Consider the following 144,179-nt stretch of genomic DNA (forward strand, 5'->3'; position numbering starts at 1 on the left):
CGTAAAACCCAACTGTCTATTGGCAACAAAATAGTTTTAATAATATATATTTATTAGTGCGTACTAAAGTCTTCCATTCTCCGACTGCGGTGTAGTGAAACGAAGCTGCTATTAAAACCACTCATCATTTACTTTCTTATGGTCTTATCGATAATGTTCAATTTAGAGCACTAAGATTTATTTTATAAGTTTTTACTTCGCGTGGACTTGAATTAGCTTTAGAGTTTATTGTACTGGCTTTGCGTATTAGAACATAGATATATGTTTTACGAAGTCAAATTGAGTTAGACAATAAAGTAAAATGAAAAATAAATTAAGTAACCTTTCAAATGATTGGAAATTCGTTCAAGTAATTAAAAACAAAACTAAACATTAAATCGGATTAAAAAAATACAAAAACAATAAATATAATGATCTAACGATGTGAATTAACGATACTTTCAAAACTCCATCGTAACAAAAAGTGTTGAAAGTTTTCGGCCGTTTTATTTCTCAATAAAAACCGAAGTTCGGACTTAACAAGACGAAGGCGTGCACGAAGTTTAATCAATTCCACCAGGATTAAAAGCGTGGATGGGTGACGATACTTTGTAATTTAAGACGGTTGCTCAAAGTTTAAATTTTTTATGTTAGATTTCTTTTCCAACTTACCTCTCTGTTTTATGTTAATTTTTCAAGTTTTCATGTAATGCTTTTGTAATTATCCAATCGGTATTTATGGTTAAATTTTACTTTTTTATACGCTTATAAGTACCTTATAAGGTTAATTAGATATTGTTGTAGTGTAAAATATTATTAGATAATAATATTCTTCTTTTAACAATGACTGCATATCAAATTGTCATCAACATTGTTGTACCAGTAGTAAAGATTTTACCCATTTTGATTGGACCTTTACCTTCCTGTCAGGCTGGTCCATTTCGAATTACTATTACATCATTAGGGTAATGAGCAGCGTATATGACAGGGTGGCTGTCATCTAGTTTTTTTTTTTTATATATATCTGGCATCATAGGCACCTTTGCGCCAGGTATGGTCCGTGGCGGCCTCTTCGATTAGGTTTATGAGCAATGTTTGTGTTCACAATGTTCAGATTTTATCAGAATTATAATGACTATTTTAATTGTCTAATTAATTTATGAAATAGTGATAATTTAAATTAAATATATATTTACCTGGCAAGACAAAGTGACTTTACAGTACCTTATGTTTAATATCAATAAAGTAGTAAATCCAGTGAATTACCGACTGCAGTTAAATTGTACATCTAGATGGTGGACGCAATTATTGCCGGCCTGTCTAATTGCAACTTCACAAGGCATTAATATATAAAGGATAGAGAAAATTGAGCTAACAGACCATTTCACTACTTAATGGTACAAAGATCAAGATTAAAGGCCACGGAATCCCTTTACTATTCAGCCTAGCTAACTTTAAGAGCCTAAAGCAAAACCTTAATCAATATCAAAGAGTTTATAAAAAAAAAACTTTATTTATCAAGTAGGCGAACAAAGTTGCACTTATGATACGTTAAAATAATTTATAAGAATAATAATAATAGTTATTATTATAATAACACATAAGATCACTAATATAACTACGGAAATTTTAAATTAGGGAAAAATTCATATGAAACACAAGACATAAACGTAGCCAGCTAGGGGTTGGCAGAAAAAGCTAAATGAAAAAAAGCTAATGAGGATAAGAAGTAAAACCACCAATTTAATAGTGAGAAGTGATTGCAGAGAAATTATTACTTAGATGCCCAATCAGAGCTATTAGTAAAGTGCCAATTTATCAGTAAATTGTGGCAAGAAGCCATAGTCGTTGTTTGAGATGAAACTCAACGAGGTATGCAATGTACCTCGGCTTACCACATCGACGATTGACTCACTACAGGTCGCAGTTAGCCATTAAACGCAAGCGGTTCAGGATCCATTGCGGTTTTTAGATGGCAATGCACTTGTGATTGGTTGCTGTTTCGCGGAAATGGACTTGCTTCTTTACCAATAAATCAAAATAATTTGTGCAGATAATTTCTATGTACATCATTGTGTTATCTTTTTGTTTTATAAGTGCACGGCAAAGTGACCCCACTGCACCTGATGGTAAGTGGATTGGAGTCCAATAGAATATCGACTGACGAGATATGATTACCCCTCGACAGTCGACACAATTATGCCGGCCTGTTGCAACCGGTTATACATAGTCTGATCCCGGAACGCGACACATACGTGGGCCACTATGGCGGGTTTTAACACCTTGTGTACGGTGGTCGCTGGCCGGGCGGATAAAAAATATATTATCTTATCACCAGCAATTCAGAATGAACTCGTATACCTAGTTCGTTTCGTACCGAAACTTCAAGATAATGGTAATAATGTACGACAGAAATAAAGCAATCATGTTTATATTTTTTATCATGCATTGCTTCATTTCAAGTTGAAGTTGCATTTTAGGTAAGAAGGCTTGTCCCTTAACCCTTCAAGTTTGACCATAACAACTAGGCAAGACCTGATGACTCCAAAGGTAATAGATTATCCAATACCTTTAGCATAATGTATAGATAAGGTTAGTTTACTCTCTGAAGATATTAAAGAGATCATTTAACAACCTCACGTTAATAAAGACCACATTAACGATTACCGTATACAGATATTACAAATCCTCTTACTTATCAAAGAATAAGATATTAAAAAAGGTTGTAAGAAATAAATTATGAGAAAAAAACACTCGATGTCATTACTAATGAAGAAAAAATAATCCGCGTAACAGGAACTAAGAGGGTGGAAATCGCCGGAAGAATCCGAATTTATGTTTTAATAATTAGCATCGGCAAGGTAACGTGTTCTTGAAGTTTTTTGATACCTGGAAGGTAGATTTATTTATATTGTTTTTTTTTTAAGTAATCTGTAATACATTATAAAAGATATGATATTTTGGAAATTAGAAGTGAGATAGCATATTAAGGAAATTTAACATACAAATAACTGGTGGTAGGTTTGGCATATGTGAGAGTCCGCCTGGGTACGTACCACCGCCATGACTATTTCTGCCGCCAAGTAGCATGGTGTAATCACTATTGTGTTCCGGTTTGAAGGACATTGTAGCCAGTGTAACTACTGGACATAATGAGACTTAATATCTCACGTCTCAGGATGGCGAGCGCAGTGGAATACCAAACAATTCTTTGTAGTTCAAAGTGTTGGATGGTGTTTCTGCTGTTTATGGGCGGTCGTATGGCTTACCATCAGGCGAACGGCAAGTTAGTCTAGTCATACAAAGCAAAAAAAATCATGTCAAAGGATTAAAATATAAGCTAACTACTATTATAAAGCGATATTTATTTATTTATTATGACACACCAACAGCACATACATTATTACATTCTTAAAATATCTTACCCATAATTGTAACAAATCTAATGCATATGCCTATTATAGGTATGTACAGTATTTACTGAAAATACGCATGCACACCAAACATCAATCTACTACATCATATTGAAAAAAAAAAAAAAAAAAACAAACAAGTACAAATAACAAAGATCAATTTAAAACACAATGAGGAACAAGGTATTGTGTAAAACTAAATGTATGAAATTAAATTAAATGAAAATGAAATAACATTATTAAAACATTTTTTAAGATTCTGTGTTAGTATAATCAACTAATTATTATTATTTTGGGTTAGATGGGCTCTGAGTAACAAATATTGTACTTTTTTTTATTTTAAGTCTTAATTAACAATAGTGTTTTATCAGTTTATGTTTAAAGTTTTCAAATGAATCGTGGTGGATATCAAAGTTGTCTAAACTTCCGGAAATAGTATTGTATTTCCGGAAGTTTAGACAATATTTTCACTAGTACGTAGTAAAAGCCTTGTATTATTAAAATTATTGCAGTTTCTACTATACGTAAACATAAACGTTGCAGCTCAATATATAAATGTCAGTATGCCGTGTCAGAACGACATCCCTGAGTCGGAAATTGCAGTTCTTTTTTCGTTTCCGTAGATCAAGTGTCGTGTGATGAAACGCTGGGTGCGGGTGAATCAGATTTGGTCGCGATATCGCGAATATTAACGTTCGTATCGATGGATTTGTCTGTTTTCAAAGCATTTTTGAATATCCTAGACCAGTGGCCCATAGCGATGAATTTTTTATGTAACTTTTATTTTTTGAAACAATACTAATTAAAAAAGGGATTTGTTTATGTATTTATTTAATCACGTTAAATATATCAATATAATTATAAAGGCGAAATTATTATGCCGTCTTGACCTATCTTTTTATGAAATTGTTATTCACTTATAAACATTAATATTATAAAGACGGACTATGACTTTAGTCTTTTTTTTAATTTGTTATAGCATCGAACCAAGTTTATTATTGCCTTAATGATTGTTGGTGTTAATTAAGACTTCAGTTTACAATACATGTTGTAATTCAATATAATGCATTACGTGTAACATGTTGATACTTTATCTAGAGAAAGAATAAATTATTCCTCACCGACTGATTATTATCATATCAATTCCCATTTCTGTTAATATTTACATTGATCTTTTAAATTATTTCCAAAGATTCCATTTTAACAATGATCCAAGTGCTCGAAACAATATTAAATGAAAGTAAAAAGCAATTATTTTAATTGATTTCTAATCACTTACAATGCCCTTGTCTTGTTATTTTCCGCACTTAAACGATTTTTTCCCACCAAAATGCCATTCTGACCGACATGAATAACGAAGTTCATTTCTTCTGAGCTTAACGAGGGACATCTTAGCAATTTGTTTTAATGTCTTATAATTAGCAAGTTTTTCACGTTTCGACTTAATTTGATTTTTATAGCTCATTACTCTATGTTAAGTTAGATTCGATTCTGCTTTTTCAAGTCGAAAGTTATGACTTAATTGGAAAATGGCGATTTATTCATTTTCAGCGGAATATTTTCGTTTTAGTTATTATAGAATGATTGGAATGGAAATATTGTGTAACGATAATTAAACAAGGATCTCGTAAGATAAGCACCTAATTGGAAATTTAGGTTAATTTAAAAACGACGTCCTTTAAATGCCATTTTTATAGTAATTGAGTTAATGAAGGCGGTACCTCCAACAGCGTGGTAAGCGTATTTTGAGAAGCTATCTATCTATTCGAAATTTATAATACACATGGTACAAAAATTAACAATACAATTCTACAATATGTTTTTTATTTATTGTGTTGTTTATTTTTTTATAATGTGGACTTTATTTAATTAAATTCATTATGAAAATGAAACGGAATTGTTGATTCCGAGCATCTCCTCCTAAAGTACACAACATATTAATTTGCAACAAATAAATATTAGATAGAAAATTTAATCAGGAACATATTCATAGTAAAACTACTACTTTTTTAAGATAAATATTATTGATTTCGTAGTTTAAAATTTTGAAAAAGATAAAAATTATCGAATTATTCGTAAATCCTAGCATATTTGCTTATAGCTCATGTGACGTAAATATATGAACAGATAATCAACTCCGTTTGCTCTAGAGTGATAGCTAAATGGTAAACAGTTTTGATCTTTTACTTCCGAATAGCTAGCCAGGCAACTAAGGAAGCACACGTAACTAAATATTCTGCTTTGGGTCTAATACGACATCCATGATTATTTTGGCAAACTGGGTATGTTCAAGAGGTGATGTTCATTTAACATTAAGGGATCTAATATTTGCCGGCCTAATGCAAAATTTAGACTAATAACTTCTTATAACAATATAGTGCGCAAGAACTTCTAAATGCGTTTTCATAAGCGGCAATAGTTTCAATAGTTCTATGCACATGCGACTATCCGCAAGGCCTGCAAGAATCAAAAATTAGCGGAGCTCACGTTCTTTGATTATTTACATGATAAAATTTACTTGCAGAAGTTGATTTTTATAAGTTTACTTGCTAATCCCAAGCCTCCATTAGATTATAAAAGACTAAGCTAGATAAGCCTGTCGATCAAATAAAAGTACTCTTTGCTTATCAACTTCATAATCTATATATATAAAAATGAATCCCTATTTCCCTTGGTCACGCCATCACGCGTGAACGGCTGGACTGATTTCACTATTTGTTTGTTGTTGTGTTTGTTATTGTCAGGAAAAGGTTCTTATGAAAGAAAAAATTCAAAAAATTAAGCGGAAAATTAAAAAAATTAAGAAAACTTAACGAAAATATTAAATGTATATAACTGTCAGCGATTGACAGTATGCGCGCTGCAAATTCATAGTTAAGACAGGACAACGTCTGTCTGGTCAGCTAGTTTCTAATAAAATATCATACCATCTGGTGAAATGATACGAATTGAAAGTAATACAAAATATTTGCCCGAATGGTACAAAAACAAGTGAGGCGGGTCGGCTTAGTGCCAAACCACTGCGGTGTATGTGTTTTATGACTGCGCCACATGGTGCGGTGTTGTACTGCACTGAGTATGCGATATGGTTTCTTAGATTTATAAGGTTCGACGCTTCTTTTGTGTGGTAGTAGCGTGGGAAGCAAAGGTCATGTTTCAATTTAAAAACATCAGAAAGTTGGACAAGTCATACCTACTCACTACGAGTTGGTAGGCTTGGAGTGTAAGATAGGTATAAAAATGTTCTATATTCACTTTTAAAATAAACATCTAAAGATCTAATTTTCAATGCTAATAAGTAATTATTATTGTCGAGTTTATTGGAACACGGCATACATTGGAATATATATCCGAAATTAATTAAATTATTTATAAATACTTCAATCAGGCTACTCTTTACTATCATAGATTATACGTATAAAAAATAACAAAATTATTGATGTTTAAAAAACAACTCATGACACACTGTAATATGGTACAAATTAACTTGCGTAGACTAAAGTTCAACAGGAACAGACGGCTACAACGTGAAAGAAAATAAAAATGAAATATATTGGAATGCCTTTATATATCTTCGTTACTGGCACATGCCACATAAAACATGTTATGCTGCAGAAATATGCAGATCAAACGGTCCGAATGGAAGCATATATCAGAATTTCCTTGTCATGACCTGATAGATGATTGTAACCAGGTTTTGACATCATATAGGGTTTCTAATAGTATTTATAGCGTGATGATATATAGCCTATAGCATACCACGAACAAAGGGCTATCAAACACAAACACATTTTTTCAGTTCAAACCGGTAGTTCCTGAGATTAGCGCGTTCAAACAAACAAACAAACAAACTTTTCAGCTTTATATAATAGTATAGATTATAATAATAATAAATAATATCCGCCCTGTATTATAATATAGTCCCACTGCTGTTTTTTTTTTGGTCTAAAAATTACCATTTCGTTTGTAAACCCCTCAGGTAAACGCTGTAACGTTTGTAAGCAGGGATGTTATGGATATGAAATTTCGGATATGGATACGGATATTTTATTTTATTTTATTCCTATATGTATATAGGAATAAAATTATATCGGTTTCGGATAGTTTCGGTTACGGATATTAGATTAGTAGGGCGACGATTACTAACTATCGTTCGTCGTCATCGTCGATTCTCGGGCCTCTACTACTGAGAGGGATTAGGCCTTAGTCCACCACTCTGGCGTAGTGCGGATTGGTAGACTTCACACACCTTCGATATTCCTGTAGAGAACTTCTCAGATGTGCAGGTTTCCTCACGATGTTTTCCTTCACCATTGAAGCGAACGATAAATTCACAAAGAATACATACATGTTTTTAGAAAAGTCTGAGGTGTGTGCCCTTGGGATTTGAACCTGCGGACATTCGTTTTGGCAGTCCGTTCTACACCCAACTAGGCTATCGCCGGTTTCGTCCTCATAGTATTTCTTGTGAATACGTGTATAAGGCTAAATTGTTCCTGACCTACAATATAAAAAAAAATATTGTTTTTGCGTACAATGACGTTACCCTTGCAAGTGATATACACAAAGATTTCCCCACCTCTATACATTGTCTCGTAAATTACATTTCGTTGACGTAGTTTAGAAATTCCCATCTAAGTTCGAGCGACAAACTCGTTTAGGAAAGCACTAGAGTTGACGCTAAAAGCTGACACAACAAAAATTGTCCCCGACATATAAGACAAAACGGTACCTCCACTCCACCGAGTCTGTTTAGAACTGCTCATATTTCTGAGGTGACCATGCTTCTACGTATTTGGGGGATATTGATTGATAATTATTAAAATTTATTTTTTTTGGAACAAACATTTGTTTTGATGCCTTAAATCATGTTGGTATTTAGATTAACATTTGTTTTATTAACAATTTAATAAGAATATTAATTCGTGCTTTATATTAAGAAATTTCCTACCAGCTATTTTGCATTTTCTCTTTTATTTATGTAATAATATAGCATTTTGAAACATTTGCTTTCATGTTTTACTTTTCGGGACAAATTTTCGAAATGTTCTTCTTGTTTGTCACCCTACAAAAGTGCAGTAAACTTATTGTAGCGAACAGTTTCCTACTGACTTAACAGAAAAATACTTCAAGGAATTTTATATTCTATTATCTGAAAGTTGAGTTTGTTTGTTATCAATTGCAAATATTTTGAAGACACACGGGATAACATACGCGGATGGTCACATAAAGTTGAAATTTAATGTTATCTACTATTTCAATTCACAAACTTTTAGCTGTAAAATTTTACACGGAAATTCCAGTATTTAAGACCATCATGGTGTTATGATAATTCACTAAACTCAATTTACTAATTACCTATTCCAAAAGCAGGCATTCCCCGCTTAGTAAAAAATCATTCAGGAAAGTCGTCGACATTTTGATGAGCCCATAGAAGAATCTTTATCCCCAATTAATATTCCATCTGTCTACCCCAACCAGTCAAATCACGTACCGTCCATCACATCTAAAGGGCAATCAAAACCGGCAAATCGTTTTAAAAATCACCCTCAAATTTAAAACTTTTAAGTCTGCATCGCACACGTCTACAATTGTGAGAAATCATGACCCCATTTTGCTTTTATGTCCTTAATTTGCTCCACTTACCGCGAAACGCTGGAAGAGGAACATTTCCTTCTCCTTTGTCGGTTCACAGCCCACTGAATTTGCGAAAAAAGCGATGTCGCGGGTATTACCGGACTATTGAAAATACACGGGCGCGTTTTACGAGCGGTTCCGCTGCGTCTTGTTTGGTAAAGAAAGAAACAAATTATCGTTTCAATTTCGATTGATTTTTAATTGAATTTTTGTATAATTGTCTTATTTAATGCTAGGAGAGTTGTATATTCATGTTTGTATGCAACACGTGTATGCTTTATATTTAATGACATTTAGCTCAAGTTAGTGTTGTTACAGTAATGAATTATATGTTAATGTACGTTATGTTGGCAGTACTAATTAAATAAATAAAGTTTATCTGTTTATGTTTGACATACTTATCGACGTAGAAACCTGATAATACATTAAAATATCATACCTATATGATAATATTATTATTAGAGAATCAATATTAAATTATCAAAAGCAAACCAACAATTTATAGTAAAAAAGATTTTTTTTAATCGTAAACCAATTCAGTCACTAATGGTTTGCATAGAACTGAATCATATCATTTGCGTTCAAAAGCACTGAATTTTAATTTAAAAATCGAACATATTTTCGCATTAAATTATACGCACGTTGCAAAAATGCCGAGCATTTCCCACGATCATTTTATAAGAACTTTTCTTTACTAACATGAATTTACTTAACGCGCCACATCCTAACTTGAACAATAAATTCTATAACATTGCTTGTGAACGAGAAAACCCGGAAGATTTAAGAATGGTTTAAACGTAAATTATTGCTCGGAAAATTTCTTCAGGAGCCACATGTTTGTTATATCTTCTTTTTGTGAAACCGTTTGCACGCGAATGTTAAATTCTTCGACTGTGCAATTTAATTATAAAAATACTTTAGTTTCAGAGAGTTTTCCATTGAGCATACTTGGTCTGTAACTTTAACTTTTACGAGGAATAATTGAGATTTTTAACGTGTTGTGTACCTTACACAGTAGTGGAGTAAACTGTTTTCCTTTTAACTGATTCCGCAAATTGTTACGGAAGATATCTTTATGATGAATACTTATAAAGTTTGAGCTGTGTTTTAAAGCGCAAATTTTCAGGTTTATTGTACAAATATGGATAATATCTTCATATATATACCTATTATATACATTTCATCACTAAAGGAGTTGGCTGAGTTCCAATTGACGCACACAATACGCTTCAATAATCCCTTATGATAAAGGAATATTGAGAAGAAATTATAATTCTAAATAGCTCACAAATATTGATACAAAATTATAATAAAATAATTTACCAAAATCACACATACTCATTCTAAGTAACGTCATAAATAATCATAATAATAAAAAATCTACTAACACTAAATAATACCTATCTCCACAATCCATACAACTGAAACTCTAAAACAATAAAACCATTCGACAGCCGCGTTCTAAAAGCTTTTAAATACAGCAATCTTCGAAGAAAAATCTTGTCATAAGAAAAAGGCGGAGGTATCAACGACCCCGGAGTGGAATTAAGCAACTCCCCGAAGTGCACACTTTCAGATGCTGTTAGTGTTAATGGCGACATTCCCGGGCTGAATTCCACGCCAATTCCCTGGGAATTTCCTGGACTGATGCGAGTACATGAGTGTAATTTTTTGCGGCGCGGTGAAATTAGACGCGCGTGTGTTTTCGTGTTGGTTTTTGTAAGCTCGATGATATGTTTAAGTTTTGTTGAAGCGATTGTAGGTTATTTGTTTATGTATTTTTAATGTGATTTTCGTGTTCAGCTGTTGCTTAGAAACCTCACAGAAACATAGTTTTGACGATTGAAATAAAACCATTTTCCGGATTTTATCGCTATTTTTTATATTATCATTTTCTCTCGACGTTTCGTAGACTGCGGCCTACATGGTTACAGGGGGGACTTATATTCGCGTAAGAAATCATAGTCTTGATGCATCATATTATAATGAGGTGATGATGCTATTTACCACAATACAGTTTAGGGTCATGTAAGAAAATAGTGGATGAGGATAATATAAATACTAATTGAAATAAGATTATAAAAATAATTAAAAATATCACAGCATCATTGACTCACACTATTCTGACCCCCTGGAAAAAATAGCAGAGTAGGTGTACACGAGCGGTTAGAAATCACCTCGATGAATATAAGTGCGTATATAAAGCCGTATCTAAAATAGAGGCGGATGTTAGGCGATTATTTAACCGCTAGTGCGCGCATGTTACATATTAATTTATACACAAAATTCTCATTAAAATCTAACAATAACAAACGTATGACGTTAAGTAAAACAAATCCATGCAGAACAATTACAAAACTTGGCACTCAGGGTGTTTATTGTAAAAGTTGTGGTACATTAAGTTCTTAATTCCCTGTTTATACGTGTCGACGGAATACGCGAACTTACACATTTAACTCAACAACAGAGTTGTGGCTTGGTTTAATTTAAAAGAGAATGTATGTGACTTGTAACATTACAATTGAGACTAATTTAAAATAATATTATCGTGGTTGAGGTTTCTAGACCCGAGCTAGGCGCACTAGTGGTTTGGTCTGTTTGCTAATTGACGAGGTTTTAACAAACCAGTTACTAGCATTAAACCAGTGGTGCGTTGTGTTCCAAGATTACTGACTCGAACCATAAAAATGGTAAAGGCTTAGTTGAGCTAAAGCAACGAAGGAATGACGTTGATATAAAACTATTTTACAATAACACAAATGTACCAAAATGTAGGTAAATATTGTAACTTTTCGGACTTTTCGGACGACCAACACCTCAGTCCCCCGCCGTGACTGAAAGCTGCATAGTCTTCGAAACGTCGGCATAAAATTACAAAACCGCAACAAAATCAGAAAAATTGTTTTATGTCAGTATCTAACAAAGAAACGATTTTAAATGATTTTTGAATTCTTAGATGCATTTTTATTAGATAACAAAATAAACCAATAATTATGGACTCATGGATCATACTGTGTCTCACATAGATCGCGTGGTCTTAACCGCTTCCGCCTGTATTTTAAAACTGTGTTTAATTATTACGTACAAGTCTTGCGACATACCGTTTACATTGTTTAAGAAAATTGAAAATTTTCACGGCGCTGCACAAAGTACGAGGAAATATCAGTCAACATGACTGTTGTGACGTCTGTGTGAAACGTTTCCTGTACAAATGAATTTGGAACGTGTATTAATTAAAATAGGGTCTGAATATTGATGTAGCATAAATATACAGTCATTTTGTTATTGCGTCCTAAAAATATCGCTTGATAATTAGTTATTCGAAATGCATATATAAAACTTAATTTATTACTGGTTTAAATACTTATATGTGTGCATCTTTCAACTTGACGAAATTTGGATACACTGATACACCTCTGCCGACCCCTTTGACTCTAAAGGCGTGAAATTGATAAAGTACTAAACCTAAGAGAACTTCACTATTCCCAGAATCCTCTAGTTCGATTTACTTAAAGTGTTAGTTATGATTTCTCGGAATCAGTTTGTGTATCCCGAAGGAGTTTGGTGTGGAGTTAATGCTATCTGTTTCTGCATATAAATCTATACTAATATTACAAATTCCTCAGATTTGTGATCTTTCAAGCTCTTGATTCGATATTAAAAATACATTGAGATTTATGGACAATTTCATTATCCGTAACAAAGTTATTGTTACTTTTACCTTATAAATAACGTTTGTATACCCTACTTGAAATTGGCATAATAATATAATAATAATAATATCAGCCCTGTATTATATACTTTCCCACTGCTGAGCACGGGCCTCCTCTACTACTGAGAGGGATTAGGCCTTAGTCCACCACGCTGGCCTAGTGCGGATTGGTAGACTTCACATACCTTCGAAATTCCTATAGAGAACTTCTCAGATGTGCAGGTTTCCTCACGATGTTTTCCTTCACCGTTAAAGCCAACGATAAATTTACAAAGAATACACACATGATTTTAGAAAAGTCAGAGGTGTGTGCCCTTGGGATTTGAACCTGCGGACATTCGTTTTGGCAGTCCGTTCCACACCCAACTAGGCTATCGCCGCTTTTAAGAAATTGGCATAATGTAAGAAAATTGACAATAGAGTGACAATTCTAATGGCATCTATACCTTATTATAAACATAAATAACAAAAGCGATTCATTTACAAGCCTTTGAGTCAGTTATTTACCAAGCCCCGGCCACTTAAGAGAGAGTAAGAGTTAATTTTTTTTAACTTTTATTAAGAAATTGGCTGTTAACGTCTAAGGACGACTAGCGAAATACAACAGTTTTGTTTTACAACGCGTAAACTTACTCTAAAGCGTAATGTTGACCATAACTAACGGTTTTTTATACAAGCATAGAAAAAATACGTTTGCACTTGATGGAAAGCGGAGTGGGGTCCATATAGAGTTCCTACTGACAAGAGATGATCCTAGTGAATTACGCCGGTCTATTTTGAAACTATATAATGACCCATGAACTTAAGTAAACGATGTGGAGCCACATAGTTTCTACTGATGAGAGATGATCCATCGCTAGTCAATTATGCCGGTCTGTTTTGAAACTATATACATACAGGCTGATCCCATTGCGCGACTTACGTGGGCGACTATGGGAGGTTTCATACCTCGTGTATGGTCAATATCTAGCAGATACACATATTCCATCCATCAGCAGCTTGTCTACTTATTCAGTTGTATGAAAGTACTAATAAATTGAAGCCCTCGGCATCAAAACACCCTCAGTCAAACACAATCACGACAAACTGTAGTATTTATAAATTACGCATTCTTACGTAAGCAAAACGAAGGCAAATAATTCATGAGAGCCCCAGTCTCCCCTCGTCTGATCCCCGGTCTCCCCTCGTCTTGTTTACATTGCGATGTCGGGCACGGATGTCCGGCCGAGCGATACTTTTGACGAATTATTTATGCTGTATACACATCATGTTTTATCCGTGTTTGATACAAGATTGTCTTGGCAGTGAATATTGCTTTTGAGGTTAAAATGTAGGTATTATTACTAACGTATCCAATGATTTCTTAGAATATTAGTTTTAAAATTACTGAAAGTTAGTTATTATTTTATTTTAACGTGTTCAATGATTTCTTATGTTTCCGCGAATGTTAGACATTGAAATAAAACTATTTTTCGGATGCTATCGCGGTTTATATATTAATTTTCTCCCGACGTTTCGAAGACTGAAGCATTCGTGATCACCGGGTGGACTATGGTGTTAGTCATTCGAAAAGTCAAAGTTACAATATCCACCTCTAATAATATCAGCCCTGTATTATATACTGTCTTACTGTTGGGCACGGGTCTCCTCTACTACTGAGAGAGATAAGGTCTTAGTCCACCACGCTGGCCTAGTGCGGATTGATAGACTTCACACACCTTCGAAAATCCTATAGAGAACTTCTCAGGTGTGCAGGTTTCCTCACGATATTTTCCTTCACCGTTAAAGCAAGTGATAATTTACAAAGAATGCACCCCTACATTTTACAATTATACATTTTTTAGCTGTTGACGGTCCGATCTACACATAACATGACCAGAAAGGCTGCAGTCTTCGAAACATCGAGAGAAAATTATAATATAAAAACCGCAAAATAATTTTATTTCAATAATGTATCTTTTTTACTTCTCACTAATATTATAAATATGAAAGTGTGTGAAGATATTTGGTTGTTTGTTGTGCGTTTATCTTAAAATGATTGAGTAAATTATAGAAATTATTCCGTTTTTCTGGGCCTGGAAATTAAGTACTACTTATCTGGTAAAAAAGCATAGGTCAGTAATAATGAAGGACAAGATATACACGGTATATTGTATGTAAAGATTGATATCAAGATAAGGACAAAATTAATAAACTCAATAGCTATCTCCAAATCGATCCGCAATGTATCCCGAAAATTTCAATAACTCTCATGGTTGCGCTGCCGTCTTTGAAAGATTTAGGAATTGAGATATCTCATTCATAATTTCCACAAAAACGGCTTAACATGTTTCGATGTTTCGTTTAAATTTTAACATAAATTTATATGTAACCTGTCAGAATTCACTGAAATGGCTCATAGATGTATTGAAATAAATTGTTAAGATTAAATCTGTATAACATCGAATTAGTATCAACTGTTATAATATATATATAAATAAATAAATTTAGTCATAAATTATCAAAAAATATGATTGGGGAAGGGAATACGAACAAAATTCCGATAGAGTCGTCAGCACTACATAATTTTTATATAAAACATTTTTTTTGCCAAATTTCTTTTTTCTATTCATACCCAAAATATGATTTCATTCACCCTTACAAACCGGCCCCAAAAGGCTTTCATTCCGCTGATTTATTCCCGGCTTTTTACTAAAATTAATTAAGTCAAACGCTATAAAATAAAGAGAAACAGAAAATACTTATTTGGATATTGCGAGCCCTATGCCCTCGATAAATCTTGGCCTGGCTTACTGAAGCGATTGTAAGGGAAAATGCTTCAATGACTTATAACAGAAATATATACGACCTATATTACTCGTTTTTGTAAACGACCAAACTGAAAGAGCTCTACGTTACATCGAGGCACGTTTAATCGCCAGACACCCGGGGGTCAAGTTGTAACGGTGGTAATTTTGGTATGGCCAGTAAGAAAGAGCTGCGTATGTAAGCGATGTAAATCGATACATAGGCCAAGTTATGTTAGTCGTATTTGACCCAATGTTTGATGTCGTGGATATATCATAGCAATAGGTCAATACGGGATTATACGAAATCCGCGAACATTTTGCTTTTGCTTACTGATGATTGTTTATAAATATTATTTCGATATGCGAGTACACAGGGGTTTAGTTATAGTATATCGGGATTATCTGAGTAGCTGCCTATCTTTACTTCACTTCACTTGACTGTCAACTAAGCGGCTGCCTTTTGAAAGCGACTTAAATGGATATCTAATAAAGTCTATTTTTGTTAAGCAGTTTTAACAGTCCGGACAAGCCAAGGACCGTTAGCGTTATGTAAGTTATAACCGATGCTGAGGGCATCAAATAGTAATGTTTGAAAAATATTTTTTATTAATGTTCAATTTGCATAACGCGAAAGGGCTATTTAAAATACTACAGTTAATACCTCAATGAATAGCAAAGTTGTTGGCAAAAATGTTGTATTAGGTTTTACCTTACTATGTAAATCAGCGTCGTATTTTACTTACCTGAAAAAAAAAGAAATAAATATTAACAGCAATTGCTACAGCATAAATACATAAAAGTATTAAAGTAACCAGCCCGTGTCAATTAAAAATTAATGACCTCAGCTTTCGTTAGGGCAAAACAAGTTCTTCTGAAGTTCTTACTTTTATGCCACAAAGACATTTTTATACAAGCTCATCAAGGTGATCATTGCACCTGATGATAAGTGGAATAGATTCCAAATAGTGTCGACTGATGAGATATGATTACCCTTCGCCAGTCGACACAATTATGGCGGCCTGTTTGAAATCAAGTAGACACAGGCTGATCCCAGAACGCGATATATGTGGATCACTATGGCCGATTTTACACCATGAGGACGGTGGTATCCGGGTGCATACAAAATTTTTACTAACACCATTATCTTAAATTAATGATTTCAATAATAATGTATATGTTTACGGATGACTGTAAGTGTTTATTATAATCCGATAAAAATAAATTAAAACTTAACTGACTTTACAGCTCCGGTGGCGTAATTATAATATAACTCCACTGCTCAGGTCTCAGGAACCCCTTGTCAGGCACAGAGGTATTGAGTTTTTCTACTCAGTTGATACTGAGTAGACAAACTCAATTAAGGCTGATGCCTGGAGTATGAAATTTGTACCCAATATGGTCATAGCCTCGTTCTCTTTTTTAATCATGGGACGGAATACGCACGGTGAAAAATAGATGCACCAGTTGAATAAAAAAAGCCTGCTTATATGTTATTCACATTACATTGATCTCTCTCCGGTCAATTCGGATTGCCATCTCACCGGTCTATGAAGGAACAGATAGTGCATCAGTGTATTGCGCATACACTTGTACCCTATAATATCCCCTGCGTACCTAGTTCATCTCCATTGAGATTGACTGCAATGATCGGAATTCGGGTTATGCATTCATTTATATTATGCGTCGCACCATTTAGTACCGCAAATAAGTGATAGTTGTTTACATGATGTCTAATTATTGCCATTCGAATTGAAATTATGTACGCAGAAATTGAATTACCGGCATTTCAATAATGACGCGCTGTTTTATGTTACACATGTTCTGACACTAATCAGAGCATATTAATTATCATGATGATATAGATTTCGCGCGGAATTTTAAACGCCCAACAACGTTACGCGTAATAGTGGCGATAACTTAGTTCGTTGTGGAACGGATTGCCGAGACGAATGTCTGCAGGTTCAAAACGCAAAGGCACACACCTTTGACTTCTAAAAAAAATATCCGTTTATTCTTTGTGAATTATCGCTTGCTTTAACGGTGAAGGAAAACATCGTGAGAAAACCTGCCTACCTGAGAAGTACTCATAGGAATTTTGAAGGTGTATGAAGTCTTTCAATCCGCACTAAGCCAGCATGGTAGACTAAGCCCTAATCCTTTCAGTAGTGGAGGAGGCCCCTGCTCAGTAGTGACAGTATATAATACTGGTTGATTATCTTTTCTGTGACACATGTGACCAGTCCATTGCAACTTAAACTATTTACTTTCATGGCTAAAGTCACTTAGCTGTAGTCATTTAAAATGCAAAAATTGATAAACTAATTTTATATTTAAATCCAGAGCACTCATTTTACTATTAAAATAATTCCTTGTCTCAAGACTCGGGAAATACACGCGTGTAGATAATTATTACCATGTCAGAAATATATTCGATTTGGAGTTACGTCAATTTGAGACCTGTGCATATAACAACTGGATTCAAATTATTTCATTAATGACTCTGGCGTGAATGATGTGTGTATTTAGTTTATAGTGTTATTTGATTACTTGCAAATGCTAATTCAATTTGGATGCGCTTCAAGTGGTCATGTTTATTCGATGGAAATATGTTTTTGACATGTTAATTATAGTAGTTTAATACATCAGTTCAGTATATTTATAGGCATAAATTAAGGCAGCCTAAGATACAAGCGTAGCTTAGTTTGGGTGCCACTACCAAATATTGTATAACTCCTAAGTCTGTTTTTGAAATTAATTAATGCATAAATCATAAATAGAAACCTTTCAAACCTCTTTCTAAATATACGTGTCTAATTATTGTTAATTCTCAATAGATTTAACAGTGAAAATATCATTAAGTAGTTAGCACCTTCGAAAGACATTCGAATTTTTGATGTACCTTCTCTTCTTAGGCCATAATACTGGGCGACTATGTTCTTAATCATAGAATAGCTCTATATCAATATAATTAAAGATATTTTTTTGTATAGAAATCATTGCAAAAAAAATATTCGCATAGTATTTCAACCAACTAGGTACAAAAAGAAACTGTTTTGTTGGGATAAAAATATGTTTGCAATAAAAACACTGAGCGTTTGACAGGCCGAGTTAATTGTTAATTGTAACATTCGTACTGCTCGGTTGGTTAGTGAAATATTTGTGAAAGTATCACTGGAGTCAGAAATGCTTCTTTTTATTTTAAACAAAATCGCTCCAAGACCCTAATAGTATTAATACCAAATTTATAATACACATACCGACATTTGCGGTATTAGTTGGTTAATAGAAATGTTTCGTGCACAAGCCAAAACCAGAAAGCCATACAGCTAAAGCTATTTAACCAACTAAAATTAGGTAGAATGCACTGGAAATCATTCCAAGTGCGGTCAGGGGACATTTGAAAATGTTGGAGGCATGTTTTATTAATTAGTAACGGTTTCGAGTATGAGTCTGCATTTTTCATTATCCACTCAGCTTTCAGGGAATCAGGTATTAATTATTCGCTTTATATCTTTGAGCCGAGTTAAAAGTCATATTTGGAAGATTATCGTTGGTAATAAATACAATAATAATATCAGCCCTGTATTGTATACTGTCCCACTGTTGGGAACGGGCTTCCTCTACTACTGAGAGGGATTAGGTCTTAGTCCACCACGCTGGCCTAGTGCGGATTGGTAGACATCACACACCCTCGAAAATTCCTAAATGATCTTAAAATGACATGTTTTTGGGTATAATTGATAGACGGTATGATAGAGACTTGTTACTAATTTAATTAAATTAATATTGTATTCCATTGAATTTTTCGTTTTGTATAGTAGGTAGATTTGTCTTCCTAAACACGTATTTAGTTGTAAGATGTAGTATTTATACCTATCGTAATGATTTTAAATTTTATTAAAATATATATTCATTACTGATACAGAAAATTATTTGAGTTTTTCTTATACAATTCTTTATGGCAATGAGGATAGAACAAGCCAGTACTTGACTACCAAATATTTTTTACTGACCTGCGCTAAACAACTTAGGGGCTAGGATATTAAATAACCCAACTATGTATAACGAAGACGTGTATACTGCCGTGCTAAGCGCAAAATCGGTATGTCAGGGAAACCTTATTTCGAGATAATCGACGTTTTGTAAATATAGTTTTATAGTTTTGTATATAAAACTGAGTTAGAAAAACTCTATTAAGTTTTTTTTTAACTAGTTCTAAACAAGATACCGTTATTTTGGTAAGTTCATTAGATAGGTAGTTCTTTAAGCTATCTGATGACATAAAAATCAAGGTTTTGATTTTTTTTTGAGCTTAGCACGCAATATAGAATGTCCATAATATAGTTTTTTTTTTATTTAAGTCGTACACTATTTATTATCCGGCTAAGCATAGTTTGGAAAGAATAACGGCTCAAGTTTGAAGCACGACAGCCAGAGGCTACGTAAAGTGTTTCTTCAAGTTTTACAAATAAATACATCTTAAATGAGACAGCTTTAAACTTTTAATAATCTGTGTATATGACTACAATATCACTGTATTATATATTTCATTTTTTTGTAATATGGCGAGATTATTGAAATTCGTTGCTTTCGATCATGGATACCTCCATAGGACATGATAATTTCATGGTTCCGACACTTTAAAATCTTATTCACCGTACAAATGAAATAGTAAGCTGTCAATTCAGGTTGATTTTCTATAAAACAGTGAATCACCATTTGGTATCATTGACGAATTTCAAATTAACACGGCCTTTTGAGCCGTAGAAAATATATGTTCAGAGTAGTTCTAAATTTAAATATCTATCAATGTTTTGAGAAACTCTATCTAAAATAGCAAAAAGCTTTACATATATTTAAATCAATTGGTAATTAATCGAAAAACTGTCGATGTCAAAGACTCTACTCAGATATTTAAATCAGTCATTAATTAAGCCAAAAACTATATAGTCGAAAAACATCAACAAGGTCAATAGTTGCAAACTATTCGTGGAGGGTGGACAAAGACTTACTAGAGAGCTTTCGCAAAATCTTAAGAAGTTATGCGATGGGCCAGCCCACTTGTGCGTGCAAACTTATACCGCTTTTTTCAGCTCGTTTGTGATAAAAATCCGTTTTAGTGTATTGTTGTATGTTCTTCATCTTCTTCTGAATTCTTGGTGTACTGTGACGTCATTCTTAAGATAGTTACATTGGTACCTTTTTTTTAAATCTGGATATTTACATCCATATTTCTAATTCACGAATCTAGTTGGAACTGCACTTTATTGATCACTAACATTGCCTGCGGCCACGCGTAAAAAGTTTTCCCGGGATAAAAGGTCCGCTTTATATTTTCCGGGATAAAAATAGCCTATAGAACTCAGGAGTAATAATAACTTTCAAAATCGATTCCGTAGTTCCTGAGATTAGTCCCTACAAACCTACAAAAAACAAATAAAGTCATAAACTCGTCATCTTTATAATATAAGTATAGATTTAATAAGCATCTTAAGTAACATGATTTTCAAAACGGGCATTAGTTATAATTATATAATATAAATTTATAAATTCTAGCTTAAACTTCTATCTTGTATTATCGTAATTTTTTTTTATCTTTAACTAATATCATAGCCAATCTACTATAATAAATAATTCTCCAACCAACAAAAACCCAGATTAAATAGCATTAACACAAAACACGTATTACGTAAAATATAATAAAGAAATCGCCAATCTCAAGAATGTTCCAGAGCTCTTTTAATTATTAAAAGATAAAAAGAGGAATGAATTGCGCATCCCTTGGGAAGGGGGATGCGTTACACTCGACCCTTTGAATGAATAATTTTTTGTATAATTTCCCTCAGTTTTCAACCTTGAGGAGCCCAACACTTGGGTAAAGGGCTTTTTGTTCCTGAAGCACTCGAACGTTCTTTAATTAGCTCTTTTGTTTGCGTTATGGTTGATGGCTTGATACAATATTTAAACATGGATAATTTTGATAAATTTTCGCTGTGATGGCTTAATAAAATTTAAAACTATTTTTATTCACACGTCACGATTTTATTTCAAATGGATCATCATGCTTTGTTTTATTTTTTATAATTTAAAATATGTTCATTATTCAAACATTTAGAACTATTTACTTTCACCAACATCATTTCTTTATCTAACTAATTTTATAACATTTCCAGTTCACGTAAAGAGAGCAATTCCATCCAAATTACAAGTTAATAAAGTAAGAAAACGTTTGGCCCGCCGCTCGTGCTTAACACTGCTAACGGTCAATAAAGGACATAAATTACTCACTCGCACTAGCGACGTGGGAGATTTTTATCGATATTGTGAAAATCCCGGGGCTTGAGATTTTTTTTTTATAGTTTTGGTTAGGTTAGGTTAAATATTATTACCGTTATTTAATGAACAAGCTTAGAAGAGAGTGAGTGGATATTAGTAGAATATAACAAGGTTTTTTTAATATGCATGAATGACACCTTGGAAATCATCCCTTACTTTTTTAATTCAAATACTTTTTAGTCTATGTATATTGCAATATAACAAATTGATGTTTTTCAAATAATAATATCACAAAGTTCACGTTAAACCTATTAAAATTTAAGCCTCCACTAAGTTACTATATTTTTAAATAAACACCCGTTGGACCCGATTTAAACTTGTCACCGAGAGATAATACCGGTATTATAGTTATCGACATCAGGAAATTACGTAGTCGTTCCTGAATACAAACTAAACGTAAACCTTGAGTTGACAACGCTATTTAATTACGCAGAAACTATAACTACTCCTTTGAAGTATCCGATTCTGAATTTAGTACAACCAAGTTACTGTCACGTAAACGTTTTAATTGCGAAATAAATTACTGGATTGTTTATGTCTTTATTATGTCATGTTACTTTGTTCTCTTTGAATATGAAACTTCGCCCGTCGAGTTAAGATATTTTTTTAGTTATGTATATAATGCTTCGGATAAAATTAAGTACGTTCGAAATTAATCATCAGTGTCGCATTCAGTTGACAGTAGAAAATAATGTAGATTATAGTATAAAACCGGACCTGTACCTATTTCTGAATTAATCATAATACTCTTAGGCATTTTAAAAATAAAACTTAACAAATACGCAGAGACATCGAACTCACGCATCAACACTACAACAATCATATATCGATAAACCCGCGCTTATCGACAGTCCCGCGAAACGGGATCGCCTTAATCCCGGCACTCATCCACGCCCTAGCCAGCGAAAAAGAGCTATCGGATTTTACGATGACCGTGTGTAGCTGACGTCGCGCCCTGACAAATTATGGGAGGTGATATTTCAGTACGTCACTATTGTTTTTGTTTGATATGTGTATTCGTCGTGACTTGTGTTCGTAGGTTTTGTTTTGAAAAGCAGATTGAGGTAGCAAAAAGCCTGTTCACGAAATATAGGTTTTTGTGATTCTCGTTTAGGTTCAAATATTGCCTTTTCGTAAGCCGTTGGAAAGAATTCAGAATTTAAGAGATTATTAATCGCAATTTTGTACAACAAATATGATTGTAAAAGATCTTGAACAGATAGATTGGTAGTAACTTAGATACTACCTTATAGTAATTTTTATATTCTAGTCTATGAAGGGCGAATCTTTAATGATTAACATTATTTATAACAAAATTAAATGGTCTGTAACGTACCATCCAGGACCGATTTTATCTATCTTAGTGCCCCTTTTAGCGACTTTTGTATGACCTATGTTTTCTTTAGCATATTATTCACGTACCCAAATTATTTTGTCGTTTGCTCACAACTAACACACGTGCCATTGGTCCACCATCCCTGTGAAATTAAAGAACAATAAAAAAAAATACTAAATAGCGACCACCATCCCTGTACTAGTAAAATGAAATATTTTTTTTTTACCTAATTAGCAAAAGATCTTACAATATCAATATCCACAGTAAAGCGCTTACAAATTTGTCAATGAGGTTCAATTACATCCATCACTTCTTACCTCGGCCACTTGTCCATAACAATAAAGCACATTATGCCATAAACCGTTATGCTTCGCTGGATCTTGGCGTAACTCATAATTCGAAACGTGAAAAGTGGGGTCAACTTTGGATGTAATTTCTAAGAACTGACTTATGATATCATGGGGTACTCGGTAAAATTGGATTCTCGAATTAGTTGGGCCCGTTGGGAATTCCGAATTTATGTTCTGTATAAAATTGAATACGCCTTGATGGCGTATTAACGCCAGTTGACTGATTAAAGAGAAGGAAATTATGTTGGAGTCGTTTTTGTATTACGCGAACTTTAGTATGATTATTATAAAATGTTGTTTTATTAATGTCTTATCTACTTCCAATAGTAAAAAAGGCTATTAAACATACAGTTAATCGGAAAAATACATACAAATACGGATCCTTAGATTAATTTGAATATGTTTGTATGTAAGAAGCATTTTTTTTTATGTTGATTCTTCTTTGCTGATATATATTTCGGTTTGCAGTGTATCTAGTTTACAGACCATTATGCATCTCACGATAAATGTCTTGCTTTGATAAAAGCAGTCCAGCGCAATGTAAAAACATTTATTTAAATCTTTAAGTATTAAAATAAAACTATTTTACAGATTCTATCACGGTATTTATATTTTTATTTTTTCCCGAAGTTTCGAAGACTGTAGCCTTTGTCGTCACGGAGCGGACTGACTGACTGTTGGTCATCCGAAAAGTCAAAGTTACAATATCTACCTACATTTTACAATTTAACAATTTTTTTAATTTTAGCTGTTGGTGGTTGCCAGGTGTTGCTACGTTTTGTACATACTCACGACGAGCCAGCAATTTATTTCGATATTCATTTGTTTAAAAAACGAAAATGTGATCTACATAACTATTAATATTAAGGTTAGACTTTTCTCATCCTGCTACTTAAACTCCTGTCATCCAGAATCAGCATACGCACCCATTTTATGAAATCGAGCAGTGAAACTCGGTAAGTATCAGGGAAAACCAATCTGCCTTCAGCTAGCAAATAAAGCAAATAGAAAGATAAAGGAGAGTTGGAAATATTAACTGTCCACTTCACTTCATATCAAAGTAGTACAAAACAATTAACCGAGGAGGCATTTTAACCCTTAAGTATAGGGACGTTAGTAATAATAATAGCAAGGGCAGTAAACAATTAGTATCCACTATTTTTCTTCTGATTAAACGTAGGGACGTACCGCAATATTGGCTCGCTCGTAGCTCATTGCCAAGGGACAATATGCGGTCTCTAGCCCTTTGTTGAAGTATGTTTATACGTACACAGTTACATTATTTGTGATTTTATCATAAAGTTATTTATATAAAGTCTTTTTTATATAATTTTCATACGCTTACACAAATCATCATCATCATTAGCCGAAGGATGTCCACGGCTCAACATAGGCGTCCCCCAAAGAGTTCCAGATTGATCTATTGGAAGCGGACCGCATCCAGCGACCACCTGCGACGAGTTACGCTTGCACAAATGATCTTTTTTAAATAATTATTAGTATAAATGATTGCTCCTTATTCCTACGCCGAATAGGTCAAAATCGCATTTGTTTCATTTAGATTCATAGATTAGGATTAAGAAAGTCACTTCTATATATCTACTACCCATTTACAGTTTAGGACTCTTTGAAATCTTGCAATAGTGAGAAAACTTCCATTTAAATAGTATATTGTAAAATGGAAAGGATTGCAAATTATTATGTATTTATAAATTTTTCATACATTTTGCACAAAAAGTTACATAATGATAAATTTAAGTACTAAGTGTATTCTTTTATTTCTTAAACATATTCAAAATAGAGACTAAATTTTAACATCAGTAACTCAATCAAACCTACAAAATACGAAAACATCCAAAACCGCAGAAACAGCAGTCACAGAATAACTTTAGTTCATTTTAAAATTTCACCCTTAAATCGTATAAGCCAAGACACACTACCGACAAAGTGCACGTAAAAGCATACACTAAATGCATTTATCAAAACTCAGGCCATTTCAGAGAGAGCACGTTACAACTGAGACAGCGACTTTTTGATCTCACTAAAGAACATTTTAACGTAATTTGCGACATTTTAAAAATGTCTCGTATGAACATGGCAGCTTGAATAGATCTATAAATGGTTAAAAAGAAACTAAATTCTCATTTACATGTATCGTCATGTAAGAGCAAAGGTAAGAATTAAAGTAAAGTAAGAATGAGAAAATACAAACGTCGCTAAAGTAAATGCGTGAGTTCCCCTACCAAAATTATAATTTTGACAAAAGTATTAGTAACTGCCTTTTTAGTTAATAAATAACAAACCGTTAGATGCTTTTTAAAGTATTAGGTAACAATAATAAGTTGCCTTTTGTTAAAATGGGCGCATCACTTGTGTATTGAAAAAAAGAAAGAAAGAAATATTTTGGTAACGTTAGGCCGTAAAACAGTAACAGAACAGTTTGCTGGTGGTAGGATATATTTTATATTCGCCCGGATAACCATCACCGTACACAAAGTGTTAAAATCCGCCATAGTGGTCCCCGTATATGTCGCGTTCCGTGATCAGACTGTGTATATCAGATTCCAACAGGCGGGCATATTTGTGTCGACTGCCGAGAGAAAATCATCTCTCGTCAGTGAACATTGTATTGGACCCCACTCTACTTATCATCAGGCACTATGGAGTTACTTTGCGCTGCGCTGCTTTGCGTATAAAAGAAAAAAAATATACAGAGTTTTCTAGATTTAGCACAAACTCCTACATAGCACTGGATTTCGCGATTACAATTCTACAACTCCCAACAATTCCATCTCTATAGCACACATTTCAATAACTCTGAATATGTTCCTACACATAATTCTAAGCTTAAAGGCATTGTGTCCCCAAATTCCTCCAAAATTCTATCACAAAAGTATTGAAAACGATCCTACATTAACACATATCACTGTTAAAAACATCCCCGTTAATCTAACACGATCCTTCCCGTATTTCACTTTTATAGCGGGAGGACAAATCCTGTTTTATCCAGGTCTCAATAGCACCGCGGAGTATTGTCAAAGCAGGTACTGTAAGGGCGTGTTCAAATTGGGCAGACCATGAGACATGCACAGAAAGATAAGTATCAGATATATAATATACATGTTTACCCGACAGAGATCAAAAATACATTGATAGTCAGAGGAGTAACTCGATTTTGCAATTTGGTCATCTGCTATTGTAACAAAACTACCAACCGGGAATGCTATTTTATCAGAATGACAAAAACAGTACAATCCAATGCAATATAAATAAATATAATGATAATGCAGGCTGGTTGAACGCTGTTCCTTTTTCAAATATCGTAATGCAGTTTTAAATCACAACGATTCTAAAGAAGTTTCCCTTCAAAAATCTGGACGGTGTTGCTACTGTCTATGGGCAGAGATTTTTATTAGGTGAGCGACTAGCTCGTCTCTTCTTTCGATTGTAAATTAAACTTAAAATATCGTCCGATTATAGTGGGTTACATGATCCGCTTAATATTCTGATTCAATTGTCCGCAAGTCGCCTTGCAAGTTCGTTCGAACACACCCTTAATTCCCGTGACCTGCATTGACCTGGTGATACCAGCCAGTAACCGACGTCCAGTTTGTACCATTAAAGTTTAAGTAATGACGTCATTCGTTTGGGACCAAAATTTTCTCGTTCCGTCCGCTATTGTCGAAGTTATTGCGGTCAGTTACTTGGGTTTTATTTTTGCTTGCGAGAGGTTTTGGCTATTGATTTGTGTTAGATGTGTAGATTTGTGGTTAACTTATTTAATACCTTTATCTTGGAAATATAAAGTACAAAATCGAGGTATTGTAAACTGTTGATTTTTTTAATATTTTACGGATTAGGTAGAAATAGAAGAGAATTTATGCAATTATTATTGTAAGGTCATTATTAATAAACAGTAGACATTTGTTTACCCACGAAGTGGACAGATGACCTAATAGAAGTCGCAGGATGTTGCTTGATGCAGGTCGCTTCCAATAGGTCGATCTTGAATTTTTTGGGGGAGGTCCATGTTCAGCAATGGACATCCTGCGGTTGATGATGATGATGATTAATATAGGTTTCCGTTTATTTAAACACTCTAGACCCGGAAGTTACTTTTTTTATGTCAAAGCTTACACTAATACAATTACATTCTAATAATTCTATAGTATCCTCTCTCCACTCCGATGTGAGGTTGAGGTGACACAATTTTTACAACAAAGATTTTGCTTAGTTTATAGAAACTGACGTCCAAGACCTCTCCAGGACCTCTCAATCTCCATTCGATCCCGAACACATTAAAAAATCTTCTGTTAACTCGTATCAACTTCATATTACATAATAATAATCTTCATATCAAATAACAATCTGTGAAAACACATTTACGAGGCCCCGGACGAGGTTCACGCAATAAACTAACTTTAATTGAATGTAAGTTCTTACATTCTATCTGGGCGTGTCTAACAGTCGTAAATTTTTTAATGTCTCCTAGTTTTTGTATGAATTTGTTATCAGTTTTTCCATGCTTTTTATTTCATACTGATATGTTGAAGGTTATATGTATCAGTTTAGATGGCTGATTATGTCATAGTGGTTTCCATTATGATGAAAATAAGTTCAGGTATTACTGATATACATTAGATGTAGACCTTTGCTAATAGTAAATAAATATTTGCAATAATATAACGAGCTGTCTGTGAAGTTAAGTTAATAAGTTCTAAAGGCGTTATTTACTCTGCCACATATGCCATTTCTATCACGATATACAATCTCAAGCCTTTCTTTTCGCGAGTAATAAACGCGTTACCTTCAACAACACGGTTTGTTTCTTTCACTGGTCTTTTTTTATATTGCTTTGAATGACGAGACGAGCTTGCCGTTCGCCTGATGGTAACCGATACGACTGCTCATAAATAGTAGAAACCATCACCACCTTGTATTACAAAAGTATTGTTTGGTATTCTACTGCGCTCGCCATCCTGAGATATGAGTTGTTAAGTCTCATTATGTCCAGTAGTTACATTGGCTACAATGTCCTTCAAACCGGAACACAACAGTGACTACACACTGCTGCTTGGCGGCAGAAATAGACAATGCGGTGGTACCTACCCAGGCAGACTTTCACATATGAGAGACCTACCAGTAACTTACACCGTAATGTCAACACTCGGGTGTATAGCATCATCCGAGCGAGCATTGGGCCGAGTTCTTAACTCTATGTTATCTACATATTATCTATTATCCTATTACAGATACACTTCTACTACTATTGAAATGATTAAGGTACTTGTTACCTGTGCGTAATGCAGGTTAGTAAACTTACAAAGTTTTCAAATTCTTATGAACTGCATGAAAATCCCCTAGCGTTGTTTCCTTTATTATTTAGTCGAGCGATAATTAAAAACAAACACAACACAGTTTCAAAAACTAACAGGTGTTTGAGGGAATGTGTTTAAAATAGGACAGTTTAGTCAATAATTATAATGTACTAGTTGACCCGACAGACGTTGTCCCGTCTTAACTATGAATTTGCAGCGCGCATTTTGTCAATCGCTGACAGTTATATAAAATTTATATTTTCGTTAAGTTTTCTCAAATTTTCTAATCTTCGACGCAATTTTTTAATTTTTTTCTTTTATAAGAACCTTCTCCTGACAATTACAAACACAACAAAAATAATGAAATCGGTCCAGCCGTTCACGCGTGATGGCGTAACCAAGGGATATAGGGATTCTTTTTTATATACGTTGATTATACTGCTTAATATAAAATGTCTTGAGGTGATAAAAGAGCAGGGGCTGTTGCGGCTGCCACACTTTGTCAAAGGAACTTTGAGCTATATCTATTGTGCCCAAGGTGAGCATCGCTAAACACACGCCTTTAGATGTTTCGTGGTGCAGTGGCAAAGCGTACATACAATCCGATTCCTACCGGCTTCCCTTTTAGGTTTATTTAAGTTTTTGTTTTCTATTAAATTGCCCGCGAAATGTTAACTAAATCAATTTTCTTTACCTCAAGTTACTTTTTAAATTTCGCCCTTCGCCACTGGAAAGTATGTATGGTGTTTAATATAGAGTAAGAGACAACGTCTTGATAGTATAAGACTTGGCGTTGAAGTCGTCAGATGTCTTCTATTTCTTTAAGCTCTTCAGCGCTGGGTTTTAACATTGCTGATTCCGACCTAACTAGTTAGTCGGTTTCCTTCGTGGACTGTAGAAGATTACCCACTACCAGCGAATTCAGAAAATATTTTTATATTTATTTATTTCATTTAGACAACCAACAAAACATATTTATTCGTTTCCTGTAACAGTAAGTAATTGCTGCAATGTTGTTTTACCCACATGCTATCACAGAGTGTCCATAACCTTATAAAAAGGATTTCTTAAAACCTTTCTGCTGTACAGAAAACATGATATTTAATCTCATGAACGCCACCTGCTCGCGATCTAAAACATATTTTTAAATACATTTTAAATACAGACTCCTTTACCTGTTCGCATCTCTAAATACGAAGTTATTCTTATAATCCCCTGGTAGTACGCTTCTTGATGCAGATTACTGGATTACCAAATTACGTGGTGATATGCCGGGAATATTTAACGAAGAACCGATAACTGTAGAGTAATTGAATTGTCGGACGAAGTTTTAAATTTACATGATAATATTACTATTTAAATAATGTTCACTTCACAAAACTGTATTATTAATAATGAAAACTTTATTGGCCTTATATTATATTACTTTTAGTTATACAGATTGTTGTATTGTAAGCTGTATGTTTTCCTATGATAATAAATAAATAAATAACAACACTGACACGAATCAAGATAAAGTTGTGATCTTAATAAACTCATAGTATGATTAAAGTACATGGAAACGTTTCGAAACAGTCACAATTGCTATCCAATTAGTAAAATACGTGGCATCATCAGTTTTATTGTATAAAATAGTACTTTTTTTATTAAAATTTTGTTTCATGTTTGAATCATCTGTTGCTTGCGGCGATACGCGAAATACATTTAACCGCATCAAAATAAATTATAGCCTTGTTACTTAACTATAGTCTTCCTTTAGTAAAATCATTTTAAGAATCGATTTCGCCGTTCTAAAATATTACATGTATTCCTGATTATATCTTTTAAATAAGGTTACTAAATCTAACTCCATAAAATCTAAGACAATATTATAAGAATCATAAACAAAATAAGACTATTAATTAAAACAAAACATAACAATTAGTGCAAAATATATACAATGTTACAATTAAACACAGACGGCGCAAAACAAAATTAAATCCCAGTTTCAGAAAACAGAGTATTTCATTAAATCGCGATTAGAAGTAAGCGAATGTAAGTGCCTAATACCAACGCAGTAACATTCAAGTGCCACTGTCTGTCCTGGAGCTGCAGTGTCTACAGATGTCTAATTAAAATCACTGAATAGGTAAAAATCTACTGAAGAAAGCTGTGTCTGAGTCAGAGCTTTATTTTTGTCTAGGTTTTAAATTAGGAATTCGCAATAACTGAGTCTTTGAGTCTTTATTAAATCTAGCTTTTGATAACGGTGTAAGTGTTTTAAAAATGGTAGTCTTACGGTACATTAAAATATACATTTTTATTTAATGTCCTTTGCTGGTCGAATTTTTGGTCATTGTACTTAACATGAAGTAAAAGTAGTTTGCTGAGCAAGATATTAACAAAATCGTACGTATCGTAATACGTACTAGATCTGGCTTTTCAAACACTCATTGTGTTCGATTCAATTGTGCTGCAATCCGTACACCTGACTTTAGTATGGTTTCAACATTGACAACGTGTAGTTATATACGGAGCGGCATTCATAATATAAGAACTCGAGTCTAAGTGTAAACCTGAATGTGAATAAAAGTTATTAGTCAAATAAGTAAAATTATTTGTTGTTCAAGTGAATAAATAGGTTATAATAGTGACGTTTTGGTTACCATTTTACTTATACTCCATTTAAAGCGCTTTAGCACTGCACGTTTAAAGTTTGCTTAGAAGACGATTGAAGTTCTATCGCTGCAGCGAACTTTAGTTCTAACTTCAAATTTTGAACAAATAGTTTATATGGACGTTCGTATCTATGGAAAATACGTCAATCACATGGACTATGTCTATGCTCGTAACCAATCTAAACTATCAAAAGGTATACAAACATCTTCACAAAACTTCTTATTAAATTTAAAAACATAATATTCTTCGGATAACATTATCTTTGTTTTTGAATAAAGAACCTTCGTCAATCAAATGTCATTTACTTACCTTCTATATTCGAATGCTTACACCGGCCAGTGACGTAACAAAAATACCTACCATAAACAATTATTATTTTACTTTTTTTGGCCGTCTCACCGAAACTATGAGAGTGAAGGAACAGAGAGTGCACCTGTGTATTGCGCACACACTTGTGCACTATAATATATCCTGCGTACCTGGCTGATCTCCATTGAGATTGGCCGCCGTGGCCGAAATTCGGCTAGGAGGGATTCATTATTACTAGTAACTCGCACTAGCTTCGCTCGGGTAGCATTAAAGTATCTGTAGCGAAATTACATATATTAGTCCGATCGCTATTAATCTGATCTTAAGATGATGTGAAAATTTCATTAAAATAGCTCCAGCAATTTTGGAGGGAATATACATACAGACATTTATTTTTATATGTAGATTTATCTTATTAATATGTAAATAAACAAATATTATTACATAAAGGTGCAAAATGGTATTAAACTGGTTTGGAAGAATATTTGTATACAGATGAAGCATATGCCGGATAGGCTACTTTTATCCCACAAAAATAAGTGAAACTGTTATTCCGGAAAGGTCCTGTACACGGAAGATATCGCGATTAAGTTATTTTTTTTCGCATGTAAACCGAAATTAATGTGGAATAATTTTATAGAGGCATGTTCCTCAAAATAGATAAGCTAAAATACGAATCGTGTTCGACAAACACTATAACAATAACAACCTTACAATAACGGAATTCGGTTTATTCCAGTGTATAAAGTTAGGCTATGTTTGCATTATCGCGTTCCATTTTACAACAGCAAGTTGAATCCGAAGGCGGGGGCACACTGCTGTAAAAAGTAACAAACATCGGCCAACTTTTGTTTCGAACTCGCTATAAATAAGTGATTTATTGGACAGGTTAATTCGTAACATTTTTATTTAAGTTGTATTTGTTTTTAATGTTTGTTTTGTTTTGCTTCGCTTATAGACAGGAAGGCATATCATATATCTTATTATTATAGATAATGCAGATAGAATTGTCTTATGTATTCACTTTATAAAATTCTGCAAGCGTCTTTGAAACTGTGAAAGAATTTAGTGCGCTTCGATGTAAGTCTATGTAGTATGTTACATATTTTTTATAAATAGAATTCACATGTGGCCCATACATTTTGTATTTTTAATTTTTTAACAATTTATAAGTGATTATACTATTTTGTATTATTGTACTTTTAAATACCCTATAGGCTACAAAGTATGGTTAATATATCATGTCCCTTTAATCTAGCCGACCGTACAAAATCACATTAAACTTACTGCATCAACCACACGCTCATAATATGCAACTTTCAAAGCACGTAATAAAAATTGTAGTTGACTGAACGCGTTGTCCGTGTGTCTAGCATTCTTATTCAGTGGCGAGTGCAACGACCCCGCGCAGGTGTATAAAAATCTACAGGGTGCGTCCATTGTTAGTGCTACGTGCGCGAGCGTGTAGACAGCAATAACGTTCTGTATAACGCCTGCTACGTTTGCTACGGTGCTACGGTGCTACGCTTACTTTTTAAAGTACCTATCGTGCTCTAAAATGCTCGTGTTATGAAAGTGTTATGGATTGGATTTTTTCAGCATTGACGATGTTGAGATGACGTATTTTGGAATGCTTAGTTTGGATTACTTTATGAGAGTGAACATTGTACTTGTTTTGAAAGACTACCATTTCTATTTTAAAAGTATAAATGTTTTGATTGTTATTAACAGTTTGCGATAATACTAATATTTTTATTACAAAAGTATAAATAGTTATGGTTGGTATTGACAATTTACGATTTAATCGATTTTTATATCAAATCTATTATCTATTACTTTGTACAATTATAAACCTAAAAAATAAAATTATTATTTTAATTAAAATTGTAACGTTATTTAATGCCAAGTTTTGTTCATAAAGCATCACTGTCTATTCTTTATATACAAATTTTCCACAAATTATGTATGTAACCCCTTTACCACTGCCTCATAAAAACGTATTTATAAAACCTATACAAAAAGAATACCGCAAACAAATCAACTCAATAAAACATATCAATTATCGTCAAGTAAATCCAACGCTCCGTAAAAAGACGTATCAAATTCACACTGTCACGTTGAGTAATCATCGGCGTAATTAATTCCGAAGTGGAAAGACTTTTCTCTTTTCTCTTGTCATTTTTCTCGACGTATGGTTTCCGTATTCGTGGAGATTTTCTTCCTATGGGTGATTTCTCAAAGGCTTCGCTTTTCCTCGTGTAGAGAAATGTTTTATGATTCTTTTTTCATATTAATGATAGTCGTAAAGTAGAATGATTTGTATTCGATGATTTGCCAAGCTTGGACTTAGTGGAATTATTTGTTACTTATAGATTAGAAGCGTATTGAAGGCAATTTCTTTCATTTGATCTGGCTGAATATAAAACTTTAGACAGATTTTAAAAATTGCTTTGCCCCTAACTGGTGGTAGGATATATTATATCCACCCGTACACAAGGTAAACAACAAGCAACAGTCTTTTAATTAAAAAACAAATAGAAATAAAGAACACCAAATGTCTGATTTGGACTTCATTATTCTCAGCTGCAGGATGTCCATTGCTAAGCATAGGCCTTGCTCAAAGAATACCAGATCGACCTATTCGAAGCGACCTGCATCCAGCGACTCCCTGCGACTTTTATTACCCACGAAGTGGACAGAAGTCTAACCACTTAAAACGTATAAATCTATTTACCTCAGTTTTATGTGACAGTGGTACATTGATCAAGCCATTTCATCTTATAAGCGAGTGTCTCTACATAATAGTGGTGAAGGGTATATAAGCCGATTCCTACCGGCTTCCCTTTTGTAATAGACGTAAGAAAACTATTAATATAATTTATATTATTAATAAATAAATAATTAATAATTATAGCATAGTGGGCCAAAATCTAAGTATAATTAGTATCAATACCTATATTATTTGTCGGCTTCTCTTTTGGAAATTTCAGCCGTCGCCACTGCTACATGAAAACATAAAACATTTTCGTCAACGAAACAGCCGCATAAAATCCAATATAAACATACTAAAGATCAATGCAATCAAATATATGAAGTATAAGCACATAAAGTTTTATACACGAACTTTACATGCGGGGATGTTATTCGATGCGGTCCTTTACGACCGAGCGTTTTGAATTTATCGTCTAATAATTTTGACTGTACACTATTTGTAATGACTTCGTTTGAGGCCTTGAATTTATTATCACTTTATGGCCGAATGGTGGTATTTTTGCTGTGCCTAACAATTTTTTTTATCTCACTACTACAATAGAGTGTTTGATATTTGTAGGTACAAATACTGTATTACTTCTGCGGGGTAAAATCTAGAGTACTTATGACGTTTTAGTTGACATTTTACTTATACTCTATTTAAAGTGCTTTAACACTGCATGTATGAAAGTTTGGTTAGACAACGTTTGATGTTTTAGCGCTGCAGCGAACTTTAGTATTAACTTCAGATTTTCATCAAATTGTTCATATGGACGTTCATGTCTATTTGTGGAATATACGTCAACGCTCTTATAAAAATAATCGAATCTTACAATTGAATAATCATTTTTACTAATAACTCTGTATTCGATTTTCTAATTCTGTGTATAACAAAAACTGGCTGTTTTTAGCCAATGTAAAAAAACGAGTCTGACGTACGTAATTACTTCATCGGCTTACATTGGAGAGGAAAACCCAGCAGTGCGTGAAGGAGGCGGACACCAGCACACAACGGACGACGGATTTTATTTCTGAAACGTGTTGCAAATGTTTTCCCTATCTTTTGTCTCAACGTCAGATTATATTATGGATATTTTATTAAAAAAGGTTGGTTATCTAATGTTGACGTTGATATGATTTTCGGTGATTTTTAAATTATATAAAATGTTTACTAAGTAATCACATTGATGAGAAATAGTCTTCTAAAATTAAAAAAAAAAGACATTTACATACCGTATATAAGTTTCCTTATGTTTTCATTCACTATAGAATATACGTACTACTTTTTACTTGATTTGATGAAGTAGAACCTAAGTTAGCCTTATTAATGAGATTCAAATTAGTACTTAGCATTATTATTTGATCTAAATAAAATATTAAATACTGATAATACTTTTCAGCAGGGGCGAAGTGAAATTTTTCAAAAGGTAATCCGATGCATAAAAAAAATGCAATTGTTAACATTCCGCGGCCAATTTGCCAGAAAACAAAAACTGAGACAAAAGTCAATAATACTAAAAGTGAAACCCATAGGAATCAGGTTGTATTGACGCTGCGCCACAGCTTTTCAATATTCTTAAATAAATAAAATGCTTTATTCATTGTAACGTTACCAATTATACTAATATATATACTCTGTCAACGTTACTATTGTCTTTCTAAATAGTCTGTGGTTATAATGTGAATGATTAACGCCCTCGCAATTAGAACTACCAATTGGCATCATCATTGCAATGAATTGTCATTGCACTGACGTACGTCCGAATGGCGCCTGCATAAATTGGCGTGCAACGCGACCCGCAGCCTTTTTGAGCCATTATCTTTGGCCGTGGCACTACATATTCACACACGTCGTTGTTCCCGCTAGGGTTCTTCTTCTTCTTTACAGCGTGCCTTCTTCTTTACGGCGTGCCTTCTTCTTCCACGGTGCTACCACGTGTGCTTGTACGGTGCACTATCACGGATAGCAGACGGACGGGAGAGCTGCCTCCCGACCACTCCAGCTGCGCACCACCATCGTCGGGTGTGCTGACCCCGACCGACTGCCGGCGAGCTGTCGCCGGAGCCGACCACGTGCACACTACCAACGTCGCGGGAGCTGACCCCGACCACGTGCACACCCTGCTCACCTACGTGGCCTTCCAACTGCCCGGCGAGCTGCCGCCGGAGCCAGCCACGTGCAACATCTACGTGTCGTTCGCCTGGATCGGAGTTCCCCAGGCCAGTGATTCTTGTTGCATAACACCAGCAACCAGTACCGAGTGTAACGCGGGGGTGTAAAAATAAAGCTCGTACCACGTAATTACCCTGAGTTTTCAATTGTCTCCCTTCTATCTGCGGGCAGGTCCACAACCGCCGCATCATCACGTAGGCGAACATAGTTGCACTTATAATAAGTCAAGGTACATGAGAATATTTAATTATTACTTAATTAAATTAGCTTATATAAACAAAGACAATTTATATTGGTAATAAAATAAATGAAAAATATAGTAAACAAAGAAGCCAGCTCGGGCTGGTAGGAAAGAAGAAATAAAATGATGTATATATATAATCTATACTTATAATAAATCTGTAGAGAGGTCAATTCTGTACATGAAATATATTTCCAAAATAACTATTAGGGGGTGATTAGGGATCGATACTGACGCCAAAAATGCAATTAGTAAATTTTTTGTCTGTCTGTCTGTCTAGTATAACCGTTATAGAAACAAAAACTACTCGACGGATTTTAACGAAACTTGGTACAATTATTTGTCATACTCCTGTGCTGGTTATAGTATACTTTTCATCACGCTACAATTAATAGGAGCAGAGCAGTGAAGGGAAATGTTGGGAAAACGGGAGAAGTTACTCCATTTTTAAGCTTCCGTCGCGTGTGCAACCTTAATGGTTAAAGCTACACAGAAATCATGTATGACGGAAATGTTCTCCTTAAAATTATGTAAAAATATCCCACGACAGCATATGTCTATCTTTTATGGTTGACTCACAATAACACGTGTAACTCCCGATAGCTTAGCAGTTCGAAGCTTTCTCATTATGTTTGTCTACTCTTACGTTTATAACACTCTCAGTCATCCCTAATTAAAAAAGTTAACATTATTAAATATTCCATAAAAAAGAATCATAGACATCGCTATAGAAACACCAAAGTTATACATGAAATACGCTAATAATAAGCCATCACGCGTGAATACTGAATCATGCTATATGCTTCCTTCGATTTCACCAGGATCCCATCATCAGACCCTGACCGGACAATCGGACCACCTGCATACCACCATACATTAAAAAAACATCCCGACAAATTGAGCACCTCCTTCATTTTTGAAGTCCGAAATCTACGCGGGCGAAGCTGCGGGCGGAAGCTAGTTTTAAATAAATAATAAGGGAGAAACGCGTCGCGATCCTCACCGGTGAGGACAATAAAAGCCCTAACCTAGCTAACCTACCATTCATAACTTAATAAGTATAAAACCACTGATTAATGCCACTAAACCCGAAAGAGCTCGAATATCTCGTAATCTCGAACCGGAGCCTGCTCAATTGATGAAACCTTATCTTTATTGTGACAGCCTTGAGCCCAGCCAGCACTAATCATGAACTATGGTCTAACTTTAGCGAAGTTCAACTTTCATTAGCACTTCGGGGCCCGTATAAAAACTTCAATGTAAACTAAACACGGATTTATTGAGGTTTCCAAGTTAGTAAATTGGTACTTATTGGCCCTATCTTGGATTTTAAGTGTCTTTTTACGCGACCTAAATTTGTGTTTTGTTGACGTTTTTTGGTAAAACTTCGACTTATTATGATATCAGTAGAGAGTATGCTATGAGTTATATTTATTTTTAACGGCTTCATAAAAGGGGCCGAAATGAATTAGACTTGTATGTTTTTTTTTAATGTTTGTTACCTCAGAACTCGATTATTTGTGAACCAATTTGTAAAATTATTATTTTATTCAAATTATAATATAACTTCAGATTGGACCCATAGAATGTCACCGACTCCTAAATTGGTAACCATTATAAACCTGTTATACGAAATTATTTTTTTTGGATTTTAATAATTTTTTAAAGCCGTTTAATTTTTTATCAATCTTTTTACGACAAAATTTCTGAATTCTTTGATGCTCTTATTTTATATATTTCAAAAGATTATTAAAATATTTTGTTCGATGTAAATCAGCTAACATCAATAAATACAAACTAAATAGTTCCACACGCATTATTGGCAGAAAATCAAACAGAAAAAAATGCAATTTGAACCAAATCCAATAAACTTTACGCCGTAGTTTTTAAGTCGAAAGTTCTGCATTGTAGTTACGAATGGCGCTGTTATTCATCTGATTTTAACTACTTGCCAAATTTGGCAGACGATCAAGAGTTTAGTTCGCAAACGATACGTTTTTGTTTCAGAATTATTAATCGTTGTTTTAATTGGAAAGTTGACAAGAAACGGTAAAGTATTATCGACTTTTGCCAAAGCGTTTTATTGGTACCGATGTAGTTACTAGAACACATATTATCTCTTGCCGTATTTGCATGTTATAATAAACAATTTTTTTATATTTTTTTTTTAGAAAGTCAAAGTATACTGTAAAGAGAACGTATTCTCTTTAATCAAATTATAGCTGGCACATACGAAATTAAGTTTCATAAATAGAATTATTATTTTTATGAATTAATGTCAAGTATAAATAAAATTAAATTGATATTAAAATTACTTATTATAAATTATGAATTCATAATGATTGAAAAATAAACTTTGTACGTCGTTTTTTTTGTTAAAAAAAAAATAACTTATATACACATTCAATAATACACGATATTTTTCTCTGTAAAAAATTTAAAAGCATATCGGTTTAGTACTAGAAATATGATCATGATTTTTTTAACTTGTACATACTACACCGGCTTACTAACAATGCTTGTAAAAAAAAAATATTTCTAAATCATACAAAGTGATTTCTTATAATAATCGCAACATTTTGCACGCAGTAACTTAACATTAAAATATAGAAGTAATAAAAAGTTTAAATTCTCAAAACACCTTTAGCAGTTGCCAAGTTTGAGATAAGCATCTTGTGATAGTTTAAGATAAATCGCTACAAGTTAGTTTCATGAATACGTTAAATGAATACTAAGATGCTGGTAAATAGATATATTTTCATTTTTTTATTTACTTTTATCACGCTATAATTTCGGGTCAACGTTTCCAACAATGTATATTATATAATAATAATATCAGCCCTGTATCATAGAGGAGGCCCGTGCTCAGCAGTGGGCAAGTATATTATACTTGCCCACTGCTGAGCACGGGCCTCCTCTACTACTGAGAGGGATTAGGTCTTAGTCCACCACGCTAGCCTAGTGCGGATTGGTAGACTTCACACACCTTCGAAATTCCTATAGAGAACTTCTTGGATGTGCAGGTTTCCTCACGATGTTTTCCTTCACCATTAAAGCGAACGATAAATTCACAAAGAATACACATGTGATTTTTTAGAAAAGTCAGAGGTGTGTGCCCTTGGGATTTGAACCTGCGGACATTCGTCTTGGCAGACCGTTCCACACCCAACTAGGCTATCGCCGCTTCAATGTATATTAATTAATCAATGTATATTATATACTGTATGACTTTATTATACTTTATAAGGGAACATCAAAATGAAACCATTTTTTTTATTTTATCGCGGTATTTTATATTATAATTTTCTCCCGATGTTTCGAAGGCTTTGTAGCTTTCATTGTCACGAGAGGAACTGAGGTGTTGGTCGTTCGAAAAATCAAAGTTATAATATCCACCGACATTTTATAATTATTCAAAATTTTGTATAATTTTAAAATCAGTTTTATTGATGTATATGATGGTAAGTGGGTCTAAATAGAGTGTCTACTGATGACTGCTGATTACCTCTTCCTAGTGAATACAGATATGCCGGCTTGTTTGAAACCGGGCCTACGACGGTTGATCTTGGTACGCGACCCACCTACGCAAACCACTATGGCGGGTTCTACACGTTATGTACGGTGGACCGCTATCCGAGTACTTCTCACCCTACCACGCGCATTTTAATTTTATCGAGATTAGCTAGAGAGTGAATATTAAATTGATACTCTCAACCCTATGGATTTATTTCAAAAAACAAGTCTATTTATAAAATGTAACATTACTAGTAATATAGTATTTACAATCATTTAATTATAAATAATTGTTTTATAGTATATTATAGCCTTTGCTCGCAGGTTCGCCCGCGTGAAGGAGTTTTCCGGCATAAAAGTCCCGCTATATATTTTTTCCGGGATAGAAAGTACCCTATAACCTTCCCAGGGTCTTTAACTATCTCCATACCAAATTTCATAAAAAATCGTTAATTAGATTTTGAGAAAATCGATAACATACAGACAGAAAAGGGGACTTGGTTTTATAATATGTATAGATATATAAGTAAAAACCATTACATCACTCGTCACATACCTACAAACTCATTATTTTTAATGGCCCAGAAAAACGAGTTTCATTGAGGGAGCCACTGTTTGCAATTGCGTGCTTCTTCGCGTGGGCGGCTGACCGAATGTATGACGTCACGGGCGACCTTCAGGTACACCTCATATTAAATTTATACAGTATTTTGTGTATTTCTTTATTTAGTTGTATTTTGTCGAATAAATACATTTTGATGCGACCTTTTTCGTCCTTTGGTTTAAGAATGCTTTTCAGTGAATTTGTATGATTTATTAATATTATATTTGAGTTTTAAGTTCGATCTGTTTGTTTTCTAACCTTGGTAAGTTACTGGTTATTGTGCAGTTTAAATATATCGTATAAAGATGTTTTTAGTATTCATTCAATTTATATTTTTTTGATCGTAAAGATGGAGATGGGCGCTGTTTAGTCACATTATATATGTACTTGGAAAGTGGTCTTGCTATTTCTTTTCTTTGAGATATTTAATATATTGAAAAAATCCAGTAGAACATAAAACTAATAATAACAACTATCCCCCTTATCCAATGCAATAATAGACCTTACCTTACAAATTATATGTTCAATTATGAAGTAAGGATTTTATCTATTCGACACGTATGTTGAAAGAAATAAAGACGTTTTTTGTTTTACAAAACCAAACTTTATAATTGTAAAATGTAGGTAGATATTGTAACTTTCACTTTTAAGACGTCCAATACCTAATTCCGCGCCGTAACCATGAAGGCTCTAGTCTTCGAAATGTCGGGAGAAAATCAAAACATAAAAAACCCCGATAAAATCCGAAAAATATATATATTTTAATATCTTACATTCGCGTAAACGTCACAAACGAAATTTTATTTTTAACCGATTTCAAAATTGGAGCCATTTTTTTAAAAGAAGAATAAGAAGAACCGATTTCAAAATAATGGGATGTTTTCAATTCGACGAGTATAAAAATATACACATACAATTAAGCAAACTAACATCGAAAGCATCCAAAACTCTAAACACATATATAAATTTTCTTACAAACATTTACAAAGTCACACTAAAAGTGTGAACAAAATAGAAACTCTAAACTAATGGTTATTCAACAGGAGTCCTCAAGGGTAGAATATTTGAATACCAATGGAGGAAAAGGCGGCAGATCTCAGTGGGGATCGCTTCAGCAAATAGATACGGGGAAATACAAACTATTGTAGCCTTTGGACTGGATACCGAGTTTCAGATGTCATGGAATATCTTACTAAAATGGATCAGTCGTATGTATTAAAAGTGTCGTTGAAATGGTAAAATTTAATAATGATTTCTTATGTTTACGCGAATGTTAGACATTGAAATTAAACTAATTTTCGGATTCTATCGAGACTTTGCAGCCTTCATGGTCACGGGGGTCAGTCCCCCCCGTGACCATGAAGGCTGCAAAGTCTTCGAAACGTTGGGAGAAAATAAAATACTAGCACCGCGATAGAATCCGAAAATTAGTTTAATTTCAATGGTAAAATTTAAATTTGAGTTCGAAATAAAAATTAACTAGCCGTAGACTTGATGAGACATAAGTTTTAAAAGTCTTTAAGGGCTGATTTTTAAATCGACAAAATTATCCGTCAAATAAATTATAATCTAGCTGAACATAAAAGTGAAAAAAATATTTATAAATTTTGTTTATATAACTGTAATTTTTTTGGAAATATATTTTGTCCTGCACATACAATTTGATTATGAAAAATTGCCCTAAGAGAGTGATTTTCACAAAAACGTTTTTAGTCCTTATCTACGAGTCAGTTAGTATTAAAATACGTAAGTAGATTAATAAAAATGATTTATTATACTTTCGATAAATTGTTTTTACATAATTTTTTGATAATTATTTCTACCGTCTGATATTTTACAACGTATTGGATTCAACAAACTCGAACATTTCAAAACAATGAGAAAACACACGAAATAAATCATACTAAAATAACGCACAAACTCCACAGTATTAAGCAGCTACGTTCTGAGAAGTACTTATCGTTACTGATCGTGACTGCGCCGAATCGTATGGATCTATTGTTTTACTTTACATTTGATAAATTGTTATCTCATTGATTCGGATTCTAGTTAAATGAAAAGACGTGTTTTCATTATGTGCATTGATGACTATATCTTTTAAATTATATAAAATTACTATGTATGATATAAATAATAGCTTTAATAAAACATATGGAATATAGATTTGTTTGTGATATTGAAATTCTATTCAAAAATCTTTCATTTTTTGGTTATATACTAGAAATATACAATGTCTCCTTACAATGCGTCCACATTAAAATAGTATAAAATATTAAGTTTTTAAGTTAAATGTAAACAATACATTTAACTATTTTCAATTGTAAAATTATCATCTGATACGTTATTACAATCTATAAGTATCTATACAAAATATTTTTGACGAAAATATTTTACTATCGAGATATCGTTATAAAAAACTTAACCATCCTATACCCGCTTCACCAAAAAGGGAAAGCCAATATAAGAACATGTTATGAATTCAAAGCATGTAACTATCTTAGATTACAAGACATTTATCTAAAATACTAATTTATTTTCGCATAATCTTTAGGGACCTACATAAAATTACATCTCTCTTAGGAACTGAAAATTCCTATTTCACTTTCATGGCCAGGGTTTCGTAGATAGGATATTAAGAGAGAGAAATATAGCATTTGTATTATAATACGCGCTTATGTAATAGTTCGTAATCAGGAAAAGATCTTCAATACAAGGTCATGACAAAATAGTGTATTAAACAACATATTATACTCACCGAAATAATGTATTAAACAATATATACTCAGTACTATAGTATACATTCACTAACTTTAATCCGTTAAAGCCAAATAACACTAAGCAATGGTATGAACACTCACCGTACAACAAAAGCTTAACATTTCGTAGAAATGCTACGAACTATGTAGCAATAATACGCAATTAGTAGCCACGCTACGCAGTATTTAGCGCCGGCCGCCATCCCACGTTATATGGCTGCGCTACGCATACGAAACTACGAATATAGTGCTACGCATTCTACACCCTGCTCGATACGTAGCAATGGTATGCGCTACGTAAATTGCTACGCGGGGATTTGATTGTTAGAGCATTTAGATAGTCAGTGATAATAATTATAAAGCATTACTTGTGAATTTATTTGTGTTCAGCCGAATGAAACTTTATATGATTGGCCTTTGTTCGAATAATTTGAAATACAATTGTAGGGACGTATTAAATTTTAACTGTAATTCAAGTTTCGAACATTGTTGATATATAACAAATTTAATTTGAATCGCTAAGCGTTTTATTTGTTCGCAAGTTGTACTAAACAAAAAGGAACAGACTGCGTTTCGAGACAGCCTCTGTTAATATAAATTTCATGAGTCGAGCTATTGCCACGTTGTTGTTTTATTAAAAGAGCTTTGTTTAGGCCCGATTCATATTAAAGCTAATAATCTACCGTTACACAGCTGGGGAGTTTAACGTAGATATTTTTTTAAAATTAGTAATAGCTGTTAGGGATTATATGTTTTACTAAATTGGTTGTACGAGGGTGGCTAGGAGTATTTTCTTGTGGTAGAGAGCATATTGTATAAAATTTCTATACATGAGGATGTTATGCATAAAATACTACTCATAAACGAAAAAACGTTTTGTATTGTTTCCTTTTTTCTTAAGTAAACTTTTTGACACATGAGATTAATCAAACATGACTTTAATAAGATACGTTTTATATAGAATTGAAATAATTACAAGTTTAACATGCAATGAATATTTAGACTGCCTCTGCGGTGTAGTTGTATTATTATAGTCTGATTGCAATGCTGAGGTCTCGGGTTCGATCCCAAAGTCGGACAAGGGCATAGTGGCTTTTCCTACTCAATATCATCCCGGAGTCTGGAATTTGTACCCGATATGGCGATAGGCTCGCCCCCTATAACACATGATGGAATACGCACGGCGAAATGTGGGTGCAAGTTACCTCTCTAGCTACACCTTGGGGGATAAAAAACGTGAACGTGTGTGAATATTTTGTTTACTAAAACAACATAAATTTTAATTTTTCATGTTACATAGTAATTTTATATTTCACTAATTAATAAAAAAAGAAGAAAATCACTTCATAAATAAAATATTACGATGTAGACAGCCTATATAACCCAAAATGGCGTAACGTACTACTTATTAAAATCCGTCTGGTAAGCTTCTTAATTAACTGGTTTATTGTAACACGATGCCTCACGGCGATTCGTAGGCCTTGAGCTCACTAACATAGAATAGAGAAACGTTTATGTAAAAAATAATAACTTGTAAACTATATTTAAAATTATATTTTTATTCTTGAATTTATAATATGATATATAAAAAGTGTTTATCGCTGTTGCAGTCTTGTCTAAGTATACTGTTAATCTTTGTGGAGATATCCAATTTGGATAATATAAGTTACAAAATCACTACAATCATCGATTTCAAGACCTCTCCCTCTATAATATTGCCATCAGGCTAGGGAGGCGATCAATAAAAATAAAAATAACACATCAACCTTCTATCCCAGAACGGGTATTAAAAATGTAACCAGGGAATCCCTTTTTCGCCGTATGTTTTCCGTCCCATGATGTGATGGTAGGCGAGCCTGCCGATATATATTGCCCACAAATAGACACACGCCTGATACTGAACAGAAAAACCCAATATCCTTCCATCAGTAGTAAAAAATAATATTAAACGGTTAATAAAAGCCAGTATGTCTTGAAACAAGGTTCGTCGCGTATTAAATCCGACTAGGTTACTTAATTAGGTGGTTTCTGTAACACGATGCCTTAAGGCAATGATTTGTTGGTATAAAGCCTCGCTCTGTGTTATTATTAATGGTATTAAGTCGGATAATAGTAAATTTATTTGCTAGCTGTTGCTTACAGATCTGCCCGCGTGATCTTTAGTGGAAATATTCCTTTGCACGCAATTCCTGCCTATGTTAATAAAATATGTATATTTTATATATTATTCGAGCACAATTCTCAAAAGTTTTATATCATTTTATAGTAAAATATATATGGTTCAAATTCTGAAATATTTGATACCAACTCAAATAAATATTCGTTATATAAAATTCAATAAATAAATTTTATTCTACAGAAGACCTTGTAAACAATGCCAAGTGCTTGCAAATTAGAATATTATAGCTATGAGCCAAACCGAAGCACTAAAATGTTAAAATAACGGCCTACCAGTAAGACATGGGACCTCCTTGGTTGCGTCATCGATCGATCGAGACTTACCTGAAAAAGAAAAAGCCCGTTTAAATACACAAGTCATTTATATTTTATCACAATCTAGACATGCATATATTGTATGCAAGTTATAATAACAACCTTTATTGTATAGTATCCCATTGCTGGAAACGGACCTTCTCTGCTATTATGCTCAGTATTCTGAGACATATTTAAGTCACTTATGTATACTACTAGTTATTATTTGCTTCACGCTGTACGAATTTCAAAGTTATTAAAGTCTGCCTACCTGCACTAGACCAGTGTGGTGAACTATAACCTAAACCCTTAGAAGTAGAGGACGTTTGTACCCCGTAATGAAAAAGTATTAGATATTGGGCTGCTATTATTACTTCGACCTATGAATCAAAACAGAGCTTTCATATTTCTAACATAAATAAAATATTTTTTTCGGTAGTCTTGAAATCATCAGTAAAATCAGTTTTATACAGGCAATTGTAAACACACACCCATTTTATCCCCTAAGGAGTAAGCAAAGACGCAACTGTTGCACCCATGTTTTGCCGTACGTACTCCTAAAATGTGGGAGAGGGCGAACCTATTGATTGTTATGTCGAGCACAAATTCCAGACACCGGACTAATACTGAATTGAAAAACCTACTTTGCCTGACCCTGAGACCTCAATACTTTCGTGCACGTCACCCGAGGCAGTCTTGAAAATATACTAAAAATATACTATATATACTATAATCATATTTCTACAAAAACTTTACACCGTTTAACCCTTTCAAAGCACAATGCACCATACATCATAGTTATTTCCTGTTTCAGCCTAAAGTTACGTAGTCACGCATGAGGCTACCCTATTTGTGTGTGTAATGAGCGTGAAATAGAAAAGCGTAAACATGGAACACCCTGTATCCTGCTTAACTTATTTATTTAAATATACCGTGAACAATGTTAACGGACACGATTTCAACTGGAAATTGTTTGAAATAGAACTATTTACGGATTTTATCGCGGAACCAGACACAATATTTAGGTAATAATATACAGAAATGCGTTCTGCAAAGCGTTCTGATGATAACTAGATTCTACAGAAATTCTACGTAAAGACCCTTCACCGCTGGACTGCGGCACTGTGTGCAGTGCAGCTAAGACGACAACTGAGGTATAGTTTGACAAACATCACCACACACCTTCAAACTTGTTTGTCAAACACGCCGTCAATCAAAATTTCCATCAGACGCATCAAACACGCAGACTGTTTAACAAACGTGTCAAACAAAGCTGCATTCTTAAAAATAATTTGGAAGACACGTAAAATTTGTCAATTTAATCATTTATAGGGCAATAGAACAAAGCTGAAAATAATTTTACTGTGACAACTAAGCTAAGGGTAACGTATGGATACGGCCTGCTCAAGATCGGGATGTTTGGCGCTCACTTGGGTAAGTATATGTTCAGCAGTGGACGGCGAAATGCTGATTGATTGACTAAGCTGCTGACAAGCAACTTGCTCACCTTGGCCTTTATTTATGTAAAGACAAGTTTACTTTTTAGTCACCAAAAGATAAGAGCATTTGAAGTCAATTGTATTAACTATGTATTTGAAAAAGATCCTTTGGTTCACTTTAGCCACCATCAGACAACTTTTAACCCAAAATTCTAAAACATCGCTTCAAAAAATACATCAACATTAATATTTTATGAAAGGCTATTAATTTAATGAAACTTAATTCGTAATTTAATTAGTGTGCGTGCCAGACGCTCGCGTATTTAGGTGAAGGCTGAACGTATTCAGTGCACCACACTACATAACACTCTAACTGCCAGTGACAACTAGATAACGTAAAGGCATTTTTTTATTGCGTCGCTTTTTATAGAAAGAAGCAACGATAGCTTAGTTGGGTGTGCAACGGACTGCCAAGACTAATGTCCGCAGGTTCAAATCCCAAAGGCAAACACCTCTGACTTTTCAAAAAAAATCATGTGTGTATTCTTTGTGAATTTATCGTTCGCTTTAACGGTGAAGGAAAACATCGTGAGGAAACCTGCACATCTGAGAAGTTCTCTATAGAAATTTTGAAGGTGTGTAAAGTCTACCAATCCGCACTAGGCCAGCGTGGTGGACTAAGGCCTAATCCCTCTCAGTAGTAGAGGAGGCCCGTGCTCGGCAATGGGCAAGTATATAATACAGGGCTGATATTATTATATTATTATTATTTTATAGTATATAGAATATGCGGGCAAGTGGAGCTGGTGGTATTTGTATCCGATAGTGACCGTACGTAAGGTGCAAAACCCGCCCACGTTCCAAGATTTAGATGTCTTCCCGTAACAGTATTTGACTGTGATTGGCTGGAGGAAGTTTTCCTGGTTTGTTAAGGTCAAATGGGGTAAGAATGAAACTGGTCTTGTTACTAATAGATCACTAATAGATCAGACAGAATTTTCAATTAAAATGTGGTTATTACCTACATATTACAGAATATTTAATAAAATCGCGAAATTTAAATTTTCGCGATCTGGGTTTCACCCTGTGTTATCCAGTTCCAACAAGCCGGTTTAATTGTGTCGACTGCCGAGGGGTAATCATATCTCGTCAGTCGACATTCTATTGGACCCCACTCTGCATTGCTCTGGAGGGAAGTGGACAATTAATATTTCCAACTCCTCCCTATCTTTCTATTTGATTAATTTCGTTGCGGGATAATGACATATTAGTTTACCCTGAGACTCGCCGAGCTTCACTGCTCGGTGTCATAAAATGCGTGCCACTGCTGATCCTGGCTTACAGGAGTTGTAGTGGTGGGTGTGAGGGCGGGAAAGTCTCGTAATATTGGACCCCACTCCACTTACCATCAGGTGTAGTGGGGTCACTATCGTGCAAGTATAAAAAAAATAAAAATAAAATGCTTGCATAATCATATGCATATCATCAACCTATGATGGAAAGAATGCTAGAAATTTTAAATAAAGAGTAAAGTTTCGGATCGATTATTAAAAATATTTCGGTAAATAATACTATGTAAAAGTTATATTGTATTCTTAATGAAAAATTTTTATTTACTCAAGACTACAACTCTGAAACTTGTAATAAATGGATAATAATTTATCAAGTAATCGGACTAAAATTTCATCAAATTTTTAGACGCATCACGCGCCATTGTTACTATATTAATCAGCAAATTCTCATTATTGTTACAAATACCCATCACTCACCGAAATCTTAGCAAAGATATAAAGTTTGCGAAACAAAACATCACCACTCGCAAAGTAAAACAAAATAATTATCCAAAATCGAATCTTGGCCTTCATAATGACAAAATCAACAAACTTCAGCCACGTTCACCGTTTAACGTCAACAGTTTGACGCGTCATCAATTTAACGAACAATTTTTGACGAGGCAAAGTTCGAAGTCGGGTTGCGGTGACAAACTCGCCGATGAAAAGACTCGAAAGTTTCTACCGAAATCTTTCAGCCTATTCACAAATTTTCGACTTGTTACATAACATCTGATTTTTATTTTGACATATTTTTTAAAGTTTAAATATTTAACAATAGACAGATATTAATCATATTCTTACCGCTCGATAATATTACGGCTACAAACTACAATACAATTAATTTTATTTATTATGCTCATTGGTTATATATACAAATAAAATAAACATAGTATCCTCATTTTAAATTATCAAAATATAAAATAAACGCAACAGTAATTCTAGTTCATTCACTCACTCTCATTCGCTATCGGTAACGACGCGATGACGCCGTTCCTTTTACATACATACAAAGAGAAAAAGATGCAAACTTCGCAACAGGGATTAAAAAAAACAGTATAAGAAAAGTGTTTATTGTCAAGCCACTACATACCGATATAATATTGTAAAAACGAAAGTAAAAACGTATTTAAATGCACTTAACTAATGAAGCCGTATGCTCGCAATCAAATAACAAGTATTTTTCACCGACACTAGGTGCTGTAAAATATTTCCATTAAACATTTTAGATTTTAAACCGCAGTAATCAACCACCGTTTTCAATTAACACAAATAGTTAATCGAATATATCGGTTTAGTTGTAAATGTATTATAATATTTTAATTAATTTCGTTACAGTGAGTAATTAGTAAGATTTGGTTGTTGTTTCTGATCTATAATTTATTTGGTTGAATGCTTTATTGTGCCATTTTCTAATGTATTTTTTATCCATGGAACAAATTCACTTTGAAGTTTTTTAGTTACAAACGTAAGCAGGTATTTGTATTTTTAATTTATTTACTGTTACGGCCCAATAATTTTTCACAAAAATAACAATAAACAGCAACCAATACTAACATTATTTAAAAATACTGAATAAATACCTATGTACAGAAAAATAGAGTCCAAAATCTAATTTTCCAAACCAATGCCGACCAAAACGAAGTCAACGGCACAAATCTAAATCGTCAAAATAATGGTCAAACAATTGCGAAATCCTTTGAACACAAACCGTGAGAAGATAAACGGTCAAACACAATTAAATCCATTTCACTTATATTTTCTATTCAGTGCTTTCAAAATTATACACGTATTTGCTTGCGGCCTATTTAAGGAATAAAATTTAAAGAATAAATTCTATTGGACAATAATTCACGTACCATTAGGTACAGTGGGGTCAATTGGCTGTCCCCATATAACAAAAAAATAATAATAATAGTAATCCGTGATTTTTAGCAGGAAAGATACAACATAATAATAATAATACAAATAAAATATAGCATGAAAAAATAGCTTTCGGGTAATGTTTAGAAACGTTCCACAGTTCCTCGTACAAACTCCTTATTATAACCGAATAATTGCAAAAACGGTTCCCAAATGTTTCCAAAATGGCAATACATGAAATAATGCGCTATAAACTCACAAAAATAGTATACAATCATTGTTTATTTCGTACACGTGAGCCATTATGGGCCCTATGATATTTTTATTGGTAGGTGAACAAAAATGATCGGGTCCCGTCTGTTTATAGCCCGGGTTGGTAAACGAGAGGAATTTTTATTTCGATTCCTATCTTGTTATTACGGGTCGCCAGTCTATTTGGGCTATGATTGCCTATTTTGAATATTAACTAACCGAAGGTTTCTAGTTTTCCAAGCAATTTGTGTTGGACAAATAGGTAAGATGTAATGGATTAAATTATAATTGGAGCGTCTCATTTTATGAAATGTACCTTTTGTTTTTAATAGTTTTTTCTCTATTACGCATTGAATACGAAATGTAGGGAAATCTTTTAATGCAGATTATTTGTAAATCTTAGTATTCATTATTTTGTCGTGAGTGGAAAAATGGATGGATGGAATTTCAATGAGAGCTCATGAAAGAACAACCAGAAATTAGTTAACTATCCAAAAACACACACACACCACGCCATTATTCCCGAAGAGGTACGCAGAGGTGCGGCCAGGAAATCCATATCTCAAGTGCGTTCCGTCCCATGATGTGATAGGACCGAGCCTTTCGCCATATCGGGTACATATTATACTGTTAACCATAAAGACTCCAAATTCCATATCGATACTGATTAATCCCAACAAGCAACTTAATATAATATTACACAACTTTTTACATTGAATCTTTGTTTATACGAACACAACTCCGATAAACTTGATAAAAACAAGTGCGATTTGAAGTGCGACTTTACCCCGCCTTTATGTGTACACCCTTCTCAGTCACTATAAAGCTTACAGCAAAAAGCTGCATTCTTTACCTTTGACTTTTTGAATTGCAGTTTCACATGGCTTGTTCTAGGAAAAGCTCGATTACAGAAATCTTTTATGAAATGAAATGTGTACTAGCATAGCTCGCGGCATCGTTTATAAGTTCTTCAACGAATAAAAGTGATTAAATGGAGTTAAGTTTTGCCGTGCACAAGAAATTGATAAATATAATATTAATGTAGTTTAATTAAAACTATTTTTCCGGATTTTATCGCGGTTTTTATTAAATTTCGAAGACTGCATCCTTCGTGGTCATGGGTGACTGTAATTCGAAAAATTGTTTTATTTTAATGTCTGACATTCGCGCAAACATAAGAAATCATGAATGTCGTTTGGTACTCAAGAACATAATGTCGCTTACGATTAGTGGAATATTCACGTGATCATTCAATTTAATTTTACACACTACACTAATTAAAGCTTTTTCATCTAAATAAATATCAATTATTATGAAAATATTTTTTTGGAACAGTTATAAATTTTGGTAAAATTACGAATAAAGCCATGTTTGCAATTAAATGTACTATAACTATCAAAATTATTGTGACAATTAAAAACCCTTCTTCATGTATCGAAAGATCATTTCGTTTTTCATAACCACTCTTCAGAACAAAAGCGTACGGATTTCTAACCATCGAAACAACAAAGGAATAAGGCACGTGAATAGCCGGCGAAAATGTTTCCATTAATTACTCGATTCAGAAAGTCCACCAGCCGTGAAACCGTGGCGCTTGTGGATAAAACCGAAGAACCTATCGCTCATCGGCAAAACGATTCCGACCACGATGTGGGTATTTCGTGACTGTTGTGTGCTGAAACGTATAGAAAAAATACCATTCTAATCGTTAACGCTAATAGAAAACAAAAAATGTATGGTAATGACATATCTCGATGCCTCCCAAGTAAACTATCATATCTGAAAAAAGTACGATTTTCACTTTTAAAAAAGTAAATGGATTTTTTTAAAAGAGGTTGAAAGTAAACAGCACCTTGACAACGAAACACTAAAAGTGAAAATAGCTATTTGTTCAGATACGATAATTTACTTATGTAACGCGAACGTAAGTTACGTACATCTAAACCCGGCTTATAGCACTGTCCGAACCGAGCGTATGCACTATGCCTCGTTCCCGTACCGTCCCCTCCGTCACCGCACTCCCGCCGCCAGCGTCCGGCGACAACACTCGAGAACGGGACACGCGCGCGCCTATGTCGTATGGATAATTTAATTGTAATTGCCCGTTTTATGTTGATTTATACGTACAATATATGGTTGTGTTCCGAACCCCGTGTTCTAATTGACACCCCAACACTCAACACGAAGCATTTCAGCATTACACTTAGGATTTTTTATTAATATTTTATATTTATAATTTACTTTCGATTCTTAGTGATAGATTTATCGATAGTATAATATGTTATTTACATTCATTATTTGTTTCCTATTAACGTCAAAGATTGTAAAAGGCACCTTGTCTATGGCCCTTTTCATTGAATATAAATGACTAATGATCTCCACCCGTGAAGAGATAGTCGAAAGCGCAAATGATGCATACTTTTCACATATTTATCCCATGATGTGATAGATGCCTGCCTAGCGTCATAATGCGTGTATATTTCAAACTCAGGACTATTATTTGTTCACTATTTTTACACGAGTTTCTTTACACGAGTAAAACAATTTAAATAATAATAAAAAAAAGCAATAAGTATTAACGGCGATTTTATATGTTTAGGCAATATCTTTCAGACAAGCATGGGGTTGATATAAAAAAACGAGAAAGAGAGGTCAGTCTAGCGAATAGAATAATAATTGAGTTAGTATAAAAGAATATTTCAATTGATAGCCCATAATTTTTACATAAATACACATACACACGCAAAAGCGGCGATAGCCTAGTTGGATATAGAACACACTGCCGAGACGAATTTCCGCGGTTCAAATCACAAGGCGACGTTTGACTTGTTAAAAAAAATATTTGTGTATTATCTGTAAATTATCGCTTGTTTTAACAGTGAAGGAAAACATCGTGACGAATCCTGTATACGTTAGCAGTTCTCTATAAGAATTTTGAAAGTATGTGAAGTATGCCAATCCGCACTAGGCCAGCATGGTAGACTAAGGCCTAATCTCTCTAAGTAGTAGAGGAGGCCCGTGCCCAGCCGTGGAAGAGTATATAATACAGGACTATTATTTTTATTTTATTACAAATGTCAACTTAAAAAAAAACCTTAGCAATTACTACAAAAGGCTATTATTATTATTATATTTCAACTTTAAAAAAAATCTTTAGCAATTACTACAAAAAATCCTAGAAATTTATCCGTGCCATTCCGAAACACAACGGGCTTAACTCTCAATAACAAACAGTATGATATATACGCACTGCATTGGACAGTCTGTAGCCCGGGACGTGTTCCACTACCTTATTTTTAGGATTTACCATTACTTTCCAATTTGGAATTTATTTTGTCGGAGTTGTGTGGAAATGGTTGGATTGATATTTTATTAAGTCGACTATGTTTCTGACCTAACTGCACAATGAAATTTATTTTACCATTTGACCTCACCTGCGCCTAATTGTAAGTGGAAGGAGTCCAATAGAATGACTAACGGGAGATGATTAGCCCTCGACAGTCGACACAATTATGCCGGCCTGTTAGAACCGGTTATACACAGGTTGATTCCGGAACGCGACTCATTTACGTGAGCCAATTTATGCGGGTTTTAATACTTTGTTTACGGTGGTCACTATCCGATATAAAATATATCCTACCACCAGCAAATAAATTATAAAATTTATCGGGCACAAATTCCATACTCCGACCTAATAAAGAGCAGAAAAATCGCAATATCACGTTGGCAACCCCGAATTTGAACTCAGGACCTCTGAACAGTGGCCGCAAGTACTACAACTACACACTGACGCAGTCAAAAAATATATAAGGCTCAAATCATAATTGGAAAATAACAATATATGCAATTCTATTACGTACACAATTCCGTTTAACAAATTGGAAATATGAAGTCAAGAAACTTTTAGGTTAACAGTATTCTATAATCAGAATGCAAAATAGAATGGTAAAGATCAAAGCGAAACTAGAAATATTATATTGATATTTTTATTAGGATGCTGGCTGTTTTAATAAGAACAACTCCTATATATAATGATTTCATTTCGCATAACAATCATGTGCATACTTCCTTCCAAAGTGAATTGCATTATTTTATTTATTTATTTATTTTATTACACTTTATATACAAAGAGTATAAAGGCGGACTTAATACCGAAGGCATTCTCTACCAGTCAACTTTTAGGTGGTGCAGAGACTAAAGAGGTAGGTGTACACAACGAGAGAAGGTAGTGGAGAGAACATTAACAAACAACATTTTATGCATATATCTAACTGATTTTCATACTGTTTGAACGCTTTAGTAATAATTACAATTAGACGAGCGACCTACTTATTTACACAAAGATATGCCAAAACATTAAAACTCAAAAATTTATACATTTTTTAAATGAATAAATTTTAATATTCATAAAAAAACAAAAACCCTTTTTTTAAACGACATATTGTGACATTAAAATGTCTTTATTATAATATTTATCATTTCAATAATTGATAAGAGATATACAAATGTATGCTAACGACGTTTTATGCAATATGTCCATATAAAATAATTGTGTACAGTGTTCACCCATGTATGGGGTCAATTTTTTGGAACTAAAGAATACAACACAAACTACTGTTCCCAAAAACAAAGAATAAAAATTTGAACTTCTAAGTGACTAAATTATAATTATTGCCTGTCTTTACTTCATCTATTGATCTCATTCAAAGTCAGCGCAAGACTTTTTACACAGTTACAGATAGAATCTCTGAACCGAAACCCAAAGTTTAAAAAACTATATGTAAAGTACAAGTCTTTTAAAGTACAAGTATTTTAAAGTACAAGTCTACGAACACTTGTACAGACCGCGATATGATAAGGCGAAGATAATGCGTCTTGTTAGCGTCGAGTGAGCCGCGGCCAAGTTTCAGACTTGCGAGTTTCGAAGCCTGCGCGACCCGATAATGGCGGGCTTGGCTCCAGTTGTGAGAGATGGGCTTGTTTGTATCTATTCAATATGTTGTTCAACTATGTTGCAGTGGAATATGAATATGTATTTGCGGTTGTTAGTTATAAGCACTGCAATGCCGTGTATACACTTTAGTTTAAGTAATATATACTTGGTTTACACTTTTCTGGTGGTAGGATATATCTTTATCCGCCCGAAAAGCGACCACCATAAACGTGTTAAAAATCGCCATAGTGACCGACGTAAGTGTGTTCGTTCCGGGATCAGCCTGTGTATATCCGGTTCCAACCGGCATAATTGTAGCGACTGTCGAGGTATAATCATCTCTCGTCAGTCGACATTCTATTGGACCTTACCTAAGTTTTAAAGGAAGAAATAAGGAACATTATTATTGTAACTAGCTTATCAATATACATAAACTACTCTCATATTGTTCATACTTAAATTTTTTTGGGAGTAACTAAGGAGTCCGATGGATGAGAACGGCCCAGAACCGGTCCCTATGGCGCTCAATGGGGGAGGCCTATATCCAGCAGTGGACGATTCCCGGCTGAAATGATAAACTAAGGTAAGCAATTATCTTATGAAGGTAAAATATACAATTTTAATTCCTTCTTAAAATCTTAAAATCGCTACGTCTGTCACTTACACCACACGACGTTAGTTGCTTGTGCTCCCGGCAAGACAATCTCTTTGAAATAACCATGGGTTCGTATATTTCAATATTATGCTAAACTATGATTAAATTTTAACTTTCAAGTTGTACAGTCTTGAAATAAAAGAATAGGTTATTTGATTACTATTGTACTAATAAAATTGTCTACTTTCAAGCAAGCGGTTGGAATAGTAATAATAATTGTTTATACTGCCGTAGCCTTTTATTAATTAGTAAGGTTTTGTGTGGATTTTTTTTTTGTATGAATGACGTGACGTTTGCCTGATGGTAAGTCATACGACTACCCATAAACAGTAGAAATACCATCCAACACCTTGATTTAAAAAGTATTGTTTGGTATTCCACTGCGCTCGCCATCCTGAGACATGAGATGTTAAGTCTTATTATGTCCAGTAGTGAGATTAGCTAACTGTTCTTCAAACCAGAATACAACAGTAACTACACATTGCTGCTTTGCGGTAAAAATAGAAATTGCAGAGGTAACTACCCATGCGGAATCTCTCACATGAGGGAATTAATACCAGTATGCTGTAAAATTTTTAAAATAAGGAAACTGTCAGTAACATTCCATAATTGCTAAACTAATCAACTGTTTATTTGTTGACGGTGGCTTTAACTAGAATTCTCAAAAAGAAACTGAAGAAATTGCCTCATAGTGGAACCCGCTTTGTGGCTCAAATAAGTTTATAGCGTTCTGGAATCAGTTCGAGTATATCCGGTTTCAAACAGGCCGGCATAATTGTGTCAATTGGCGAGGAATAATCATCTCTCATTAGCCAACTACTCCATTTATCATCAGGTGCGGAGGGGTTACTTTACAACGCATAAAGTAAACGCCTACTCTGAGTTCGTCACCCTTACACGTAAAAACTCAATCACTATCAATTACAGCAGTTTCAAACCGAATACAATTGCAAATTATCTGCTAAAATCATCACTAGCCCAATACATGATACTCCGATTCCAACATCAGTTTCTACAAATCTCATACTGCTCTCATTTCATGCTGGTAAAAATTACAAAAGACATTCATGGTTCTTTTATATATCTTTCGGGATTATTGGAAATGTTCTGAAAAATGCTTAGAATCGTGTGATATCTATAATTCAATTTGCACATAACCTAACATAGAAATAGTGAGCCAACGAAATGTTGGCCATAAGTATCATATTGTTCAAACGTTGGCGCCAACCAGGTAGCCACTCCTAGTTCTGTATCTGACATGTTTATATTCACTCTACTTAAGAGACTTCGTTCCGGAATAACGTTTTTGGAACTACTTGCCGACGTTGGTCACGTAGCTCGGGGCCAATGTAAGACTTTTATTCCGGCGAAATAAAAGCATCCAGTAGATAAAGAGTGGAATTGGACGGATCAACAATTGTTGACTGTATTTTAGTCACATATTTTGTAACGAGACAGACGAAAATGTATATTTAAATATCGTACTAAGAATCATATCTTTTTTCTTACAGGGTAAGCAGAGGAGGTAGGTCGTAGAACTGATGACCGTTGGTCCGAAAAAGTTCTGGAGTGGCGACCACGAACCGGGAGACGCAGCGTAGGCAGGCCCTCCACGAAATGTACCGACGACCTAGTGAGGGTCGCCGGAGTCCGATCGATGAGGGCGGCCCAGAACCGGTCCCTATGGCGCTTAATGGAGCAGGCCTATGTCCAACAGTGGACAATTCCCGGCTAAAATGATGATGATGATAATGAAGCAGAGGAATATCACACTTACAGTTCGCTATGTTAAGTCATAGGGGGCGAGGCTATTGCCATTTACTGGACATGGTTCCAGACTCCAGACTGATATTGGGCAGAAAAACCCAATATCACTTTGTAGGACCCAGGCTTGAGGCCTTAAGACCTCAGCGCGATAGTCTTACAACCCCATCGTGGCAAATATTTACATATCAACGTGAAAGAAGTACCAGGGTATCATAATTTTATAATATATAAGGTTTTAATCTTTAGAGCCTCATTAAGTCTTTTATTGTTCCTAGCAATAATGGTACGCAATGATTGCTTAAAAAAGTTAAACCGCGTTAAAACATACACAATATCTTTAGACAGTTATTAATCAAATTACTGCTAACAATAATTGTTCCATCCAAATGAAACTTCATTCAAAATTGCCGAAACCTTGATTCCACCTAAGATTCCTATCCTATCACAAACTACATCGCAACACAAGCAAGATCCAAACAATGATCCGACAAACGTCAATTCAAAGCAAGACTGTAACATCAAAACCCATCAATCCACACCAGTCTAATTATACCATCTCATAACTCCACTTCAAGCAATTATCTACCGAGGAAGGCTGGACACTCGAGAACCATTAATATAAGGGCTCTCCACACGTTCCCGCAATCACAATGACCTTCTTTGTCCCCGGTATTAATTGACAAATCGCTCGCCCTTTAATTGATGGTTGAGTCAAAAGTGACACACGGTTCGGTAGGACGGCGTGACGGATTGATGTTATTTGTTGTGCGTTTGGAATTGTTGTATGTGAGTTGAATTGTTGGATGGGTTTTATAGCCATAGTTATATGTTTAAAATTGGATGCTCTGAGTGACGAGATTACACTTTTTAGTTGCGTGGATTTGACCTAATTCGTTGTCAAAGTAATTGTTCCTTTTACTTAATACTTCACTTGTTACGTTTTTAATGTGGTTTTAGAAATATAAACCCATTGTCACCTACTCCGCACTATCTTTATATATACATGTGTCTTTTTTCACCCCTAATTGGCCTAAAGGATTAAAAAATAATATAAGTAAAAATTCTCTAATATTTGCACAAGTTACATGTAATATGCATTGCTTCTGTAAAATCAATTATAATTGCTGAATACAATACAAACTCAATATTTAACTTAGCCCACTACCCACAATATATTATTCAGCGGGTTACGTGATAACAGACCTTAGTGATAACCCCAGCCTTATTGGACTGATGTGCCTAAACCGAACTCTATTGTTGACATAATTGATTCTGCGTGAACCCTCATTGTTGGCAGTTTACAACGGAGCGTATGTATCGGTCGCTTAGGTCGCATACTCGATTAATCGCGTATTCGATACATCGATTATATTATAAGCTTTGTGTGTGTATTTGGTATTATTCCAAGAAGCATTATAATTTGTATCCAATTATATATTCAAGCAATAATAATTATATTAGAACATTTGTTAGATAGAAATTTGAACGAACTTTTGTGTAAGATTTATTGTCTTTCTTTCCAGTTAAAAAGGTACGTAAAACCGTATATCTACCAATAAAAACCAAACATTTATTATTTAGTATTCCATCGTAATCCTGAATATCCGATCTATCCAAAAACAACGCCGACAAAACTTTGCATCGCAAATTCTACGTTCAAACATTCGTTACTACATTATTCAAGTTACAAGTTACACGCTTTTTCCGATGCAGACTAGGAAATTGAATTTGCAAAATGTTCGCAAAGCTATCCGGCCGTATGTAGTTTTGTTCGTCTTGCGTGCGCCGCGATCTCGCTGCGGACTTTTTAACGTAGCCGGATTAACTGGAAGATCTTTAAAGAATGTTTTAAAGTTATAGGAATGGTTTAAACGAGCCATGCCCGAGGCGAGTGGAGCCACTAATGAAGGAAGTTTAGATGACTGATTTTGTAAAGATATAAAATTTTAAATTAATACTGCACATTGTAGATAGCTTAATGGTTTGTGAGCATGACGGAAGTGTTCCGATTATGATTTTGGCATATTTTAGATAAATTCGGAGTACAATCTAAGTCAAAGAATTTGTGTAACATAGGTATTTAGAAAAGTATGTTGCGTCGACGTCATTCGAGTGGAAGAAAACGATAAGAAAAAATATTTTAGAATATTTTCGAAAAAAACATGTATATTTTTATTGGTATTAGTTTGTTCGAAAGATCAGAGAATCTCTGTGAGATTCTTGATAAAAGTCACCTTAGTTACTTCAGAATTTGTAATAAATGTTTAATTATACTTGAAACTATCTTTATTTATAACAAATAGACGAATCATCTATTCATTTACATCTTTATCTCATATAAAACATACATGAACCTAAGTTATAAAATCATGCCTGAATAGTTAATGATTATGTTCTCTATTAACTCGTTTGGAAAATAAAGCTTACGCTATTGCTTTATTGCAAAGGGAAGCGGAAGCTAGCACCATTGCTATTTATAGGTTGTGCCATAATAATACTAAGGTAGCATTTATGTTTTATAACAAAAGGATGGTAAGCGTAGGTAAGTACTATGTACTTCACATTAGTGCTTACAATGCTCTGGCATTTTTATCATCATGCTTTTTTGACACTCCGATGTAGAAGTAAAAGAGTATCTTTACAATGAGCTAACACGGCAATTTTTCGCAATGTTACTTCTACGATTACTACGATTAATACCTAAAGACGGTTTAACTATAAAACGCCTTAATATCGACTTCAGAAATATCACAATAATGTCCCTCAGGTTCTCTCAGCTTGCAACTATACACAAACGTATTTTTTTTTAATAGCACAATAGTAATGTTCACAAAAATCTGCATAAAATTCATTACCCCTTTAAACCCAACGATATATTATGTGGATTAAACCGAGCACTTTTTCATTACATCCAGTTCAAACATTGAATGTAACAGAGCCAACACATTTCGAGCCAAAAATCAGTCACACACAGGCCAAGCGTGGCGGAAACAAAAAGGTTGTATTTTCACAAAACACTATATCACCCGCAATCATTTATCAGAGTATAACTAGTGGGCCGGAATGGAATACATTGGCTGGACATTTTCGTGGCGCGGCTTTTTGTTGGCCGTTTTTGTTTGCCAGGCTTTATGTCTGTGTGTGACGCGCACGTCACTGTTCCACGCTGATATTTTTGCATAAAAGGTTTTTCGGTAAACATAGTTGTGTACTGCGCGTGTGTATTGCATCGTGTTTGATCAAACATTTGTAAATTGGAACAATATCCGTTGTTTAGTTAACACAATATTGTTTTTGTGAATTTGGTCCAAAGTTGTAGCAAATATTTGGCCAAAATTACACATGCCATGAAATAAGTTGATCTATTACAGTATTTATCTATGGAACTACTCAGCTAGTCTTTTCTTTCGCCCACAATATTTCGCTAAAGTTACACATTCCATCCGAAATCATAAAAAGTGTAGTCTTTTATGTACAACTTTATCCCAACTACAAAGTTTTGCTCTGAATATAAACTAAGATTACTTTACAGCAAAAACTAAAGTTGCCAAGTATTTCATATTGTACGAAACAAGATATATATCTATATTGTAACACTAGATTTTGTACACAGTTTCATTCACATGAAAGTATTTTATATTTTATTATCGCAAGAAATATCATCAAAATTAATCCTAAGATTTTAGAGGTCAATCAAAATACATTTTTGTTTAATTACGGGCACGACTAAGTGACCCCACTACTCCTGATGGTAAGTGGAGTGGGGTCCAATAAATGTCCACCGACGAGAGGTGATATTTCTCGGCATTCGACACAGTTATGCCGGCCTGTTGGAACCGGATTTACACAGGATAATTCCGGAAGCACAGATGTTTAAGCTTCTGAAACAATTTTTTATTTATAGCAGTACAATATATATCTATCTATCTTTTAGAAAACGCAAACATACAGCATTGATAGAAACATGTTAACCAAAATTCCAAACTTAAAATTCGCGAGGACCAAAACATAACTATGTTTTAAACCAGACATGGTCAAACTTCTCTCTAAAGATCTGACAAAATACAAACACTCGACAAAGCTTTTACTGTCATGAAAACGTGTTAAATATGAATTAAAAGGCCTAAGAAGACATTTTGAATACATTAAGCCTTACCTAACCCGGCTCATTAAGCTAGATAGGCCAGGTTGTCTAAGAAAGTTGATAAGTTATTTGTCGCTGAGTGTACCTAAGTTGTTATGTAACTTAGTACTTTACATTATCTCAAGCACTTTACTTGAAACTTATTTACATATAGAGTTTGGATGGCTCAGTTTTGAGGCGTCGTGAGTGGCCGCAAATGGGTGCAGGTTTTTAAATGTATTATGTATATGATGTACGAATATGTTTTGCGGTAATACTGTATGAAATGATAATACTAGCTCTATATTATAGAATATAGAGCTGGTATAGACTATCTTTCTACTGGAAAGGCGTTTCTGCTTTTCACTCTGCCTTAGTCCAGCGCTGGTCTATGTATACGATGTATAAATATGTTCTGCGGTAATGCTGTATGAAATGATAATACTAGCTCTATATTCTATACTATCCTACTACTAGAAACGGACGTCTGCTACTACTGACTATGCCTAAAACCAGCGCTGGTCTAGTGCCGGTTGACTTCACTGATATTGGAAATTTATATGAGGAATTCTCAGGTATGTAGATTTTCTACCTGATGCTTTTCTTCAAAAAATTATTAGACAAAATAAAGAAAATTCTCCACCACTAAGGCAAGCGATAATTAACAAAGTATGCTTATATCATTTCGAAGTTTAGAGGTGTGTCTTATTAGGTTTTGAACCTGCAGACCGGACTAAATTACGCTTACCCCGAAACATGACTCAATGTTACCAATACAGCAGTTGCCTAAATATTCAAGTATATGACGGTGATTAGGTTTTAGTTAGTATAGTTGCCAGTTGAGGTCAAAATCAGTATCAACTAACGCTGTAACTGATCCCGTCAATATTAAAGAAAAAACAAGGAATCAATACATTTCCAAAAGGAAACCACGTCACGTACAAAAAGAAACGGCCGTAAGCGATTTGGAGAAATATGACAGAACGGTAAAGGCACTTTAACCCATCCCTACCAAATTACATCCGCGTGACCGAAGGAATCTCGAGATACGATAATCAGTAAAACTTTTGGAATAAAATCCAATGTTCCAGACTCTATGTAATATAGAATAAGATGTATATTCCTTTGAATCTACAAGGTTTCATTTCATATCTTCAAGCTTTAGACCATTTAAAAAGTCCTGTAAAGGAGGCTCGCAATCAGATGAATTTGTAAGTAAAGTTTTGAAATAAAATTGATGGCGAGGGTTGAAGGCGTCTGGGCCGCTGTTATTTTTTAATTATTTTTTTTATCATCTTTTTTCGTGAATTTGGGCCGTGGTGTATATTAAAGATTTTTCGACGTACATAATTTTGATGGAGGCCAGTTTGGTTGTATTAGACTTGTTTTCGTTGTATTTGGAGATACAAATGATTTTATACCATGACATATTACGAATAAAAGAGATTCTATGTTTGACACTCCAAGTTACTTACACTGATGGAAGCGTACTTTAATCTTTTTTTTTATGAATACCTTTACGTCACTTCTATTACTCATTCATGCTACATTTTGTAGAAGTAAATCGACTTAGTTTATCGTCGACTCCTTAGGAAGATCCAGTTATAATAAAATCGTGCTAAAAAATCCACACAGTACAGTGGCTTGGGTGCCGAATCCAGGACCAAACTGGTCTACAACCCATAAATGTATGTCTTTGAAAACAGAATGCAATTATTCGCGGTGGTGTGGTTGTATTTGATGTGCGGTAAGACCCTTAGGTCTCGGCTCTGAATCCCAAGTTAGAAAAAAATATCTGCTCAATACTATAGTAATGTGAGCCCTGCCTCGGTGGCGTAGTTGTAAGTGTGCACGGTACAAGTACGACTGCCGCGCTGAGGTCCTGGGTTCGAATCCCGAGTCGGGCCAAAATAATTGTGACTGAGTTTTTCCATCTTAAAAAATTACTCAGTCGCAGCTCGGAGTCAGGAAGTTGGCGGTGTGATACCCCCGTGCCTCGGAAAGCACGTAAAGCCGTTGGTCCTGCGCCTGATCTCTCTCCGGTCATGTCGGATTGCCGTCTCACCGAACTATGAGAGTGAAGGAACAGAGAGTGCACCCGTGTATTGCGCACACACTTGTGCACCTATCTCCTGCGTACCTGGCTGATCTCCGTTGAGATTGGCCGCCGTGGCCGAAATTCGGCTAGGAGGGATTCAATGTGAGCCCTGTATTATATATAGGTACTGTTCCTCTGGTAGGCACGGGCCTCCTCTACCAAAATGATTTTTAGAGAGAGAAGCCTCTCTCTCAATGCTCGATCAGCACGTAATCTAGAATTTATGATATGGCCGTATGCTGGCTCTCATCACAATATGGTATGCAAGATGCATAACAAAAAGTGGACACAGAAACACAGAAGTTGCGTCTCTGCCTAATCCTCGGGCACAAAATAAGTGAGCGTGAATGTACGTAAGAATACAGATCGTGACGAGCATGAAACTATTTCTATAAGAACAGCAACAATCCAACCAACGAGCTAACACAATAACAATTAAGCTTAATGATATCTACTGAGTTAATCACCTCGGACCGATTTCGGTATGTTTTTTCTTTGCAAATGGACTGTTGTGATTACGAGATTATTTTTGTGGGGAATAAGGTTTATTGATGTGGGATAGTTTACACATGGTCTTTGGGGTACTATGGCAGGTTTTAATATTTCTTATGTATTATTATATTGCCGAAGGTATTCTCTGCCAGTCAACCTTTGGATGATACAGAGATGAGAACAATGTAGGTAAGTGTAAGAAATAATAATATAATATGGGAAGAATTTTTTAAAAAAATAATATAGTATAACTCTCTCTAATCTTTATAGTTAAAATCTTACTTCCTTATTCATAGACGTTATTTATCTAAGGACGGAGCATTGCTGTGATAACATGTCTGTTTTTTAGTGCTGACGGCATGGCAGCCTTCGCAGTGCGTAGACATAGGGCCGTTGTGATTGGCTAATATTGAGATACAACTTGAATCTAGTTGGCTGTCAGATAAACAAAGTTGAGAAACAGACTTGTTATCACAGCAATGCTCCGTCCTTAGATAAATAACGACTATGAATAAGGGGAGCTATATAATAAATGGGAAAGTTTGTGAAAATTTTTGAATGTTTGTAAGAAGTAAACGCAAAAATAGCGGAACGGATTTGAGTATAATTTGGCACATCGGTATACCATGTCTTGGATTTACAAATAGGCGAATTTTATCACGGTAATTTTTTATGACATATTTTTTATCTTATTTTTAAAATCGATGGCGTTGGCATCATTGATCGCTAATGTGATTATGGACTTTTGTGATGGAAAGGGAGTTTACGCGAGTGAAGCCGCAAGCACCACCTCTTAAAAATGTTTTATATTTTTTTACTAATTATATAAGTTCTAAGAAATATCTATTTCAATTTTTTTATACCGGTGCGGAAAACTGAACTCAATGCTAATATAAATTGTTTTTAGTTATAAGCGACTTTATCTAAGTAGTAATTAAATATTTTCATGTACCTTGACTTACCATAAGTGCAACTGTGTTCGCTTACGTGATGAATAAAGCATTCTTTTTTTTATTTTATTTTTTTAAACGAAGTGCGGTCTAGATTGAGTGTCTGACGAGACACATTATGCCGGTACATCTGAAATATACAGCATGATCCTTATATTTGTGAACATCACTCAAACTTTGTAATACATTGAATACAAATCAAAAATACCATGTCCAGAAATAACCTGAAAACATTAACTTCTCTTTGTACAGATGTTGAACGAAACTTTTATAAAGCTGAAGAAAAATAATCCGAGCCCCCATGTATTCGAGCGGCGCAACTTCTATTTGTTCTAACTTTCATAAGGTGAGTTGGACGTTGTCTTTGCCCATGGCTTGGATCCTTGTTTGTGATGAATTTTTGTATGTATTTTGTGTACGGGAAGTTATGAGGGTCCGTCTGGTATTGATTCGTAATGCTAGTGAGGAAGTGTTGGACCTTATATTAAAGTATGTATGATACCAATAATTGTGGCACAAAGTTCTGTTGTAATTTTAACCAGAATAAAATTTATGGAGTAGTAACGTAATATTTTGTATGTCTCAGAATATTCTTTTTTTTTTTTGTTTAATAAAACCAAGTTCTGTAGATTTCAGTATAACGTGTTTTATACTTATGCTAAAAAAATAGTTAAAAATTCAAACAGTAACCAAATAAAATACAGTTACACTGGGTGTATATGAAGAACAAAACAAACTAAAACAACAAGTATCTAGATAGTCCAAAAGCTCATAATAAACACTTAATAGCTGGAACATAGAAAATTAATATAAAGAACCCAAAAAGCATAAAAATAACCAAAATTATCACGACTAATTCTCCAAATCTTTAACAATCCCATCTAACAAAACAAGACATGATTTAGACGACAGTTAGTTATTATAAGACCAATTTAACAGTTTGACGCCGGCCGCATGAGTCTTTTATGGGCTATGTCTTTTAACTTACCCTTAGCTTGTAGGAGTTATGGTAACGTTTATGTCTGGTAATGTGGTTAATATATTATCTTTAGTTTAGAAAAGGAATATAACAACTATGGTTTTTAAGTTAAGGTTTATTTTAGTGGAAATATTGTCGCGGCACATACTACACACTGCACATACACGTACAGAGATATACAGCGCCATCTGATTATCATCACTGACTACAAGAAAAGTAGACGTCGAAATAGAACTATTTTTCGGATTTTATTGCGGTTTTTTATAATATTCAAATTAAGAAATTGTACTTTAATCAGGTCTAGAGGATAGTAAGTATAATATAAATAATAAATAATATCAGCCCTGTATTATATACTTGCCCACTGCTGAGCACGAGCCTCCTCTACTACTGAGAGGGATTAGGCCTTAGTCCACCACGCTGGCCTAGTGCGGGTTGGTAGACTTCACACACCTTCGAAATAATATAAATAATATATATTTTTTATACGAGCATGAAAAGCGACCACACTGTACCTGATGGTAAGTGAATCGGGTCCAATAGAATGGCAACTGATTGTATTATGTAATATGCCGGTAATGAAGTAGCTATTATAAATAAATGCAAAGGTCCCTGAGCCGTTTGTAGTAATCTATGAACGCTAATAATCTACAAATGTATGCCTTGCAGATCCTTACAAAAAGTAAGATTTGCTGAAATTGGATTTTGTAAAAAAAAAAATACGAATTTGGTCGTTAATAGTTCATAGCTAAAACTAACACCTATTTTAAATAAAGACAGAATTTTACCAACTCAAAAATTTTAATTTTCAAATAATATTTCACCCTATTCCATTAAATGCCAATAAGACATTCAGAAAATTAACTGAAAATTCTTTCATCAAGCTTATTAAAACGCGCTTCAGAGTCCCGAACGGAGCTTTAATACGTGGCCCAAAGCCGGTGGCACGTCTATAATGACGTCACGCATGGAACCAAAGTATGATAGCGTGATAAGGTTACTATGTTTATTAAAGAGGATTTTCTTTTTGATAGTATTATGTCGCATGGAAACTTTATGATTATTGGAAAAAAATCGAGAGCGGTTAATATGAACGTAAGTGATCCCTATCTTGGAGGTAGCAGGTTAAGTATAAGGATTATAGTAGAACAGTGGCGATTTGCCGAAAGGGGACCCGATACGACTTATAGGCACAAATAATATACATCAATGCGGTATGCGGTAGGCGGCGATAGCCTAGTTGGGTGTGGAACAGACTGCCAAGACGAATGTCCGCAGGTTCAAATCCCATGGGCACACACCTCTGACTTTTCTAAAATAATGTGTTTATTCTTTGTGAATCTCTTGTTCGCTTTAACGGTGAAGGAAAACATCGTGAGGAAACCTGCACATCTGAAAAGTTCTCTATAGGAATTTCGAAGGTGTGTGAAGTCTACCAATCTGCACTAGGCCAGCGTGGTGGACTAAGGCCTAATCCCTCTCAGTAGTAGAGGAGGCCCGTGCTCAGAAATGGGCAAGTATATAATACATGGCTGATATTATCATATTATTATTAATGCGGTCTGCAAATCATTCTAATGATAGTTAAATTTTACATAAATTACGGTTATATTGACCCTTCGTCAATATAGTAGAATGTAACCATGGTATTACTATTAGAAATTTTAGACTGGTTTCATAAAAATTTGTCTTACATTTTCTTGTTTATCAAATCTTATTCTTCTACAGTTTCTATATTGTTATATTACCTAGCACTAAGCACGTAAAGACGTTGAGCCTACGCCTGATCTTTCTCCAATCATGTCGGATTGCCACCTCTACGGACTATAAGAGTGAAGGAACATAGAGGACACTAGTATAGTGCGCACACACTTGTGCACTATAATATCTCCTTTGTACCTGGCTGATCTCAGTTAAGATTAACAGCCGTCTCTCTAATTCAGATAGGAGGGGATTTATTATATTCCTTAATATATATACCTAATATTAAACTTGCCGGCCCGTTGGAATCGGATATACACAGGCTGATCCCGGAACGCGACAATCTTACGTGGGCTACTATGGCAGGTTTTAACACCTTGTCGACGGCGATCATTATCCGGGCGGATATAAATTATATCCTACCACAAAGCATTTACCTCGGTATCTATACGTATATTGTATAAATATGTATATAACGGCAGGCTTGGTGTATGCACGTTATCGTCTTCCATAGCTTGTTACTACTAAGTATCGTGGGCGTATGTGGGGATATGCCGGATCACAATAGCTGATGTCAGATTTTAGTAGTTGTAGTTTTTGTCCCAAAACAATTATAATTCCAACAACACAAACTACTACGGAACGCGAGACAGTCTCCACGCACCCACAGCACTAGTCTCCAATAATATTATTCGATCACTTGATCTAAAACCAACTGAATTACTAATTTTTCATAGGCTTGTCATTCTCTTTGACTGCTAGCTTTTCGGCCTTCTTGATGTCGTCTGACATCCTCATTGCGCTGTGTAGCGAAGATTCTGTCGAATGCCATAAGATGGCATTGGCGTTCCATTTAAAATCAACTCGATGACGACACGGCCATCCTGCTTGCACACGTCCACGTGTGTTAACCTGTCGACAAAAACCAACACCAAGTACCCTTGTTGCATAACACTCGGTCATACCTGACCATGATATCTCTACTAAATATCACAAAAATAGTAATAAAAACAAACTATGCAACCTTATAAACTCTAACGTACATTTCTTCTATCGAACCCATTAACTAGATACCTCAATCCTCTTTCACTCATCACAACATTGTAACGCGAAGAGCCATGTACCATCGTTATCTCTTATAACAATTCACTCTGATCATTAATAAACTTGCCAGTATTTTTAATTCTTAAAATACCCGAGTAAAAACTTCTATCGCCACGGCCTCTCTCAGCCGAAGAGTCATCACCAACTCTCTCTCTGACGCGTCTTTACGATCCACGTAAAACGCACGTGTGCATCCCTCTCAGACTACACACGGGACGGTCTCTGCAGACCACGACCTCCACTAGAGATGTACGCCCACCGCACACCCACGGACTACTTGGGTTACCCCAAGAGACACCGACTTCCAACGGGCTACGACTACGTAACATCCACTAGCAGGTCGACTATCTACGGCCGATAGAGTTCCCACTCGTGTTCACACATGTAATTAACATAACGTTACTCATCACTATTGAGAATCTCATGAATTTCTAATTCGTCTGGTACATGTCCCTCTGGCATCTTACGTAATCGATCATAAGAATTTTTCTATTTACGTTTAAAATTCAAAGCTTGCAACGTGTAACGAAATAATCACCACGCAAAACTTCAGTCACCTTAAACGGACTTTTAAATTTTGGGTCTAATTTAGTCTGATTTCGCTCCTCGTTTTCTAATAAAACGAAATCACCTTCAGAAAACTTCGTATAAGCAGGTACTGTCTAAACTATTTTATAGAGTTGACAACAGCGAGCGTCTAAAAGTTCTTTCACGCGCTTACGAATAACCCTACGTTAATCAAACGACATTCTATATTGTCGCTATTGTACCCTACGGTTGGGATGTATTACCTTAATTTTAAACTTACCTACAGTCACGCGAATTGTCGGCATACCGGTTATAAAACACTGCATAACTTCTTAAAATTTTATCAAAGTTTAGATTTTTCAGTACCTATGAGACTCGTATCAACTACACTAGAATTAATTGTCTATTTGGCAATGTTACACATTGAATTTAAAACTTTAACTTATGTAAAGTAAAATCGGTCGCAGTCATGATTATAGAAAAGGCTAAATTTAAAATCTCCCGACCAATCATCATGCCACTTTGTAAGTAATCATCTTGTAAAACGTGAAATAAGATTTCAATAAGATGATCGTTAATCATTATGTAACACAATATTTGTTCTGTGCATAATAATCGTGAATGTCCGATACCAGTCATACCAATATCACATTACTAAATCGTTTACCTGAAAATTTTGCATTAAAACTCTTTAATCAACGAGCACTCATCACCAGAATTATAATAAAAACAGTGCAACTGACCATTATACTCTAAGGGGCCATAGGAGGTTGAACTGCACACAGGTTCACCCGTCGCTGTGTACGCACCTCGCTCTTGCCGCCACCGTCTGCTTGACTACCACCGCTCGTACAGCGCATGGCGATGTGTCCCGGTTTGCTACACTTGTAGCAAACTAGGGGCTTCGCTACCAGCTGCTGTGCTACTTGACTAGTCACCGTCGCTACTGGAGGATTTCCTGTACCATCATTCGGTTTGCTTCTACATTCGGATCGCTTGTAACCCGGTTTGTCGCAATTGAAGCACTTTATTTGTGGCATCTTTGCTCGTTTGACGTCAGATGTATTCAAGGTCTCACTAGGGGAGCTCATTTTTCGCTTTAGATACGCAAAGGATTGAAGTTCTTTTAGCATTTTGTCTCTTGTTGTAATGTTACTAGTGAATGCCAACCGCTGCAATCTTGAATCAAATTGGGAGACGTGAGCAAGTACAGTAGCCACTGCAATTTGTTCCTTATCGATTTGTTTCTATCGGTTAATGAGCGACGACAACAAACAGTTCGCATAAGCAACCAACGTCTCTTTGTCATTTGGCTTATCACTATGCAGGTTTATGAGAGTACCCGCTAAGGTTTCCGTCGGAACAAATCTGTTCGTAAAAAGTTCCTTGAACTCACTCCAAGTTATGCCGTGGTATGCAATTTGAGATAGCCATGTTGACGCTATCCCTTTTAAGGCCTTGCTAATCACAACGATAAGTTGGTTTCCTTGCATCGGATTATCGGCCAAACATAAGTCCACTGTTGCGCACCAAGATCTCGCGTCCGTTTCCGTCTTATTCGGGTCAAACTCCGGCAAATTAACTGCATTGGTCGTCTTTTGCGTTTGTAATGCCTCAATCAATGCTCGCATGTTTGCATTTTGTTGTTCAAATATAGCACGCCAACGATCACTTTCCGAATTATTATTTTGACCCGACATTGATCCCACTTCTGATAACGGCAGGCTTGGTGTATGCACGTTATCGTCTTCCATAGCTTGTTACTACTAAGTATCGTGGGCGTATGTGGGGATATGCCGGATCACAATAGCTGATGTCAGATTTTAGTAGTTGTAGTTTTTGTCCCAAAACAATTATAATTCCAACAACACAAACTACTACGGAACGCGAGACAGTCTCCACGCACCCACAGCACTAGTCTCCAATAATATTATTCGATCACTTGATCTAAAACCAACTGAATTACTAATTTTTCATAGGCTTGTCATTCTCTTTGACTGCTAGCTTTTCGGCCTTCTTGATGTCGTCTGACATCCTCATTGCGCTGTGTAGCGAAGATTCTGTCGAATGCCATAAGATGGCATTGGCGTTCCATTTAAAAATCAACTCGATGACGACATATATATAAGTACAGTGATGAATTTCGCACTGCTGAAGTATCTCCTCACGTCGGAAGGTCCAATATGCAGCCAATATGTCATTATCAGTCCATATCCGCTGCTGCAGACGCGCCGCTTGAGACGAGCGGATATTGTGAGATAATACTACGTAGCAATGAATAACAATGAGCTTGCGGTATGTATAATATTGTTTTTTATTTCATGTATACTGCGTTTATTCTTTACGACCTATTGTCGAGGCTTTGACCGTGTTAACATTAATAATAGGAAGTGGGACTATTTATATTTATATGGGTTTCTGGACACGCATCGTCAACGCATGTGAATCTTTAGATATAGTAACGGAAGTCATGGTCAAATAAAACTGAAAGGGATTCAGAAAATGAAGGTAAATTAAAGCATAGAAGATGGTTACCGAATATTCGAATCCTTAGTTTGTCAGAAGACAATATCTCGATGTAATATGAATGGACCGCAGCACATAACCATCATGCTAGAAACACCATGGTTTGCCGAAGAGAGTGGAGAATACAAACATCCATCATTAAACACCAGCACATCACACCTTGTGAAGTGAGTCTACTTTGGTCAGAAGTTTATAGTAAAGACTATTTTTAGCCCCGTTCCCTTTACCCACTCAGGTTGCATGAACAAAAGAAATGCAAAATCGCCGAACCCGCTAAATAAATTCGAAGGCATAAAGAAAATAGCGGAAGCGAACTCTTCAATTATTCATGCGCATTAACGGGTGACCTGAAAAGGAATCCAAATATTGTCCGAGCGTCGAAATACAGTCTTAATTACCCACACCGCAAAACTACGGCTCCCGTTAAAATAGCTTGTTAATCTTGGAAAACTCGCTTTCGGGGCTAGATTTACAGAAAATCTGCCCGCCGAGTTTTATTTGCCCATATAAATACGGCTTTATCTTACCTAATAAATTGCTATGCGGTACAGCGGTATCATTCATGTTTGGATGTGCTTGTAAATGGAAGCGGGACTTCCGGATTCAATTGAGTTTAATATAATTTGGATTTTTGGCTCGGACTCGAGTTTATGACTGGGATAGAGGTTCTGTTGAAGTCAGAAATGTTGATTATCGTGTCTTTGTTTAATCTTCAAAGTGATTTTTTTTCATATGTACTTAAAAATTACACGGGCTTAGAACATAGACGTCACAAAGACTTTTAAATAATCAATATTTACAAAATTCGCAAGTTTCTGTTGCGCGAACTATAAAAATATTTTGTTAACCGACAGTATTAATATCGTAGCGACCTATCCAATACCAACATTGGAGGGTATAAAGCAATTTGCAAATTTGAAACTATACACACAAAAAGCTTACATAAAGTCAATTAATTAAAAGATTACATCGGCCGCGTCTGCCGAAGAGCTACACAAACCACTGAAAATATCAGAGTCTACAGCAAGAGGTCCACAGCGTCAACAGTTCACCATAATTGAATCGACATAGGTAATAGTTGATAAAGGGAGGCTAGTACCTGCGGGCAGATGGCGAGGAGAACAGGAGATCGGACCCCTCGCTCGCACCCACCCTGTTACAGGTATGACTAAACAAGTCCGCAACATATGTTCAGTATACGTTTGTTTCGCAGCTAAGCGTAAATAGGCTTCGGCTACAAGTTTCGTTTTCTATACGTCGTTGTGGGTGGCTGATAACGAATTCAATCAAGAGGAAGTGGTTGATGTATTTTGCGTACGTCTAAAAAGTTTTACGCTTTCCCCTACGCCACCAAATAGGTAACACAAATGAGTGACCTTTCACTGTCAATTTGACGTATACGAAATAACCTACAAAATTTAAAGTAAAATATCAAACACAATCTAAAAATTGAATTGAGTTGAAGTAAAATGTTAACGTTAGATTATTCTGCAATTCTTTTAATATCAATGAACATCGCACAAATGGTATTTATCATATTTTTACTAGTACCACTTGTAGATATTGTCACATTGTCAAAGTACATAAAACATTATCAAGATTTGTTGGGACACAGTCCTTTGTTCAGAACTTTTGCGGCTTTATATGCCATTGTGATTGCTGGATACGGCATATTAGGTCCGACAAGAACGCTAAATAAGCCTAGGATACCGAAAAATATTACGCCTCAATGAGACATCTCAGGAAAAACTTATTTGGATAATTGAATCGACTAACGCAACTAGAAATTATTTGTTAGCAGGATTCTCTTTATTTTATCTCTTAGTCATTTGGAGGTTATTTGGAGTATATAATATTTTCAGCTAAATTACATGAATTTTCTAAATTGATGGGAAACTACGAATTGATTGATATTACATTTACAAGTGAACCTGAGCCCGAACCGGAACCCATGTTTATAATTGATGAGTCTATAGATGAGGACGAATCAGTTCACTGGCCGTCTATGGTCGAATTAAATAAAACTGAACATACACGGATAAAAACTTTTTTTAAAGAAACAAAGAAGAAGACCAACGGTGATATAAAAGAACCCACAGATTCAGAAAAGAAAAAATCTGAAAGCAAAGACAAAGCTACTGATTCTAAAGCCGTTGCGCAAATAAGCGAGGATCCAAGCCCTGAAGAAGAAATTGAAATTCAAAAGGAAACATCAAAAAAAGAGAATCAAAAAGAAGGCAGTACGGACCAGTCCGGGCCATCTGATAAGGCAGAAAAATGATAAACATATTCAGTGCATTTATTGGTATATTACTGTTTGTAGAAATCGTTTTTGTAGTAGCATTGCTAAAAAGCCTGTCGCAGAACCGTGCGTTATAAGAGATGTTTGGTGTAAATTATTAGAAAGTACAAACAATCCATCAAGGATGTTAGTACTCATGTTATTGTTGATGTTTTGTAATACATTTTTAGAATTATCCTACGAGAAAAAGTCCTACGCGCACCTACTAGATGATGTCAAAGATAATCAACTAATATTAGAATTTTACTTATGCAAGGTGTCTATTTGTTACACATGTTTCTTTATAGGTCTGTATCTTCTTATGTTGATTGAGAGAATAGTTCATTTTCTAGTCACAATAGCTAGGTTGTTAGAGTTCGAACTGATGTGTAGACATGCAATACTAACAAGAGAAGACGCGACGCAAATGTCCAACACAACGATAGTATTGACAAATTTGTACAATGGCACCATTAATCTGCACGCCAAACGTAAAAGCGCTACGAACAAATGATTTTGTTGCTTCGCAACTCTGGTGACGGTTTTTTGTGAAATAAATTTTATCGAATGGAAATATTGAAATGGTTTCATTTTTAATGCCTGGAATGGAATATATTTCTACATTTTGTTATTCAAATTCTAAACAAAAGGTACATACTATTGTATAGGATTCTTTGACGCTTTTCACTACTATATAGTTTCAAACAAAAAGTACAATCAAGTTATCCATTGACAGCGTGAAATATAAAAAGAATATAACTGAATCCGAATACGAATTTGAGTTACATTGATTGACAGTTTTTGAAAGACTTAAAACCTGAGCTTAAAACAAACATGATCATAGGCAAAACATAGGACAGTATCTACAAATAAAAATACTGTAAATATAAACATTCCGCAAAATGTAACAAGAAGTAATTATACATCTAGTCATAATGGACACCGGTTGCATAATACTATCCTGCCTTCTCTTTTTTACAAATGATTATGATCTTGGCCATGTTGAACCCAATTTATGACGTCCGGAGAGTTACCGACAGCATCAACAACTTGATGAAAAACCACAAGCGTTTGTATTATATGGTTGTTATCTCCTACTTCGTGTGTGTTGTCCACTTCGGTATGTATGTACCTCTCCAAAACATTCACAATTTGGTGTTCTCCACTGAACTAAACGATTACAACAAGCTGGTATTATTCAGTCGTGTCGAAAAGAATTATGTGATTGCTGGATTCTCGCTGTTTTTAGTAGTCGTTCAATACGCAGTAAGGGCTCTAATTGCGTACACAGCAAGTCTAATGGATTTCTTTAAGAGAAGCGAACCTTTAGTATTACGCTCGGAGTCCAAAGAAAACAAGTCACATCTGACACACAATGAGTACATAATGGCGAACTTGCTGCGAGTGAAGAGGTCGATATCCTACGAAACAATACTATTCGACAACGAACTGAAGGAGCAGCTAAAACTCATGATCAGAAACATCGACTTCCCTCAAACGCGGTGCACAATTTCTAAAATTTCTGAGACGAACATCGAATAAACGTCGCGTGATTGGCGGCAAAACTTTCACCAATAAAACTTATTGTTTTCCATTTTCTCTTTAGTTACGAGTGTTCCTGCGTAACTATTGGATGTTGAAGTAGAAAATAGTGGCAAGTATTTGGAAATTTTCCCGACATTACGACGGAGGCGAGGCATCGGAAAATATTCGGAAAGATAAAATAAAATGCCGGTACAAGAAGTAAAGGGAAAGAAAAATGGCAAATAGGAATGTCGAATGGGAATGTTTGGAGCGTGGAAAAGGGTGTCTGTATACATTAGAGGTCTGAAATGCTTTCGGTAGAATTGAGTATAACATTTGCAGGGTACCCACACAGTCATCAAACGGAATGCTAGATGATTTCACTTTACGATATATTAAATAATCTCAGCTTACAGCTTCGCGGAATGGTTACAAACAGTGAATGCTTCCTTAAGGTAATGTTTGGAATGACTTTTGTCAGCTATGTTTACCTAAGTTATATTCATTTGGTGGACATTTTAACACCTTTTTTTTAATGTGCTCATATCGTTAAACCCTGTTTCCAAGAAAACTATTACGATTTTTCTAATTTTTTACAGTAATATAAAATTGCTCATATTATGTGTTAATTATTACAATATTTTTTCTATTAAAATTTAAAAACTATTATTTTTATTAACATCAATGACGGGTTAGGAGAGGAATAATTCAGTTTGTTAGTAAACATTGTAATGCTCATAAACAGCACCACCTTTCAGAACTTTAAAGTATATCAAATTGACTTAACAAATGCAAAGTCTTTTAAACCTTAATAATTACACTGGCTAACTTCTACAAATCAGAGCTGAACAACGCTTACAATGCTGCTTAACGCCAGAAAAATCCAAACGAACACTCACGATCAAGAGATAATAGATCTATTAAGTCTTCCATTTTTAATTTCATTCCATTTTCAAAAATAACACGCCAGCAAACTCCAACGTATAATGTAAACCACGAAGTTATGAACAAGCAAAGCGGGCATGAAAAAACGTCCCATTTTCCTAGATAGCCTCTCAATCGGTTAATACTCCTCTCGCGAAACAATGGAAGTGTTGTGTCGTCTGAAGTCTTTTAGTAGGTGCACGAGCGCTCAATGAAGATGGGTATCGAAATTTAACGTTTTGAATACAAAGCAGCTGTTAGCAATAAGCTTGTTCTATTGATTTTGTTATAGTTTTTTTTTTATCTCCATTTTTGTGAGTTTGATGTTTATATTTATCGCTTGTGGAATTTTTAAATAGAATTTGTTTGTTATGTAGGGAAATGAGGACGTGTTAAAAAAAATGATAATTTCTTATTGTTGACAGAGTCTAAAGATCTCATAAGTAACTAACTATAAATTGTACAACAATAATGTTATTCTTATTCCTTACTGACTTATAAGAAATAAGCCTGTAGACTGCGTGATAAAAAAAATCCGGTATATTAGCCCCGCTAAACATTTGTCTAGCATAAAATGGAGCCTATATTTAAGTTGGACTTGTAGCAATACATCCGTGAAATTTGCATTCGTTTGTACGCGATGCGTGTACGTATATACAGAAAGATGAAAATTTTAAAACTGTTGTTTTTTCATCTATTACTCTAAAAAACCCGCCATATTAGTATTTCTTCAATATCTACAATGTACAGATATCGACCTGTTACAACTATATAATTATGAAGATTACAAAATGGACATTTTCAATGAAAATTTTTACTTCATCTCTATATAACCCTACAAAATATGAAATGCTTTTTTTACTGTATTCTAAACATTATATTCACAATAATTATATTATGAAATTTCAGTCAATTTTGATTACGTGCAACCAGAGAACGTGATAGAATAGTCGCCGCATGATATAACTTTTCTGCCAGTCTACGTAGCCGAATATTTCCGGAAACGCCCGGAGTTATCTATTAGAACAGCGGCGAGTAACAAACTGTTTCTATATACATTAAAATGAACACAATAACCACCCCAGTAACAGCCAGCCTAAAGTACATCGATCCACAAGTTTTGCAACAAAACTTGCCCGCACAGGGCAAAGACATGCGTATTGTGCCCGCGTCCTGGCACCGAATCAAAATTGCCAATTCGGCGCCAGTCGCTTGTCAGGTATCCGGGCGTTACCCGGGATCAATGGGCTGCTTTTAAATATAACCTCATGACCGTTCCAAATATAGAAATGTGATTGTGGTGTTTTCGATTTTCGAACAAGTTCACTGCGAAGTCTTGTGAGAATGGATACTTTGTTGTAATTAAATTGATATCTGAATGTATTTGTTATGATAAATTGATTTATAATATTAATGTAAGGGAATATTTGACAATATTTGTGTAAGAGACAAAGTTTGATACCACTGAATAAATTGAACAGGAATACCAATAATATTAATTATCTATTGAGTGGTTCACAATTAATTTGGTTTATCCATATAACTATCACTATTTAATAATCTATTATAATTTGATAATAATATCAGCCCTGTATTATATACTGTCGCACGGTAGCCACGGGCTTCTTCTAGTACTGAGGGATTAGACCTTAGTCCACCACGCTGCCCTAGTGTGGATTAGCAGACGTCACATACGATCAAAATTCTTATAGAGAACTTCTCGGATATGTAAGTTTCTTCGCAATGTTTTTCTTCACCATTAAAGCGACCGATAATTTACGAAGAATACACACATTAAATTATAAAAATTAAAGGTGCGTGTCATTGGAACACAATACATATAACAATACAAAATCAGAGGTGCGTGCCCCTGGGTTTTGAACCTACGGACATTCATCTAACAGTCCGTTCCACTCCCAACTAAGCTATCGCTATGTATTATATATTTATATATAATCCTTTTCATACCTCTCTACCGATACCTAACCTTCCAAATTCCCTTTGACCCAAACCACAAAGAATCGCCTAACTGCACCATATACCCAAGTTAACCTCGACAAATAACATCCCAGTTTATTATTAATCCGACGCAGCGTGCCCGTGGGATTGCCGGGATCAGATCTTCACGGGCGATACCAACATGCAGCAATTACAAATCTGTTGGTTTTGGGATAAAGTCATTGTTAGTGTAATAATTTATGTTTACGTGAATGTTAGATATTGAAATATTTTTTTTTTTTTTTAATTTTCGCGCGGTTTTTTATATTATGATTTTCTTTCGACCTTTCAAAGACTTTTCAACCTTATTGATCACGGGGGGACCGAAGTGTTGGTCCGAAAAGTTAGAGTTACAATAATATGTACCCACATTTTACCATAATACGTAGATATAGTAAATTTGCCTTTTCGGACTAACATCTCAGTCACCCCCATGACCATGAAAGCTGCAAAGTGTTCCAAAAACCAGAAGAAAATTATAAAATAAAAACCGAGATAAAATCCGACAAATAGTTTATTTTATATAATATTAATTTCAACATCTTTTTCGGTGTTTTGATATTTTGACATGCCAATGGTAAATGAATAATACATTTTCAAAGATGAAATGGATACCTTGAAATATAATGGTAGCTTACTAGAACTGGTAAATGCAAACGATCTCGATTCTTAAGTTAAAAGAAACGATTCGAATAACACGTCATGAGGTACCAGCGCGTATTGTAACTTATATCCAATATAGGTTCGACCTCTATATTTAATCAAAGGACGGAAATAAGATCTGCAAATCGTCTGCGTGTGGTATGTAAATCCAAGTTTAAGCTAAATTTTAGAGCATTTCTTTACAAAGTGGAAGGGCGGGTCTTGGGATGGTGACATGTGAAATCTGTGTTCATGGAGATATTATTATTGCATTTCTATAGTCGATATGACCGCTATCACCTCCGTTGAACACCTGTTCCGCCTGACCAATGATAAGGAACATGGCCGACATACAAGATGCTAACGGCTGACCTTCAACAATGAAGAGGCAATAATATTATTAAAACTTACGCGAAACATATTAAATTAGTCGAAAACAACACGGTTTTACTCACGTTTAAAAAGTAGTCGGAATCGCCGACCAGTGGACAGTGGTCGAGAGGCCTCCGCGACGCGACGTCCTCTTAGCACTCGTCCCTGAGGATGACCTTTTTTTTTTGTTTTCGTGGAGAAAGTCCCTTATTACTACCGCCCAGCCTTCGTGGGGGGCGACTGAGCGGTTATGCTGGGGTAACCGTGCCTTACGGCCCGGCGTTGAGCCGCCCGGATTTGATGACGACCTTCGGGCGCCGGGTCGAGTCCCTACCCTATGTACAACTAACCTACGCACGGCCTACCAGCGAAAACTCCGCGGTGGCCCTCTTCGACGCATTAGGGACGGCTGCGGGCTTCCTCTGACGGAAGTGTCTAAGTCTTCGTCCGCAGCCGCCCCTGCGCGATGCCGCCTTGCGGCCCGTCTCCTATGGGGAGGGGGGGGGGCTCAGAAGCCCCCGCGCACCGAAGGACGCCCTCGGCGTCTACGGCAGCATGAGGCCAACTACACACTGCCGTCCATCCCGGGGGTTAACCGAAAAATGTGCAAAAATGCACAATGTACTAGGGCGGACAGCCCCTGCGGCCCGCCGACGACCCTATTAGTCGCCTCTTACGACAGGCAAGGGATACCGTGGTGGAATTCTCCAAACGCCCCCATTCCACAGGGCGGGCCCCTGAGGATGACCTACTTAATAGGTCGAAACTGGTCGGCGATTCCGACTATTTTTTAAACGTGAGTAAAACCGTGTTGTTTTCGACTAAATGAAGAGGCATTTGACGAAGAAGAACTTCTATCCCACGGAACTTACCTTTTTCTGTATGAATGCCTTCTGTACCCCTGACAATGTATAAGCAAAAATGAATGATCACCGGTTAGTTAAGAGGCTAGGTCAATCCCTGGTCATGTTTAACCAAAAACAACTTACGGGCTAAGGAATAGGCTCAAATAAGACCTCATCGGTTATTATCAAACTTTTTCAGACACTGTTAAGCTAGCTGGTGGTATGAACGGTAATTATGTCTCGGTACAGCGTGAGATTTATTTTATCCGCAGATATCTGAGAGGGCCCTTGGCTTGAGACGTCGGGAGCGAGACGCTCGGAGGCGCAAGGTAAAGACGAGAGGCGACTATTTTTTTTCTGTTAAGGTATCGAGCCACTTTACTAGTATTTTTTTTTCAAATATACTAAGCAGAATGTTTATATGATAGTAAAGATAAATAGTAGTTTAATTTTAAATTCTAAAGTCATTAACTGCATTGCGTTTTGTCATCCAGAGATTTTACGAGTCAATGTCATAATGGTCACAAATTGCTCCTTGATATTTTTTTTTTATTGGAAATTATTTTTTATTGGACTACTTCGATGGCGCAGTTGTATTACTAATGCAGTGTTGAGGTCTCAGGAATAATTCCCGGGATGGGAACAGTATATTAGATTTTTATACTTAGTATCAGCCCGAAATTTTTGTCTAATTGGGCGACGGGCCCACCCCCATCACATTATGGGATGGAATACGCATGGCGGATATTTGGCGCCTCCGCATACCACTTTGGGGGTTAAATGGCGTGAGTGTGTGTGTGTATTTTTAACTATTATACTAAAAATGCCGTAAAAATAATTCCAGTTTCACATTTTACATTCTTGTATGCATCAAAAGAATGAAATATTTCACAGCTGGCATTCAAGCCTACTATTTATAACGTATTTACTCCATTCCTGAACTATTCAAAGGATAACAAAGGTTCACCTGATTTATAAAAGAACGTAAATCGTCCGCGAAGCGCTCACAACTCGGACCGCACCGCTTTTATCTCGATAAAACTCAGATATATTCTTTTGAAAGAAAAGCCTTTGATCTGACCATTCGTAAGCGCACAGTCGCGTAAATACCGGCTAGTTCCACCATTTATACATGAATGATATATTTTTATTGATATCTAAACATTTTTCAAATCATTTTCTAAGATTGAGATGCTTTCTGTATCATAGTATTTGATTGTAATATCTTAAATGAAGTTTTCCTGGTTTGATACGGTCAAATGGAGTAAGAATGAAACTAGTCTTGTCACTAAGAGATCGACAGATTTTTTATTTAAAACATAATACCAACATCTTACAGAATATTTATAAATTAGATAACTAGGTAAATCTGCCATAGTGGCCCATGTAAGTGTTCGCGTGCCGGGATCAGCCTGTGTATATCCTGTTCCAACAGGCCGGCATAATTGTGTCGACTGCCGAGGGGTAATCATCTCTCGTCAGTCGACATTCTATTGGACCGCGCTCCGTTTACCATCAGATGCAGTGGGGACACTGTGTCTTGTCCGTATAAAAATATATGTTTGTGTATTATTTTATTCGTTTCTTTTGTCTCTTTGGTGTCTTGATTCATCCCGGCCAAATATCATCATCAGCAGCAGCAGCAGGATGTCGACTGCTGAACATGGGCCTTCCCCAAAGATTTCCAGATCGCCCTATTGGAAGCGGCCCGCATCCAGCGACCTTCTGCGATTTTTATGAGGTCATAATATACATACAAAACAAAGCCACCATAGTGTACCATTCCTAGTTAGCTATTATACATCTGGCATGACCCGAAGCATAATTTTGGCAATCATCAAGGGACGTGTCTCTTGGACTACGTTATATTTGGATCACAGTGCAAGTAAGTACATTTTGCCGCGGCAAAATAAAATGTATGGCGATGTGAACAAAGCCGCTTGCTTGTTAGTATATTATCTGACTACCCATAAACAGTAAAAAAGCAATGCCTTGCAATTCTCATCCTGAGATGTTAAGGAATAAGTCAGAAAATTGTAAGTTAATTGTGGTTAGTACATTGTCCTTCTCACGTGGGATAAGTGCTGCTCGGTAGCTCGCATAGAAATCTTCTAACATAGACGTGAGTCCAGATAAAATCGCATGCACACAAACCACGAACCTCAGCAATAAGCCACGCAATATAAAAAGAAACGTCCTTACGTATTCCACACTAGTTCAAAGTTTAAGTGTTTTAACCCGAAGAGTAATAGAGCTGGAAAATCCGACCGAGATGGCTTAATGCAACTACGCGGGCGCAAGACAAGGACAGATATAGTGGTCCTGCTAATGGCCCCGGGCAGTCGAGCCAAAGGCGCTCTCATAAATAAATGAGCGAATGTGTTTTCTTTTTTTTTCTATTTTTTCTTGGCGTAGGGTGCACATTCACGGAGTTAGCGGCTCGAGGGTGGAATTGTTTTATGACCAGTTGTAACGTGGGAACTAGGTTAGTTCTGTGTACACAGCGGCCGTGTTTGAAACAGTTTTCCGCGCTAATTTCGAGTTTTAAATGGATGAAAATGTTTACTCAGAAGAAATATGACCTTCGCCTTATTCCATGATATTTAAATTTGAAAATAGAATATACTTAAACGACAAAAAAATTAAATAAGTTTGAAAATGGAATATAGATTAAAAGTAAGATTCTAAAAACATACTCAAATACAAAATAAAAGTAAACGAATTAAAAAATACAGAGATTCGTATTTTCATTCGTGCGCCGAATTCGAGTGACCTATACCTCTTTGAATGTGACGAGGTCGTGCCCCGGGCTAGCCGACGTTTATAGGTCTAGATCTAGACTGTTCGCAATTATATAACAAGAGCGTGAACATTATTCAATGCAGTATTCTTTGGGTCTGACTTGTGTGCCGTTTATATTCGGAGCAACACATTTTATTAATCGACTTTTTGTGACGCAGTTTGAATATACATAAGTTACTGTGTCTGTAAGCGAAAATATAAAATAATACATGTATTAGGAATAATAACACAATAATGTGTACAAGTATATTTTTTATAACAAATACGTATCCAAATGAAGTTAATCGCAAACGGTTTGCTATTAAGATTGCTAGAGGCTAGGACCAAAAAAAATGTCTTTAATCAAGTTGAAATATAGGTAAGGGTGGCCACGGCTTGGCTGTGCCTTTGCATTGCTTTAGTCCATGTGCGGCGGATACTGCTTAACATCAGTCGAAACGCTCGCTCGTTTGTCTATTAAGGCAATAAAAAATACATCAAAATAAAACTGGCCGCTTTCAAATCATTTGTCCGAGGAAAACGGTTGAAACGGTTCATTACATCAACTTCCGGTTAAACGTACACGAAGGCAATGCAAGAAAATTTATCTATCTAGAGTTTATTGTGGCCATTTTGCGGAGTCCATTGTAGGCGTCTATGCCGCGCTGTTTGGGAGTGATCCAAGTGATTAACTCTCGACGATTTAAACTTTAAAGTTATTGCTTATTTTCTCAGTAAAAGAGATATTTTTTCAAAGAGAATTGTTTCCTGGTTTTATTAATATTGGGATAGTGACGTAAAAGTATTTGTAGAAGACTTGTAAATCTGTTTTAACAGAAGTCATGAATATACAAACATACACATTTCGTGATGTTCGTCATGTAGCTGTGTGTATCCTTTTATCCCCAAAATGGTAGATAGAAAAACAACTAGTTCTCCCATTGTCGCCGATTCCGTCTCATAATATGACAGAAGGCAAGAAATCATATGACAATAATTATAAATTTAAAATTTGTTTCTTAACAATATTCTTAGCAACTATACACATAATATTTTAATAGCATCAACTATCACTATCAAGTATTCAAACAAGTTTTTTTTAATATAAATAAAATAAGTTAATAAAGCTTCAAAACCGCTCATAACTTGCACCATCACCAAGGTCCGAGTCGATATGTCTGGTAAGACCCTAAATTATTAATGTTGATTTGTATTTACTTCGCTCGCTGAAAGTCGTTGGAATGTTATATATTCCTTTTTAGAGATTTCTAAGAGATTTCAACGCGCCATTTATGCGCATATTTTGAAGTACCGGGGTGACTGGAGTCTAAGGTCCAGTAAAACTGGTTTTAAATATGTACGGCACAAAACAATACTGTGAAGATAATAATATTTTGATGGTATCTGTTAAACTTCATGCTATACAAGCACTGAGCGTTTGATAGACCGAGTCAGAGTCGTTGATGTCTCATCCTCTCCCAGTGACCGTCCTGAGCCGAGGTTCTTAACCCGTTAGGGTGTTGCTCTCAGCATGGTCGCTTAATTTTTAAGGTCTAAGAGTGCCTTACCCGAAAGTCCAGTGTGTCTGAATAAGCCGGTTCTGCCAGGGTAACAAACTTTTAGTTGGTACAAAAAAACAGATCAAGGCAATTGTTCATTGAGAGGCGTACCGGTCGAGTTGGTTGGTGAAATATTTCCGAGTAAATATTTCAGAAGCCAGAAATGGTTCTTTTTATTTTAATTCAAAATCGCTTCAAGATCCTAAAAAAGCTAACGCCATATCAGGCACAAATTCCAAACTCTTAATACTGACCAAAAAACCGCAATATTAGTGCCCGATCAGAGTCTGAACTTTGAACCCAGGACCTCAAAGCGGTGCCATACTGCACACGTATTCCTCTACTCCAATCATTAAGTATTAAAAATCCATATCAGTTGCAAATCTTCAGATTAAACATATAAAAGAACATCCCTTCGGAAGCTCTACAGATGTTATCAGATATTCGTGTTTGTCGGATCAGCTTTCCGTTGGCGGGGAGAGATTAGTGTCCTGTCCTGTGAATTTTCTTTTGATATTTTTCATACTTCAATTAACGCAGGAGATTATATTTATAAACGTGTTAAGATAAGTCGTTGTGAGTTATCGTTCTTTAATCAATCGAAATGTTCATTTTCATTTTTATTTTTGTTACACTAGTGGTTTGTGGATGTATTGAGGCAAATATTTAAATACCTACTTTTTTTTATTAATATAACAATGCTTTATGGTGTTATATATTCGGTTTGGGTGTACCTATATACAGGTCAAATTTAAAATACCTATTTTGTTATTTAGACTGCTTTATGATAATATATATTAGGTATGTATGTACAATATTTTTTATGATTAGAGAGTAAACGCGCATACTGACGGTAAGTTACCGCCGCAATTAAATATCTGTAATATTAATTATTTTTATTAATATTTTTAACGATAATCTTTTAAAGCGACTTATAAACCTAATATGGTATTTAACTGTGTTTGCTTTTGTGTATTTTTTTTATATGTAACAGCAATTAGTACAAAAAAGAAATTCTTCTGTGAAAACAGTATTAAAATTCGATAAGAAATAAGGCAGGTATTCAAATTTAAAATATTGTTACGTGCAGAAGTGGGTCCATACCCACTGCATAGTGGGGATATCGCTCCATCCCTTTCTTTCGCACGCAGCGTAATGCCCGCTGACGTCACATGCTAGTATCTCGTCCCTTTTCTATTTTTGACACTCACCCCAAATTTTTTACGAGATTTCAATAATTTCTTGTTTTAGAATTTATACGACTTAATATTTTATAAAAGTTATAATTAAAAATAAGTCACATACCACATTATTTAGTGATATGACAATATGTATTACGCTGCTTTCTTGGTCTTTTGCCACACATTTATTATGGGCTCTACATCCAGATTTTCTAGGATCCAAACCTAGATCGAACTGAGCGGTCGTTAATACTGAACCAACTTCTTTCCCCACCATGTGCGGTTTGTTGCGCTGATCCCACATTACGTACACACAAACCAGCAAACCTATAGAAAAAAAAGCCTGTAATGTGCCTAAAATACTCAGACATCCCACATGGTACCGAAAGAAAAGCATCTTTAAAATTCCAACGCTAAGTAGGTTAAAAGGGAGCGTCAATATGAATAATCGGAGACCTTTAAGGTATGCAAGGACTGAAAATGTATTCAGAATGAATATTTAAAGACATCTCTCGTTTCTTGTTTTTGAAAATTTAAACACGCAAACCGGTGTAGAATGTCAGAAATTTAACGAGACGTGTCTCCAGTGATATATGGTTGAATTTAAAGGATTCTTAGAGAAATACTTAGATCGAATTTACAACATTAATGAAATTTTAGTAGGGATATATAAATGCCTTAGATTTTAAACATGTTTTCTTTTTATTATTGATAAAGCATGCAAATGAACAATTCGCCTGATATTTAAATAAAAGAAATAGTAATACGAAAAAGGATGGATGTTTGGGCCTATGGAAATCTGAAGCACAACTGTAAATTGTTAATTTCTGTGTTGATCTCACGATGTTTTCCTTCACCGTTAAAGCGAATGATAAATTCACAAAGAATACACACATGATTTTAGAAAAGTCTGAGGTGTGTGCCCTTGGGATTTGAACCTGCGGACATTCGTCTTGGCAGTCCGTTCCACACGCAACTAGGCTATCGCCGCTTATGGGTGATTATAGACTTGTACTATAGATAATTAGGTCTACAGAACTCTGTAGACATAACATTAATGTCTACAGAATAGTTAATACTTTCATTTTCGACCTGTACCAACGCTCACGTGTCGTTTAAAGCCTTTATCTCAATAATAGGTGTGCTGTTTATGTTAATTTTTGCCGCCAAAGGGAATATTATGCAAGGCAACACCCCATATATTTTTACGATATACTTGAACGTGGCGTATCAGTGCGCACTTTGTGGACTTTAAAAAAACAATTTTTGCTAACTCATCTTCATATGGATGAGTTTTGGAAGTGTATAATATTTAAAAATATTTTTGGGGATACATTTTAGACCTATTGAATAGAGAAACTGCCTCGACTGCCTCGGTGGCGTAGTTGTACTGCATGCGCGGTACGGCAGCGCTCTGAGGTCCTTGGTTCGAATCCTGGGTCGGGCAAAGTGATATTTGGGTTTTTCTGCTCAATATCAGCCCGGAGTCTAAAATTTGTGCCCGATATGGCGATGGCTCGCCCCCTATCACATCTTGGGACGAAACACACTCGGCGAAAAGTGGGTGACCTGGTTGCACATCTGCATACCTCTTCAGGGATAAATGCGTGATAGTGTGTGTGTGTGAATAGAGAAAGAAATGTATTTTTTTTTTGGGCGAAGCATTTTTTTTTGCCGGCTGCTTCGATGGTTAAGATGCATTGCGTGCGTGGTATAAGATCGCTCTTAGGTGCTGGGTTTAACCTAGGTCAGATAAAGTTAGTTGTATTGCATACGCGATATGATATCGCTCTAAAGTGCTGGGTTTAAGCCCTACGTCGGGCAAGATGATATTGGGTTTCTCAACTAAATTGTTACGCGCCGCTATCCTAGCCGATGACATGGGGCGTTTCCGGAAGTATTCGGCTGCGCGGGCAGGCTGGCAGAAAAGAAGATATGTCACGCGACGACTATTCTATTATTATTCTCTCTAGCTGGACGTTGTCAAAAGAATGTCTAAAATTGTATTCTGTAATTATTTTCCTATATAATGTTTACTGTAAAAAGAGCGTTTAACAAAATATCAGTCCGAAGTCTGAAATTTGTAGCCGACATGGCGATAGGCGCCCCCTATCACATCATTAACGGAACACATAGTTACGTCTCTGCCCACCCCTTTGGGAGGTGGAAGGTAAATGCGTGATATGTGTGTCTCACCTGTCGCTCGCCATCCTAAGACATGAGATGTTAAGTCCTATGCCCAGTAGTAACACTAGCTGCAATGGCCAAATGATTTAAGTTTGTTATGAGATGTTTAAACTACTATTGGCCGACCTTAAATAAATAAATCATCTATATATATAAAAATGAATCCCTATTTCCCTTGGTCACGCCATCACGCTTGAACGGCTGGACCGATTTCACTTTTTTTTTGTTATATTTGTTATTGTCAGGAGAAAGTTCTTATGAAAGAAAAAATCGAAAAATTGCGCGGAAAATTAGAAAATTTAAGAACACTTAACGTAAATATTAATTTTATATAACTGTCAATTGTTTGAAATAACTGTCAGCGATTGACAGTAGCGCGCTGCAAATTCATAGTTAAGACGGGACATCGTTTGTCGGGTCAACTAGTTAAAAAAAGGATATAAAATTCTTTGTAGTACCAATACAGAAAATCTTTACATCTCCCCAACCTACCAAATCGGACATAACAATACTAGCAACACTGATTGCATACATATTACATGTTCTGATCCCATAACACAGGCTATAGTAATAGCTTGGGCAAATACGTGAACTTCTGTTGCCATGGCATCGGCTGTAACGGGGCCATGGGTTAACATATTGTTATAGGCTACTTGTATGGGGAAGTGTTTTCCTTTCTCGGATATGATTTAGTTATGATGGCTGTTGTTAATGTTTTCAATAGGAAGATTGAAATGAGATTAATGATTGCATGTTATGGTGTCGAAGGGTCGATATAATAAGGTAGTAGGATATAATAATAAATAAATAAAATATATTATAGTAGTAGGATAGGAATTGGGTTATCCACATTCCTGCCAGCTTCCCTTTTGTAATATATGTAAGCAAACTTTTAAAATAATCAATATTATTGAAAAATAAATAATATTTATAACATATTAGCCAAAATCTAATTATAATTAGTACTAGTACATATATTTTATGTCGGCTTCCCTTTCAGAAATTTTCACCTTTCGTCACTGGTATGTTATGTTTTTAATCTATACTTATAAAGCTGAAGAGTTTGTAAGTTTAAACGCGTTAATCTCAGGAACTGCTAGTGTGAAGGTAAGTGGATGATAAATGGTGGTAAGCTAGAGGAGTACTATAGGCTACTTTCATACTGGGAAAATATTTGTCCCGGAAAAACTGGAGCGGTAAGCAAAAGATAGTGAAATAATATTGTTGATTAAGTCGCTAGTTGTCTCCTCAACGTGAACTATATACTTTTTTATTGCAATTGCTTGTGTCCAGCATACCACTCACCTGATGTAAAGCGATACGACTGCCCCTAAATAGTAAAAACACAATACATATAAGGAAGTTCAGCGTGGCACTAAGACATATATTAAAATTCAAATTACAAGGATATGGTCTGATTACAATATACCTGGCATGTTAAACTTAGTTAAGAAATATCACTATATACTTCATTTAACAAACCTGCAGACATTTGTGATAAATATTACCTCTAATTCGAAAAGGTAAAATTATAATTCCACATATAAAAATAATATTCCCAAAAAGGTCCAGAAACGCATCACAAAGCCCAGGAATGCGTCCCGAATCCAATCGCTAATAATTTGCCGCTGAACCTTCCTCAAAACCAGTATTGTCAAAAGTACAAAAGCCACAGGTTGACAAATACTTGATCCGGGCCGCCCACGATCCATTGTGGGCCGCGGTCATTCATACGTCACGCTGGCGCGGCAATCGGTCGCTTTACATTTGATAGTAAATTTTGCTAGAACACGTCAACAGGTATTAGATAGTGTGCTGTTACTTCGTATAGAAATGATACATGCCGCCCTCACTTTAATGGGAAACAAAGCTTGTGCGCTCGGTCATCACACCGTATGCTTAGCCATGCATGGATAGCACATTTGTCGCGGCCCTATCCACATATGTCTTCGTGGTGGTAAGTTCACAATGACGCTTATAAGAGCCACGCGGACACTTCCCATGCTTTTTTCCTCATCCTAAAAGAGGGTCCCTATTCTTCCCCCATAATTCCCTCCCAATTTTCCTCCGGGTCTCTGCAGTCGCTTATGCGAGGGATTCCAGAATGCCGTTCGCAGGTTCCCCCGGTGTAGACTGCAAGACGTCTATTAAAAAATATGTAGCAGCGTTACATTTCTACCTAGCCTATATCCGACTTATTTTTAACAGTTAAAATACTGAAAAATTTTGAGTTTTGTAGTATTGTGTGACCGAGTTTATTTATGCCTATCCGATATTTATGTCTAAATAGAATGCTGGATACAGTAGTAAATAGACGCCAGATTTATTATATTTATATCGGCCCTGTATTATATACTGTCCCACTGTTGGGCACGGGCCTCCTGTACTATTGAGAGGGATTAGGCCTTAGTCCACTACCCTGGCCTAGTGCGGGTTGGTAGACTTCACACCCTCGAAATATCCTAATAGAGAATTTCTCAGGTGTGCAGGTTTCCTCACAATGTTTCATGTTTTACATGATTTATTACATGTCTCCTGTGAATGTGTATATCTATATAATACTTAATACGTTTGTGTCTTGAAATAAAACATGTCTTTTCAGACTTCGTGGGCACGGGGATGGACACCTCAGTCCCTCTAAATAACGATGAAGGCTGCAAAGTCTTCGAAACGTCGGGAGAAAATTATAATATAAAGAACCGCGATATAATCCTAAAAATAGTTTTATTTCAATATCTATAAATCGCGTAAACACAACACAACTATGTTTATGTCTACTTATAGTAAAAATTAAAAAAATATTAGATGGTAAGCGTTATAAAATGAAAAAAATATAGTGGCTTGAATGTCATATTAAATATTCTACTTAATAGCATACCCTTTTTTAGATGAAGGAATCTATAACAAAGTATAACGTCTACCCTAAATTCCAAAAAATAGTAACAATACAAATAGGTTAACCCGTATTGAATACACAGCAAACTCAACTAAAAAGCGCGGAACAAAATCCGTACAACCACCAAGACGGTGGAAAACCCACGTACACCAAAATATTGTACGCCATTTTAACTAACTAGAAAAATATTTCAGAAATATCCGGGTGTGACATTAAAGTTTTTCAGCCGGACCGCATTTCAGAGCACGCCTTGAAAGTACCGCAACGCAGGTTAAAAGGTTTTATTTAGCTCCGTTCTTTGTTTTTAACGAGCATTTTCAGAGTTTTCAGCACGTTAGAGCGGAGACCCTGAAATTTTCAGACATTTTCAGGTGTGTTATAATATATAAACTAAAGCTTGTATTTGCGCTGAATTTAATTATATTTTAAATAGGTATTGCGTAAATGACAAAACTTATTTACTGAATGAATTACTTACTTATTACTATGTATTTTAAATCTACTAATATTTGATTGTATTCTATGTTGTAAACAAATATTATATATAGCATCTAACTCTTCTAAATAACTCTAAAATTGGAAAAAAACGTAAAATATACAACAGAAAGATAAAAAGTGCAATGTCCAAAAGAATCTCATCGATAATGTATTTTTGTAGTTAGTTTGTGATTTACTATTTACATTTGGAAAAAACAGGCACATGAAAAATGTAATCAATGAATATAATGATTTTCGTACAACAAATCACAAGAATTACATCTACAGCATAATCAATATTAACAAAATATATAATAGTGCTGAATGTTCATACGAATAACAAATGCAAAACTCAATATACTTACGTTATTAAATACAAATCACAGAAAATTTACTGTACGAGGCAGGGTAATGAAAATTGAAACACGACAGGTGGCGAACACAGTTGCAGTTAGTGTTATATGGGTTTCGAAAACTCTAACATTCCGAAACAGATTAACGAAGCTAATTGATTCACAAAACTCTTGATATGACCATCAACGAATCGCAATATAATTTGTGAAAATGTTTGAATGTTTCTAAACAAGTAAACGGGGAGCTACCGGTGACTGAAGGAAATCATCGTGAAGAAATCTATATAGCTTAGAAAAGAAGTAAAGACAAAGTTACCGGTGACTGAAGGAAAACATGGTGAAGAAATCTGCATACCTAAGAATTCTCCTTAAGAATTTCGAAGGTATGTGAAGGATGTCAACCCGTACGAGGTCAGCGTGGTGAAAGCCCTAAACTCTCTCAGTAGCAGAGGAGCGACGTGCCCGAAAGTGGAACAGTGTGTGTTACAAAGCTGGTATTATTATTATAAGAGATAAACAATGAAATGTATTTAAATGTTTGGTACACGATAGACGGATTTCTAGATTAATATAAATGAATATATCGTCATATAATTATTTTAAGACAAAGTCGATTTTTCGAAATTACCAGGTCTGCAATCTGTCTTAATGAAATTAAATAATGAAATTTTAGCATATCAATTAAGAGTATGCATTAACTTTACAATATTTTTTCCATATTTTAGAACATACAGGATTACTTGTCCTTACATGCTTTATGCATTAAATGGAATCGTATAAATGAAGAAACTTACTTGAACGCATACAAACGTTTGCAATAACCACCTCATAACTGTTCGCGACAATGCAGAACTTGTGCTGTTCGTCAAAAGCAGTTTAATACGATTTAATTCTTGGTATACTTCTTCAATTTTAAACAAATATTTTCTTTTTTTATTACAACTTTCGAACAATATACATTATTAAACCTGATAAAATTTTAATTTCGAAGGTTATTTAATATAATTTTTTAAAGAAATGAGTTTATTTTTATAGTGATAAATTTAAAAGGAGTTATAATCCTTATCCTCTCTCCCCGAAAGGGTAGATAGAAAAAAACGTGCACTTTAATTTCCCATAGCTATAGAACTTATATCTATACACAACGTGAAAGCCTATCAGCATACCGAACGTAACTTCAACTTCTGGGCAACCATTCCAGGTTAAAATTCTTCCATTGATCAGCGTCAAAGACACATCAGTCAACCAAACGCGATTTCCATAACTCGAAACCATCAACAACACATCCAAAAACTTTACAACTCAATAAAGAACCAAATTAATCCCAAAAAGAAACCGGATCCAGCAAAAACGATAGCGGTTTGCCCGAAGCGTTATCATTGGGTACTAATTTTCGGCTCGCATACCCACCAACACGTTTTTCCCATCACTGTACCTCGCCCGTGTATTTTCACGGAGCTATTTTGTTTAACGTTGTTTATTTTTACATCCTTTGTGGTTGGAATTGGGTTTATATTTCTTTGATAATTTTTATGACTGTTTATGAGTTTTGATGGTTTAAAACACGGGTCGTGTATGAATTATGCTCTTTTATCCACACGGACAGATTTTTATTCCATGTGAAATGTCATTAATTGCCAAATATTTAATATTCAATCTTTACAATTCATAAAAAATAAATAATAATTTTAATATCAGATAATAATAATTAAAATCTAAAATTGCACGAACAAGAAATAAAGAGGCTTATTTATTTATTAATTTTAATATCACAAAACATTCAGCCACTAATAAAACCACTATTAATTGGTCATCGAATAATGTGACAACTGTGAAACGGAACTGTATCAACTTTAACCATAAAATCCGTTTCAATTGAATTTCAACTCTATTAACGACAGCGGTTGATTCCAGTCGCTTTAACACAGTTAGTCAATTAATGTTTTTATAGCGTTCAAGGTTTCTCGAAATAAATACGATCAAGTTGACACCAATTTTCAATCAGAACTGCATTAATTATGCTCACTGGCATCGAAACTAATTAAATGAAAATAGTTATATTGCTCTTCAATTTTGAAACACTCAAATAATTAAAATGCATAAGTAATAGAATTAATGCTTTACTGGTGGTAAGTTATATTTTATATCCGCGCGGACAGCGACCACCGAACACAAGGTGTTAAAACCTGCCATAGTGGCCCACATAAGTGTGTCTCGTTCCGGAATCACACACACACACAACATCACGCATTTATCCCCGAAGGGGTATGCAGAGGCGCAACCAAGGCACCCACTTTTCGCCAAGTGTGTTCCGTCCCATGGTGTGATAGGGGGCGAGCCTATCGCCATATCGGGCACAAATTCTAGACTCAGGGCTGATACTGAGCAGAAAAACCTAAATATCTACGTTCCGGAATCAGCTTGTGTATATCCAGTTCCAACAACATTGCGTCAACTGCCGAGGGATAATCATCTCTCATCCGTCAACATTCTATTGAACCCTACTCCGCTTATCATCAGGTGCACTGGGGTCACCTTGCAATGTACGTATGAAAGTTATCAGGAGGCACCACAGAAAATAATAATTTTGCTACAACAATACCCATTTCAAATTGTCGTGAGTTTTATATTTTCTAATTACGAGGATGTGAGACAGCCGATAAGCATTTCAAAGGCAGATTTAGTAACACTATTTAAAATTCCTTCATAAGCGGTTTATCTGCCAAATATCAGTCTTGAGAAATCATATTTTCTGACAGATAAATTAATTGCATTTAAATTTGAAAGATAAAATTCTTTAATAAGTTGTAATTCTTCAAAAGTCGTTCCAGATCTAAGACCTATCGTAGAAACAAGATTAGGCGCAGAAGTAATCAAAAATGACAGCAAACAATCTACAAGAGATTAGCAAAACATCGCCCAACAAACACGTCATAAGACTAAGAGAGTTTGATGGGCTTATGAAGTTAGTTTGATGCAAAACTTGGTATGCAACATCTTCCCACGAAGCTCGTCCGTTAATGATCAATAAATTGCCATGCTGGCCGAGTTATGTTGTTAGAAACAGGACTTCGTACTGGGCGAGTGTGTTCGGGCTTAGAATGGTAACGTTTTGAAATTTGCGGTTGTAGTTAGCTTTGTTTGGGAATTAAAACGTAGAAAATGTTTGGTTTACTTTAAGTGGGAAGAGAAGGAAAAAATGCATTGAGATGCATAGGTTAGAAGACAGAGACTAATATACAAAATTGCCATTAGATACTGAATTCCATATCACAGAAATACTATTTGAAGAAGTTACACAAAAGAGAAATACCGTTAGAAGCAATTATATTATTTATTTTATGCTCTGAATATGATCAATACAGATGCGCTAGAAAAAGCGTAAAATCGCAATAGTTGGTAAAGCAATGAAACTATATGTATCTGTACTATCTGTACTACTATAACAGATCAAGGGACATACCAAAAACATCAAAGATTGAAAAGAACTCAGTCATAAACGAACCAAATAAATAAATCAAAAGGTCAACCATACTATTTAATGCGAAGACTCTCAGAGATTTATCACCATAAAGTACCAAGACTACTTTGGTGATGTAGATGTACGACTCTTGCTCTGAGGTCTTGGATTAGGATCGGGCAAAGTGATTTTGGGTTTTCAACTCAGTCTGGAATTAGCCCCTTGTCATATCAAGAGACGATACACGGTGAAAAGTGTTTTGTTTATGTTATAAGGGGCAAACGAACATACGATTCACCTGTTGTTATGTGGTCATAGCCGCCCATAAACATCTGTAATACCACAGAGCATAGCACTTCTATGCTGGCCTTTTATGTGGGAATATGTTTTTTTTAAGGTCGCTAGGTCGTATCTGTCCGGAAATACAGCTGGAGACAATTGGCTCCATAGTTTTGTAGCACGTGGCACAACTCGAGCTAACTCGAGTTGAAATTCACGTAACTCGAGTTCAACTGGAGTTAACTGGGTAAAATGAAACTGAGTAATGATTTCTTTTGGGTTACTTTTACAAATGTAATGACTCACCAATAAAAAAATAATTTATGTATTCATCAACTCGACAAGTCAACTCGAGTTAAAGAGAATTCAACTCGAGTTGACACATCTATACGTGGTACATAATTATAATTTGGATGCAATAGCAACGCTTACCAGTCCCTATACCTATAATAGAAGATATGAGTATGCGTGAGTAAAAAATAAACAAGAAAACCTTTTAAAAGTATCAAACTGGGTAAGGGTCTAAATATTTTTATGAAATTCAATTTCAATGCCGAGAGCGATTTTCTATGACTTTAAAATCGGTACACAATTCTTTACAGCGCATTAAAAAGGGATTTATTTTGAGAATAATGTCTATAAAATATGTGTAGCTTTATATTGGTCTGTATAAAGTATTCATTGGTTTACAAAATGTTTTATTCTATTTTGATTTACAAAGGTACTTTAAGAATAAAATTGAAATATTGCTTGATTTTTTTTATGGTTAAACCTAAAATAAAACGAATATTAAATGAAAGACTAAAATAGCCTTTACAATGTTCTTATTTTATTTATAGACAGAGCGGATAAAAGGGTTTAATTATTATATTAAACTAGTTGACCCGACAGACGTTGTCCCGTTTCAACTATGAATTTGCAGCGCGCTTTCTGTCAATCGCTGACAGTTATTTCAAACAATTGACAGTTATATAAAATTAATATTTTCGTTTAGTTTTCTTAAATTTTCTAATTTTCCGCGCAATTTTTTGAATTTTTTTTTCATAAGAACCTTCTCCTGACAATAACAAACACAACAACAAAAAAACGTGAAATCGGTCAAGCCGTTCACGCGTGATGGCGTGACCAAGGGACATAGGGATTCATTTTTATATATAGATGGCGTGTCTTGTATGCAAAAACCGAGAGTTTCTCAGACTTGGGTTCCAACTTAACATGTTTATTTCTGAACAATATATTGATGCCAGTCCCGCACGTGACCACGAAGGCTGCAGTCTTCGAAACGTCGGGAGAAAACTAAAATATTAAAACAACGATAAAATCCGAAAACTAGTTTAGTTTTAATGCCATTATTGATTTTCCGGTATGAATATGGAAAAAAATCAATTATTCAGCTTTATAGGACTTCATGTTGCGCTCAGAAAAGTTACTAATTTTAATTATCATTAGCCATTCTATAGAATTTGAATTTAGTGTATCTAAAAATATCCAATAAAAAACTTTTATATAAATATTTTTCTGTAGTTAAAAAAATTGGTCGGTAATTCGCTTTGGATGTGAAAATAGCCGAATTAAAATATCTAATGCTCATTTACCTAAGTGATATTTATAAAAAGACTGCAGAAATTAGTCTCTACGCCTTACGATCATTAGGGTTTATTTTACATTGGCGAAAAATGAAATTTGCCGAAAATGAACCTAACACAACATATAGGCGCTAATATGCATATAGTATATTTTCTAATGATAATTAGATTCTACATAACGGGAAGCCGGTAGGAATCCAGTTAAAGGGACCCTTCATCACTGTTATTTCACAATCAAAACTTATGAATATTTTTATTACCAGAACAATCGTTTTTTACTATAAAACGTTCCTCAAGCCTTTATATAAATCCATAAAATCACAAACGAAAATCAATAAAAACCAACATCCATTACCGCGCCAACACCGATAATCCCACAAACAGCTCACAACGAAAACGCAATGGTAAACACTTCAATCAACGCAGTCAATCCGGCGAGTGTATCCAATGACGTTGACAAGCGGAACACGTGTGTGCGACCGCTAAACTCATTAGCGGGAAGCTTGTTCACAGGTATTGGGTAACAAATCTAATTGTTATGCCAATTGGGACGTGCCGATTGTGCCTATAAGTGGCATAGTTGGGTATAGGGGCGATACTAATCTTTAGAAAAGGTTTCTATGACACAGTATAATTTATTTATTGGATTTTTAAGGGAAACACACAAGCAACAACGAATAACATAAACATAATAATATCAGCCCTGTATTATATACTTGCCCACTGCTGAGCACGGGCCTCCTCTACTACTGAAAGGGATTAGGCCTTAGTCCACCACGCTGGCCTAATGCGGATTGGTAGACTTCACACACCTTCGAAATTCCTATATAGAACTTCTCAGATGTGCAGGTTTCCTCACGATGTTTTCCTTCACCGTTAAAGCGAGCGATAAATTCACAAAGAATACACACATGATTTTAGAAAAGTCAGAGGCGAATATATAGAAAAATAGTATAGAATAGCTAAATATAGTAAGTATAGCTTTTTTATGTTTGTATGTTTTTGTTGAATAACATAAAAATAAAGCAAATGAAGTAGTACATGGCTCAATTAAGTTTCCACAATTAATTAGCTCTTTAAACATAAAACTGAGAACTTAATATAATTAAGATATAGGAAATAACCCGCCACCAAAAGTAGTAACAACCCAGTAAATAAGCATGAGCAATGAGCAGTATTAACCCAAGATATGGAAGGAAAGTCTAAGGTAGGTAAATTGATATTTGATTTTGATGTTTTAGAAAATGAAGATAAAGATAAAATATAAATTGGTGAGAAATCTAAATGAATTCAAGGAAGGTTTAGTTGTTATAGAAATGAAATTCAAATAGAAACTTAAACGGGTTTGATTTTGACCAAAATTATCCAAGTTTTATTTTGCTGATAGGATATATATTATATCAACCCGGATAGCGACCACCGTACACAAGATATTAATACCCGCCATAAAGACCCACTTAAGTTTGTCGCGTTCTGAGATCAGCCTGTCTATCCGGTGCCAACAGGCCGGCATAATTGTTTCGACTACCGAGGGGTAATGGTCTGTCGTCAGCCGACATTCTATTTGACCCCACTCCACTTACCATCAAGTTCAGAAGGGTCATATTGCCATGGCCGAATAAAAAAACAGACTAAGTTTCATACCATTTCCCGTCTTCAAACAGTCACCCCTACTCACAATTATCGATCCATTTCCGATCGAAGATAAACCAGCATCGCGATACGAATGAACGCAACATCCGCAGCGCAGGTTTATGATTTCCTGCCACCAATGAACACCAATGAAGCGCAATGCCTTACATCCCGTGTCGGTAACGACTTATCCGGTATTAATTTCCATAGATTCACGATTTCGATTATCGATAACGAAAACACATGGTAGGGGTGACTCGATTTTGAACTATATTTTGATAGTATAGCATCTTATAATCATACGCAACAGGTAATAGACGTAGATGCTATAATGCTAAGCTATTAAGCCGTTCAAATTATATTTGCATTTGCAAATATCTATTTGTATATAAAAATAAATCCCTGTTTCCCTTGGTCACGCCATCACGCGTAAACGGCTTGACCGATTTCAATATTTTTTGTTGTGTTTGTTATTGTCAGGAGAAGGTTCTTATGAAAGAAAAATTTCAAAAAAATGCGCGGAATATTAGACAAATTAATAAAACTTAACGAAAATATTAATTTTATATAACTTCAATTGTTTGAAATAACTGTCAGAGATTGACAAAATGCGCGCTGCAAATTCATAGCTAAGACGGGACAACGTCTTTCGGGTCAACTGGTGTACAATAGCTAATAGACGTTGATGCTAAGATTTTAAGCCGTTCAAAATTATAATATTTGCCTTTTCAAACACAATATTATAAATATTTTATTTTGGAAAGAGCAAAGAAAATGGTTATTTAATATCGTCCCTTTGACACATAAGTAGAGGTATATCACATCGGCTGGCATAATTTTATCGACTGCGAGGGATAACCATCTCTCGTCAACTGATAATATCGGAACTCTACCAGCGGAGTCATTATATCGTGCCCGCCTTAAAAAAAAAAACAAAATATCCATAATACCAGAGGAATGCCCAATACATTACTGGTATTTGAGATAAAAATAAGCTCTTTTCTGCTATTTTAGCATTATATCCTTTAAATAAATTAAATAAGGAACTTTTCTTAATATTAAACTCATCATTTACCAAAGACTAGCCATACATTTGATTCCTTTTATCATATAATAAAAACCATCCACCCTAATTCTATAGGCTTTTGTTACCTGAATATACAACTATAAAAAACGGAGCGCGGAAACCATTCAATCCAATAACAATATTTTAACTTCAAAATCACTTGTTTACCTTCTGGAGGCGGTAATTTTCTTGATATTTTTCTGGGTTAAATCCAAAGTTGTGATGTTAAACAGAAGTGTTATTTTGAAGTATTGATTCGTGCTATTTTTAATGTCACGCCTCTTGCCTTTTAGTGTAAGCAGAAATATAGGAGGTGAGTTTAACTCCAATTACTACAGATTCAGAATTGATATTGAGCGGTAAACTCAATATTTCAATAGAAACAATTATACTCATTCTTATCTACGAAAGAAGACCGAGGCTTATTTACTATTGCACTCATATTACGCCGTAATATCTGTCCCATAGTGTGATAGGTTTATCGATACAATATGAGACGAAAACCAAGACATTTTCGGAACGATAAGTTGTAGTAGCTGCGAATCAAAACTAACTAATCACAGTTCAACTATCTATCATTAATACAATGAATAAACAAATACTAATACTGCGATCGGTACAAAATACGCTAAATCACAATGTCCAGTTCTATCTACATTTTCAGTTGCATGAATACATAGTTGGCGGTAGAAATAAATCAAACATCAAAGGAATTCTCGCATCTATTAAAAATGAATGAAAAGAAAAACTATTCAGTTGTCACGTGCGTTGCCAGCCATGCGGGTAATATAATAAGCTTTTCTAGTCCTTCCAAGCTGAACAGCTCGGACTCGCGACTCTTTTATGTTTTTTAAATGGCTATCTCTTGTTTAATCTATGGTTTGAATCTGTTCTTTTTTTGAAATTCTGCAAGATAATAGTATTGTCAAGCTGTGATAATTTTACTTTAGTACATCTTGTTTACCCGTTTAGGGCAAAGGCAAAGAGAGAGTTATGCCTTCATAATATTATTTTATGTAGGAATATTATAAATTAAAATTCACTCCTTTCATAAATAATATTGTTATTAATTTGATTAATATAATATTTTTAGACAAAATAAATACCAATGACATTTATTATTATAGAAATGCTACAAGGAAAATTTTGTTCAGCCCTGTACATTAAATTGTCTCGACAACTTTTTATATCGTATTTTAATTTTTCCTGATGCAGTAATTTTCCAATATTCTGTTTAATGCCAAATCCCGACATTTCCTGCTATTCCCGAAGTATCCGGTTCGTTGTCGCTTGTAGCTTCGGATTTCGAAAGCTAATATTATTTCGAGCTGTTTATTTGTTTTTAATATTTCTTGTTACAAATCGTTTAGCTTTTTGATATGAGTATGGCATTTTAGATCGAATAAAGAAAATGTGTAACTTTAATATAATGTCTCATTTTATACACTGTAAATATGATGTAATTATGAATTATATTTTACTTGTCTCAATTACCAGGTTTTACGCGACACCTTCGATCGTCAATTCGCAAAAAAATATTTATTAAAAATATATTTGTTGTTCGCCGATCGTCTATACTTTAAAATACATATTAAAGTCCTAGTTAATCATTTTTTTAATGTTTTATCCACCATATCTTTCAAACACTCAATTACTGGAGAAAGATATTTGTGATCTCCATTCAACTTTCGTTGTTAAGTATTTGCATAGCCAAAACGGACCGTCACAAACATTCCCGCGATAAGCCGAATGAAAGGCAACAGGGAGGCACTCGTTGTCACTATACTAAAGGGGGTTGGAGCCGTTTTGGGTAGGGGGTGATTTAATAAATATTCAAATAAAGGAAGAGGTCCATTGGGGTAGAACGGCGGCAACCTTCTGAGGGCATAGCACCAAATTTTATTGTTACGTTGACAACTTGCGGCGGAAGGTGGCAAACAAAAACGGGTCATGTATGCTCGGTATAAGAGTAATTTTCGAATGTTTTTGTGTTATTTTGTTTCTATGTTTGCCGACGTCGGTGACGATTTACCCAAAATTAAGCTGGAACAATGTATTTTTGCGCGGTTTAATTTCAATGGAATTTTCGAAATGGCTCTTGTCTGTAGTTAGGGGAAGCCACATTCTATTCTAAAAGTAATAGGTTCAAACCATGTTCTAATGAAAATTCAAATTGAATAGTAAAATTTAGAAAATAGTACAACGTGGTGAAATTTTCGTGCCTATGATTTTAGTTTTCCCTTCACATAATATTACACAACACACTTCATCATAGTCATGCTATTTGATCAGCAAAAAGCATGGTTTGCAATCAAAACTAACGCAGTTTTTCATAGAATCATTACCAAACAAAGCATTTTGAAATACCATTAAGTAATCAGTCCTTTTCGAGACGTTTTATAGCCGTTGTGTGTCTTAAAGTAGTACCCTCCCTTAATAGCTATTACGTTTTGTTCGAGTGCAAAGGAACCAAAGAAACTGCAGAATTTAGATAGCTAAATTTTCTAAATGGCGACACTGGAGCTATAAATCTGATGAGTACACGAGCGAATCTATGTTGGACATGTGGATGTATTTTTAGCATGAATTGGTATGCGAGTGGTGTTAACTCGACTGTCAAAATGTCATAATGTCTTCCAAATCATAATCTTTATATATAAAGACATGAGGGCCATGTTCAGCAGTGGACATCCTGCGGCTGATGATGGTCATCTTTATATTAAAAAATCTTTACCAATATAATAAATTGATTGTTCTCAGAATTGCAAGCTACCTCCGTTCGGTAATACACAAAGCACTGAAGCACGAGAGTGCGGCGATAGTTTGAGTGCCTGTAGAACGTGTTCGTCAACTCCACTGACCAACGCGAAGAGGCTCATCATCAACCTGCCCAGCATTAGCGATGAGGCGCTCATCACCGTGTGCAGGACGTTTGTTAATGTTCACTAAACAAAACAGGTCAAAAACTAAACTCATTTTGTTTAGTTCAGCTCGTTAAGACAATAACACATAGTGCATATCTCAGTTTACATAGTTTGAAGTTTGCACACAAGAATGAAATAGTTAATAAGTTAAGCTAAACTAACTTTAGCTTTTTGTCTGCAACTGGCCTTAGACTCTCAGAGAGAACTGGAATTACTCCATGGAAATTCTAAAAAAAAATACATATTTATAACGTATTTTCATTATAGAGCAAAATCGCTTAATATTTTTTTATATATGTTTATAAATTTACTAAATAAAAATACGTATGTTACCTTATAAAAGTAAAAATCGCTTTATTATATGAAAATATGTTTATAAATTTATTCAGAAATATTAAGTATGTTACCTCGGATATTTTTAAACTAGACTTTAAGGTCAATTATCGTGACACACGTATGTCGATTTTTATCTATAAAGGCATGGAACAGTAACTCATTTGCCCCTGATAGTAAGCGGAGTTGAGTCAAGATAGAGTTTCCACTAACGAGAGTTGATTATCTTTCTCGCCAGTCAATACAATAATGCCGGCATGTTTCAAATATGTTAAATTTGGTTATAATTGGAATCTTTTTGTATTTGTAAATGCAACTCAACTAAAATTTCGAATTACGTAGACCGGCAGGGGTCTGTAGTTTAGCTCCACCACATTAATTCATATATAACTAGTTTTCGCCCGCGATTACGTCCGCGTGAATAAGTTTTCCGGGATAAAAGCTTCGCTATATCATTTTCCGGGATAGAAAGTAGCCTATAACCTTCCCAAGGTCTTAAACTATCTCCATAACAAATTTTATAAAAATCCGTTAAGTAGATTTTGAGAAAATCAAAAACTTACAGAGAGACAGAAAAGGAGACTGTTTTATATGTAGTTATATAAATTTACAAGTAATACCATTGGTATCGATTTGTTCTACGTAGAAGGAATTCTAAATATACATCGTAAAAACAAACATCTTAAAATGTTTCCACGAATTTCATTCAAAATAAATTAAGCCCTTGGTAAAATTATTCATGCCGACATCATTGGTAATAAAATCTCAATTCTATTTTTAAAATTACCTCAGGAATTTCTAAACATTTCGTCATGTCACATGCTCTCTGCATAAAAAAATGATGACTTTTATTGTTTCTAATTCTTTCAAGTACTATACAAATACATGTTGTCCGTTTAAAATATTACGTATCAATCTCCAAAGTTTTGGAGCCATCGATATATTTATATGTACTACGTATTAGATTTGGCGTTCCGAACATTCACTGTGTTCAACTGAATTGAACTGCAATCCATTCAAACTGACTTTAGTACGATCAATGACAGCTTGTGGTTGTGTACGGAGCTGTGTGCTCATGATATAAGAACTCGAGTCTAAGTGTAAACCTGGATTTGAATGAAACTATTAGTCAAATAAATAAAATTATTTGTTGTTCAAGTGAATAAATAGGTCATAATACTAACTTTTTGATTGCCATTTTATTTCAGATTTTGAACAAATAGTTTATATAGACGTTCGCGTCTATAAAATATGCGTCAATGTTTGGAGCGCTATTTTTCAACAAACAAAGATACCTTCCAACATCCAAAACAGGGTGCAAACGACATTGATACAACACGGCAAAACGTAGAGTCCGGTAGAGTTTTAATACGCAATGTGAAAATCAATACGTTCGAAACAGTTTTTATTTGTAGAGTTAGCTCAATGTGCGTGGGAACTTCGACTCTATGGCAGAGTATTATATTTGACAATAGTATTTATATATAGAGCGATAAAGTATGAAAAGGCTCAACCAGATGCTACCTTTGGTTCACAAATTAATTGTAACTGCGTTTGATAACTTGGTTTGCATGAATCCAATTTTCGAAACAAATTTCAATCTTTTACACCAAGTGCATTACAAAGTGCCTCAACAAAAGAGGTGATAAGGTTGAATTTCTTTTAAACTTTTAAAAGCTATAAAAGTGGAGGATGCTATGTGATGTTAGAATCATGTTCCCGTCTCGATTTTACTGGCCTCAATTGTTTTGCTAGAGTACAATAAAAAGAGTTTGAGCCATTGAATTCTTTTAGTAGTCATTAGTAAGTTAGAATTCGCACTCGAGTGATTCTTTATCTACAATCATTTGAAATATATGCATTTTACTAAAAACGGACATTTAGTAAAACAAATAATTATAAACTGATATTTTATAAGTGTAAGGATTTAGTTTCTTACTGACGTAACGATGCCCTGATATTTATAAAAATATTCCTTCACTGGGTAGGGCCAAGTAAGTTTAAGGTTTAAGTTAATTGAATTTTAAGTAACGAAATGCTTTACGTCAAAATTACAAAGTATTTGAGAAAAAAATATACTTCAAGTCAACAAGACAATTTTTTCAAGCCATAAATACGTTCTACTGTTAAACAAATACTTTTTCCATTATTCTTCCATTTCCTTCGATACTCCACTATCTCTTTCTATCCTAATTCGAATACATAAAGTTCGTCTTTCCTACTCTTCTTTGCTCGTCCACTGTTTTTCCGGACATTCGTTGGATTTATTTAATTTTAAAAGGTTTTTTGGTCACTTGCATTTCTCTACACATTCCTGTATAGCAAAACATTCAATATAATATCATAGTATAGCGATACGTCTGTTATTCCTTTCAAGCGTAAGCAAAGATTTTTTTACTCCTATATTTTCCCGACTATGTTCGATCTCTATTAATAGCGAGTCTTTTGGCATATTCCAGGCATAATTCTAGAATTGTCTAGAACAGTTTAGACTCTAAGCTTATACTAACCATAAAATCTATCACTGTGGATCAAACCCCGAGACCATAGCATGGCACTCATGCCGCGATGCTAGACCGAGTAGTACACATAAAATACCAGAATAGAAATATTATAAAATATTTCGATTTTACTATTATAGAAACGTTACAAACTTGACCTATAAAATGCTGCCTGCCGTTACTAAATGAAACGAGTCAGTACTCAGTACGTTCTAGAAAAGGCAATACGGCAGTGAATTGCATTGCTGTGACAATTTTGCAACGTTATTTTTTTTATTTTAAATATTTGTTGCGTTTACTTGTTATGATATGTGTGAGATACGATTGCTGTATTGACATTGTAATGAGAAATATTTAGACTTGGTATGGTAACTAATTTTATAATTTTTTTTTCTATGCAGGCTCGACAAAGAGATCCTACTGCAAGTTAGTAAGTGGAGTGGGGTCCAATAGAATATCGCCTGACGAGAGTTTATTACCCTCGGCCGCCGTCACAATTATAACAGCCTGTTGGAACCGGATATACACACGATGATCCCGGAACGTGACACATTTATGTAGGCCACTATGGCGTATTTTAACACCTTATGTGATGGCCGCTATCCGAGCAGATATAATTTAGTTACGTAGATAAACACACGCCCATAGCCTTAAAGAATTATGCAGAGGTCTACCTATATGCGTATGTTTCCCGGAGTGTATTTCCGTTCATAATGTGATAATTTTTGTAATATAGTAAGCCTGTATCACAAACATGTTAAGTGTTATTCATATCGTAACATCTTGGACAAAGAAACATTATATATAAGGATTAATATCTTAAGACTAATGGAGGTAGATTTTCCATTGTTGTGGTACAACTACCCCGCTTTTACATGAATGTGTCAGTCAATCTGTGATTAAATGGTGAACGTAACGGATGTATTTTATTTATCGTAAATCGTAATACACACTAGTTTTGTACACGTTGTGCATATATTTTAATTCTGCAGCAACTTATTAGCTGTTTTAAAGAAAAGACAATTAAAATGATGTTGCTCAAATTTCTCTCAGACCTCGAAAAAACCTCACTTTTCCAAATCTGAGTACACTACCCTAACTTTATCAACGCGATTTAAGTAACTTTTATTCGTAATCATTGAGTGGTGTACTAGAGTACTTTTACGTATAATTTATATTACCACTATTTTTGTCGGGTATCACTTTTAATGGCATTCATTTATACTTGAATATATTTGCTAATAAACATCAATAATCATTATTTAACTAGGCATTCAAAAGCAAACAGAATAAACATAGTTTACAAATGTCTATTGACCCCAATATTATATTACAATTTTAAAAACATTAATCTTTTTCTAAAGTAAGATCTTCCATTAATTGACTGAGCTTTTTACGCTTTCACGTTTTTACTTATTCGCTATCCCATTTGAAAACTTGAGTCAACTGAAATCGGAACCAAGAATTGCAATAGCATCTCAATTCGCAAACAACAATACCTCTACTATGTCAAAACTTGTATTTCTATTCAACGATAGAAAATAGTTTCAGCGGAGCACTGAAAATGTTATTTAATAATGTTACAGGATATCCTACGCTTTGTGCAGTCCAGGCACTAAAATATGAAGGTTAGGTTACTTAGCGATGAAAAATTTGTTAAAATGTTTCAGAAGGAAAACTCTCAAATACTGTAAGAAGAAGTGTTACTATTTTTTTGGTACAAGCTTCGACGTTCTGGGTCTTTAAAAAGATAATTCTTTGAAGCGAAATAAGTGCATTGGTATAAATTTACAATCAAAACAATATACATGGCCCGTCTAAATATTGAATCCTAAATATTACATTCCGTTTTTTTAAACAGTAGCGCGTCAAGAAAATTACCAAAAAAACATCAAATTTTTCAAAGAAATATCAACGTCACAACTGACGCGAGTGAAACGTTTTCTGGATCTTTCCCCGCATATTTCCACTCTCGTAATAAAAGTAACCTCCGAATTCCGGGAATCACAATTTTATTCATTAAATTGTTTAAAGAAAACATTTATTTTTTCATGTCTTCGTACACGGCCTTTGTAAATAGCTTTTTTCACATTTTTCCTTCTTTTCAAATGGCACAGGTATTTTGATATTACGCGTTTTATTTAGATACGTTATAATCATTGTGTTATATCAGATTTCGGTTTCATTTTACGGAGTCTAAAGAGAAGTTCGAGATTTTAACCGATTCCACGCATTATTTCATACCCTTAACATAAGAAACTGCTTAAATGGACCTCTTCATAAATGAAACAAAACAGACTTTAAATACATACTTGCATCATCCGAAGCCATCTCTACAAAATGTTAAACGGGTCATAAATTCAACTTCTAGGTCATTTTTTTCACTTAAAAACCGCGGCGCGTTACGTTTTCAAACTAATTTTTTTCCGGTTCTACGAAAACCAGAGTAGTTCACGCAGAAAACCTCTCTGAACTAACTGTGGCTCTAACGAGAGGGGAGTGCGCCGTACTTTATATGGCTTAGGTTCAAAAAGATGGAGAGAAAATTTTGAAATATTTTTGACGGACTCGGATTATTTCAGATGAGCTTGCGAAGTAGGAGTTTGTATTAATGTAAGAGAATGGTGTGATTCGGTATTTCAGTATTTCAGCTGTTACAGTTGTCCAATCAGACTTGTACGTAACTTAACTGGGATTCGAAGCTTAATTAAGCAATACAATTTGTATTTCAAATGGACGAGTTAGTTTACTAAAACTTCGTATCACACATTCGAAAGATTATAATATTCGTGTTAGTTTTGTTATATTCATATATTGGTAAAGCAATGAGCAAACAGGGCTCAGTTGGAAGAAACTTGTGTCAGTACATTTCGTAGAGCCATTGTGCCCATAGTTCTGTAGAACTCGTAGTGAAATAACTGGACTAAACTAATAACAAGATCGCATATCAACTGATACGCGCATGCAAATCTTCTGCGACTCATAATCCAATAAGGGTTACATAGGCGCTACGGTCTCGTAGTAAGCGCTACGATCTGTAGCCAAGCTACGAAATCGTAGCGTATCCGTATTGTAATTTGGGATTTTAAAATAGTCTACATCAGGATTTTTAGGATTGATTTAAATTATTATTTTTCTAAACACTTTACATATATCTAAGTGTGTAAATTAATGTAAAAAATACATATTGTTTCAACACAAAAAGAGTTTTATGTTTTGAATAATAAGTTCCAATAATAATTATCTATAATCGCCTATTTTTATTCTATTAGGTAATAAAAATTGAACGCATTAACAGAACACAGAAAATACTTCAACGCATCATAAAAATTCGATTCACTTTAATCAAACAAATAACCATATTTTAATAATTTTGTAAAATTGATTTTCGTTTGTTCGCCTTTTTTAATCATACTTCAGCGGGAATAGCATATTATGTAATTGAAGACTAAGTTTTCTATTAGAGCATAAATTTGTTTTTGGTACTTTGAAATAAATGAGCATATGAAATATATTTGATAGTTATTGACAAAATTTACAATACTCTTGTCTTACTTATATGCCACCAAATTATATTTTTTTGATGGATAAATTTTATCTGACAATTTATAAATTAGGCTTAAACTAATTCATTATTTCATTGTTCTTCTAACAAATTTTATAGGTTTCCATAGCTATTAGAACTTTAACTAATTATTTAATTATTCTTCGAACAACTTTTGTAAGCGATTCCCATAGTTATTAATAAAATTTACAATAATTTTTGTCTCATTGATATAGAGCCTAATTAAAATGTATTTGACGGAAAACTCTGACGGTTAGAAAATCGGCCCTAAACTAATTATTTCATAATTATTCTAACAACTTCTATAAGCCAATCTAATTATCATAACTATTTCTTTCATTACTTTATTGAAAATATTCCCTATCTCGCTAGTCTAAATAACATAAAATTTACAACAAAAAATAGAACAATTCAGTGAACTATTAATAATTTAATTTAGTTTGCAATAATGGTTGCCGAACAATAATTGCTGATCCGTAAACGTTGAGCTTTGAATAGATTTGCGGTTTTATGCCATTGGGAATCGAAATTTAGATAATATAATTATAAATTTCAGTCGGTTGCACTTTCCAAGCGTTAACTGCACAATTTTTGACAAAGTTAATGACAACATACCAGTTTTAAAGTGTATGGGTGTTTTAATTTATTTATTTTCGTAATAAAATGTTTACTACCGTCTAATGGACTAATTAATGTTTTGTTGTTTTTTTTTTTTATTTTGTCGTCGTTTTTTATTATAATTTTCTCCAGAGGTTTCGAAGACTTTGCAGCCTTCGTGGTCACGGAGTTGACTGAGGTGCTGGTCAACCGATCCATACAAATCAATCCATGCATCGAATATCAGGTATCTTATTTAATATTTTTAACCGAAATTAGGAGGAAGTTTTCAATTTGTGTTTTTGTTTTTTTATCTGGCTTCTTGATTTATTAAACAACGAAACAAGTCAATGTGTTTTTATTAGTGCAAATGATATTATATACGGTTTCAGTACCTGCCACTCATATTACCGTTATCAGTATGTAATCCAATGCATGTTCAAATAAAACGTATTCATATTTTTGTAACAGTGTTCAATATTCCATATTCAAAAGTTATAACATTTATTTCATAAAATATTATCTTGTTTAATATTTAAACCGAAATACATTGACGCGTATTGTTAAATTTTGAATTTTATGTTAAATTTATTATTCCCCTGTCAATTATTAATACTGTTGTGGGATTTATTTAACATTTTGCGTGTATACTCAACGAGCATTTGATATTGTACAACTACAAAAAATATTGTTTGTCGATTATATATTCATTAGAAAGTTCTTTTTTTACTTAGTATTTTTGTTGATTGGATGGTCTCCTAATTTCGTCGTTCAGGATTTCGATGGCTACGTTATTAAAGTTTGGGTTTTCAGAAGAGTAAACCAAGGGCCGTATTCCAAAGTCCACAAAGTCTCGAATCGCATACAATATACAGCGATACGGTTATTTGAAACGATTTCACATGTTAACGCGTATTTTTTGGGTTTAATCGTCTTTTTTATATTATAATTTTATGATTCAATGTTTTAAAGTTTTTACAGCCATTATGCTGAGGCCCTCAGTCCGTCTTATGACCAACGAAAATTGTTTTTTTTTCGACAATTATGCAAGTCGTATACTTTTCAGAAATTGCTCCCAATTCCTCCTAATCTGTTCCAGGATTAAAATAAGCATTTACCTTCGTATTAACGCATTGTCAGAACGGGTGAGTACTTACAGTTCTCATTCTGACAAATGAAAACTTAACGTCAGGACAGGATATAAAGACTGGTTGAGTAAATTTTGAATATAATAAATATTCCTTTAATATGTTTATAAATAAAATATCTTCATAAAAATTCTTAACAAAACCTCATTTAGGTCCCTTATATTTTAAACATAGAATATAAAATTTTACGTTTTATTATTTTTATATGGCCTTGAAGCAAAGTGTATACATGTAAAAAAAATATGCCATAACTTTTTCGACATGTCTTTACATATTAAAATTTTTACTTTAACTTTTGTCTCAACCACTAAACATAAGACCATATCGATTTTCCTCAATGTCCACAACTTTGCTAAGTGTAACATCTTTTTTTCAATAAATACAAACAACAATGAATTTGTTATTTAAATAAAATGAACTGAATCGCTTTAATAATAAGGTAAATATTTCATTTGCACGGTTGAAAACGCTTAGCACGCAAATTGATATTTAATAAATATTTTTTAATTAAACGTTCTCTTTACAATCTCGCTAACAGCCAATTACTATCTATTCATAGTTTAAAAATAAATAAATTATTAAAGTTTTTATCAAGCACAGAATAAATGTTGCCCATAACATATTTGGATGATATTAAAAGCTTTATTTTAATTAAGTACTAATCAAAAAATATTTTTGTTGAGAATAAAAGTTACGTAATGTGTAAAAGGAAATAATATTCGTGTTATTTCATAAAGATTAATACGTTGGTAGATTATATGTTATGAGAATATCTTTTAGTGGTAATTACATTAATTTTACTATCACAGTATTATCGCGTATATTTATGTAAGACGGTATTTTTGTGATTAAACAAGAATAAAATAAAAACATTGAGTATAACTGCATACATTTAGAATATTAAATAGATAAAGACATAAAAACCGCTTAAAATGAGTCACTTGTTTGCTAAATACGACACTAAAAATGCAAATATTTGGGACACAGTGGCTTCGTTATATAAACAATAATGGTGATATTTTAACATTAATACATCGGATTTATTTACTCAATAATTATTTATTAAAATGAGAAAAATTTGTCTTGTGTCGAAAATTATTTTGAAAATATTGAAAATACTTTGGTAAAATTAATAACAATAAATTATTATGTTAAAACTTAGTGTTTATTATTTTTTTTTTCACACAATAAAATGACGTTTTCGTGAAAATTTGCATGAAGTTAATGAATTTTCGTGCGTGTAAATAAACATGTTCTAAATGTTTTACGATATGAAATGGTTAGTTTCTATTTAATATTTTTTATTTATAAATATGCGATTTTTTGCCGAGAAAAATTTAATTTTTAGTGAAAACAAAAAATATTTTAATCAGAGTTACTAAATATAATAATGTACTTACAGTGTAGCGCAAGGGGGGCACATAGCCGAAAGCGCACGAGTGTTCGCCCGCCGCTCGGCCGCGCCGCCGCGCTACCGCCGCATGGCGCTGGCTCCTGCCGTCCAGCGCGAGAGGCTTCCGCGCGCGACCACTCCGCCAAGCGCGTGCAGTCCACGTGTCCCCACCAACAGTCCGACTGCCGACAACACAGAAACCGTCACCGACCAGACCCAAACGCCGGCCCGAGCTCGCACTCTCGCCTACATTATTTATGAAATCGCGGCCCGCTCCTGTCGCATTGCAGGCCGCGCTTCGCTCGCACGCGACGAACGCTGCGAGGTCCACGAGGTGGCGTGCGTGGAACGGCCGGCGTGCTGATTGATCGCTCACAACTCAGTATACTCACATTAGCATGCCAGCGTCCCTCCCGGTTATCAACTAAAGTTAACGTAAACAATTGAACACACAATCATTTTGTGGTAGCGCGGCGCGATATCACATGCCGGTCGGACGCGGATGGAAGGAGCTCGGGCTGAGGGGCCCGGCTCGTCAGAGCATCGGCCCCGAGGGCTCGGCGCCGCAGGGCAGCCGCCACCGCACCGTATGCGGCGTTTGCTTGCTAAATGAGCGGATTAGATGCGCGGGGCGGAAGTGTCGAAGGCGACACGCGCGTCGTTGCCACTGCAGGCCGCCACTGAGGCGGGGCGGCCCGGGAAAGCCTCCCCGCGCCCCGGCCCGCCCCCGCCGACACCCTCCCGCGCCACCCCGCCCGCCATGTGCCCGGAGCGCGCTCAGCCTCTCGCCTCGCAAAGGGTTGTCGGCAAAGGGAAATTGCTACTATCGTCTTTTTGTCGTGACGACAATTGGCTGCGCTTCAGGCGGCGCTTTCTCTTTGACCGGAGTCCCGGGGTGGAATCCCCGGAGCATCAAGCGTATTTCGGCCGCCGGTACCGCCGCTGCCGCTGCCGTCGTGGCCGGCGGTGGCTATCGGTATCGGTGGGTAGTCGGCGTGCCGATTGTTTTGAGTCATGTATCGGGGTCGGAGTTATGTAACGGCGTGCGGGTACCGTGGCCGTTTCACAGACGCAGCGCGCCTGTCGGAATACCCGTAACGCAGCCCTTAAATTTCTAGTGAACCGCTCCGAAGGTTGCCGAGCGCTGCCGAGCGGCGCGCGGCGGTCGCCGAGCGCGGCCGAGCGCGCGCCACCGGCGCCGCCCAGTCGATAAGGCCGTCTCCACTCGCCGAACAAAGACACTAACCTATAATAATTACATTTAATTAAGGATAACTGGACTATTTTGTATAATGAGCATATCGCGCTGCATCGTTAATGGCCAGATTTCCACTTGATTAACCGTATTCCGTTCGACATAAGGCTTATTTTGCAAGTTTAAAACTCCGTGAACACGTGTAGATGGCATGACTGGAGACTAGAGGCTAAGTAAACACGCGCATTCGCTCCCTACAACGATATTAAACTTCGAATAAATAATTTAGTGTTCGTTTTTATTTACTACTTTCACAAAAACATTATTACAGCTTTTTTTATTGTGTAAAATTATGTTTGGCTAGACTGTAATACTATGTTTCAATTAGTTAGATCATAATATTTATTTTTTCGTTCTGATTTATCCAAAAAGTTTCAGACTATTATTACTTTAGTAAAATAAATGATAATAAATGCTTTATAAATTTACGCCAAAACAAATTAAATACAAGTTTTGTTTCGTGGGTATTCGACGCCCGCTGTATTTTGTTGCGGGATTAAAAATGCTTACTTTAAATCCTGTATCCCAAACTATTTCTCTCTATATTTTCTCCATGTGGTAATCGAACTATGGCCATTAATCTCACGACTTCATTATACTAAACTATTAAGCGATTTAAATATCAGTTTACAAAACAACAAAATTATTTGAGAAGAACTAGTTTTGTTTTATAATTCGCATAACACAAATATAAAAATATAGGCTAGATCTGTCTTTAAGAGCTTTTAAACAACCTGTTTTAAATTAAATTAATATAAAGTAACACTGAGTTTTAAGCTGTATCCAACATTCGTTGTATGTACTGTAGTGTGCACTACAATGTAATAATATTCGAAATGTCATGCATGCCTATGATTTGTATGATTATGTTGTACTTTTTTATTTTAATGTCACATTGTTAATAACTTCTTATGTAATTTATATGCTTGACTTGCTAAATACACAAAAAAATCTAAGATTTTTTTACCGCCATTTCCCGGTTTTCATTTTACGTAATCATTTCTCGCGCTTGTTTATAATTTAGTTTTTTTCATAAGTCCGTTTTAATATCCATGCATTTAAGAGCTTAAAGGGATACGAAATTTCCTTTCTTAGAAAATATACTTGCATTGATAATCTATTTTTACTTTTCAAAGCCACAAAATTATTTGAGGACTATTTTAATTTTATGATTCGCGTAACACAAATATTTTTAGGTATTTTACCGCCATTTACCGGTTTTTATTTTTCATATTTTTATTTCAAGCTATTTTTTATAATTTAATATTTTTTTAAATTCCGTTTTGATATCCATGCATTTAAGAGCTTAAAGGGATACGAAATTTCCTTTCTTAGAAAATATACTTGTATTGATCATCTGTTTTTACCAGATTTGCTATTTAGTCTTAAATAAAGAACTAGTTTTAGTTCCTTCTAGTAAGTCTATAAATCTATCTAAGCGATATGCCTAAATCTGTGTATTTCGTTGTTGCGGAAATAATAGATGCTTCTATTTAAAAAAAAATTGAGCACGCGATAATTGTTCTAAATGGAGTTGACTAATAAAATTTTAATAATAAAATTAAGTTTTAACTAAAATTTAGATATTTTAGTGAGCTTTTGAAAATCCGTATATGATTAAAATAGAGAATAATATATATTTTTTGACGCATAAATTATACTCTTATAAACGATTAACTAAATATGCATTTACAGCAACATTATAAAAAACGATACCAAAGATTCACAATTATAATTGAACTGAAAGTTTTTTTTAACTGAAACTGAAATAAACGAGTGCAATTGGTTTTGTTCCGCAGCGGGCTCCTGACTGCCGGTTAATTGATAGGAAATGAGGAAGTTTGATATTTCCATTCTTGTATCTTGGTGCAGTCTTCGGTTGATTTGTTCAATCTATTCTTCTGAACTTTTAAAAAAAGAACGTATAGTTATTCTGAATCAAACATTGTCGTATATTCTATAGACACGAACGTCCATATACACTATTTGTTCAAAAATGGCAACCAAAACGTCACTGTTATAACCTATTTATTCACTTGAACAACAATTAATTTTACTTATTTGACATATTTTTTTATTCAAATCCAAGTTAATACTTAGACTCGAGTTCTTATATCATGAGCGCCACTTCGTACACAACCACAAACTAAAATATTAGCAGTTTGTGGTTGTGTACGAAGTGGTGAACGAATTGAACTGCAATCCATTCAAACTGACTAGTATGGTCAATAAACCATACTAGTCAGTTTGAATGGATTGCAGTTCAATTCAGTTGAATACAGTGAATGTTCGGAATGCCGAATCTAGCACAAAGTACACATATATCGATGGAATCAAATGTTTAAATTAAGCTTGAATTATTTTACCATGTTTTAAGGGTGAAGTTTAATTTTAACGGACGCTTGCCTGATGTCAGTCCAAGGTAACAGTATAATGACAACTCATACAAAGTATTGTCGATCTAAGCTTTGAACTAATGACCTTCTATTGCCAAAGTATACCAAACAGGCAACTAATTTTAATAAGTCATCCTAGAATCTAAAGAAAAAGTGTAAGGAACACTAACACAGAGTATTGCTGATCTAAGCTTTGAACCCACGGCCTTCCATTGCCATGCCAAGAAGGCAACTAATTTTAATAAGTCATTCTAAAACGGACAGGATTTGAATCCCGGATAGCGACCACCGCACACAAGGTGTAAAACCTGCCATAGTGGCACACGTTAGTGTTTCGCGTTCCGTGTTTAGCCTGGGTACATCGGGGTTCAAACTGCATACTTATCATTTTGATTGGCGAGAGATAATCTTCTATCAGTCGACAGTCTGGACCTCACTGCTTACCATAATATGCCTTTAAAGTTTCAGCTCATATTCTTATTTTATAAAAATACTAGCTTTTGCTCGCGGCTTCGCGTGAAGAAGTTCTCCCGGATATTTCTTTTCCGAGTTACTTGATATGTATCGGTATATTACGACCAAATTACACAAAATTATTATAAATGTATGTAGCATATGTGTTATTTTGGTGTATAACAAACACTACTGTAAAGTATCATCCAAATTCGTTTAGTAGTTTTTTAGTAAAAGAAGAACAAACATACGTACATACATCCATCTTCACAAATTTTCGCATTTATATAGGTTATACAAAATATTATGCTAAGTTCTCAGCCCATACAACAGAAATCCACAACACAACCACTCAAGCTATTACAATTTCGCCCAAACGCTGTATCGAACAAAAGCTATTTTTCCCTAACAAAAGTACTTTTCGAATTTCAAACAGTCTTAGCTTTCATAATTCGAATTCAGTACCTTATTGTTCGATTATTGTTATTTTGAAATTTAATTGAGAATCAAATTCTCATTGGGACGGACCACTTGAGATAAATCGTTATTTCTTTAGAGAAATAAGTAAATTGGTTTCGCGTGAATAGGGTTGGCGCGATTAACAATTAGCAATTTAATTTTTAATCTTTCGTAATTGGCTGGGTTTTAATAATGTGTTTCGATTTATAGGAAAATACTTCAGAATAAAGGTTTGATGTCATGGCTTACTTATTTTTTTTATCTTAATATTAAAAGACAAACGCAATGTCCATTTATTAAGAGTAACAATAACTTTGAATAAAAAGTACTACCAGTACTGCAGTAAAAGCGCCAAATTGAGATCTGTATCATTTTCCATAAATCAATTCATTAACTTATTGTATTCCATATCTATCCTTTATATTCCACACTTGTAATTTTAAATAGGACTATAAAGGTAATAAACACGAGTCTAAGAAATTTAATATTATAATTAGCTATCATTTTCTCAGTCAAGGCAACCCTACAGAAAGCATCAATATCCCTCTTGTTTCCACTTCTCAATTAAATTACGAAGGGAATTTATTCTGAAAACTTCCACAAACTTGTTTATGGTGCATTTTTATGTTTACAAATGAAAGACTGAACAAATAATTACAATAAAGCCACGGTAAAAAATAAATAAAAACATATCTACACAATTAGAAAATTAAGGTTAGTTTACAGTAAATATTTTTAAATATCAATATAATAAGTATATACTAAATTAATATAAATGGGAGGCCGAAATGACTACATTGTTTAAAAGTAATCTTTGTAGCCTAAAAATCGTTTTATCGACAGAAAGTAGATTCTAATTTTAACCATAAACAGTAAAATAGGAAGAAATATTGTAACATCAAGAATTTTGAAAGTACTACATTTACACTCGTAAGTAACGCAATGTCAAAATGACCTTGTATACATTGGTATTATTTTGTATTTACCTTGTTTGTGTGTGTTGTTAGATTTTTTAACTTTTATTAAGATTAAGATTAAATTCTATTGAATTTATTTTAAGTAATTGTTTTTATATACATGCCGTTTCACACCAGACTCATCCATAATGTTCAATTAACCATCTTTATTAATTGTTCTTGTTGGTGTCTCCTTAAATAAATAAACCCGTACTAGATCAACGTGGTCAACTAAAACCTAAACCCTCTCATTAGTAATGGAGGCCTGTATCTATACTAATGTATAAAGGGGATGGAATCAGTGCTAGGGAAGAAAAAGTGAATCTATATTAATATATAAAGCTGTAGAATTTGTTTGTTTGAATGCACTAATCTCAGAAAATACTAAAGCATTTTTTTTTTCACTAATAGGAAGGTACAGTACTTCTAAGTACTACAGGCTATTTTTTATTCCGGTAAAATATTGATCACTGAATAACTTTTTCATTCAGAACTGCAGGCAGAAACTAGCATATTATAAAAGAGACAAAATCTAAAGATTAATATAAAAGTAAATGGGACAGTCAAGTTACTTGTCCAACGAGAAGCGAAACCCATAAACATTATCAATACCACGTAATTTAAAAACCTAATATTACATAAAAGTATAGCTTTGCTTTACCTAATGTAGAGTTTTTGGGGCGCGTCTCTAGAGATGGAAACTAGGCAAGACAGTTCCCAACGGACGTCAGTAGAAGGGTTCCGTACGGCCAGGCTGTTACCAACTAGAGTTCTATTACTGGACTTGAATATTGATGTTTAGAAAGATGAGAAAGATTTTAAAATATAAATATATTTTAGATACATAGTTTCAACTTGCCGACATAATTGTGTCGACTAGGGAGAGATAGTAATTTCTCAACAATCGACACTCTATAGAGTCTACTTTTACCATCGGCTATAGTTTGCTGAATTCGTATAAAATTGTCCCTTGATGTTTGGGAAGTTTCTTTTATGGATTTTGGGTGTGGTTTTGCATCAAAATTTTATGTGGAGTATATGTTTCTCTTTGCTTTCTCTAACTTCTATAATACTAACAGTACATATTTTCTTGTAACATTTCGTCTTCACAGTCATACGTTGCAAGACAATAGTAGATTAATAATATAAATTTATTTTTAGATATTATAAAGATATTTTTTCCATAATCTCATTTTTGTCACCAATTTTGAAGGTAATGCGATTAGAGACTTAAAGTCTCGAACCATACGCTCTATATTTAAAACATGCACGTGAAGTAAAGATATTGATGTGTTCTTAATACCTTTTGACGAGGCTTGTTCCCTACTGCGCAGTCGAATATCGTTAGCATCAACCGCATAGTCAAACATTAGGGGTTTCTTATAGTGTGACCATGACTTGGGAAACGAATAAATATTATAGGAATCTATTGGTATCAATTCTTACAATTATACGGAAAAAAAGTGTACCAAGGCAAAACGAAGTAAATAAACGAAATTTTTATTCCCTCTTTTAAAGTTAATGATTTTCTTATCAAATTATTATGAATAATGCTTATAATAATTGCAGCCGCCAATATGCAAAACCAGTTTCAGATTTTTACAGATATATTTTCGTTTGACTCTCCTCTAAAAAACTGTCCACAACTTTGCTTAAAACCTGGTCACTGTACCGCTAACTGGCATACTCGAAGATTAGATTGTGTCATACAGCAAGCTTTCAAAGCGGTTCAAATCTTCAAAATAACTATTGACCTGACGTCGGAAGCGTTAAGAGCCATTTTAGCCACTTAAATATTTTAGACAACAAATTCATAATATAACTTGTAAAACAAAAAGGATTAAAACATAGCAACTTTTATCCCGGTAATGTGCTTCCGTTAAAATAATTCAAATATTTTAACAGATTTTTTAAATAATGACGTCAGCCACATAAGTAGCTGAATAAATTTATCGGCTATAGCCATCAGGCGAGTGACTACTTCATCTCATCTAACAGCCTTTGACATTCAAACATGTTACTTGAAGGCACGCTTATCCCAAAGTCATAAAACCCATCACGCTATATTTCCTTCAAACGTCAAAATATAACTTATTATCGACGTGCGCCGTAAATATCAGGTAAAGATGCACTTAAAAACATTCCAATAAGTGCGGATCAAACACTTGAAAATATATTTATTTTCTGTTTATTTATTTTTTAAAATAGACTTTGATACGCGTAGTTAAATTGTATTGTATAAAAGAAATATTTACTTTATGATATTAGTGAACCTAGAGTATAGGAATGGGCTTTGAGCCTAGGTAGTATTTTACCTTAATATAAACCTCAATATAAGGCACACAAACTAGCAAGCGCAGCGTCGGACGTCCACCCACGAAGTGAACAGATGACCTCATAAAAGTCGCTTGATGCGGGTCGCTTACAATAGGTCGATCTGGAAATCTTTAGGGGAGGCCCATGTTCAGCAGTGGACATCCTGCGGCTGATGATGATGATGCTGATAATGATGACGATGATGATGATGATGCACATGCATATTTACTTCTCCGCCGTCACATCCACTACAATTCCTGTAAGCCAGTATCAGCAGTGGCACGCATTTAATGACACCGAGCGGTGCAACTCGGCGAGTCTCAGGAACACTAATTGGTCTTTATCCCGCAACGATATTAATCTAAAAAGATAGGGATAAGTTGGAAATGGATATGCTGGTAGTAGGATCTCTATCCGCCGAGATAGCGACCACCGTATTCAAGATGTAAAACCCGCCATAATGACCCACGTAAGTGTGTCGCGTTCTGGGATCAGGCTGCGTATATCCAAATTTAAACACCATGGAATAATTATGTCAGTAGACAAGAAATAATAATCTCTCGTGAAAATTCCAAAAACTGCTCCTTTGGCTTCTGTTGCTAATAAAGACCCCCTCTATTAGTTTTATTTAATATCTATAACGTACGTGTTATAAATTTATTATGTGTAATAATAAAAATTGATGTAAGAAAATATTTTAAAGACAACCAGACTTAGCAAGGTACAGGAGTCGCGCTAATGGCTTATCCCATAATTTTTAAGACCCTAATTATTTTTAAGACTCCTGACAAACTTATGGATGGGTTGGATTAACCTTCGTCTTGCTGGATTAACTTATTTCTATCATCAGCTCGTATTTCTAATCTTTATAAATGTACAAACAAAATAATGCTTTATTCTTTCATTTATAAGCTGTTATTTGCCTGGAGGTTTAGGCAGAAGTGCTAATAGAGGACGCGTAGTTCCCTGGGTACTTGGCCCATAGTAAAGGGACAGTGACCATAAAAAGATACTTTAACAAAGTATAGCTCTCCTCCATTGCGAGAAGGTTTTTGAATATCACCAAATGAGATTTTAATGTCATCTACGGTATATGAGAAGACAAAACAAATCATTTATACATATAATAATTTTTTTTAAGTAATGAACGATAACCTCATTATTGTTGCAGGAGGTCGGTATATGTGGTCGAACTGGAAATCTTTGGGAGAGGCCCTTGTTCAGCAGTGGACATTCTGCAGCTGATGATAATATAAAAAAATGTGTTTTAAATGTACTCTTCGGAAATAAAGTCCGGAACTCAAAAGATTTTAATAAACAATTTATCGACTCTTTAAGATTTTTGTAGATTGTAACCTATATTTTTATTACTTTATCAAGAAAATATTTTTATTATACGTTTTCGACCGCAAAAACCAGTACAAAATATAAATGCAGGTTCTTATGCATTATTCAAGAATTCTTCAATAATACGTAACCTCTGAGGGGCTTTCTCCACTATCCTTACTGTCAAAACACGTCAAAGTCCAAAGAACAAAGTGTCGCACTCATTCGGGAGGGTCGATTCTAGCGACCGACCCTGGGTTGCTAGTTAATGTATGGGAAATTTTCGTAGGTAGGTCTTCGGGTATTTTTAATAATGTTTATTGTTAATGATGGCAAGCTCTATTATTATACATTTATCAGAGGTTTAGAGGGGTAAAAAATTATTATGATAGTAAGTTTTATAAATATATATTTCGTTCCAAGCAATCAAATTAAGGTTCAAAATGAACAATGTATGCCATAACAGGTTTTTTTTATATTTTTTTTTGCTTTAAGTTAAAATATCATTCCACGTTGATATATGGCACGCAGGATATAAATATTAATTATGCTTTGCCGAGAGTGATCTTTAATAATATTGTTAAGTTAGTTTCAGGTACTATGAGACTCGCATAATCTTGTAGATTTAAAACCTCTAAGCTTGTACATTAAATAGAGGTTAAATAAAAAAAAAACCCTTTCTTCATCATAATGTGTCTTCTAATAGCTGTAATCATATAACGATTTAACCTAGTACTCTTCAATAAGTGACTTATTGTTGAAGAATATCTCTTTTTTACCCTAAACAATAAAAAACTTAAAATATCCTCTCTCTTTTATAACATTATACATACTTCTTCTGTTTACGTGAGTGTATATTATTACTTATTAAAAATAGTCACAATAACACAAAGGTTCACAAACAAAAACATAATCTAAATTGCTGGTGGTAGGAAATATTTTATATCCGCCCAGATAGCGACCAGTACACCAGATATTAAAACCCGCCATAGTGGCCTATGTAAGTGTGACGCATTTTGAGATTAGTCTGAGTATATCCGGTTCCAACAGGCCGGCATAATTGTAACGACTGTCGAGGGGTAATCATCTCTCGTCAGTCAACATTCTATCGAAACCACACCACTTACCATCAGATGCAATGGAGTCACTTTCCAGGATAAAAATATAGCTTTCATAAAAACCCAATCATATTTTCAAACGCCGCACCCAATAATTAAAAATTCCGTTCCCGATAATCAATTACCTGGCAACCCCGCAGATATGAACGTAGCTAAGTTATCCGCCAGGGAGCCGGCTTGGTAGCCAGCCTTATTTGATTTGCGAAATCAATTCGTCTCGTTTGCAACCGGTAACTTAATATGACCGTTGCGAGTGCCGACTTTTTTACGTTTATTACTATTCTAATAAATTATCATATCTATTTTAATATACAAGATGTAACAGGTATTAAAGTAAAATTCAATTCGATAAATTTATTTTATTTGCACTCTTCATACTATTACTTCACACTATTTTTAAAATATTTTTTTTATTTTGGGATTTTTATTCTTTGCGAACATGATAACCCCATCACACACACTTTATACATGATGTATAGGCCGAATTAATAGTAAAGAATGCGTATATTGACATTAACTACTCCAGGCAATTAAATATTGACTACAAATTGTTTGATTTTTGTTGAAAATTGATTAATGAGCAAATGTACATTGTAAGAAGTGATTATAATTATTATGAGCTAGCAATTTCTCGCGGCTTTGCCAACGTGAAGGAGTTTTCCGGGATAGAAGTCAGGCTATATTTTCCCGGGACAGAAAGTAACCTATAACCTTCCCAGGGTCTTAAACTATCTCCATACTAAATTTCATAAAATTCCGTTCAGTAGATTTTGAGAAAATCGATAACATACAGACAGACAGAAAAGGGGACTTTGTTTTATAATATGTATAGATATCTTCGATAAGAATTTGGTAGTACATCCTGTATGAAAATAATGAGACAAGGTTTGCGCCTCGGGCACCCTCTAACCGTACGAAACGTTAGAGGAAAAGTAGTATTTCATCACAGTTTTCTAAGACAGCGGTATTAGAGTGGTCAGACTGAGTAATACAGTACACAAAACTGACCAAAGTACTTCGTTATTTTTATTCAATTGGTATTTAATATCAAATATATAATATCAGATACTACTAATACTACTACTGAGAGGGAAGAGACCTTGTCCACCACGCTAGCCTAGTATGGATTGCCAGACTTCACATAACCTCAAAGTTCCTATCGAGAACTTCTTAGGTAAGCAATTATACTCACAATGTTTTCCTTTACCGTTAAAACAAGCGATAATTCACATCACGTAATTAATAATTAATATAAAGTAATTAAATTCCATTTATATTTTCATATGATAAATTAAATAACATGTGAGATAGTAATCATTTAACTGAACGATATGGTTTTAATGGTTGACTGCGTCGGTGGCGTAGTTGTATGGCATGCACAGTACAATACCGCTCTGAAGTCCTGGATTCGAATTCCAGGTCAAGCAAAGTGATATTGGGTTTTTCTACTCAATATCAGCTCGAAGTTTCGAGTTACGCCTGGTATACGTTCGGCTCAAGCAAAGATTGGGTATCCTGTTTGCCCCTCTGCCTATCCCTTCAAGGATAAACGCGTGATGTATATACATAGTTTTAAATACTTAATTTTGTAGAAATCTTGACTCTAAACGAGTCGAAATCAAATATTAAGTGTTAGCTTGACGTGAAAACGTTGTAAAAAACGTTAAAAATTAACAAATTAAACACCTTACAAACATAATCTATGTTTCACAATGAAAATGCTAAGTAAAATTTGATACACTTGCAACTTCACGTCCCTAAGATATTTGCATTGTTAGCGACCGGTGTGGCTGCACCCATCTACTTTTACGACACCTGAAACATTCTGAAATTCAATATGCAAAGTGCATTAGTAAAAATAAAATCGAATACAAACTTCATGTCTCAAAGTTGTCCCGTTTCTATGCAGACAGGACTTTTTAGTTGGTTTTGTAAAATGGACCTCATGGTTATTACAGTAGACTCAAAATATTATAACACTGGGCCCTTATTCTGTATGACAGCGTAAACGCATAACGCGGCCGTGTCATGTTATCTTCGTGAAATGTGCTTAAAATGGTATTCTGTATGCCAAATTCTATAGTCCTAAACGTGACGCGTTGCGTTACGTGCTTGTTACACTATCAAAGTAACGTGTGGCATAGAGAATAAGGGCCCTGTATAGTTTTGTGGACGCTAGGGTAATTAAGAATTTTGAGATATTTTTCTCAACACTGGCTGTGACACATTGTTTTTTGTGAATATACATGTATTATCTATATTACACTAAGTAGTAACGATTTTTTTTTATAAGTACAGCAAAGTGACCCTTCTACACATGGGGCCTTATTCTCTATCCCTAAAAAAGGCATAAAAAAATCAAGCATATTAAAATATTGTATACATAAACCAAGACATAATTGTTCACAAAAAAAAAAATCGTTCTACTATAGTTAAAATGTTTATTTATTTGAACAGCTAACAAAACATACACCTTACATAGTTTGTTTCTTAACAATTCATGTTGCTAAAGACAACCCATCAAACAACGACAAAATCTCACTTAACGACACCAAACAAAATAAAATGCAATATACATCGCAAGATATCAAATCCCTGTGACTAACGCGATATAGCCCCTACTCCGGGAAATTTAACTCCAATAGGAAATATCGGATGAAATAGAAGCCGACGATTGCTTTTCATTTCGTTTGGGAATCCAATGGCATTATATATATTGATTTTTAACGAAAGTGCCCTCGGCTATCACGATAGATTAACTGCGACTCTCGCGCAATTCAATAAAGTGCTTTTCACAAATAAAAAATAATTTTAGCTCGGTCCAGTTTTGGTGTAGTTGACTTGTAAGTTCTGGATTCCAGGAGATATTTTTCTAATAGTAATTGATTTCCTGCATTCTTTTGTCTTTACAGCGAACGCCTTAATACAAAGAGAACTGTGTAATAAATATTATTATAATATTTCATCAATACGATTATACGCTTATGTAGGATAAATGGTTTCTATGTTTTGGTTAATAAAAGCTATCAATTGTGACTGCCTTGGGGTGTAGTTGCATTACGTAGTTGGTAGTACGACCATAATACTAAGGTACCATGTTCAAATCCCGGGTCAGACAAAGTGATATTTGGGTTTTTTTGGCCCACTATCAGTCCGGAGTTTAGAATTTATGCCGCATGTGGAAATAAGCTCGCCCATATCGCTTCACGGGACAGAACACATTATGAGAAAAGTAAGTGCCTTGTCCGCACCTCTGCATTCTACCCTTTCGGAGATAAAGGCTTGATGTGTATTTTGTTTATCGATTAGGAACGTATGATTTTATTAATATTAAACAATTTTTTCGGATTTTATCGCGATTTTTATATTTTAATTTTCTCCTTACGTTTCGAAGACTTAGCAGCCTTCGTGGTCACGTGGTACGTATGATTACGCAGATTCTGAAATGAAACAATAATAGTAAAAGATTTACCATAGCAGAAATATAATGCACGTTCCTTTTGAACCAGTCTGGCGTCGAATACCTTACGATAAAACTTAAAAGATCACCCTTCTACAGTAATAATCTTATAAAATGTAGTATTATGAACCCTCAATAAAAACCATAATTTTAAACATCCGACGAAATGCCGATACGGGCAATTTATATATTATTAATTTTTAATACTCGGGTCACAAAAATGTAGAGTTGCAATGGTACTGGCTTGGTGCCAGGGAGACCGGGAGCCGTCTCAACAGTAATGCGGTAACCACATGTATTCAGAAACAGGGCTCAGGAACGATATTTAACGGGATTTTTGGATATGTTATCGATTCAGTACTGTTACTTTAATATCCAATTACTGTATTACATAAATATTGAGCCTAGAGTCTGTTATTTGTAATGTGAATAGACAATTTTGTGGTTATATGTAGCTGGTTGATTGTCGCTTCCGATAGGTTGATCTAGAAATTTTTAAAGTAGGTTTTTTTATTGCTTTAAATGACCAGACGATCTTGCTGTTCGTCTGGTGGTAAGCGATACGCCACCCATAAACAGTAGAAACACCATCCAATAACTTGAATTACAAAGTATTGTTTGGTATTCTACTGCGCTCGCCATCCTGAGACATGAGATGTTTACTCTTATTATGTCCAGTAGTTACACTGACTACAATTTTCTTCAAACCCGAACACAACAGTGACTACTATGCTGCTCAGCGGCAGAAATATACATTGTGGTGGTACCTACCCAAGCAGACTCTACCACCCAGATACCTACCCCCAGTTATGTTCAGCAGTGGACATTCTGTGGCTGTTGTAATGGGTTCTAAGTTAAAAAAAATCTTAACTGTTTTTCACATTGCCAGCAAGCAATCCACATAAAGACGTGAATTTGTAAAACGATATCTTTTATCTAATACAATATCATAAAATAGAAATGAGTTCCATGATTTTTTTGATGGACCACATTTCTGTCTACCTTTTTGTGAAGACACATATTCACGCTTTCTACCTCCGAAGGGGTAAATTCAACTGATACATCTAATTCTCTCCGTGTGTATTCCGACCCATGATGTGATAGAGGGCAAGCCTATCGCTTACCAAGTACCAGGAGACTCTGTATTGCTAGTACGAAAATTTTTTGCCTAACTCGGTATTCGAACCAGAAACCTCAGGACTGCAGTCGTATCGTAATAGAAGAATGCTACCAGGGCTCTTCGGGGTTATATGTACATGGAACCTGAAAGTTGACATTTTAAATCAAAAAACACACATTACGCATTAATCGCCAGGGCGCAACCAGGGCACCCACTTTTTTGCCAAGTGTGTTCCGTCCCATGATGTAATAGGGAGCGAGCCTATTGCCATAATATCATGCACAAATTCTATATTTCGCGCTGATACTGAGCAGTAAAACCCAAATATCACTTTGCCCGACCCGGGATTCGAACCCAGGACCTCAAAGGCTACCGTAACGCGCATGTAGTACAACTACGCCACCGAGGCAGTCAGACAATATAAAAAAATTGCAATGAATTGTTTTTTTAACTCATTACTTAGGATTATAGTTCATACGAATATCCGATCAATCGCTGTGGGATTTATTTGATTGCAATAATTGGATACATGCTTTTAATTTCATTAAGCGAATGGATAAATGCAATCTCATAATTGTTCTCTTGATTTATTTTTTATATAAAAATAACAGCTTTTTGTAATGCTTTTGTTTTTTATTGGATGGTTATTGTCTTATTGCAAAGGGTTCTGTTGGTTTAATATTTAAAACTGTCCAATAAGGACCATATTTCCCGATTTAAGTTTCACTTTGCAAACCTTTCAAAGATCAAATCATCTATAAATTCAAAATATCATTCACTGGCATTCGCTTTACGTTTTCTATTTAGTAGTTTATAGTCAGTAATCACAAGGCATTATAACACACTACCTTTGCCTTAGAATAATTAGACCGATGTAGTAACCCGGTTCGTTAAACACACATGCGTACACTGAGCTGACACTGGGAAGAAAAACAAAACATCATTTTGCCCGACCCGGGCTTCGAACCCGAGACAACAATACTCGTACCGCACAGGCAATACAAATACGCCGGTAGCAATCTCCATTACTTCAATATTCACAGCTTGAATACTTTCATGCAAAGACGTAACCATATTCTGACGAACTACACGTCTTGTAAAAATTCAGCCTTACTGTATTTTACAGAGTCCATGAAAACCACTGATCTCAGCAATATCTGTAGCGGCAACTAACCCTGTACCTAGAGGCGTTTGATGGTCCGTAAAACACAGAATATTTTAACTTTGAATACACTGCTGTATTTTATGCATCCTTACTTTTATTGAGATCTTCGTGTCGTATGTTGGTATTAAATGTACTTTTAATATTAGATTATGTAGCTGAATGTCGCAATGATATAACATTCTGTTCCACTGCTGGGCATCTTATACTAGGGAGGCTTTAAATAATGCACTATACGGCCCTAATGCGCATAGACTATTATACAGATGTGAATGTAATAGTATATTTGTATTCCCTCGGATAACGTTCACCGTACCTAAAGTGTAAAACCTCCAATAGTAGTTCATATACTCGTAAGTGTGTCGCGTTCCAGGATGAGCCTGTGTATATGTGATTGCAAATAGGCCAGCATAATTATATAGAATGGCAAGGATAGGACTAGGAATAGGGATACAAATAAGGATAGGGATAAGAAGTAATAATCTTTCGTCCTAATTCTAAAATCTGTTGTTTTGACTTCTGTGATTCTATAAAGATCCCCATATATTATCTCCAATATCTATATCTGGTAATCATCGCTTGTCAGTCGAGACTAACTGGACCCCTACTCCACTTACCATAAGCTCCAATGGGTAACTTTGCCATATCTATAAAAGAAACAAAAACAGACATACATTGCGAGAAACTTACTCTAAATTCTTATGTATATATCCTTACATTCCTTCGTCATTAAAGTGAGATTTTGAATAAGAATAAAAAGTTTAAAATATAATTGCCTCCATTTTTGAACCAGCGATTTTAGCATTCTTTTTATTCCCAACTACATCGCCGCTACAAAATATTAACTGATTGAAAATTCCCTTCCAAAACAGTCGGTCAACGCTGTTCTCTACGTGTAGCCGATAGATTACCCGAGCTAACTTATATTTTAACTTCGCTACCGACTGTACATAATGTATGAATGTGTATGGATGTCGGCCATTACCTAAATTCAGTACGTGTTGTTAAAATTGTTGTATAAATTGCTTTGAGTCTGTGTTTTATGTTCGTTTCCTGATATCGATTAGTTTGTTACCTGCGGGATGTGCCAATCATCGCGCAGACGCTTTCAAATTGTTAACGAAAAACACAACACTTATATGAAACTGAAGATCTTTCCCAGAATAAAACTTCTATAATACACTTTGTTCGTTTCCTTATATCGATTGGTTTGTTTATACCTACGGGATGTACAAGTCGTCGCGCAGGTGCATTCAAATTTTTACTCCGAAACACTACAGTACTCTATGAAAATGAAGTATCCACAAGAAAAAATCTATTATGCACTTTCATAGATTAAATAAATCTTTATATAGCTCGTCAAATAAATACGTATCGAAATATATATTATTTGATAAAACGAATATATTAATGCAAACAAAAAAAAAAACAGATGTGACAGAAAAAAATGGTTATAGCTACGTTGCATAAATTTTATTTGCGATATACTCTATATTATCTTTATATTTCGTTTTTATTGTCTCTGTGCTAAATTTATACAAATCTGTACAGTATTTCTGCATTTTTATACAAATGACACATTTGTAATACTATTAGGATTCTATCATTTAAATTTTGAAATGAAAATAGTTAACGTTTTTTTTTCGCGATATATTTGTTTCATTTTATGTTGGTCACGAAGCGGCCTCTGCTGGTCGCTGCAAAATCTTCGAAACATCAAAAGTAAAAATTAAACAAAATATCGCAAAAAAATACTTTTCAATGTCGAAGATTTCTAGTTCTCTCATGATACTCTACGCTCAATAAATTATATTTCTTCTTCACAAAGTCTACGTACACATCGGCCAAACATCAAACACAAAGTTACCAATAAACTATTTAGCGTCGCAGGAACGTTCCAAATTGCGTTACCGACGTCTTGTGGCCCAACAGCTTGTAAACGCTGCAAATTTAGATGCGATAGTACAAGCTAATGTATTTGAAGATAGTGGTATATTTAATACATAATAGTGAATGTCTAAGTATACAGAGATGTAATTCACTGGTCCCTTAGGTGTTACATACTTATAATTCTTATTATTTTAAGCCGAAACTCTAGTTCCAGGTAAAATAGAAACTGAGGCCTCTAATAATATCTACGAAGTAATAAAAATTACTTAATGACTTTCGCAAGTTTGGGTTGAATCCCAGTATCTACTAAAAATATTAAGTATTTTTATGGAAGTAAAACAAAATTTACCTGTTTTCAATACTAAGCTTTCTCAAGCAGGATTATAAAATAAATGAGGAAAAACTGCAGTCGATTTTGTCAGGAATGTTTGAGCTCATGTATTACCATATCAGAAAATAATTACGAACCTAACTAAGCCTGCTTCGTCAAAAAATAATTCATCATAATCACTGGGAATTTTATTAGAATGGCAACTTTGTTTTAAGGTTAACTCGGTGATATTTTCCACGTAACATAAAACAAAATTAAATAAAAAAAAATATATTCATAAGTAATATTTAGAAATGCCAATAAATATTTCCTCTATTTTTAATGTTTCAACCACTTTTATTTATATTACATTGTTCCGTAACAATAAAATATTTCAACATGTTTAGTAGCTGTAAGGCAAAACAAATTCGGTCAAAGAAGCACCGAGCTCACTCGATCGACGTAACATGTTGCATATTTTAAATGTATTTTAACACTTTTCTGCCTTGTCTGTTTTAAAAACGATTTTACGACGGGAAATTTCATGAAGTGTCAATTTTGCGTTGAAATATTGTCTTAGCATTTTTCATTTTCGTAGTCAGTGGCTCTTTCACTCTTGGTGTGATAATGACATTAATTCTTGGAGTAGTTTTTGCTTACGGCTCGGCTGCTTACTTTATATTATTCTCTCAAGTAGAAGTCTTTCACCGTCTATTAGTGGTGAAGAATGAAATTTTCCGAAAAGGAACCCGACACAACACCGCACTGTCTATTCCTACCGCCAAGCAGCATGTGTAGTCACTGTTGCGTTCCGGTTTGAAGGACATTGTAGCCAATATAACTACTGGACATAATGAGACTTAACATATCATGTCTGGGAATGGCGAGCGGAATGGAATACCAAACAATACGTTGTATTTCAAGGTGTTGGATGGTGTTTTTTCTGTTTATAGGCGTTCGTATATTTTACCATCAGGCGAACGTCAAGCTCGTCTCGTCATTAAAAGCAATAAAAAAAACAACATAATATAGGTACTGATATGCATAAATGCAGCCTGCAAATAGTTCTAATGACTAGTTTTTACATAAATTACAAAAGACAGACACAAAAACCGGGTTATATAGAGCCTTCTCCACCACCGTCTACGCGTCAAATCCGTCTTTTTGTAATAACGCGCGTTTTAATCAAAGGACAGCTTTCATGGGAGCATATGTAAATAGGATAATTTTCAGCGCTTTAATCTATACGGCTAACAAATCTGTCCTTAGATTAGAACGCCTGTAACTGCAAAAAGGCGGTTTTATCCCCATAGACGGAATATCCTGACCTTACAAGAAAAAGATATGTGAGTATTAAATATTTATTCAAATCACTGCGAAGTACTGCACTACGCTCATCTACTATTCAATATATTATGTAGTCATCATGCCTAGTAATTAAACTTGTTGCTGTCCTAAAGCTGTACTTGCATATTGCTCACAGCTGCATGGCACATACAGGGTCATTTTGGCATTGCGTTAATAAATGAAACCACGTACTCATCCTTACCTCTGCTAATTTGTGCCAAAAATTATTAATTAATAACGAATATTTGGAGCGAAATTCCCAATTTATTTTTCAAATTATTTGATTATTTTGTAATTTTGTGCAAATATGGCGTATGCGTGAGTGTATTTCTGAGAAAAGTATGATGTTGCCGCTGCGACAAATTCTCTTAAAGTTAGTATAAGAGCGTGTAAAATTAAAACTACTTTTTATGATATTTATTTTGTTCGAAACATGCACTTTTTAATTTACATCTACCCTTTAAATATCTTTTTAGAAATTATTACTATCAAGAAGATAAGTATGTGATTTAATTTAATAACTCAATCTCAAAATTACTTTATACGTACCTACCAAGTCAGACTCACATACGATATATATGTATACTTATACACAACACATTTCAGTTCAAAATAAAACAATACTCATTTTAAGTAAATGATAAACAAATTTTGTTATTTGTATGCAATATGCAAACATTCCGCTTGTGTTGACGCAATTGCATATGAAGGGAGAAATACCTTAGCGGAATATTGTCATAGGTGTTGCGAACATATTGGTGTTATGCGGGTCTGCTCGCAAGAATCTTTCCCGAAGTAAAAGTTCATTGAGGACTTCTCTTAGTGTGCTAAAATGGTCTAAAGCAGTTCTAAATAGGCCGGCATAATTGTGTTGACTGGTGAGGAACAAACATCTCTATGTAGATCCCATTCTACTTACCATCGGGTGTAGTGGAGTGTGCTATTAAAAGAGTACTTCTAAAAAACATCTACACTAACTTGCATTTAGAAAAAAAAGGGTTAGGTAGAAACCAAACAAGGGCCCAATATTTAGCTAGTAGCCCAGAATTTCTATCATTCTCGTGATTCGAATATATCGATTCCCGCTATTCATTTCGGTGACTCATTTATTAAAGTATAATATATAAAGTATTTCTCAAAATAAACGTACATAACGAAATATTCTTACGATTTTTTCTGTCCCCTCTGTCAAAAAAGACAGTTTTGTTTGTCTGAATACGTATTCATTCAATTATAACTTTTTAGAACACATTTTCAAAAGAATCTCTTCATTTTTAGAACGAATTTGTTCTCTCAAATAATATTACTTATATAGAATGAATTTATTAAAACAAACAAAAAACAGATGAGACAGGAAAAATTGTCACTTCAATTCATAAAAACTAAACTAAAACACGTACATTTATTTTTAAGAAATACTTGTTAACTAAGTGAATATTTAAACTTACATTAATTGATACATCACACCCTTAGAACTAAGGTGACCTAACTCAAAAAAGACAAGTTAGAAGGCAATATAATATACGTTCGACGTTTAGATTGATCGTCAGCATAGATTAAAAGCGGCGACAGCCTAGTTGGTTATGGAACGGACTGCCGAGACAAATGTCTGCGGGTTCAAATCCCAACTGACTTGTCTAAAGTTAAGTGTGTATTCTTTGTGAATTATCGCTTGCTTTAACGGTGAAGGAAAACATCGTGAGGAAACCTGCATACTTGAGTTCTCTATAAGAATTTTGAGGGTGTGTGTAGTCTACCAATCCGCTCTAAGCCAACGTGGTGGACTAAGGCCTAATCCCTCTCAGTAGTAGAGGAGGCCTGAGCCTAGCAGTAGGACAGTATATAATACAGTGCAGATATTATTATTATTATTTATAGAAGGCAATGAATTGGGCGGTCGTCGAAAGTGAGAATCTCAGTTTCTATTCTATAATTTTGTCTCTCGTCATAGGGTTATAGATGATGCTTTAGAAGGTCGATCTTTAATAGAATCATAAAATACATAAATTTTGAGTTAGGTCTAGTTCTAAAGGTGCGACATTTGCTTATTCAAAACCCATTTTCCTAAGTCGGATCCTCGTTTCTATCATTGAGTGATAAATATCCGATCGAGTATCAGTAGGAAACGCTGCAAATTCATATGTGTTGGAAAACCAGATATTAAGCTTGTAAAGAGATGGAAAGGAGTGGCTTTAAGGCGCATATCTTTTATAATAAGTTCCGCTTCGTATTATATGGATTTTTTATATATAGGGAGCAAAGGAATACGGTTCACCTGATGGTGAGTGATCACCAACATGCATAAACATTTGCTATACCAAAGGGTATATGAAAATGCCGTAAGTAATGCCGTATTTCTATGATAAATATGAGATATTGTATATCAAGATATTTTTAAAACGTAAGTATCATTCTTTGCCGCCATATATTTTTATTTGGGCAATGTGACCCTACTGCATCATATAAGTGGAGCGGGGTCCAATAAAATGTCGACTGATGAGTAATGATTACCCCTCGTCAGTTAACATAATAGGGGACCGGCCTATGCTTGATTTTGTACATTATTCTATATGTAATGGTTAATAATACGAAAAAGAAGCACTGCTGCGAAAACTGCATAACAATTGGTTAAAAAATGAGCGAGTAATTCATATTTAAAATATTGTAACGTGCAGAAGTGGGCGCGACGTGGGGATATCGCTTCATCTCTTTTTTTCGCACGCGTCGTAATTCCCGATGACATCACATGTGGATATTTCGTCTCTTTTTTGATTCTTGTTAATTACCCCTTCCACCGAAATTCAAAGACTTATAACTTGTTGATTTTTTACCGGATTTTAATAATTCCTTCGGTGTTATAATTTATATTATGTAAATATTTGATAATAGTAAAGAACAAAAATGAGTCCGGTACCCTATTATGCCGGCCTGTTGGAACCGGATATACACAGACTGATCCCGGAACGCGACACTATGGAGGGTTTTAACACCTTGTCGCTATGCGGCCAGATATAAAAATCCTACCACCAGCATTCCACATCTTGGCCATCGCCACTCTTAATTATAAGTAAATTAACTTGCAACTCATAGAAATACGATTTTTCCATACAATTTCCCCTTAACCCTATGCAATATGTATTACAGAGCGGCTGTCAGTGGTGCTGTGCACACAGAACTGTACTCGTTAACCCTAAATGTAGCAAGCCTTATTGATTGCCTGTGGCCCGGCCGCGAGCTATACCTGTGATCGACTACTGTGAGATTTGCATTTTTTTTATTGAGGGCTAAGTGATTAAAAATGGTTGTACTTTAACCCTATAATTGCTTTAGTATAGGTAATGATATTATTTAGAAGTTTCAGGATTATGTTTTTAGTAATATTATTTACGTATAGGTAAATAGAAGATTTTTTGACTCCCTTATACGACTACTGAAGCTGTCCTTCGCAATGAACGCCCTTAATTGTAAAAAAATATAATCCGAGTTGAGATAACAGATGGAACCAAACAAAGAGGAAGAATGCTTGATTATCCATTAAGCATAACCGAAATAATACAACATTCTAAATATAATATGCATTAACCAAAAATACCGATCCGGAAATTCCGGTAAAACCCATCACAATTTCCCGGTGAAACCTATAAAACATTGCCGCAACTCTGCATTGGAAAAATAATATCATAGTACACTTATTAACACAGCGGTTGGTTACATGTGAAGTCGATTACCAAACTGTCAGTGGATGGTTTTAAAAAAAATCAAATCCAGTACCTTCGGAGCTTGCAAAACAATCAACGGACTCACCGCGAACCGGAATACCGGGACACCCCAGTGTTGAAGAGCCCGTATGTATGTTAACTTCTTTACCGTGATTAATTAGAGGCTTTAGATATTTGAATTAATAATTTCTGTTTTATTATAATGGATTTCTTTAGTTGTTTGTAATAGAGGATATTTTTATTACTGAAATAAATTATATAGTTTGATTTGCTATTGGATTCCGTTACATTTGAGAGTTGAGTATGTTTCTTAAGTATTATGTTACACAGGGTAGGAATGAGAAGTATTAACTAATGTAAAGTAAAATTATTAAGTCTTATAACTCCTTCTCGCTTCGAAGTACCGTACAATAAATTTCGTATCTGACGTCATACCTCCGTGACGTCACCGGAAACCCCACTCATCGTAACTAAAGCATTAGCCAGGTACATTTCTTTAAATATCAATTAAAATGTGAATACAGATGAATAGAGCGGTGACGAGCTCCCGTCCTAATAGGGTTTATTGGCGAGCCGCGTCTCGAACAATTTTTGAATGCATCGACTGCACGGCCGGACCAATTACTCGACCGGTCCGCGGTATATTCCGTACTGACCCAACTCTGAGCGATTTTAAATTGAATTTCTCGGAATTACGACGACATTTTCCGGAATAAAAGAAACTATACGGGTATGTTTTGCGATTAGGTGATATTTTGTTATTTTATAACGATTCTATTTTGAAACATTGTTTTTTTTTTGCAAATGTATAAATTAACGTCAGTCATTACTTTGAATTACAGTATTGCATAGACTTCATGCACTCCTAACGTCGACAATAGCTGTAGCTCATAATGTTATATTTAAGGTTATCCTTCCTCTTGTGATGTAGATTCAACTCTATGGCCACTATAATGTACTTAATTTAAAAAGAAAAACTGACATACTTTCGTAATGTGTTCGAAATTCGAAATTTAAATTTTCATTTTAAAATAAATTATTTAAATAAGTTCGTTGAATCCCAACACTCATAGAAATGCAAGCCAATTACCTTCCCTTGTGTTTCCATCCATATACTCACAATTTTCGGAGTAAGAAAATTGCGATTCCAGTGATTTGGTAGTTTGTTTCCAAGAATTTCTGCATTAGCATATATCCTTACTTTTATCAGCACCGAGATTGCTTCCATAGTTGTTTTTTTTTATGCGTTATATCTCTTGGAAACTTGTATTTTCGATATCTTTCGATGTTTTGACTCGATGTTAATTTGTGAAAACAATATTTTGTATAACTATTTTTTACATGTATATTTTGCGTTGAACCCCAAGCGATAATAAACGATGCAAAGTCTCATCAGAAAAAATTAAAATACATAAGAAACCGTGATAAAATCCGATAAATGTTTTATTTTACTTTATTTACTCTAAAATCTAAAATCAAATGTAAATAAAATTAAATAGCGGTTTCGCTCTTGCAAATTTAACTTTCGCCTCTGATACCCTCACCAGCCAATAAACCCTCCTATTCGAATTTAGGCCACTGCAGATATGTATCTCACCTGACATCAGTCAGATACATAGGATATATTATAGTGCAAAAGTGTGTGCGCAATACAGATACGCTCTCTGCTCCTTTACTCTCGTAGTCCAGTGAGACAGCAATCCGACATGATCAGAGAGATCAGGCGCAGAACCAACGGCTCTACGTGCTTTCCGCGGCACGATGCCATCACATTGCCAACATCCCCACTTTATTATGCAATTAAGTATTTTTTAAGATGGAAGCAACCACAATTATTTTTCCACAACCCGGGACTCAAAGCCAGCACCTCATCGCAGGAAGATAAAAGCGGCGATAGCCTAGTTGGGTGTGGAACGGACTGCCGAGACGAATGTCCGCAGGTTCAAATCCCAAGGGCACACACCTCTGACTTTTCTAAAATCATGTGTGTATTTCTTTGTGAATTATCGTTCGCTTTAACGGTGAAGGAAAACATCGTGAGGAAACCTGCACATCTGAGAAGTTCTCTATAGGAATTTCGAAGGTGTGTGAAGTCTACCAATCCGCACTAGGCCAGCGTGGTGGACTAAGGCCTAATCCCTCTCAGTAGTAGATGAGGCCCGTGCTCAGCAGTGGGCAAGTATATAATACAGGGCTGATATTATTATTATTATACCTCATCGCAGTAGTCGTAGTCGTACCGCATTACAACTACGTCACCAAACTAATTATAGACACCCGATCTATACCTAGCATAACTATTTCGAAAACGACTGTATATGTATATGTATTAATATGATATAGGCTATCAGTGGCGAAGGACCGATTCCTGCCGACTTCCCTTTATAAAGAATTAATGTAGAATCTAATTATTATGTGAACTAATTACAGACCGTATTTATGAATATTAGTACCTAATTGTTATGTCGGATTCCCTGTAGGAGAATTTCATCTTTCGCCGCTGTAGGCTGTCATTAATCTCCCATTTCACTTGTATCCCTACTATATGTAACAGGTTCGAGAATACCCATAAGTTATGTGGTGTAATAAACTAGTGTGCGATCGAATATGTTTCTTCATTAGCTTTGAGTGTGATGGGTTGGGCTGTACCAAAGTTCAAGTTACAAATAAAAATTTCTACGATGTACCTGGGACCTTAAATGCTTTTACAATCGTTAAAACTGATAAAAAAGAGGAATGACATAAATAAGTCAATTGCTATTATGTGTCATTTCCTTACACATATAAAAAAAGAAAAAAGAAAACTGGTAAAAAATTTGGAATGACATCGATAAGTCAATTGCTATTATGTGTCATTTCCTTACATATATAAAAAAGAAAAAAATAAAACTGATAAAAAAATAGGAATGACATCGATAAGTCAATTGCTATTATGTGTCATTTCCTTACATATATAAAAAAGAGAAATTAAAATTGGTAAAAAATAGGAATGACATCGATAAGTCAATTGCTATTATGTGTCATTTCCTTACATATATAAAAAATAAAAATTAAAATTGGTAAAAAATAGGAATGACATCGATAAGTCAATTGCTATTATGTGTCATTTCCTTACATATATAAAAAAGAAAAAAAGAAAACTGATAAAAAAATAGGAATGACATCGATAAGTCAATTGCTATTATGTGTCATTTCCTTACATATATAAAAAAGAAAAATTAAAATTGGTAAAAAATAGGAATGACATCGATAAGTCAATTGCTATTATGTGTCATTTCCTTACATATATAAAAAAGAAAAAAATAAAACTGATAAAAAAATAGAAATGACACCAATAAGTCAATTGCTATTATGTGTCATTTCCTTACATATATAAAAAAGAAAAAAAAAGTCATTAAATTGCAAGAAACAATGTAATTATTGGTCACATGTTACTATAATAATTCTGGTATTCTAGCGTCTATTAGTCAATTTATACAATTTGATAGTTTTTATAATGTCTTATTGTCATTGATTTAATCGTCTCTTACGCACGTTTACCGTGAAAATTAACATTTAATAAACATTTTCCCTAGATAGAAAGTAGGTTATAGTACTCGGGTGTTATATAACTTTCTATCAGCGAAAAAAATTAAATCGGTTTAGTAGTTCCTGAGTTTAGCGCGTTCAAACAAATTCTTCAGCTTTATACATTTATTAATTACTAGTTGACCCGACAGACGTGGTTCCGCCTTAACTATGAATTTGCAGCGCGCATTCTGTCAATCGCTCACAGTTATTTCAAACAATTTATAGTTATATAAAATTAATATTTTCGTTAAGTTTTCTTAAATTTTCTAATTTTCCGCGCTATCTTTTGATTTTTTTCTTTCATAAGATCCTTCTCCTGACAATAGCAAACACAACAAAAAATAATTAAATCGGTCCAGCCGTTCACGCGTGATGGCGTGACCAAGAGAAAGAGGGATTCATTTTTATATACATAGATTAGTAAAGATATATGCCGTGGGTAGACGTTTTGCTCGGTCGGATTGCAGGCGCATCGTCGTATAGTTACATTATATTGTTGTTTTTATTTTGAAATATGGAATGGGTAACTGTTTTTAGTTCAGTTATATAAAGTTTGGAATATTTTTGGTTTTATGCTCAGTAATTTTTTTATGAAAACACTCGCGCCGATTGGCTATTTTATAGTCAATAATATTATTGTATTCAATTCCTTTCAAGCTAATTTCTGTCCTATATAATGTAATATTGGTCACAATTTTTAATAATGGACAAATTACTTGTGTTTTCGAATTAAATTATAAATTTTTGGGTTAAGGAATCTAATCTAAGTCATCATGATTAATAGCCCAAGTATCTAAACCAATGTGTTTATTCTCCAAAAACCTCTCATGTTTATTAAAATATAAAGTTCTAATAACCTGGTAAAATTGGGCCTCGTACGTGCCACTCCACGCCTGGTTGCTGAAATAAATATCTTAATACTTTCACTCAAGGTTGCTTATGCAAATGACACGTTTTACATGTCAGAATTAACAATACTTTGCCGACAACTCGAAATTAGTTCGGAAGATGTGTGTACTTAATTATCATATTGAAGGATCGGTGAAATTACGACCCTTTGTAATTTCTTCATAAAAATTCAGACTAATTTGGTTCTCTGTTATCAGTATTGCTTTTTTTATTGCTTAGAATGACAAGACGTTTGCCGTTCGCCTGATCGTAAGCGATACGATCACATTAGAATCACCATCCAGCACCTTGAATTACAAAGTATTGTTTGGTATTCCACAGCGCTCGCCATCCTGAGACAGATGTTAAGTCTTATATCCAGTAGTTACACTGGCTACAATGTCCTTCAAACCGGAACACAACAGTGACAACACACTGTTGTTTGGCGGCAGAAACAACCGGTGGTACCTGCAAGCGGACTCTCACATGTGAGACCACCACTTACCTACTTTTACCTACTACAGTTACCGACTTCGCCAAGAAACATCAAAATCCTTGTAGCAATCCATATCGCTATTTATACGATGCTGGCGCCATCTATTTGAAAGATTGAGACTATTTTTTTTCGCTGTAGTAAATGACAGGGATAAAAAATAGCCAATATGTAAATATAAGCCATGTATCAAATTTTATCAAAATTCATTCAGCGGTAGCAGTGGTTTGTAACATCCAACATTTAAAAAACATTCCAATTTATAATATTAATAAGAGTAAGAAGTAATATAAGATTGTTAAGCTATTATTAATAATTATCGGCCGTTTTCTATAAGCAATTCGAATTTTAAAATTCCAAAAATAAACCAATCAAAATAAGTCATTTGTAATCATGTCAAAAATACTTTGTTTTGATTGGTCCATATTCGTGATTGATCGACAAAAGAGATTAGAATCATTGTTTGAAAATAGTGAAACAATTTTTTAAAAATAAAGCTATATTCTTTGTTATTTCGATTTACCTACTTACTTATTATTAGGTTTTATGTAAGTAATTGAATGACGAATAACCGTGATATAATGATAGTAATATGACATTATGAATCAGTACATTAATTGTCAAATTATAATAAACTATTTATTTTCTTTGTATATTACTCTGTATATAGTATACATTTACTCCGTCTTGCGGTTTTCATTCAACATGTCTACTCCAGATGTTTCATAAAGTTCTATTTAAATTAATCTTACAAACAAGACGTCACCAAGATGTAATTCTGACTAGTGGTTAATGTGACTATCTCGCATACTCCTTCCACTGCAATTCGTATAACCGATAATCAAAACCCAATGCATACTTACCTTAAGGCCCGTGGCAAATTAATCAAATGGAGCTTTAACCATGAAAAATCCCTATATATTAATATTTTACTGGTGACCGTTTTTAATATCCAAATACAAAAATCAAAAAAAATACAAAATTTAAGGGCTCCCTAAATCTCACCCATGGATATTTTGTACGACAAGCCACCCTAATACACCACTGTAAAGAGGCATGTTTTATTACGCAGAGCATTGAAGCTCGGCGTAACTGCAAACACAAAAAACTCCAATTCAAATCAATTGTAAAGTAAGTCACAGATTCACGGCTACGTAGTTATATATGTAGATATGAATCGTAAACTCAATGTCCAGACGGAATAACCTAAAGATATCCAAATATGAAACTCCCGAAACCTCTTCAACTTAAGAACTCCGTCTCGTCCGTTAAAAAATAAAAAAAAGAAGTTTGTCCGTTCCGTATTAATCTAAAAGCAAATCAGATTCATACCCTAGGCCGGGACACATCTGGCCAGTTAAAAGTTCCAGTAAAATGGCATGAATACACCGCGTAACTTTGCTAACAATGTGGCGTAAGTTAGGAGCGCAGGCGGGTAAGTGACGATCGCGTCGTAAGAATAAGACCAAGTTTCGACAATGTGTTTATTTATAAGTGACTTGTGCAAGGTGTTTTGGCCATCATAGTATCAACTTAATAGCTTGATATGAAAAAAAGAAAGATTTATTTTTTGCTGGCATGGTCACCGGGAGGGGGTACAATGACTGAATGACAATGGAAACGATAAACAACCGAGGTTTTATTGTGGTTTAGCATAATATGCATTAAGAAGCGGTGATAGCCTAGTTGGTTGTGAAACGGACGAATGTCCGCAGGTTCAAATACCAAGGGCACACACCTCTGACTTATCTAAAAAAAATATGTGTGTATTCTTTGTGAATTATCGCTTGCTTTAACGGTGAAGGAAAACATCGTGAGAAAACCTGCATACCTGAGAAGTTCTCTATTAGAAATTTTCGAGTGTGTCTGAAGTCTACGAACCCGCACTAGGCCAGCGTGGTGGACTAAGACCTATTCCCTCTCAGTAGTAGAGGAGGCCCGTGCCCAGCAATGGGACAGTATATAATACAGGGCTGATATTATTATTATATATTATTATAATATGCATATAATGATATTATGTAGTACCTACTATAATATGTAGACTACAGTTGCACCTCCCTAAATATAATCTTGGCGGCGCCCATGCTTGCTGGCAAAACTTTAAATAGACACAATAGGTACTACCTACTTTAAACAAAATGAAAACGAAGAAAATTGCTATATTATTAATGATTATAATATACTAGTCCAGCAAAGACATGATATGATATATAGGTATGTCTCAGTGTGAAGGGGCGCATTGAAACGTCACGCAGTACTTTGTAATTCAGTTTTGTATGGAGTCCAGGCGAGCGGCATGCTAGTCTTTTCATTCAATTGCATAAAGAAAGCAGTCAAGCTATCTTA

At 34.8% G+C, this 144,179-nt stretch overlaps 1 long non-coding RNA gene and 1 other non-coding gene across 2 annotated transcripts; both read left to right on the forward strand.

The window, feature by feature from the left end:
• Positions 1-74,443: 74,443 nt before the first annotated feature.
• LOC115444143 lies at positions 74,444-75,943 on the forward strand. Its single transcript, XR_003938710.2, has 2 exons — positions 74,444-74,614; positions 74,951-75,943. It is a non-coding gene; the product is annotated as an uncharacterized LOC115444143 (long non-coding RNA).
• A 187-nt stretch (positions 75,944-76,130) lies between these two features.
• Positions 76,131-77,511, forward strand: LOC115444142. Its single transcript, XR_005111970.1, has one exon. It is a non-coding gene; the product is annotated as an uncharacterized LOC115444142 (transcript).
• The last annotated feature ends 66,668 nt before the right edge of the window (positions 77,512-144,179 follow it).

Source organism: Manduca sexta, chromosome 8 (assembly GCF_014839805.1).
Source record: "Manduca sexta isolate Smith_Timp_Sample1 chromosome 8, JHU_Msex_v1.0, whole genome shotgun sequence".
Taxonomy (NCBI): Eukaryota; Metazoa; Arthropoda; class Insecta; order Lepidoptera; family Sphingidae; genus Manduca; species Manduca sexta.